This window comes from Hakea prostrata, chromosome 10 (genome assembly GCF_041222555.1).
Source record: "Hakea prostrata isolate BN-2017 chromosome 10, UWA_Hpros_2, whole genome shotgun sequence".
NCBI lineage: Eukaryota > Viridiplantae > Streptophyta > Magnoliopsida > Proteales > Proteaceae > Hakea > Hakea prostrata.
Window position 1 is genome coordinate 43,993,647 of NC_142609.1, and position 116,710 is coordinate 44,110,356.

At 37.0% G+C, this 116,710-nt stretch overlaps 12 protein-coding genes and 1 pseudogene across 16 annotated transcripts; 9 read left to right on the forward strand and 4 right to left on the reverse strand.

Moving 5' to 3' along the window:
• Nucleotides 1-7,095: 7,095 nt before the first annotated feature.
• LOC149003275 (F-box/LRR-repeat protein 17-like) lies at nt 7,096-13,146 on the reverse strand. The gene is made up of 11 exons (XM_089138240.1): nt 12,440-13,146; nt 12,004-12,105; nt 11,109-11,253; nt 10,769-10,953; nt 10,441-10,545; nt 8,412-8,509; nt 8,064-8,308; nt 7,897-7,963; nt 7,722-7,807; nt 7,410-7,511; nt 7,096-7,329 (listed from the first exon to the last, which is right to left on the reverse strand). Exons 1-11 carry the CDS (start codon nt 13,021-13,023, stop codon nt 7,270-7,272), a joined length of 1,779 nt encoding a protein of 592 aa, XP_088994366.1. The 5' UTR covers nt 13,024-13,146; the 3' UTR covers nt 7,096-7,269.
• Nucleotides 13,147-18,939: 5,793 nt separating this feature from the next.
• LOC149003276 (phospholipase A1-Igamma2, chloroplastic-like) lies at nt 18,940-21,935 on the forward strand (annotated as a pseudogene). Its single transcript, XR_016170225.1, has 2 exons — nt 18,940-20,285; nt 21,454-21,935. The product of XR_016170225.1 is annotated as a phospholipase A1-Igamma2, chloroplastic-like (transcript).
• A 2,776-nt stretch (nt 21,936-24,711) lies between these two features.
• On the forward strand, nt 24,712-28,049 carry LOC149003277 (phospholipase A1-Igamma2, chloroplastic-like). Its single transcript, XM_089137010.1, has 2 exons — nt 24,712-26,289; nt 27,207-28,049. Exons 1-2 carry the CDS (start codon nt 24,992-24,994, stop codon nt 27,451-27,453), a joined length of 1,545 nt encoding a protein of 514 aa, XP_088993136.1. The 5' UTR covers nt 24,712-24,991; the 3' UTR covers nt 27,454-28,049.
• A 2,820-nt stretch (nt 28,050-30,869) lies between these two features.
• On the forward strand, nt 30,870-32,387 carry LOC149003278 (F-box protein At1g47056-like). Its single transcript, XM_089138129.1, has 2 exons — nt 30,870-32,196; nt 32,298-32,387. Exons 1-2 carry the CDS (start codon nt 31,102-31,104, stop codon nt 32,331-32,333), a joined length of 1,131 nt encoding a protein of 376 aa, XP_088994255.1. The 5' UTR covers nt 30,870-31,101; the 3' UTR covers nt 32,334-32,387.
• Nucleotides 32,388-32,678: 291 nt separating this feature from the next.
• LOC149003279 (miraculin-like) lies at nt 32,679-33,398 on the reverse strand. The gene has a single exon (XM_089138814.1). The coding sequence runs from the start codon at nt 33,396-33,398 to the stop codon at nt 32,679-32,681; it is 720 nt and encodes a 239-aa protein (XP_088994940.1).
• Nucleotides 33,399-34,941: 1,543 nt separating this feature from the next.
• On the reverse strand, nt 34,942-49,497 carry GR (glutathione reductase). 2 transcript variants are annotated; one of them, XM_089136403.1, is made up of 11 exons: nt 49,038-49,497; nt 46,379-46,604; nt 45,545-45,823; nt 45,285-45,461; nt 45,086-45,139; nt 44,837-44,985; nt 44,102-44,165; nt 43,854-44,024; nt 43,582-43,719; nt 41,818-41,875; nt 34,942-35,126 (listed from the first exon to the last, which is right to left on the reverse strand). In XM_089136403.1, the coding sequence occupies exons 1-10, from the start codon at nt 49,406-49,408 to the stop codon at nt 41,834-41,836; spliced, it is 1,671 nt and encodes a 556-aa protein (XP_088992529.1). In that variant the 5' UTR covers nt 49,409-49,497; the 3' UTR covers nt 34,942-35,126; nt 41,818-41,833. The 2 variants fall into 2 exon arrangements, with proteins under 2 accessions (XP_088992529.1, XP_088992528.1); XM_089136402.1 differs by having other exon boundaries at nt 34,942-35,233; nt 49,038-49,496.
• Nucleotides 49,498-55,374: 5,877 nt separating this feature from the next.
• Nucleotides 55,375-59,769, forward strand: LOC149003281 (putative galacturonosyltransferase 5). Of its 3 annotated transcripts, none has more exons than XM_089137666.1 (9): nt 55,375-55,884; nt 55,987-56,021; nt 56,135-56,176; nt 56,287-56,371; nt 56,470-56,546; nt 57,401-57,624; nt 57,769-58,129; nt 58,444-58,971; nt 59,297-59,769. In XM_089137666.1, exons 1-9 carry the CDS (start codon nt 55,767-55,769, stop codon nt 59,573-59,575), a joined length of 1,749 nt encoding a protein of 582 aa, XP_088993792.1. In that variant the 5' UTR covers nt 55,375-55,766; the 3' UTR covers nt 59,576-59,769. The 3 variants fall into 3 exon arrangements, with proteins under 3 accessions (XP_088993792.1, XP_088993793.1, XP_088993794.1); XM_089137667.1 differs by having other exon boundaries at nt 57,407-57,624; XM_089137668.1 differs by having other exon boundaries at nt 57,431-57,624.
• A 95-nt stretch (nt 59,770-59,864) lies between these two features.
• On the forward strand, nt 59,865-60,611 carry PSBW (photosystem II reaction center W). The gene is made up of 2 exons (XM_089137669.1): nt 59,865-60,053; nt 60,133-60,611. The coding sequence occupies exons 1-2, from the start codon at nt 59,957-59,959 to the stop codon at nt 60,444-60,446; spliced, it is 411 nt and encodes a 136-aa protein (XP_088993795.1). The 5' UTR covers nt 59,865-59,956; the 3' UTR covers nt 60,447-60,611.
• Nucleotides 60,612-66,792: 6,181 nt separating this feature from the next.
• LOC149003283 (uncharacterized) lies at nt 66,793-76,020 on the forward strand. The gene is given in 6 exon segments (XM_089138815.1): nt 66,793-66,839; nt 66,959-70,056; nt 74,570-74,659; nt 75,256-75,374; nt 75,699-75,786; nt 75,989-76,020. Coding segments are annotated over 5 exon segments (3,420 nt in total). The 5' UTR covers nt 66,793-66,839; nt 66,959-66,965.
• A 4,513-nt stretch (nt 76,021-80,533) lies between these two features.
• DRIP2 (DREB2A-interacting protein 2) lies at nt 80,534-95,120 on the forward strand. Its single transcript, XM_089136630.1, has 8 exons — nt 80,534-80,726; nt 80,943-81,141; nt 82,368-82,467; nt 90,386-90,719; nt 90,936-91,363; nt 91,461-91,511; nt 93,706-93,778; nt 94,649-95,120. Exons 2-8 carry the CDS (start codon nt 81,030-81,032, stop codon nt 94,820-94,822), a joined length of 1,272 nt encoding a protein of 423 aa, XP_088992756.1. The 5' UTR covers nt 80,534-80,726; nt 80,943-81,029; the 3' UTR covers nt 94,823-95,120.
• A 1,223-nt stretch (nt 95,121-96,343) lies between these two features.
• On the forward strand, nt 96,344-100,679 carry AIP3 (ABI3-interacting protein 3). The gene is made up of 4 exons (XM_089138505.1): nt 96,344-96,513; nt 96,613-96,723; nt 97,682-97,946; nt 99,924-100,679. The coding sequence occupies exons 1-3, from the start codon at nt 96,505-96,507 to the stop codon at nt 97,940-97,942; spliced, it is 381 nt and encodes a 126-aa protein (XP_088994631.1). The 5' UTR covers nt 96,344-96,504; the 3' UTR covers nt 97,943-97,946; nt 99,924-100,679.
• A 6,519-nt stretch (nt 100,680-107,198) lies between these two features.
• Nucleotides 107,199-107,968, reverse strand: LOC149003286 (large ribosomal subunit protein bL12c-like). Its single transcript, XM_089137732.1, has one exon. The coding sequence runs from the start codon at nt 107,898-107,900 to the stop codon at nt 107,328-107,330; it is 573 nt and encodes a 190-aa protein (XP_088993858.1). The 5' UTR covers nt 107,901-107,968; the 3' UTR covers nt 107,199-107,327.
• A 7,373-nt stretch (nt 107,969-115,341) lies between these two features.
• Nucleotides 115,342-116,193, forward strand: LOC149003287 (NAC domain-containing protein 83-like). Its single transcript, XM_089138816.1, has 3 exons — nt 115,342-115,579; nt 115,718-116,001; nt 116,110-116,193. Exons 1-3 carry the CDS (start codon nt 115,342-115,344, stop codon nt 116,191-116,193), a joined length of 606 nt encoding a protein of 201 aa, XP_088994942.1.
• Nucleotides 116,194-116,710: the final 517 nt, after the last annotated feature.

The following is a 116,710-nucleotide window of genomic DNA, read 5'->3' on the forward strand; positions in this document are numbered from 1 at the left end:
AAATTTCTATCTGTCTTTTTTTATAGATTTTCCCATTCAATATGTGAAAAGCACAAATTTCTACTGTCTTTTTTTTTATAGAAAAACTTCTACCTGTCAAGATAGAGGATTCGAACTCTATTTAATGACCACCCGTATGTATTATTATACTAATTAAGAGGATAATTAAACCCCATTTGAATGCTAATTACAGCCTATTAATTAGGGATTTAATTCTGGATAAGATGTTATTATCGAAATTATTTGAAATATTGACCTTTTCATACTCAGAATTTATTTAGTAATTATTTTTCCTGAGTCACCATTGGTAGTTAGGGTAAGTATTGAGTAGTTATTTAGATAGAGAGAATCAAGCGGTAGAACAAACTGTTAAGAATATAACTATGGAATAAAAAGAAATTAGTGAAATTAAAAAAAAAAATTCCCTTACGAGTAGGGAGTTAGCATTATTATACGTTAAGTATATCTTTTCAAATTTTTATTATTTTTGTTTGATATTTTTAGCATAGTTAAAGATGGTGGAGAACAACTCCTCATAAATAAGAGGTCAAAAGTTAAAATTCTCTCCGAGTTGGGCTTCCGCATCATATATATAAAAGTTATCCCCTCGTCAATGCAAGGTTAATAGAGTGATAAGATCTATACTTCTCAGTGGAGAGGTTATGGGTTTGACCCTTGTAGATGGCAAAGCTCCTTCTGAGGAGGTAATTGAGGAACGCACAAGCTGGCCAAATGAACCTCAGACATTGGAAAGAAAAAAAAAGTTATCCCCTCTTTGCATGTTATATGTAACGTTAAGTAGACGTAAACTTGCCCAAGTACCTAATATCGAGAGCAAAAAAAAATATGATGGAGACAGAGGTTAGCGATATTTACACTCAGTGAATCTTTGTTAGGAAGTAGGGACATCACTGTGCCAAAACAAATGCTCACATTCTTTTCTAGGGAAGGTAGGTGTTGAGATGTGATAGTGAGGATGCATGTCACCTACTTCCTGAATTGCACCAACTTGAACTTGAATTCTCTCTTCTTTTCCAAGTTTGAATTGTCAATTTATTACGGTAGATGTCTTTAATCCATCTTTTCACATCTTTTCACCACACATTAAGAAGAAACCATCTTTTTAATATATGGTGAGAAAGCATGAAAGAAACACAAATCTCTACGTTTTCTCTTTCTTTGGAAATAAATGTGCTTTTAAGTTTCAATAATGCAAAGTCCCACCATTAAAGGGAACTGGGATTCTTTCCAGCATTTCTGGGCATTAGAGTGCTGAGTGCCGCTTGCACAAGGAAGACCATGATCTTATCCTCTTCAGGTGGTAGTTACTAGTTGCAGTCAATAAGATTATAATCTTTTTTTTCTCGTGTATTCATTTATTGTTATCAGATTGGGTTCATAAAAGGAATATGCTTGACTAAACCTGAATTAAGATTTCCTTGTTTTACTTTCCTGTGCCATGCATAACACTATTTCTGTTTTCAAAATCCATTTTTCATTTCTGGGTAGAATTCAAAAACCCAGATTTCTTGACTCATCAACTCCCTGTGAACCAGGCAACCGACCTGCCCGACCAACCAACCTCTCAAGCTGAGTCATGCATGCATGGTTTTAAATAGGGATTGAATGGTCATTTCTATAATGGTTGTGTGGACCCCACATCCTTCCACTTTTTTTATTTTTCCTTCTTCCCTTCTTCTTCTTGTTTGAGTGGATAGAAAGAAAGAACCTGGAAAGTGCAAGTTGGGTCAGGTTGAATCTGTTTTTGATGAATTGGTATCCACCTGGCTAATTTGTCTTTTTCTTTTTTTCTTCCATTTTTACCCCCACAAAAAAAAAATTTTGGTGGGTCCACAATCAAATAGGGTGCCCCGTACTCACTCTGTAGTCCTTACCAAGTTGCATGATATGAATTTATGATCCAAGAAAGTCCTTACCTGCAAGTCTGCAACTTGGCTTGTTCATCGTACCAACTTGGTGGTAATGACAATTTGAAGAGAGTAATCATAAGAGTGAATTTTGAAAAAAAATTATGAAAGACATTAAGAATGTTGTTTAATTGATTTGCCAAGTGGATCAATTTGTCATTTGTGAAAAACGTTCGTATTTCTATTGGTTGATGTTCATGCGTACGTTCTCATTCTAACTGTTGGAGTCGTGGCTTTGTTTGTCGATAGTGAAAGTATTCAAATTTCGTAAATGAAATGATAAATTATAGAGTGGAGATCCAATTAGAAACACGAAACTCTTAGATGTAATGGTTTAAGGAGACGAAGACTTGTGGGGCTCAAGGGAGGGGATAAGGGGTAATTGTTGAAGAATTAAACGGTTCATAGTTGAACAAAATTCCAAGACGTCATTTTTCAAGAGATACAAAAGCAATCTTGTACGTGAAGGTGACTTGTGCTTGAAAAACCTGTGGAAGTAATTAGCTCAAGAGTCAATTGTAGTTTTGAAAGACTTTATAATAAATATCGTCTTCAGAGATGAATGCTTAAGTCAAAAAGCACACAACTGTCCAATATAAGAAACAGAAAAGCATAGAAAATTTGAACTTGAGATATAAAAGCTACCAAATCACTTAGGAGTGAGCTTGAGACCACTAGACCACCACATCCGATGGTATATAATACTGATAGTCACAATCATGAACCAGAGAAGTATTAAACCGGCCGTTATCAATAGCAACTAATTATGTAGTCGAACACATTTCTCTAACTTATGGATAAAAATGAATTAGAAGTGAAGATAACTATTCCAGCTAGATAGATCATCTCTTCTGTAAAAATCCAAATTGCAATCGTTCTCACATAATGCATGGTTGAGCCGAAATGTTCACATCCAAACTTTGTAATCTTGATAACAGGATTAGATCCGTGAATCAGTTGGAGATTTTCTTCTTTTCTGTTGATCTTATCCGTATCGGAGGATCTGTAGCGTTCAGTCTCGCTCCGAGATTACGAACACCGTGACGTTGGACATGAAAGAAACCCGGAAAAGCCATAGTGATCCGACCCGACCGACCTGACCGACTAACCAAGTACAACAGTGTGTTTAAATGGGGGTAGTTTGGACATTTTCACTATTACTTCGTGTGGGCCCCAGAGCCGTCGCTTTATTTTCTTGAGGTTTGAACTTTGAACACGCTAAAGTCATGGCTGACTCGACATCTAGATGGCAACTCTATCCACTTCTATTTTGGGTGATTTTACGTCCTTGCCCATGGTTTCAAGTCTTGGTGTGGTATCGGTAATTTATTCTCGACTAGATTCTATTTGGATGTTTTAGTTCTATTCATGTATGTATGTGAAAGTGACTTGTCCCCTTTAGAGACGACTTGAATAGAGTTTCATTTCATCACAGGTGAAACTTCTACCCATCATGTAGGAGAGCTCGAACATTGCGTAGCAGGGGGTGCAAGGTCGCAAGTACCATATCCACTATATTTTTCACCTAAGAAAAAGAAAAAAGTAGATAGGAAAGTTTTGTTACACCATCACGTAGTAGGTGCAAGAGCTATACACCCGACAAAATCCTTTTCCGACCTACCAAGTTGATTAGAAACTTACACCAACATGATTAACATTCAACAAAAGAAGAAAGGAAAGCCATGGACCCCTTCTCAATTTTTTGAGTTTGCCTAGAGAGATTCACGTTGCCATCACAATTTATTGGAATTTTCCTAAAGAAACCTCTCCAGTGTTGTTTCATGTGTGAAATACCAGCACTTTGCCCTCTTTCCGCATTGTTTTATTAGCCCCCAACTCCGGCCCGGTCTCCCCAGAAAACAAAAAATGTTAAATCTTAGCTGAAGGTGGACCACATCTAAGAGTAAGATAGGGTTGGTCATAGAGTCATGTGACTCTACTCATGTCTAATTGGAAAGAAGGAAGGAAAGAAGGGCATCATGTGACTCACTCATTTTTTTCAAGAGAAGTTTGATTAGGAAAAATTAATAACCCTAGAAAGTGCATAGTTGAGTAGGGATATACTTTTTCAATTTCTATTTATTAAATCTAAAGTAAATCACGTATAACTCTCTAGGGTTAGACCATTACGTTTGCACCCCGTAGATCTATTACTTTATATCTTATGTTTCAAATTATATATCAAGCGCACCCTTACTTGGCGACTTTTGATCCATCAATGTGGGAAATATACGATTAGATATGTATCATATATTTTAAAGTTGTGGCCGACCAAGAAGTAAATTAATCATTTTGTCTCTTACTTTGAATTGTTTAAGTGAGGGGAGGTTTCAAAAAAAAGTTACTATAAAATAAAATTTCTATGTTGTGTAATGTTTGGTGGGTAGCTTATCAGCTTTCATTCTCCTTTTGTTAGTTCTAAGTTCTAAAAGATACTTTCAAAATATAGCTGATTCACTTTCGAAAAGAACCAACAAAATTTGTTAATAAATCAGGGAAAAGAATTCAAATGAGCATGTTTCTTGCATCAATGATCATATTAGGGCAAAATTAGGAAGAGTAACTAAAGATGAAAACATCGTTATGGCAAGATTTAATAACAACCTTCAAATGTCTAGACAAACTTGAAGCAAGAGATGATTCTTACCGTTTTAGTCTCGTTTAACCGGTGGCACAAAAGATCAATTAGAACGTCTCATTGACTTACAACATCGTTTGCAAGGCCACTTGCACTGTCCTTCAAAAAAAATATTGAATACTTAATAAAATAGTACAATAGCATTGAAATATTATGTTTTTTTTTTTTTTTATAATCAAATATTATATTATTGAAATATGACAAGAAAATAATAATAATAATTAATAAGGATACCATGGACCACTACTTTAGAAATATATGCAATTTTTAATTTAAAAAACGTGCTCAAACGCAATGCACTTTATTTTTTTTTGTAGTGATTGGTAATTTGGTAGAATATCATATCTTCTATTAATTTGTGATTGGTACATAAGACTTAAATTTGGATTCAACTCTCTCTAGTCTTTTCATCAAGTTGGGTTGTCATTGTAAATCGTGATTGGTGTATTCGATTCAATTTTTGGTCCACAAATTGACAAAAGGTTGTCTTTACCGGCAAGTTGGCTTATCATCTTTACCATCAAATTGGATTATCACTTGATATCATTTCTGGAGAATGGACCCAAAAAAATAAATGATTAAAATTTTTTTCAGATATATACATTTAGGGAGACAGAGAGTTGTTGGTTCATTCCCTTTTTTTTTTTTTTTTGGGAATTCTCATTTCATTGAAAAAGAAAGGAGAAAAATAAGGTATCATACTTAGATAAATTCATAAGCCAAAGAATGGAAGATGGACAAAATGTCCAACCCATTAGGGACGCAGCCTTATGGACCAGATGGTCAGCCATACAGTTATCTTTTCTGAAAATAAAATCTAAAAATTAGGACCGCGAATGAATCACATCACCCACAACTTCACTCACCGCGGAGGAACTGCCTTAGGAGAAGATTGAAAAGAAACTATCTCTTGAAAATCACTTTCTGCAAGTAGATAAATGGACTAAGGAGGTGAGCTTTAATGGGAGTTGCAAAGTTAAAGAACCTGTTGCATTTTCTCCACAAAAACCCTCCACTCCTTTAAACACCCATGAGACTGTTCTGTTAAGTGAGCCATAATTCCTTCAAACACCAATTTGTTGTGTGCAATCCATCACTGCCAGCAGAGAAATGCCATTAGCCATTCTAGACTAAATGTTTGTCATTTTTTGGTATAAGGGAGCTTGTTATATATAGAGAGAAAAGATACTATATATACCATCAGGAAAGGGAGGATCAATCCATGACCTCTTCACTGGTGTTAGTTATTACCAACTGAGCAACCCTTTGTGAAGAACTAACTTCGGAAGATGTTGATACCTCAGGGGAGAAGCTAACCATGCTGCGGCCGAAATGACAGTCCAACAAGATATGGTCTGCAGCGTCAGCAGCTCCTCTCACACATGATCTCTACAAGAAATTGCAAATATTTGGTGCTGTGGTTGCTCCCCAGATGGTTTCCCAAGTCTCGTTTTCACATCCATATTGCTAACAGCACTAAAGGAAGCCCTTAGATAACAAATCAGGTGGTATGCTGATTTTATTGTGAAGAGCCCATTTCTAGATTCAGCCCAAACTTGATGATCCTCTAGTGGGAATAAGCCTAACTGGGTTTGGGATCATTGGTGTTATCCGGATGGTAGCTTGCTCAGATCAGATCTGATTTCCACACACTTGCTTCATGATTAACAAGTTTAGTGTTGAGCATGGCTTGTGCTTCACATTGTGTTGTCGAAAAACACAGGATTCGGGAATGCCACCACCCCAGCAGGGGTGTGGGGGCAGTGCCCTCGGAGCCCATAGAGGATCTACATTTCTTTGGGCCTCGAAATTTCTTTACAGTTTGACCAAAAAAAAAAATTTCTTTACAATTTGGGCGGAGGCCCATCAATAACCATGGCTTAAAGTTTGTAAGCGCATATATATTCTATTGTAACAGAACATCAATAATAGTTGTTGGAGAAGAGTATAGTGAAAAACCTAATGCTGGACATCACCTCACATTGAAGTGAACTAGGATAAAATCCATTTTTTCTTTCTTGTGTTCTATTTGATTTTATGTGATTGATCACTCTAATCCTAACACTCAGATACATGTTGAAGAGACGGGTCTTCGAAACTCTAGATGTTGGATCTTCTTATCAGGTTAAGGTCCATAACCACTTGTCACTCCAAATATAAACCTTCTCCCCATTTCCCCCACCAACTCAAGCCAGGACCGAAAACAAAACTTCCCTACCCCAGTGCCCTAGGTGGTGGAGCCCATATAGCAGCTTGTGCCTACTGAGCTGTCTTGCCTGGGCTTTAACTCTTGAGCCTGTTGAATTTAATTGTGGGGTTTAATAGCAGCTTTCACCAGTTGGGCCGGGTCCAGTTTCACCTATTGAAGATTTAAGTCATTTCTTGAGGCCCAAAGGAACCTAAATTTAAGGATTTTTTTTGTTGATGACCTTACAGCTTGGTCAAGTAAAAAGAAGAAACTCAAAATAAAACAATATCAGAAATATTTTTCATTTTTTTATTTTTTATTCAGTAAAAATGAAGTTCGGCTGAGATCCAGACCAAACTTGAGCATGAACATTTTTCTTAAGATTTGGGTTTTGGCATAGCATGTAACTTGTAACAGGCTATTCAGAGATTTCAGGGACACAATCCCAAAAGAGGAAACTTAGAAGATATAAAGTTAAAAGAGATCATAACATATTGGGGGACTTGTATTATCGTTTAGTCCAGGAGCACAGCACACCGTGGTCTCAAAACCTTCCTTGCCTTCTCATCAGACAGCTGCAATAAGATAACAATGATTTTAGAATAGTTTCAGCATTCAAAAGATGCATGGTTTTATCAAATAAAAGCAGTGCTACCTGAGGAGAGAAGAACTGAGGAACTCGGACCCTCTTAAAACCAGATGCCATTCGTTTGCATGGAAAATAGTCTTCTGCTGCATTAACAGACTCTTTATACACCTGCAAGCCATTATGCAATAACTGGTAAGAAGACTTTGTGAAGCAGTTCCACTTCATTAATTCATAGCCAGTTGAAAAGAGAAAAAAGAAAGTTGCTTCAGGTGGACTTCCAATCAGAGGATTGATTAGATCCAAGGTTTTGTTGACTGTTTAAACTTTAAATGCCTAAAATGGCTGAACAGCAAAAATCTAAAAGGAGAAGACTTTTACCTGGTTCTGAATTGCTCCTATCAGCATCTTTTGGCATCCCAAAGCATGTACACTTTGCAAACTCGGGCACTGGAGCGATAGTCTCTCTGAAAAAAAAAATCAGACACTTTGAAAAACTCACAAAGCAAAACAGCATTTAAGGAGAGCTAAGCACAGACAACTTATCATGACATACCAGGATGCAGGTTTGTACATGAATTCAGATTCAGATCATTAAGGTCATGGCAGTTGAGATACAAGGCCTGAAATTCAAGTCCAACCAAATTTTAAAGTTCGTAAGTACCCCCACATTAGCAGGAAAATATGTTTTTTCTAGGGTGATTCTTTAGACTAAGCACTCACATCTAAACCAGAGCAACCCCAAAGGCTGAGTTTCTTCAACCGCCCATGCTTGATTATCAACTTCTGGTAAACATTGTGAAGCATGCTATCGGGTGTTCTCTGTAGATGATTGGTTTCACAACCACTGTTTGCATAACTACACCCATCTGCAGAGTCTAGAGTTTGAAAATTGGGATCACATATGGTCATCCCACAGTCCATGAGTTCCAAAAGGGGCAACTGTGCAGCAGCAAATTGGATTCCACCTGGGAAACATAAACAAGATGATCAGAGTAATCAAAAACTAAATATTAAAAGAATGTAAAACCATAACATCCATGGAAACTGGGGCTTTGTATAGAAAATTACTTGAGGTAATATTGGGACAAGATGCAAGGAGCAGTCTAGTTAAAGTTTCAGGCAACACATTGCATATCATCCCAATGCCACTGTCACTGATGCTCGACCTGAGATCAGAATCAACGAACATCAATAATGCCAAACCAAGAAACAGACTCAAAAGCAGTCTCTCTTTTTTTCCTTTTTTTTAAGCAACTACTACTGTAATATCCAATAGGATGATTAAATTTTTTTCTAAGCCACTGATACACACAGAGGAAGTTTTGGTTTACTCTTCTCCAGGATGGAAAAATGAAATGTTGATAAAACTTATATTTTATAGAAACCATTCTAATTTTAAAAACACAGGTTTTTAACACTGCAAAGTTGGAAACGAAATACATAGGAAGATCTTTTGAATATATATATATATATACACACACACACACATGACACATATCTCAGCTAAACACTAAATATTACCCTTGAATAATCAGGCTTGGCCAAGTTCTCATTGGAATTCATTCAACTATTCCAAAATTGGGTTGCAGACGTGGTGCAAAGGAGCCAAATCCTACAACAGTTAGATTTAGACTATCCAGAAGTTTTTACTTAGTCACAGAGTTGCACAATTAAAATTTAAGAAAATAATTACCATTGACATTGAGCTGATGATATAGCCCTAGGAGATAAACTTACATCAGAATGAACTATAATAGGGCTTGGGCTAATTTTAGGGTCAGGCATGAACAGTGGGGTTAGAATAGACAAATATAGGGAAGGCTATCAGCAAAGTTTTAAGGTTTTATTGATCATGGAATATTGCTGGTTTGAACTTTCAACAATCCAGGGTTAGATATTCAAGAATAAGGAATCAAAGGTTTCAAACGGTAAGAATGAAACAATGTCTGGATAGAGCCCTTCTCAGGCTGTGAAGGCTATTCAATCTAAATACAGTAGTATTCTGATGGTTGGACTGTTTTGTGTAGGTTTTAGGGTTTTTTAATGATTCTCACAAATGGCTGAAAAGCAAGGGCTTGTGGTGGTTTTAGGATTTGAAGAACAATTGGTGATGGGGGGGGGGGGTGATTCAACTTTTCATTGTCAATGATCTTGTAAAGCAGCTTGAATATTTGATGATGTTCTTGGGAGGAAGAAAAGATAACGGAAGAAACCAGGTATGGGAATTTAACTCAGATCATTATAAATTACTCAAAACTAAATCTCAGATCTCCAACTTGGATTCACTGTTGAATCCTAATTAAGATTTAAAAACCATAACCAAGACGACTAAGCAAAAGCTAAATATGAATACAAGTATTTTTAACATCTAAGCGTTCAAGACAGAGGAATATTATTTATTTGTTTTCTTGAAGGGATGGGGAATCACCTCAATACACAATATGATGGTCCCTATGATCAAAACACACACCATTAGAAACTCCAGAGTTAAGTAGCAAATGTTGGAAACAGTAGACTATAGCATTCAATATGAGGCATCCAAAATGAACTTCACATGTGGCCTATTTCTATCTGTATTTTGGCAATTGCAAATTTTGTCCATGTTCTCTGAGAGACTTCAGCCTTTTAAACAAAACACAATAATATGTGGTCATTAAAATCTTACTCATCTTTTTCTCTCCCAATAAATAGTAACACCAGCATTATCAAAATCAAATAACTTCATGCATTTGTTTTCTTGTCCCTATTTGTATGTCAGAGATCCCTGTGTTGCCCAAATGGGATCTAAACACCGAGTATTGAACCCTCAAGAGTTGCAAGGCTCTAACTTGAATCTAGCCATCTAATGCAACTAATTGTCCTTTATTTTCATTTTCAATATTACAGTAGAGCACATCAAAGATCTGAATCCGATAAAAAAGTAGCTTATATTGCAGTACATAGAATTGAAAGCAGATTGTCCTTGTTGATGAAAATAAATTATGTCTTTTACCCATTTATATTTCAATTAATTGTACAACAGGCAAAGACAGTATTGCTTGGAAGTTCAAAAGTATTTCAGCAAACAATAGACACAACTGTGAGGTACAGAACATACCCACTCAAATCAAGCAATTCTAGATTCTCATAGCTTGAAGTAATGGCAGCTACAGAGGCGTCAGTGATTTCTGAACCGAGTACAAGAGATAGCATCCGCAGATTCCTGAATGGAGAAAGCAACCATATGGAACTAATAAATATGGTTACCTCCTTTTTAATAAAAAGAAAATGAAACACATCAATTAAAGAACTAGAATCAAACAGTTCAGCAGACTAGATATTCTTGTCTAATGTTTTCTGCAAAATACTAGCACAAGTTGTTCTGTAATATGCATTCTTACAAAACCGGAAAAAATAAATAATAAATAAATATCATTGCAGATAACCTTAAGTTTGCAGCAGCAAGAGCAAGCACAACAGTGTGAGAGAGTTGAAGTGATGAAATGTGAATATTTCTCAACCTCGGGCAGGTCCTTCCGAGACTATCTGCCATGGTAGCAAGATCAGTACAATCATTGCCCTGGCGAGAAAAATTCAATGAAAGTTCCTTCAAATTTGGGCAGTGAAAAACCTGCCAAGATCCAGCATGAACAACCAAGAACGTTAGTTGAATAAACAAGTCCATGTGGAAAATCAGACGGAAAAAAATATCCCAATTGAATATAAAAATAGAAAAAAGATCAAGAAAATCACTATAAAAATAGAACAAAGGTCCAAGAAAATCACCATTTTAGACAAAGAGAAGAGATCAGAAAGCCAAAGAGTAGACAAAGTTGAAGAATAGAGACTGAATCCTCCAAAGTTAGAGCAACCTTCCATCTTGAGGGTTGAAAGACAGCGTCTATCAGCAACAAATCGACCTAACTCATCTCTGCAATATGAAGTCACATGTGCAATTAACGGTCACAAATCACACAGTCAAATACATACTCCTGCACCCAGAAATAACCTAAACCAGCTAACTAACAATAAGATAGAAAATAACAAATTGAAAAATGCAACCCAGTAAAAAAGCAAATATCCCAGAACACATGGCACATTGTGTCACTAGGGTTGAAAGTAATACATATTAACTTGATTGACTGACCAATTAATTTGCTAAAGGCAAAAACTTAAATCCTTATACAGTAGCAGAACAAACGCCAAAAGGCAAGTAAGAGTAGTAGCTCACAATGTATGGTTAAGATCATCAATTTCATTGCCTTTAACCAAAAAGCAAGAGAAAGGCCACAAAATGTACTGCAGAACACAATTTCACGGATTATTTTGGATTTACCAATACTCGATGGAAGCAGAATGTGGAGGCTGCACCAATAAAACCAGATGATTTCTTCTTCTTTTTTATTTTTGGATGAAAAAAAATCCAGATGATATCAGTCACTCAAAACAATGGCAAATGACTCAACCACATATGTCCATGATAATGAAAGAAATTGGGAGCAAACCGAGGTTTGGAAACATACACAAGAACAATCCAGTAATAACCATGATCACCCACTAAACATTGGGAACCCCAATTTTAACAGGAAAAACTATAATAGAAAAATTAACAGGATAAAGAATTGCCTGTTTTCATGATAACAAAGCTCACTGAATAATGGAGAAATTAAAATAAGTTTACCCAGATATCCGATTAGCAGCCGAGTCAGAGATACGGATTGCTAATGACCCCAGATTAGGGCAAGAGAACGCTATGCAAGCCAGCATCGTTACATCCACGTCACTGAAACAATAAACAGAAGTATGAAGGCCAATGCTCCTGACTCTTTCCTGATTCGATTAGGAAATTAAAAAAATGAAACAAATAACAATATGAAAACATCAATCTGGGAAACGTAAAAGATAAAATAATCACAGATTAAGGCTAATATATACGGTCATTTTTCTTTTTAATCCACTTTTCCAATTTCTCAGCTTCACCACTGCCTCGAACCCTAACTGTTTTATTAGTACACACACTAACCCCAATACCCAATGCAGTTTGACTTCATCCGCTTCTCTCAAGATAAAACCCTAAATCTGCAAAACCATTAGCTTAGAACTACAAAATATCTAACCTTTCAATCATAAGAGAGAGGTTAACGAGTCCCGAACACTTCTGCAACAGTGACCCAACCATTCCAACCTGAACTTTCGAAGGGATCTTAAGCTTTAACTCCTCTGCTGCTCGCCAGATCTTCTTTGTACAGTGTCTCCAACCCCTACAAACAATCGCCGCCGACAACAACGACGTAGGAGGCAATCTTCGCAGCACCTCCCAAATGCAATTCCAAGGAAGCCCAACATCACCGGTTTCGACACTCTTTTCAGGCGATCCATCAGATAAACCTTCATCATCAGACAAAGGTGAAGGAGTCACCTCGTTCTCGTCAAATACGAGAGCTCGGCGAGGATGAGAGTAAGGCTGGCGTTGTGGTGTATGAATAGGGAATGAAGAAGCTGGGGTGCTGACTGATGAAGAATCGGCGGTTAGGGTTGTGGTTTCGGCACTGCAAATGTGACCTTTCTTGGGTTGGCCACAGCGGCCACAACTGTAGTTACCACGCTTCTTGCCGCGCATGATAGTTGAGAAATCCGATCTGTTGGCGGCCGCGTCGCCGGAAAATGCAGTTGCCAAATGAGAGCGGTGATGGCGATGCATTTGGCTTCAGATCTGATCTGAGAAGATACGAAGTTGGATTTGTGTGGAAGAGCGAAGGAGCGTCAGGAGCGTGGACTCAACATAAAGAGCATGAAACGATGTCAGGAGACGCGGGAGATTAGAATTGCTTTCGCGCCATGATAGTTTCGGGAGCTCGATGCATGATTTTAAATTACGAAAACCTGGAAGAAGCATCTGGTTTAGACCGGACGATTTGAACCAATGTCGACATTTAACCTGTCTGGAATAATACGGGTCGGACCGGAATTTTAAGGGCCGATATCAGTTGTGCTAGCTATCGCTATGGGTTCAAAAAATTGAATGAAATGGGTTATTTAGTTGAAGTTGACCATGTGGGCTAAAAAGGATTTCATTGAATTAAGTGGGCTTAGGTGAAATGTCTACATAACCTTGAGGCAGCCCATGTGAATTTAATACGAATAATTGCTCAACATGGGTCAATGGATCGAGTGACCTATTCAACATGGGTCAATGGATCGAGTGACCGAATTTGTGGTTAGGGTGTCAATTAATACGGTTTCAGTAATTCGACTTTGTATCAACGTTGAATATTCAAAACCAGAACCGTACCTTACCGAATTTACACGATACAATACGGTTTCGGTATTTGCAAAAACGGTTTGATACGGTTTCGGTACTAAATTAGTGCGATAAAACGGTTTAAACATGGTACCTAGTGCAGTTCAATTTTGGTACGAACGAACCCTCGTTACTTTTGTTTTTAATTCATTAAGATCCTAATAAAATTGCGATCAAACAATCGATAGAATCTTAAATTAACAAAGACAAAGCAAGTAAATTTAATTAATAGAGATAAAGCAATTAAATATCAGAAAATGGGTGAAGGACAAAACGGAAACATTGAATTACGAATAGGGTAAAGGTAAAGTGTTTTAATTGTAAAATTACATTTATATCCTTAATTTGGTACATATCGATGATAAGAGTGCTTGAAACCGGAACCGTTCCAAATAAATTATTTGGTACGTACCGTACTGAACTTTGAACAGTGCAGTAAGGTACGGTTCGTAACGATTTCGGTACGCAATTGACACCCTTAATTGGTTACATGAATCAGGTCCATTATATTTTGTCCCATTTTAGGATGTTGGATTTTTTTTTGGGGGGGGGGGGGTTTGTGAGGGTGAGAAGGTATAGAAGACTTATATATGTCAATTAGTTAAAAGGAGGAGTGAAATTTGGTCAAATCGTCCTACCATAGTAGACAAGGCCTTCCGAGCCAAGTGGTTAGCCACATTGTTACCACTTCGAGAAATGGAGGAAAATTTATAATCATTAAAATGTGAGCAAAGCTCCCCAATATCGAAACTATTTCGCTAATTGTCACAGGAAACATCTTCTTCTCCTCTAAAGTTCGCACCAAATCCAAACAGTCAATTTCCTCCTATAAGAACTACATAATCTGTGCGATGGCATGAAGGAGACCCTCCCTGATTGCCATAGTTTCCCCAAATAAGACTGTGTCAAACTTCAAGGGGTCAGAGACCACAGCTAGAATAACTCAATTGTGGCCAATGGAGGGGTAGTAGGATGGTTAGGAACCTGACTTTTCAGTGGAGAGGTCATGGGTTCAACCCCTACCAGCGGCATATGTAATATCCCTATCCCCATATATAAAAAAGTGCCTTCGTAAAAATAAAATAAAAACTCAATTGTGGGCTCTACTTAAAAAGCCCAAGCCCGTGCTGTCTTTCTTAAAGCTAGCATCCGAATTCAGTTTGACGTATGGTGGGCTAAGTGGGCTCCAAACAGTAGGCTTTTCCTCCAATATGGGCTGTTCACTTCCCATTCTTTCAAAGCCCATTGTACTACCTCCAGGCTCCAACCTCCAACGGGGGGAGCCTTTCACTCCTTCAAACAGCACAGCTTGTTTGTGGCAATCCATAAATCAAAGTTTCTTCGGCAGCACCATGTAGCCTACGGTCCAGATCGAAACAAGGTCAAATACTAATTTGACAAACTCTACCCACTACCCAAACAAAGGCCCAAGAGTCAAGTCTTCCTCCCTTCAATAATCCCTCTCCAAGCCCAACATGGGTTCGAGCCCAATCGAGACTCTTCAAATGAACAATTTGGAAAATAAAGCTTCTTATGCAACTAAGCCCAAGCTGTAGATAACACTACAAGAAAAAAAAAAAAAAAAAAAAAGAATTGGTGACTCTTTCAATTTTTAACTAGTAGCAGTTTTTCAAATTTTAATTAGTGATGGTTTATAATAAATTGCCACTAATGATATATATTTAATCGTGGTTTATTTTAAATCGCCACTAATTAATAATTATAAAGTCTCCTAAGAAACTCGACACCCCCCCCCAAAACCTAATAAAAGTGGATGATAGCTTGTTTAATCTTTGCATGGTGGGCCATTGGTATCTTGAAATGGGAGGTTGTGTATGAATTACAACTGAGAGCCATTGACTTAATCATCACTTCCTTTCCGGCATAAGAGGGCAGTTTCTTCTTCCAACCTTTCATTCATGCCTTCTCTATAATTTCTTTGAATAACTCCATTTTTGAGTTGCTAAAGTTTGTACGTAATCCCAAGTATGTTTTAGGTCAATCTCCATATTTAATCTTCAAAACGCACGAAAACCACCTTTTGATTCTTAGAAGCGTGTTTGGGCTAAATGTTAGGCATGAATTCTCTAAATTGATAGTTTGGCCACTTGTCGTTGTACAATAGAGCTCCTCCAATCATGCTTTCAAGTTATATACACTTTGTCTAGCTTCACTTGTATAAACATCAAGATATCATCGGCAAAAAATAGATGAGTTAAGGGGAAGTGTTTGATTCCTAACTTTGATGCCCATGATAAGATCACTACTCTTAGCTTCCTTCAAAATGTACAAGACAGCTTCTGCCTATAAGGGATGAAATATCCTTCATCCTCTTCTGCAACAAAAATGCAAAACGTGCACGTAATCAACACATGAGATTTTGAAATCTTTCTATGCTAAGACTTGAACTTCTACTAATGACAAAAAAACTGTGAACTCAAGCAAGTCCATTCGAAATGGTCTTTCATCTCCTTCTACAACAAAAATGCAAAACATGCATGCGAAAACACATGTGAGTTTAAAATCTTTCTATGCTAAAACAGTTAACTTCTACTAATGATAAAAAAAAAAAAGTTGAGTCAAGTAAGTTAATTCAAAATGGTCTTCATCCCCTTTTGCAGCAAAAAGTGCAACATGCAATTTATAAATCTTTGTATGCTAAAACATTAAACTTCTACTAATGACCAAAAACTAATATCCTGTAAGCCTACCTACATCCATTGCCGTCACTAACTTACATAAGTAATCCTATAATAAGATCATAAGTCTCTTTAATTATAAGGTTGTGGTACAATCCCACCTCTAATATAATGCCATGGAGGGTTTGGTGTAGTTGTTTTTTATTTTTCTCTTTATTTTGGGGTGAATGATTTTCGGCAATATGGATGATGTTCTTTTCCATCCAATTTGCATGATTTTTAAGAATATAACATAGGGCTATTTTTGTAAAATTACATTTATTTACTGTATACAAAGATAATTTAGTCTTTTAAATTTTGAATTCTATAAGGACTTTTTTTTTGGGGGGTAGAATGTAAACTCTATCTATTTCTATATATTTCAGTATGTAGCCAAAAAAATCTAAACATGTTCATGAGTACTTCACACGCACTAGTTTTCCCAAGCTAAGATTCAATGGCGATCGCCCCTTCCAAGATAATGTCCTACCTGACTTGAGAACACAGCTACAGGGGTTCGTTCCTACCTAAAAATCCAGTTCAATCTCCACGATTCCGAGGGTCAAATAAAATTTAGGTTAACCCTAAAATTTTCTTTTGAACCCTGGAGTTTTGATTTTATTCATTTTTAGTCATTTTAGTCTAAATAAAATGGCATTTTACATTTGCTTCTTCTTTGGTATTTAAAAAAATAAAACAATAAAATAATCAATTAAGGAAAATGTTTTACTTCCTCTCGATTTATTTTCTATTTTAATTATTGGACATATTACTAGTGATTTTCAAAAAAATAGTGGTTAAAAAATAAAGTATTTATTAGTTATTAGTTATTAGATAATATATTTCCATATACAACACTTTTAGACACCCTTTGAATCTGTCTTTCTACCCTAGTTTGCACTTATAGAACTGAAATTATCATAAATCTCTTAAATTTTTTTTTTTTATTTTTCCTTTTTCCTTTTTCTAACAGGTATCATGGAAAAGAGAGGAGATTTATGCTTTCTAGTAAACTAGATGTTGCTTTGGTGAATAAATTTACTGATTTCTTGAAAGATTATCACTTGGTTCCTCCCTCTTGGAGGCTAGATGAGAATAAGGGGAAGGTGAGGAATCAGGAAGGTCGGTGAGTACTACCGGAAAGGCCAAAGTTTGATGATCATGCACTCACCATATCAAGCAATTAAATTTGGTCTATTTTTTTTATAATAGTTTCATATGAAATAAACTCTTATCTTCTTCTCTATGAATTCCTGCAAGCTTACATCATTTATATACAATTGTATATAACTTTGAGCCAACTTATGCATATATGTACTTCCGATTAACATATAGGTTCAACTTGGCAAGCAAAAATCTTGATTTATTGTTGTGACACGCTATTCTTGTTCTTCTTTGTCTTCCACTACTATATGTAATCAATCATTTTCTTCTATTCTTGCATTTTCATGAATATTTTTTTATATTTCAAATCAGTTCTATGGCAATTCGATTCGACTTGCAATTTTTGAAATTCTTTATTAACTACCAATACCAATCACGATTTTATTGCCAAGGCTTCGACTACCAAAGGAGAGTTACATAAATATCCTATTGACAAAACGATTGAAAAGCAAACATTTTCCATTCATTGATAATGGTCCCAATCCCTCCTCTATTATTTTCTACCGACCAAACACCAATCACAGTTTAATTTGAAAAAATCCATACAGTGGTGGGGGCTCCATGAAACATCATTTCCATATCTTTTTTCACGATAAGCAGAGTTCAAATTTGCACCCAAAAAAAAAAAAGTGCATATAAAACACATGTAAGTTGGAAATCTTTCAATTTCTACTAATGATCAAAAACTGCCAAGCAGAAGAAGGACAACCAAACATCATGAAGTGTGAACTGAGACCAGCAAAAGAATCAAAGTCCTGAAACCACCATGGACAAATGTGAATGTGGTCCCCACAGTATGGGAAAAGAAATTTATGTATAGGTCCTTTTAATCAAAGCTAAATTACATGTTAAATCCTTTTAGTGGAAAACCTTACATCAAAATATAAAGGCCACTAACACCCTTTGAAACTGTTAGCTAAATTCAAAACCTGGAAGTTAATTAAAGGACTAGAATGCCCAGTTAATAGTTAATAAATATAATTTTATAAAAATAAGTTCATTACCCTGTTCTTATAAATCATATAGCTAGGGTGAGAAGGAGGGAGAAAGAGATTCCCCCTTCACCTTGACAGAAATCACTCACCACCGTCTCTCCATGGCGGTAGCTCCCTGCCTGAAAACCACCCACCATCAATAAAAGAGAAACATAAAAAGCTATGCCACCGTCTCACCATGCTGTCCTTAAAGGCCCAAACCTACACTACTCCTATAATAAATCTAAGGGGGAGGGGGTGATTTTCATGAAGGAATTTCCTCTTCACCAACTTAAATGATTTTTAAGAATCCAACATAGGATTATTTTTGTAAAATTATATTCATTAACTTTTGAATGGGGTATTTTGGTCCATTAAATTTTGAATTCAATGACAATATAGACAATAAGACATGTTAGGTTTTTTTTTTTTTTTTTTTTTGTTTGTTTGTTTGTTTGGGTAGAAGATAAGGTCTATCTATTTCTATTTATTCAATCCATCTTATACGGTCAATTTCAGTATGTTCAGTACTTCACAAGTTCACTAGTTTTCCCAAGCTAAGGTTCAATGGCGATCGCCCCTCCCAAGATAGTTTCCTGCCTCACCGGAGAACACAGCTACGGGTGTTCGTTCCTACCTAGAAAACCAGTTCAATCTCCACTTCTCAGCCGGAAAAATGGATTCCGAGGGGTAAAAACGGCTAAAGAGTCCATGGCTTCAGTCATCAATGATCTCAACAAGGAAGAACAGCAAGAGAAAGAAGAAAAGCATATGGCAAGAAATGAGAACGAGAACAGTAATGAGAGAAGACTTGCCGATTGTTGGCGAGAGATCCTAGGCCAGGACAATTGGGCTGGCATGCTTGACCCGATCGATCCACTCTTACGAGCCGAACTGATACGATACGGCGAGATGGCTCAAGCCTGCTACGATGCTTTCGATTTCGATACATTCTCCAAGTACTGCGGTAGTTGCAGATTCAATCGCCGCAGCTTCTTTGAAAGCCTTGGCTTGCAAAGTGTAGGTTACGAAGTCACTCGCTACGTCTACGCAACCTCTAACGTCAATCTCCCGAATTTCTTCAAGAAATCACGGTCGCCTACAACGCGTGGTCTCGTAACGCTAACTGGATCGGTTTTGTAGCGGTTTCCGACGACGAAACCTCGGCAAGGTTAGGGCGTCGTGACATTACGATCGCCTGGAGAGGAACGGTGACACAGCTCGAATGGATTGCAGATCTGATGATTTTTCTCCAGTCAATCTCAGAACATAAGACCATACCTTGTCCTGATCCATTGGTGAAGGTCGAATCAGGTTTTCTCGATCTCTACACCGACAAGGACGAGAATTGCAGATTCTGCAAGTATTCGGCGAGAGAACAGATCTCGACGGAGATAAGAAAATTGATCCAACAGTACCCTAACGAAGATCTGAGCATCACCGTTACGGGGCACAGTTTGGGTTCTGCATTGGCGATTCTGAGTGCTTATGACATTGTAGAGACGAAACAGAATTTGACCGAAGACGGTCGAGCCGTTCCGGTTTGTGTGTTTTCCTTTTCTGGTCCAAGGGTCGGAAATGTCCGGTTCAAAGAACGGTTGGAGAGTTTAGGCGTGAAGTCGTTGAGGGTGGTGAACGTTCATGATGCCGTGCCGAAAGTCCCCGGTTTGTTTTTTAACGAACAAGTACCAAAACTGGTTCAAAAGATCGCAGAAGGGTTGCCGTGGTGGTACTCGCACGTGGGAACCGAACTTGAACTTGATCACCGGAACTCTCCTTTCTTGAAAGACGATAGTAACGCTTCCAATTTCCACAACTTAGAAGCTCTCTTGCATTTGCTTGACGGGTAAGTCAGTCTTTTTATCTTTTTGTCAAACTAATGTTTAATTTTGCGCTCCAAGAGAATTCAAACTCTAATCTCTTACGGTCGGTCCTACACAGAGGCGTTGGTTTTTCATCAACTGAGCAAACCCTTTGTCGTTCACATCCTGTTTCTCCCCCATGGTTCTTGGGACATGAATATTTTGATCTACGAATATTTTTTGGACCAAGATTTTACAGGGATTTTTTACTTTTTTGGGCAAGAAGGGCTCAATATTAGTTCTACTTCTATCACAGTGCAACAAAATGACATAATTAATCAAACAATAAAATTATTAACTTCATTTGTTTTATTTTATTTTCTAATATTTAGTTAATCTTAAGAACCTTTGTGTTTTGATCTAAGTTGGTTTACCGGAAAAATAAAAAAGAAAAGTTTTGATCTAAGTCATTTTTAGTCTAAATAAAATGACATTGTGTGTTTCCTCTATTGTGGTGTAAAAAAAAATAAAAAATAATATATCAATTATTGACATGCAAAATATTTTACTTTTTCTTAATTTATCTTCATTAATTTATTTAGATCTTGAACAGGGGTATGAAGTACCAATAATTTGATTGGAATAAATTTCTTAAAAAATGATAATGATATTGTGAACATAAAAAATGATAGTATATTGTTAATTGGTTTTTCTTTAATATAGATATGCAAAATATTATTTTCTTTACACTAAAAATGATTTGGACCAAACCTATAGTGGACCAAATAAAATTAATCCAATATTAAAATTTTATTTCAAGAATCAAATTAAATATTTTACTTCTCCTTTCAATAGCTATTGAGGTCTCCAATGATAATTTTAATGTTATTAACAAATTTATTTTAATAAGTAATGCTACTTATCATGGCAAGTAAATAATAGAATTAGCAATATATGCAACATTGCTTAAATAATGTAAATAAAGTTATAATATTATATTACAAATATGTGACTTTTTTATGGCATGACATGTTACTAGTGAATTTCAAAAATTAGTTAAAAAATAAAGTATTTATTAGTTATTAGATAATATATCTCCATCTTATTAATATACAACCCTCTTAGAGACCCTTTGAATCTCTCTTTCTACTCTATTGCTTGCACTTATTAGAATTGAAATTTCATGAATCTCTTAATTTTTTTTTTCAACAGGTATCATGGAAAAGGGAAGAGATTTATCCTTTCTAGTAAACGAGATGTTGCTTTAGTGAATAAATCAACTGATTTCTTGAAAGATCATCACTTGGTTCCTCCGTCTTGGAGGCAAGATCAGAATAAGGGGATGGTGAGGAATCACGAAGGTCAGTGGGTACTAGTTGAAAGACCGAACTTTGATGATCATGCACTCACCTAATATGTAGCACCGTATCAAGCAATTAAATTAGGCCTATTATTTTATAGTTGTCTATTTCCATATGAAACAAATCCTATCTTCTTCGCCCTTTGTATTGCCAAGGCTTGCAAATGATCTATAAATTCCTGCAAGCTTACATCATTTGTACACAAAGTATATATAACTTTGAGCCAACCATGCATATATGTATTTCTTAATAACCTATGGGATCAACTTGGCAAGCAAAAATCTTGCCTTCTTGTGCTGGTCGTACTTTACAAGAGACATTTTATTCTTGATCTTCTTTATCTTCCCCATTCTTACATTTTCAAGACTTATATTATTTTATGAATTTTTTTTTATCCTCCTAATTATCTTCTTCACTTGAAACTTAATGATAATATTAAAAATGGATAAATAAAAACTAACTAAGACTAACAATCTTAATAATAGAAGATCTAATTGAGAAAGTAGATAACTTAAGGAGTGACATTAATACTAGAGGATGACTTAAGGTGTTGTGCTGAAATTTTTCTATCCAAGTAACAGCTAGAATCAAATCAGTATGAAATGTAACAGCAAAGGCTCTATGTACTTGCTTTTCATAATACGTATATATGTTTTTTTTATCACCCAAAAATACAAAAGCCTGAAACTAGCATGGACAAATGTGAATGCAGTCGTGCAAGGCATGGAAAATAGGAACATGGTCAGGCCTGGAAGATGGATATGGTTTAGACCGGACGATTTGAACCAATATCGACATGTTGCTGTCGAGAAGATGGTTGCATGAATTAGGTCAACTCATTGGAGCTTAGGATACTAATAGGAAGAAACCTAGATTCCAAACCACCCCCCCCTAAAAAAAAAGAAAGCCATAAATAAAAGAGAGTTGACTTATGGATTACTCCTTACTAAGAGTTCGAGGCACCGACACATACACTGCATTAGCACGCTTGAGTGACTTTTTTCACTTGACCCACGTTTGGGTCCTAACTAGATAAAGTTATTTTTCCACATACATATTGGTGCACGAAAGACATTATCAGACGCTACATAACTTTGACAACAAACTCAGCTATTGTTTTCTTTATATAAAATCTTTAGCTGAAAGACTATTTTTTTTTGAGTAATAAAGACATTTATTGAAGATTGGAGTTGATCCAAGAATTAAAGGAAAATTATGTTTCATTTAAAAACTAACTAAAACTAAGTTTGCATTTATAAAACTAACCAATATAATAGTTTTTCATCCCTTTTGGACATTTTTACTTCCAAATTGATTATACCTAAATGGTGATGAAATGTTTAAAGAGTATGAAAATTAGTGACTTTTTCATTTTGGACAAAATAGTAATTCATCCTCCTTAGTTTGGTGTAGTTTTAAGGATTAAAAATGTCCAAATGAATGAAAATTTATTATTTTGATTAGTTTTATAAATACAAACTCAGTTTTAAGTAGTTCTATTAAGTGAAACATTGAGTAATTACTTTTATAAAGAAAAATTTAAAAATAGCTAATTATATAATTTTTTCAAGATTCTTTCATTTCTTGCCATTCATATATGTTAGAGAGTAAAGGAAATTGAAAATTTTAAGACACATGACATTGAGACCTAACAGACGTGGTCCATACGGTTATGTGTAACTCTTTTATGCAGCGGGGCCCATCAAAAACCTGTTGTCCTCTAAGTTTTCTTGGACAGTCCAATAAAATTCTTGTATTATAGTCTAGATGCCAAGTCAAGTAAAGCCATTCCAGAAAGTAAGGTGTTCTCTTCTACCACGAAGATGCAAAAAAACATGCACGCAAAACACATGAGATTCGTAATTCTTTAGTCTAAATTAACTTCTAGTGATGACCAAAACTGAGATCCTGGAAGTCGATGATTCTTCCAAAAACAAGTTTATCTACCGTACAAGCATCGCTGTCATACACGTGTAAAGCCATAACAAGATCAATTAGTCTCTTTCCATTACAATGATATTAACCATCTGATCAATTGTCATATTTTTAATCATAAGGTTACGGTGCTATAAAAAAGAAACATTACATATGGAACCTCTAAACCTCTAAATCTACAATCAATTATATTTATTATTCTTTAAAAAAAATTATTTATAAATATTTTCTTATTATTAAATAGTAAAGTTGAATAATGATACTAATAGGAAAAAAAATTTATAATTAATTTATTTAAAAAATATATAATATAATTGATTGTAAATTAAAAGAGTCCATATGTAATTTGCTAATTTTAAAAATACTATCAACCAATCATTGGTATGCAGATGGCTTGCATGCTAATTCTTGACCACAAGATAAACATCTGCGTGACTAAACTTTTGAATCCATGGCATCAAAATCAAAATGTAGGGGAAGTTTTCAGTGCCATCACTGGGTTATACCCTCTAAAATTAATACCAAGTTGTCTAATTTATCAGTTAGAGTGTCCTATGCTTGATTCGTAGTTGCCTTGGTCTGCTATTTGTAATTATTTTAATTCTTTTATTCTTGTAATCTCCAAGTTTTTAGATTGCTCTAAATTCTACTTGAGTATTGAAATCTATGTCAATCCTAGTTGAAACGTCAATGAACAAGGTTCTAACTTCAAATACAATGCTAAATGTGTCCGAAAAAGAAGAGCAAAGCAAAAAAAACATACCCAAAAGTAAACCAATCCCTTGAATTGCTACTAAAAATTACAGAGACTCCATTTAGCGTAGGTTAATCAAGGCTGGAGGTAAACCTACATGAAGGTAACCTTTCTTTTATTTGAAACACTCTGGTATTGCTTCTGGGTGAGAAGGAAAATAATGAATCAGATCTTGTATATGTGTTTTTTTTCTTTCTCTCGTAAATATTTTTTGTTTTCTCTCCTTAAGATGTGAAAATACTATTAAAACGAATAAATAAACACTAACTAAAATTTATGGTGTTAGTAGTAAAGTGAATCACAGGGATTGGGTAACTTAAGAATGACATTGAATTTACGAGGAAATAACTTAGGAATAACATTGAATTTACGAGGAAAGTCACTAAGTCAGGGAGTGACGTTGAAAACTTCCCAGCAAGAGACATTGAAAATTTACGAGGAGGAGACAAAAAGGTATGAATTTGAACAGCAAAGATAGAAAATCCTGCAACGACCATGGAGAAATGTGAATGTGGTCACCAAGGCATGGGAAATCGGAACATGGTCAGAACTTACAACTAAGCATTGTCATTATAAAATCGCACATGCCTACATCGATATCTTTTATATTACCAATTAATGAATCTTGATTAGTTGTATCAATTTCTATATATTCTGTTCTTTCACACACGTTCACTAAATTTTCCCAAGCTAAGCTTCAATGGCGATCGCCTCTCCCAAGATAGTTTTCCCCCTCACAGGAAGAAACAGCTACCTTGGTTCGTTCGTATCTGAAAAACCAGCACCGTCTCTACTCCTCAGCCGGAAAAATGGATTCCGAGGAGTAAAGACAGTAGCGATCACCAGTGTTTTGTCTACGGCGAAAGAATCCATGGCTTCAATCATCAATGATCTCAACAAGGAAGAACAACAAGAGAAAGCAGAGCATATGACAAGAACAGAGAATGAGAGTGATGAGAGAAGACTTGCCGATTGTTGGCGAGAGATCCAAGGCCAAGACGACTGGATTGGCATGCTTGACCCTATCGATCCTCTGTTACGTGCAGAACTGATTCGATACGGCGAGATGGCTCAAGCCTGCTACGATGCTTTCGATTTCGATCCGTTCTCCAAGTACTGCGGCACTTGCAGATTCATTCGCCGTAGGTTCTTCGATAGCCTTGGCTTGCAAAATCCAGGTTACGAAGTGACTCGCTACCTCTACGCAACCTCCAACATCAATCTCCCAAATTTCTTCAAGAAATCACGGTGGCCTAAAATGTGGTCTCGCAACGCAAACTGGATCGGTTACGTTGCAGTTTCCGACGACGAAACCTCGGCAAGGTTAGGGCGTCGTGACATTACGATCGCCTGGAGAGGAACGGTGACGCATCTAGAATGGATTGCAGATCTGATGGATTTTCTCCGGCCAATCTCAGAAGATAAAACCATACCTTGTCCCGATCCATTGGTGAAGGCGGAATCAGGTTTTCTCGATCTCTACACCGACAAGGACGAGAATTGCAGGTTCTGCAAGTACTCGGCGAGAGAACAGATCTTGACGGAGATCAGAAAGTTGATCCAACAATACCCTAACGAAGATCTGAGCATCACCATCACCGGTCACAGTTTGGGTTCTGCATTGGCGATTCTGAGTGCTTACGACATTGTAGAGACGAAACAGAATTTGACCGAAGACGGTCGAGCCGTTCCGGTTTGTGTGTTTTCCTTTTCTGGACCAAGGGTCGGAAATGTCCGGTTCAAAGAACGGTTGGAGAGTTTAGGCGTGAAGGTGTTGAGGGTGGTGAACGTTCATGATTCTGTTCCGAAAGTCCCCGGTTTGTTTTTTAACGAACAAGTACCAAAACTGGTTCAAAAGATTGCAGAAGGGCTGCCCTGGTGTTACTCGCACGTGGGAACTGAACTTGCACTTGATCACACGAACTCTCCTTTCTTGAAAGACGATAGTAACCCTTCCAATCTCCACAACTTGGAAGCTCTCTTGCACTTGCTTGACGGGTAAGTCAGTCTTTTCAAATTCTTTTTCCCCTCGTGTCCCTTGTGACATTAGTTAATTACATAAGAAAATCATATTTCAAGTACAAAATTAATTATTTTTTTTCAAGGAACTGATACATATAAGACATATATGGGGAATATTACTTATATATGCCGCCAGCAGGGTTTGAATCTTGACCTTCCACTTGGAGGGTGAGGTCATAAATAATAATTTAATAATATATGCAACACTGTTTAAATAATATAAAAAAGTTACAATATGCTATTAAGAATTTGTGATTTTTTTTTGTGGATAAATGATTTTTTTTTGGTGTCATATATAATTTCATCCCCTAAGTTATCTTTTAATGTCAACGAATTTGTATGTCATACTCGTTATTGTGACATTATTAATCTTAATTTTTATTTATTTATTTTGAATATTACCTTTATGTTGTAAATTTAAAAGCACCATCCATAAATTGTATCTCTCAAACTAGTGAAATTTTATGACTGACAGAGAAAAGAAGTCGTAGACAATAGAGGGAGACAGAGAAATGAGTCGAAAGTAGGGTTTTTGTTCAATGTTATTTTTTATTATTTAAAATATTTAACTTACTTAGATCAGCACTTAAATGATTTACTAGCTGCAAGGGTGTAGTCGGTGTTTTCTCGCTTATAGAGATCTGATTGACAAACTGCATAAGTGAGGGGGAGGCATTATTTTTAAAGGGTAATTAATGGTGTGACAATGAAAATCTCCCAACCTTTAATTATTGGACATATTACTAGTAGTTGTGAAAATTAGTTTAAAATCAAGTATTTATTAGTTAGTAGATAATGTATACATTTATATATAGAGACACCCTTTTAATCCTTTTTTCTACTCTTTAACTTGCATATAATAGAATTGGATTCTCATAATTTTCTTTTAACAGGTACCATGGAAAAGGGAAGAGATTTATGCTTTCTAGTAAAAGGGACATTGCTCTAGTGAATAAGGCAGCTGACTTCCTCAAAGATCATCACTTGGTTCCTCCCTTTTGGAGGCAAGATGAGAACAAGGGGATGATAAGGAACCATGAAGGACGGTGGGTACAACCTGAAAGGCCAAAGCTTGATGATCATCCACCTGATATGCATCAACATATCAAGCAATTGGGTTTATCTTTTATTGACTTGTGATAAAATTCTCTCTCTTTCTCTGCTTATTTGTGTATTCTCACTAGGCTAGAAACAAGTGTCAATTGAAGAGTCCAGGCAAATGTAGAATGTACGTATGTATCAATTAAAAGATGAAAAAAGGTAGGTACATGAGTACCATTAGAAAGAGGTGAATAAGCTTGAAGCTGTTCTTCTGCATAGTTGAACAAATAGTTAATATCTGGGCATCTTCAGTGAGTTTCAAGTATATAGTAAATTAATTCTTGATTGGTTTTATTCTCTAGCTTGTTCCCCAGGAATTTTGTAAATATTGACAATTCCACTTTCTTAATCTGCTGCAAAAAGACTTACATTTGGAGAGGTACAAACTACAGAGAGCTGAACAAAATAGACCTAATCTTCATCAACTCCTTTAAGAAATGCTGAGCTCAACCTTGAGAATAATCTGAACCAGAAATCAGACACTCATGATCTTTCTTCCTCAATTTCCTCAGTCTTTTGACTTTCACAATGTCTATATATTTGCTATTTCATCTTCTTCATCCACCCTCACAGGTCTCTCAATATCCTGAGTCTTCTGACATTCACAATATTTGCTATTTCATCTTCTTCATCCACCCATGCAGGTCTCCTCTCTCAGTCTCTCTCTCTCTTTTTCTCTTCTCCCTCATCTTCCTTTCCGTATACAACTAAGATTACGTATGGAGATCCAATTATCCAAACAACAGTTCTCCTGTCCCTTCCTTTCCTTTTCCTCTTCAATATCTACATGCTTCCAGGTCTTTCTCTTTTTTTTTTCTTTTTCTTTTGAAACCAGGTGAGATGAGTTATTTGTGACTGAAAGTTTCTTCATTAATTTCCTTCCAAATCCTGCTTTTTAACCTTATCAACTAGGTTTCTTGGAACAACATTTTGAGAAATTAATAGAGTCCAACTGAAACGAAAAGGAAAAAATCAAATCAATACAATGCTAGTGCTCTAGATTGGATTAAAATCTACACTAGCGTAAGTAGAGTCCAACTGAAACATCAATTCAAATTTATTCACATTAGGGTTTTGTATAAGGAATAAGATAGATTTTCAAATATACCGGGTTTTTCATAGGTTTATGAATAATTAATAAAGTGTGTCAACCTATATGGATTCACATAATTTTTTACAAAATATATAAAAATTACATAATTTTACATTCTAAAATATGATCGACCATTTGCATCACTACGGACAATGTCCATCAAGGGAACTGGAAGGCTTCTAGGATCAAAGTGCATTTCATCAATAGTAGTTTTTTTTTTTTTGCCAAAACAAAAAAGCAGCAATTATATTAAATGAAATAAACCTGCGAAGAAGTTTGTTCCATGGTTACTCTCCCGATAGCGATGTGAAAAAATACAATCTAGAAAGCTCATTTTTTTGTAATTTATCTCTACCACAAGGTCTTTAGAATACCAGGGACATCTGTGAGCACCTAATATCATTTGGACAGCTTCTTAGAGTCAGAGTGGAGGCGTATTCTTCTAATCCCACGTTGCCTCGCCATCTCAAGGCCTTTAGAAATGGCCATGAGTTCCATCATAAGAATTTGATTCGTCCCTTTCGAAGCACCAGCCACTGTAAAGAGGACCTCACCTTTATAATTCCAACCCAAAAAGCCATGGCCACCTAAGCCTCGTCTGAGGGAGCCATCGCAATCGACAATCGACACATAGCCATCCAATTGGTTCCCACTTAATTGACTTTAGAATGGGGAGACAATAGTTAACAATAATCCTCCACTTCTCAAAGAAGGACTGATTCTGAGGGTTGTCGGGGACTGAAACATGTATATCTGAGAACCTGTGCCGAGTATCCATAATGATCTTTTGAGAAATTGTATTAAGAGCGCTGGAAGAGTTCTTAAATATTCGCATGTTCCTTTTGCACCAAATGCGATAAAGAGCACAACAAAGACTGAATTTCTGAACTTGGTCTTTTTAGTTTGTTGCCGTGGAAGTGCTCGACCAACCATTTAAGTTCATCCTTCCACGATTGGTTGGAGAAAATTTAAAACCATTCAACCCCATGACTATGCTCCAAACTTGTCTAGAGAAGCTGCACTTAAAGAATAAGTGATCTTGCGTTTCCGCCTCCAAGTTACATAAAACGCATATAGTGTTAACTGAATGATTCCATGAGGCAATCCGAGATTTGGTTGGTAAATGTTCCAAGGCACAGAGCCAAGCAATTAAGTTGAATCGAGGCTGGATGTATGAGGACCATATCAGCGAAGCCCAAGGGACTTGTGGCGATGGAGAGCGAGCATTTTTATTGGCAGATTGAAGAGAGAAAAAAACCTGAATTTGTAGTTGACCAAACTACTGCGTCACATAAATTTGAATTTTATTTAAACTCTAGTTTGTTGGGTGACCTTTCGATTACTTAAATGCCACATGGTACAATCCTAAGAGGGAATTTTAGGAAAATGAATTATAGATGATGTGAATCCCAACCGTTACTCTGTAATCAAAATCAAATATTGAATCTAAATCCAACCCGAATTTATCGGACCAGACCGAATCGGGTTAGATCAAGCTATTGAAATTTAATTAAATTTAGTTCAGATTCGGTTTGGAGGTTAGAATCAATAACCGAATTAATTAATAAAAAGATTTTAAAATTTTGTAAAAGGTAATTTATATTTCGCTTTTATCTTCATCTTTTAATTTTAGAAACTTTCTTTTATGCTACTAATATGTCCATTTATTTCTTCATCTTCTTTTTTATTTTTTATTATTTTTTTAATTTATTAATAAAAATTATTTTACAAATTTAGGGTTTTAAGTTTTGAGAATTTGAACCGAATAAAATCACATTTAGGTTCGATTTTATTTTTCTCCCTATTCCAAACCCCCTTGCAGCATCTCTCACGGCCCCTAATTCACATAGAAACTCATGAATTTGGATCATCACCCTGTGCTCCTCGACGGTTTTACCACCACAGAATCGGTGGGCCTCCACAGATAAAAAATATTAAAAAAAACTCCCATCACCCACCCCTGGCCCCCTATATTTTGTGGTGGTAAGCCATCGGGACAGGGTCGCTGATCCGGACCCGAAACTCATGGCCTCATTCATGTTCAATTTAAAATCGAATTAGAACTGCAACTGAAATTAGAACGGATTTAAATCCAATTCTAGAAACCAACTCGGTTATTGAGTTGGATTTGAATTGCACTATCATTGCATAGAACCCACTGATAGTCTACCTTCACTAGAGTTCTGAAGAAGCCTTAATCGTGTAAAATTTTTAACCGTACGATTGAAGATGGATTAATGGTCAAGATCGAAATCTCAATCCAACGGTTCTCTTTTATCTCTAGAATTCTACTTTTCCACGTTGTAAGTCTCACAGTCCTACTCCTACTTACGTTCAAACTTCCCTTTATATATACACACTCTTAAGAAACTGAAACAAGAGAACCTAAGTTCTTCTGGTTTATGATGAAAGATATATAGAAGAGTTTACTTCTTTATGTAGAGTTGCAAGGAGAGAACCAAGTTGGAAGGGAAGGGTTGATTCAAGGCTTCAAGCAAGTCACAAGCTGCTACAGCACAAGAGAATGGTTTGAAGGTGGTAGATCGCTGTTCTAAAACCCTATCAATATATTAATGGTTTTTGGGTTTTGAATCATGACTGATTTCTCCGATATTCCTGACGATTGCCTTGAACTCATCGTCAAGCGTCTGGGCAGCCATGATCGTAATAGCTGCTCCCTGATCAGCCGCCACTGGCTATTCGTCGAAGGTTTTAGCCGACATCACCTCTCTATCCAGTCAAAATACGGTGAACTTCCTGTACTATCCTCTTACTTCACCCGTTTTAATGCCATCAATTCTCTTAGCCTCAAACAGATTGGCGATGACGATCTTCTTCGAATTTGTTCCTACTGTCCTAAACTCACTAGTCTAAAGCTTCAATCTTGCGATGATTTGCTGACCGCTCAAGGCATGAAGGCGTTCGCTGTTAAGCACGGCAAACGTTTGAAGAAATTCCACTGTGACGGTTGCAGTTTTGGTTCCGAGGGCATAAACGCTCTTCTTGATCACTCTTCCTCCCTTGAAGAGCTCTCCATCAAGCGTATTAGTGGGGACTCTCACATACCTGTGAAGCCTGGTGTTGCTGCGTCATCTCTTAGAGTGGTTTGCCTCAGGAAGCGTTCCAGCCGGTTAGACTTCAAACCCCTGATAACCCATTGCAAGAATCTCAAAGCCTTGAAAGTCTCCCACCGTTTCGGGGATGGGTATTTGGATATGATCCTCGAAGCCATGCAGGAACGTGCGCACGAAGAATTAGTAAAGCGTAGCAATACTGATTCAGGTGGTGATGATGATGTCGTCTCAGTATCAACTCTTGAGACCCTGCACCTTCTTGAGCCTTTTGGGCTCACAAATCAGAGGCTCATGTCCATTGCTAAGCATTTCAAACACTTGAAAGAACTTCATATTTGTGCTGCTGGGAACTACTATATAGATGATCAGGCTCTTACTGCTGTTGCTCTAGGTTTCCCGGACCTTGAGGAGTTGGTTCTCATTGGTTTCAGGCCTACCTGTTTCAGTTTGAGCATGATTGCTGCCAATTGCAAGAACCTCAAGCGTTTGGCACTGTACTCTTGTCCTACGTTGGGAGATCAAGAGCTCTCATGCATTGCTGATAAATTTACAGAATTGAGGAATCTCATTATCATGAGCTGCCCTATCACCAAATACGGAATGCAAATTTTTTCTGTAAGTGGCTGCACTAATCTAGTCAAGTTGAAGGTTATAAATTGCGGTAAAATATCTTTTGAGGCTGAGGATGGATTGAATATATGTCGTCCTTCCTGCAGTGTGGATTTCAAGCGAAAGGAATTCTTCTGCACTAAAACCTTGCGAGTTGATGCATGGAATTCACACAAATTTTTAGAACCATGGTGATCCCTCCCCCCCCCCCCCCCTTCCCCTTTTTTCCGTTGTTAAAGTCTTGCTGATAATGGATTTTGATTAGTTCTTGATTGCCCGTGTTCACAGTATTATGGGATTCTCATGCACCTCTTCTACTGTAAGTTTTTCCAGAATTTGCATTGAATGAAAGATGAAAAACAAAGACTAGAGAACTGATTGATGTTTATTTGATAAAATGTTGCAAAAGAATTTAGTAAATTCAATTCCTTCTACAATTATTCCTGCAAAAACAGTTCGTGACTTGTAGACGCTTCGCTTCATTCTCCTTAGTTTGGCTGGGCTCTGACGAAAACGAAGGGGAACTCACTCTGCTCCGACACTGACAGCCATCGGTTGCCATTCTTTTGGGTGATTCCCACTGTACCACAGTTCACCTCGGACGACCCTGACACGTTGGGGCAGTAGGTGATTCTATACACGGGGCTTCTCTGGTTTATCCTCTCAATCTGGAACCAATTCCTCACCGTTGATGATCCTGGATACCCTGGCTTTCCCCCTAGTGTCACAAACCTTGTTGAATCCTTCTGCTCTGATGATTCCTCTCTCCCCTTTTCCACCTGCCACACCCTGTCATTCATTCCAGAAAATCTAATGTTCATGTCCATGGATTCCTGAATCAGCTCTTCCCCCTCTTCTGTCTCTCTAAGGAACCTTAGTAATTCTGGATGTTGAGAGGATGCTGGAGAGAAAATCACTGGGGTACCCAGGTTCAAGTCATAAGCACTTTGTTGCACTGTTGGGGTATTGGTCGTTTGGCCTCGAGGGGTGGACTGCTCTATCCTGCCTACAGAGACCCCGCCGCCGCCACCTCCCCTCGCGGCGGAGACCATGTAGTATGGCATCCCAGCTTCGAGTTCATTGCCTTCTGTGTCAAGCACTGCAGACTGGTACTGAGAACGGTGGTGAGGAGAGTGGCTGGGAATGGCGTTAGTGTGGACAAGGGACAGTAAAATCAAGAACCCAGAAAGAAAAACTCTGTTCCACATGATTGTAGGGTGGAAGGGGAAGTAGTAATTAGAAAGCAAAACTGTATTGATGGGTTTGGGTTTCTGTTATGAGATGGAAGGGAAGGTTACGGTTGGGGCCATTTATAGGGTGCAGTAAATGGATTTTCAGGTTGGTTTCTCCAATGTTATAGGATCTGGGGGACATGTGTCCAAGAAATTTGCTTGGTTAATGCGGGTTGGAGCGAAGTGTTCGATTTAATGTTGGAACGAAAACCACTCTGCTGTAGACAAGTGGAGAACGACACTGAACTTTTCTTAGCCTCAAGGCTCTTTTCCTTTGCGATGAGCATATGACAACATGGATGCTCCGAGCTATTCTATATTTAATCAAGAAAGAATAAAGAAAAACTCAATCTTTTTCAAAAAACTGCAAATTAAACCAAATGGCCACAATCTAGAACACTAAAAATTGCTGAATACTGCAAAGAGCAATCAAGGTATCTGACCTGACCTGATCACTCAGAAACTCAAATATGTTTTTCTAACTCAAATTTTCATCAAGTATGAGAATTTCAACTCCATGGAGTGTCTCTGTGTCCTCCATGGTGTCTCTGTGTCCTCTTCCTTAAGCAGTGACTGATGGGTGGCTTCGCAAGCTAACTGTATTGTCCTATCTGTGAGGTGGATATTGTCTCTATGGTGACTAAAGAATTGGTTTATTCAATTCTTGTATGATGGATATGGTGGTCAGCTCACCAGATAATGTTAACTATTATTATTTTTTTTTTTTTTTTTGGGGGGGGGGGGGTACAAACTACTCAAGGAAGCACCAGGTAATTCTGCCTGAAGGAATGCCTCTAGGTCCCAAACTGGATTTCGAAGACATTGGCATACCTAATCAACGGCAACATTGGCATCTGTAGATACATGAGAAACCGAAACCTGCAACAACTTCAAAATGATATAAATACCACCCAACTAATTTGGCAAGCCACCTCTAGGATACATGCACAACACTGTGCTGCCAGTGGTCGAGATCAAAATCTCAATCGAGATTTCAATCTCAACCATTGACAGTAAGTGCTTTCCATTAAATGCACAGCATTCAAAGCTCGTCTTTTTGAAGAGTGCTGGCAACGCCCCAGATACTAGAGGAGAAGCTTCTCTCAGCATTGAGTGAAACACTAGTATTTCTTTGACTTTATAGTCAATGGGAGTATTGATGAAACAAGAAATTCCTTTTACGGTTTTATAATTTTTTAAGGGGCCAGCAAGCAGGGAGCTTTGAGTTTATAGAATGTCTTTGCATTCCACTGCTGCCGAAGTGACAACAGAAGATTTTCTGGCTTAAAGATTGCATGGAAAATGGACATGAAATTTGCTTCTTTAAAGCTCTTTCGGTTATCTAAGGAGAAACTCTCAAGTCTGTTTTGAAGAGTCACTATACTTATTCATTAGATATTGTTAAAGTTCTTTGGTAAGCTTTCCTAATGCATTCCCCATCACCTGTTCAACCCTTCACTCACTTTCTGCCCCACCGTACCCCCAAAAAAAGACCCAAGTAGATATCCATCCATGCATCTTTAGGAAATACATTTGATTGATGAATATCACACAGAAAAATAAATAATCTTTACAAGATTTATAACCATCCAAAAACTGCTCAACATTCAACTTGCTGATGGAACAACATTGACTATCACAAAGTAGCCACAAGCATCTAATACCGCATGACAAGGGGGCTCCGGCTTCACTCAGCAGCAAAACCTGCATCTCATTACACTCTTGGAGATTATTTTTTGGATGACTTCACGTTTTTTTTTTTTTAAATAGTTTCTCTTCGTCATTTGTTAATGATCTGGATGTTACTCTACCTGAAAAAGGGGTGCTCATAATCAGAAAATCAATAGCTTTACCAACAAAAAGAAATCAGAAAATCAATAGCAAGGAATCTCTGCATTTCCCAAACAACAGTAGTAAAACATGAACAGAAACAGAAAGCATTTTTATCTGGACACTACATTATTTCACATCAAATGAGGAAAGCATTCTAAAAAACATTACCAAGGACACAGAAAAGCCAGTTTTGATATTCTAAGGACTTTCTCCAAAATGATTAGCAAATGGGAATCAAAAGTATATTGTGAGCTTTTGCTCATATGAAAATCAGCTGACACTTAAAACAAAAAAAGCAAAAAAAAGAAAAGAAAAGAAATAAAGATGCAGGCTCCTTTTGGTAGCAATCAAGGGAAATGAGATCAGAATAGAACCTTTTAAAACTGACCAACAATGGCTGTGTGAAAATATCAAAAACCACCAAAATCTAGTACTTAAGTTTCATCTTACAACCAAATTCTTCAGATCTGAATAGGAAAATAAAGATTCCAGTTAAAAAGTACAATTACAACATCTGATCATTTCAGGTCGGTCATAGAATTATTACTACAAAGTTACTAGATTTTTCACCAAAAAAAGGGTTTCTCCGGTCAGTCCATTTGTTGAATAGGAGGGAGAAGGTTCTGTAATTGTGTTTGGCACTCCAGACAGTAGTGTCAGTTACCTTGTGATATCCCCTAGGATCCTAACCTGAAACCTTAGTTGCTTTAAACCTTGAATTTTGGGATTATTCTATTGTTAGACGGCCAAGGGTTCCAGAGCGAGTCACAGGGAGTGCTTCGGAGAGAAAATAAGCAGTGTTTGCAGCGGAAATCTTGGCTCTTCGTGTGATTTTCAATCTTGAAGGTAAGAATATCAATCTCTTCAATTCCTTTCTGTCCTTTCTCAATTTTGAGGAGATTGGTTTGATGAATCTATTGCAGGGAGTTAGATTTGAATGGATAACTGTTGTTTTCCATCAACTCTAATCAGATCCAGCACAAGGGATTAGATATACATCTTTCCCAACTGCAGAACTGTCTATAATAGGATCATCTTCTTTTAGATTGATTAAATCTTTAGATCTAGGTTGTTCTTCTTGTTGTTTGTTGTTTATGAGTGTTTCGACGTGCATTAGATTGAATTCCATGCCTAAGATTAGCCTAGAACCCCCTAAGATTTGTAGATCAAGAGCATGAATTTTGGATTTGGGATTCTATTCGCGACCTTGGGTGGTAGATGGCCCTGATTGACCGCCTGGTTGCTATCCAGTGGTTTGGTGTTCGATTTGGCCAGAATGAATCCTAACCCTAATCTTAAATATACCAACATGATTCTAGGTGTTCTAGTGAGTTGGTGTTGTGTTTAATTGTTAAGTTTAGTACCTTTTGAACGTCAATTCAGGTGAGGGAACAATGTGCATAGTCTAGGATTATTATCTTGCTTTTAATATGTTTTCAATAGCATGTCTATGATTGCCGTTATGAATGTGCTTGCTGCTCAGGACATGCATGCATTGGGTGCATCACAAAACTATGATTATCATGTTGTTTTATTACTTCTTTCTTTATTTTATGACTAAAAGCATGTTGGGCTGAGAGTTGACATTTTTGCATCCATAAGTATATGAGGGTTTGTGGTTTAGACGATTGCCCTTGGTATCTCCAGCATGTCATAGATGTGTGAAGGGACCTTTAACAAGTTACTACCCTTTCTGCGAGGGTATTGAAGCTGAATGACTCGTGATAGTGGTAGGTGACTAGTAGGCGTCCAATAGATGGTTGAGAGCCATGAGGAGACACAATACTACCGGTGTATCATTCATGGAAGGGTTACATATAGTATGGGATTGGGCTCGTGAGGCGCCCAACAAACGATTGAGACCTATGAGGGGACACTGAGTGCCATCGCTATATATATACGGATGACCATATGGTTGCGGGGTGTACATCGAACAGACGATTGGGAGCTGTGAGGATCAACATTTCTAGATTAGGAAGGAAACTGAACCAATGAAAGGTATTATGACCATAAGTACCATGACAAGTAGATGACCTCCTGCATGGCTAGGTATTTCCTAAACCCGCACCAATCTAAAACCAATGGTTGTGATGTAATGATGTGATGGACCTAATACCAATAACCTTGGTCGTGGTGAGAAAGTGGTAACCTACCCTTGGACACTTAGTCATGGGTGTGCAATAGATGGTCAAGAGTCGTGAGGGGCCAGTGTGAGTGTGGACCTACTGATGAGCACATTTATATGTGATATCTTTAGGCATAAAGTATGCATTTTACACACTTAGAGTGGAGCTACCTTGGGTTTTTTTTTTTTTTAGGATGTGTTGGGAGCTAAGCGAATATTTAGAGTTTTCGGGTACAATATATGTTATTTTACACGTAAAGAGGTCTGCTTCAATTTCCTCAATGGCAAAGAGTACCCAATTCGACGCATAATGGGCCAAAAATGGATCAAGATGCTATTATGGGCCAGATCGTCTCACTCTAAGCATTTCTTATACCTAAAAGAAGACAATTTTGATTGATGGCTGAGATTGATTAGAAGTTTATTTATTTATTTGGAAATGAAAAATTCAAGGGTATGTATGGAGCCCACAAGTAGTTAAAGATTAGGATTTCTTTTCAACATTTCCAAGTATTTTATAAAAATATTTTATTTTATTTCTTTCTTAAATTATTTTTCTCTTTATTCCCACCTTTCATTGTTTCTAAAAATTTTATTTTCTCCCTTTCTCTTCTCTCTCTTTTTCCTTTTCTCTTTCTTTACATTTTCTTCTCTCACTTTCTTAACTGACACGTATCCCATCCATTAATAAAAAAAAAAAATTTCATTTTCTTTCTCCCTCCTCGATTTTCTCTCTCTCGGTTCCTTACTCTAAATTCTCAAATGGATTTAAATCTTTCTTTATTTGTCCCCCCCCCCTTTATTCTTTCTATTCCGTATTTCTCTCTTTATTTAACTATCACTATTATTATTTCTCTTTCCTTATTTTTACCCTCTTCACCAAACCCTATAAACACCCCCTCCTTGTAGACATAGGTAACATTCTTTTCTCTTTATTTTTATTTATTTATTTTTGTCCTTCTCTTGTTCTTTGCATGCTTGGTGGGTTTCATATCTTAGAATCATTGTTTAGGTTTCAATTTCTATGTAATTCTTCTAGTTGTTTAGTGTCTGTGTTTAGTGTGTTTTTATGCAAGTGTACCTTTTATATTTCAATCAATGCAATTTTGAGTTCAAGTTTCAAGTTCAAAGGGTTCTTTTTTATCTGGATCTAGCAACTTCAGATAACGCCAGATCTAGTTATTAGGGTCGATAGAATTTCGAATCGATCAAGGTTTATTTTTTTATATATTTTTTTAATTCAAGATTTCAAGAATGCAAGTACCCTTCGTCAACAGTTTTCTCTCCTCCCTCCATTCTCGCTTCTGTCTACCCCTCTCTATTCTTAACTTAGGATTTACTTTTCAGCACTTTATTATGGTTTCCCTTTCCCCCTAGGTCCTTAATCAAAGATGCCTATAGTCATGCCTCTCTTTGGTTAGGTTCCCATTTTATTTATTGCTTTATCATTTATTATTCTCCGCAATTTTTGGTTTCTTTTATACTCCTTCCCCCAATCAATGGACCTACCCAAAGGAGATTGGTGGTATCTTTAAGCATGTTTACCTAAATAGAGACTAAAATGGTTAGAACTCACCCCTTTTGGGGCATTTCTTTTCAGATGTTTATACAGGATATGACGTACCTGCTGAGCAGGAGATCCCTCCTCCCATGGAGACTTATGATGTGTCGGCTGTGGAGACGTACAAGCCACATGACGGATTGTGTGCTTGTATGGAGTGTTCCTTGGACCATAGTTTTGCCTTAAGGTCTCTTTATCTTTTGGGGTTATATGATACCATTTTAGGACGGAGTTTTATTATTAAATTTTAATTAAAGATGTACACATATTGATACACATTTCCCTTTCTTCCATGTAATACTCTGTTCCTCTTTATGTTAATTTCAATTCATTCCATCTCTTACATCCAGACAAAACCACAAGGATTTAGGAATAGACCCATGGCAGGAAGCAGAGTTGGTTACCATATAGAGGGAGGCTGATGCAGATGCCAAGATGTTTGGCAAGAAATATGTCAAGAGGAGCTCACAAAAATGGGGGTGGTTTACTTCTCCAACTGGCTAACCAACCTCCTGGACCATAGGGCCAACCAACCACGTTTTGGTCCAGCCTAACAGGGCTGGGAGTTGCTGGGTCTCCCAAACCCAGAACCAGTAGGGCAGGATATTCTTTTGTTTATTGCTTGTGCAAGTCTTAAACTGATAAGCGATTTTGTCTATTGAGGACCAGTAATTAAAAGGTCGCTGACAGCACCGATAAAGCCTATTTGAGATGCCGAGATCACCAGCTAAAGGGTCTGCATGCTCAGGGTGGGATCCACAAGATACAATTCACTGGCTGGAGTTCCAGAAGACCCTTGTGAATGACTCGAAGATTTTTGTAGTTCCTATCTCCATGTCATTCCTAGTATCTAAAACCATAGTTTCTATTCTCATGTTAATGTTTCTAAATTTTAGGAGTGGCAACTTCCCAAGTTTTGAGCAAATAAAAGTGCTTTATACATTTGTAACAGGCCGTAAGAGCCTACCACTATTTTATGAAGCCAAATAAATTGAATCTTTCCTTTTTGAGTTTTTCATTCTCTTGTCCATGACTGAGTGATCATGTTGGGGTTGTGCTGTTCAGAGCTAAAGTCCTGGAATTGAGGAACCTTGCTGACAGAGCTGAAACACCTTTGTCCTCCTACCTTTTATTCTCTAATTCTTCTTTTCTAGTTAGAAGTTTGTTTTAGCTGAACACTTGAATCTGCTGCTGCTACTGCTGAAAGAGGCCATTGAACTTGCTATTGTTCATCTCCAGTATACTAACAGATGTCTTGATGCTGCAGTTGATTTCCCCATTCAATCCAGCTACTGCTGCAGCCAACAATTGGTTGACTGCTGCAACCTCTAATCCGTGACTTCCTTCTTGCATTCACAAACCCTGCTGGGTTCCTAAAACCTCTATTGCATCTCACCTAGCCTTCAGTTGATCCAGCCTTGACTTTCTAAATCATTCCACCTTCATAACAGTAATTCTGACCATCAGAATTCAAGCAAAATCATAGCATACAATCTCCTCAGCCAGGCCTTCATTTGATCCAAATCTGAAACCCAGCTGAGAACTACTTTGGCTTGCAGCACCAAGTTACTTATTTGAATTTGATGACATCCACAAAGAAGCCTATGGGATCTTACAAAACTTGCAGCAGTTTTTCATTTACTTAAAAAGCTTCCCTCAATCTAAGCTTGATCAGTTTTACAGCTCCGGTGGCTAACTAGACTTCTAATTTTTGTCCTTAGTTTCAAATATAATTTTGTGGATATCTTGGAGCTTAAGTTGTTTACAATTTTGGCACCATATTAGAGGCTGCATGATGTTTTAGCAAATTGTAAACCCCCCCCCCCCCCCCCCAACAACAAACATTCTCTTCCCTCTCTCTTTTCAAATAACAAAATTCTAGGGCAACCATCCTAGTGGGTATGCAGCTAAGCAAAGGGGATATGGACAAGCACTCATGTTCAAGTTAAAATATCCACAAAACCAACTTCTGAGTTTTAGACCAGCCAAAAGATGAGATTGCAAATATTCTTTTTATCTTGGAAAATTAGTTATTTTGGATAAATAAAGGAATCTATTATTCATAATGCAATTTATAGGAGCAATAATGGCACAACTGAAGAGAAAAACAATTATGTAATAATTCTGGCAATATTGTTGGCAACACCACAGAAATTTAAGGAACTATTCCTTGTAAAGGTACCACAAACAGCACTGATAAAGCACTTGATTTTCTTGCCATTTTTCTAGCTTAAATTATTATAATGAAAAATTCTGATGTGAACAGAGGAAAGCTTGCAATACCGTGCAATGTAGGTCAGTTGAACTTAGTCGCCAACCTAATTCTGTCACATGGCAAAATGGTCTAGCAATTCTGACCATTGGATATACTGTGGACAGACTGAATCAGGTAATGAGATTCTTACTGTCCATGTTGACAGATGAACTCACAAAAAATTGTGATGAAATATAGTTTCCCATTTCATCATTGGAATCACCATTAGTACCCACAAGGGCCACAACCTTGGAATCAGTCTAGGATGACCATTATGAACTCTATTGAATCACCACAGACGAAGCATCCTGAATCACCCATACAACCAAAGTGAAGGGTCAACTTCATTAATTAAACTGGGCCAACCTATGCACAAAATTGGGTCATACAGCATGATCCCATGGCAAATTTGTGGGCGGACAAACCAAGTATATCTGCTCAGGCTGACCTTATATAATTTCCCAACTGAAAAGCTTCGACAACATATGAAAGGTTTTTGTTAATAGGAACAAAGTCTGCAAACAATACAAGTTATCTCACTGAAGAAGGTGACCTAGATAAGATTCAGACAACTTACAGCATTTCACTATTATATGTATGTTACAGATCTACACTGACATACCTTGAGAGCTTACACACTAAACACCTGCTGCTGCTTTAGACTCAACATCTGCCTTTCCCTGAAACAAAATTTAAAAATGAAAAACAAAAGATATTGAAAAAGTGATTAAGGATGAATTACAGCAGCTAGGACCCAATAAACAAACAAAACATACAATAACCATTACAAAGAGACCTATGAAAACAGAGGGAGATCTCTGTAATGGAATACAGAGTAGAGAAGAAAGAAAGAAAAAGAAGGAGAAATCTTAGAAGAATCAGACTTGAAGAAGGGGAAGAACGAGAAGAACACTCATGAGAAGAAGAAGATAAGAGGAGAGAGGGGACTGCAAAGGCACAAAGTTAAAGCTTCAATTCATTTTTTCTATTTCCTCCTCAATAAGTTGATTACAAATGTTTAAATAATAAAAGAGACACTCTTCAATATGAAAACAACTACTTGGTAATTTGAAACTAAAAAAAGAAACTAATCGTACTAGGACTCTTAGGAATTCAAAGCTAACTAAAACTGATCCTAGATGTCCTACCTGAATTAAAATCTCATTACATAATTATCCCAATAAATAAATAAATAAATCATAAATTATCTCTAAAACTCCCATGAAAACAGTTCCTACTTTATCTCCTTGCAAGCCAGACTTGGGTCCTACCAAATTTGAATTTATCTCCTTGCAAGCTGGACTTTGTAATCCCAATAAATAAATAAATCATAAATTATTTCTAAAACTCCCATGAAAACAGTTCCCACTTATCTCCTTGCAAGCTGGACATGGGCCTACCAAGTATGAAATTATCTTCTAGGTTACCGTTCACATTACTGTAGCACATGGTTGTCAAGGTGACACTAGGTCACTTTGACCCAAAAATGGGCTTAGGCGGACTCTTTGACAAACATTTTGAAGCACAAACAGTAACTTCTTGTTGTGCTGCATCAATTTCACCCTCTTATAAAATGATAATAAATAAATAAAGTTTCATTAAAATTTTTTTGCCTTACTTGATCTACAATCATAACAGGCTTTGATGTGTTGCTGTAGCATTGTTCACAAGAAAAGAAATTAGGGAAAAGGAAAAAGGAGGAAGGGATATAAGAGATAGAAAGATCTCAGGGAGGAGAAGAGGAGTGCCAAAGAGAGACAAGAAGGTTGAAGAGTTGCGAGATAGAGAAGAGATTTACCTAGGTTTGGGCTCTGATGCCAAATAATGGGGGACAAAGTAGAAAAGAAAGGGGGAAGGAGGAGCAATCTACGAAGAATTTGACTTGAAGAAGGGAAAAAAGGAGAAGAACGCTGATAAGAAAAAGAAGAGAAAGGGGGGGGGGGGGGAGGAGAGAGAGAGAGAGAGAAGGGGGAGGGCTGCAAACGCTCAAAGTTAAAACATCAATTCATCATTTCTATTTCCTCCTCAATAAGGTGATTGCAAGTATTTGAATTATAAAAGGGACATTCTTCAATACGAAAACAACTATGTAGGACTCTTGGTAATTTAAAATATTAAAAAACCCGATCGTACTAGGACTCCTAGGAATTTTAAACTAACTAAAACTGATCCCAGATATCCTACCCAAATAAAAAATATCTAATTACATAATTTTCTCAATAAATAAATAACAAAAACTTAAATTATCGATAAAAACTCTCACAAAAACAGTTCCTATTTTATCTCCTTGAAAGCTGGACTTGGGCCCACCAAGAATGAAAAGTATCTTCTAGGTAATGTAACAGTAACTTCTTGTTGTGCTGCATCACTCTTTATGTAAACAAACCTCAGTGGGTGTGCTCTTCCGAATCTTCCTGGTTGGAGTCCTCATCGTGACAAGCTCCTCAGCTGATGTAGGATGAATACCCACTGTTGCATCAATGTCTGCCTTTGTCAGTCCAGCTTTCACAGCAACAGCAAATCCCTGAAATTTAAAAGGATGAGAAATTTAAGTTGATTCTGACACCTCCTTCCCCCAGCCCAACAGAAGTTATTAAAAAAAAATGGAAAAAGAAAAAAGAAGGGATCGAACTGGAAAAAGGAAAATAAGCCACATACCTGAACAATCTCAGCAGCATCTTCCCCGCATATATGCAGCCCAAGAACTTTGTTTGTTTTAGCACAGACTATGAGTTTCATGAAAATCCTGTCTGGAAGTCCAGAGAGAGTAGCCTTCAGGGGTCTGAAGTTTGCTGTAAAGACATCAATGTCACCGTATTCTTGGACAGCCTGCAAATATTTTTCCATTGCTGAGGGAAATAGACCATATTTTGTTCATATGCTATATACTATGTAATTGGAGTTACCTGTTCTTCAGTAAGACCAACTTGCCCAATAGGTGGCTGAGAAAATACAGCAGATGGTATAGCGCTGCTCATAAGTAAAACAACTACCATTAGAAAGTACCAGAATGAAATGTTAATTCTTCTATTGTTGAACTGTATACCAAATGAAAGTTGCCTGCATCAATTAGAAAATGACATTCCTTGTTTTTCGGTTTTCCTTCTCTCTTTTTTTTTTTTTTTTGGTGGTGGTAGTTTTGGGGTGGGGGTGGGGGAATAGGATTCTAAGCAGCTGATATAGGGGAGCTCAATTCCCAAGAGTAGCAGAACACCATACTATATTTGATCAATAAACATATAAAAAGGTTATATGGGGTGTCTCAATGACATGCCTCACAAAGGGGTTGCAAATGATGATGAGTTCTCAAGGTCCAAGAGGATTCCTATTACAAAACCATAGGTCCAAATCCAGGAGAATATTTCTTCTGGAATTGGGGAACCAGGAGAGCTTTTTTCAGGAGTATCAAGCAGGAAACATGAAAGGCTCAAATGCTAGCTGCCTTTGGACTGTAAAACTGGTTTGTAGAAACAGATTCCTGTTATAGCCTCAGCTTCTACTTTCAGTTAAAAATTTATTTCTACCAAAGGGGAGATCTAAACGAGCATCTATGGGTAAAGTGGTAAACAACCAAGATTCAGTGTCTCGGCTAAAAAAGTGCGTTCTGTTTATTCAGAGATAATATACAAGACTGAGGATACCTATGATTGGGTTTTGTACGTTCATTTCCAAACACAGTTTTCGCAAATGCCCCACCCTCCATCAATGCAACAGGAGTCAGATTCACCCTATCTGTGACATCACCGACAGCCCAAATAGAAGGAACAGATGTTCGGGAGTATTCATCAACCTAAGGAAATCCAACAGGGAAAAATTATTTTTAAAGAATAAGGAACATAATGAAACCTGAAAAATCAAGAACGGAAATTTGAAGCCAGATAGGAAGTTACCTCTATTGCTCCATTCTTGGCCATTTTCACCCCAACTTCTTCCAGTCCTAGGTTCTGCAATGGAGTCAGATATAGGCAACATTAGGAGTTATAACACTGCTCCTAAGCAAAATATATTCTATATAATATAAACGTGAATTTATACTTTTATATAGGTGTATGTATGTATGCATTGTGTCTTTATGTTCATGTATCAAACCTGTGTGTTGGGTTTACGTCCTGTTGCAAACATAATATGTGAAAAGCCATTGATAGTTCCTTTGTTTGTCTTTAGAGAGAGTGAACCATCTGGTGCTTTTGTGATTGCCTGAGGTGATTCTTCTGTGTGAAATTCAATTCCCTTTAGAGACATCTGTTCAGTAAGAAAATCTCTGATCTGCAGAATAAAGAATGTGAGCTAAGAATGTTTCTCATGGTAAGCAAATAACTGATAAAAATTAACATTACTTCATGCCTCACCTCCTCATCAAAGCCTCTTAAAATCTTCTTTTGCCGAATAAATATGTGGACTTCGCTCATCAAACCATTGAAGATACCGGCAAATTCTACAGCTATATACCCACCCCCAACAATCGCAATTTTCTCGGGTTTTGAGGGCAAATCAAGTGCCATATCGGAGTCTATAACATTATGATGTCCAGGTATATCAGGCACGAAAGGCCGCCCCCCAACTGATACCAGAATATGCCTTGCCGTGTATAGTTTTCCATCCACATCAACGGTGTGTGGGTCTACAATCTGTGGCAATGGCATAATTAATATACAGACAAATAATAAAAGATACAATACCAACATAACTTAGTAAATACCTTATTTTGGAAAAGACGAAAACTATGGAAAAAAGTAAATGAAGAGAAGCCTTGTTACTTCAATATGACTACTGCTACCTAACAGAACAACTACTACAACCCTAATCAATAAAAACCTTCATTGCCAAATGGCAGTCTCGGAAGGATGTGGATTTATATCATTGAGTGCTCCATAGTCCATACCAATCTTATGGGTCCAATTTTAACTCAAAACAAATACAGGAAATACCTAAAAAAGAGTTTAGTTTCAGAAATTATTAGAATGCCATTTAAGGTAATGGAACCTTATATCATTATTGTAATGGTATTACACCTAGAGCCTACTTCTAATGTGCTTCCCAAACCTGTATCAGTTTGTGTCCATCTGGATCTGCCATATGGAAATTTGTTACAAGCCTCAAACCTAAGTGGGTGCCCACACTACCACCTCCAAAAACAAAAAGAATATATTGAAATTTAACCTTGTCTAGAAACATTATCCAACCTTTCCACGTCCTTCAATTAATGTCACTCCAGCTTTCTGGAGAATGTTCTTGTAGATTCCAGTAAGGCGCTGCAACTCAGCATTCTTGTTGGCCAGCATGGTGTCCCAATCATGCTTAGGGTCAGATTCATACTTCCACCCAAAGCCTCCGCTCTCATCGAAGTCATGGGAATATTTGGATGCATACACAAACAATTTCTTTGGAACACATCCCCGCAGTACACAACTGTATCATAGAAACTATGATGAGAAAATGAAAACATTAAGAAATTCAATATTTTAAGTGGACAAATAAAAAACATAGATTTCCTTTGTTTATCCTTTTAATATTTGAATAAAATGGTAACAAGGTATCCTTAATCTTTTAGCACCCAGCAAAATTGATAATAAATAAAAGCCAGATAGCGAAAAATTAGGTATTAGCGATAAATACTTCTCAGTGGAGAGGTCGTGGGTTCAACCCTTGTGGACGGCACTTCAATTCTAGTATAAAAAAAAAGCACCAATACCAAAAATAATAGTGTTCTCTCATACTCTATTCATGTTTGAAATTTTATCAGCTGACTATTATATTAGTTTTGCTCAACCAGTTATAACACTTCCAATAAAAGTAATAAATGCTGTTCAGTTTTATTATGTTTAACATCTGAAAGGGCAATCTTGCCATTAAAATACTTGAATCAATTAACATCCTTCTGGCAACCCCAAAAACCATCAATATTTGAATTAGAGTGGCTTAACACATGAAAGTTGAGTCGCTTTTGGTTCCTTTGAATCAGAAATTGACTGTAGGTGATCACCCAATTCGATGCCAAATGGTAAATATGAAATATAAAAAATTGAGTGTACTCACATTTGGGCAAAATACCAGGAAATATAAGCCTCAAAATATATTAAATGGTCATTAACTTTAACATTTGATATTACTTAAGGCCCAAGGTGAGGCATGTTGAAAATATTCATCAGGCACATCTAGAAAGTCCTGGATATCCTACTAGTGGTAAATCCTCATATTAAAATAACATCAACGGGTTGCCTAAAATTAATATCAGGAACAACATGAACAAGGTTCTACCTGATGATCTGATAATCTAATATCAAAAGGTGTTGATTATAGAGTAATAATCGTATTCAATGGGTATTACTGCTTTGATTTCGACTATTCTAATCATAAGGTATCTTTTCTCAGGAAGGAAGACCACAACCTATGTGGCAAATCATGGACGTATATCGGTGTCTTGCATGTCTAAAGTGTGTTTGACAAGTTCAACCTAAAAGCTGGAATTGAGAGACATAATGCCATCTGGTTTGACAACTATAATTGTGTTGTTCTGTACATAACTCTCTCTCTCTCAGTGAAATGGGTAAGAGGGAAGCAGTTACATAATCTCTCTCTTTCTCTCAGTGAATTGATACCTCAATGGCTCAGGGAAGGTACATTTAAATTTCTCTATGCATAGTTATATAATGATCTATATTCAATACAATCATATACTTCCAAACAGAATATTATACCTATCCTACCAAGGGATGAAAGGTGAAACAAGAGCTATCTCATTCAGTCAGGAATAGACGGATGAAATTACCTTGGGTCTACCTCCTTAGGTAGGAAAGGTAGTTAAAATTCCAAACTAATCCTCTGTTCATATCTAAACCTTCTCTATATAACTTCTTGTCCAAGTTTTTTGACAAAAATTCGATAGGAGAAAGGTGTCAGAACTGCGAGGTGTGAAGTGAACTTGTACTAAATGAGACAGCTTTCACTTTCCAGAGGCAAGTCTTGCACTCTTAGGCAACAGTTAGGCAGGTGCCTTAGAACTAGGGCCCTCCCATTGCCTTGGTCGCTAGTTAGCTTGACAACTGTGGTCCTAGTGACAGCCAAACAATGGGCTTTCATTTGTATACCAAAGTACAACAGTACAAAGGAAGTAATGTATCTGTATAATAAAAAGAACTTTCAGAATGTTTAGGCACCAGGCAGACATATTATTAAACAACGCTACATTTTTCTAGTCACCCGGAATGGAAGGGTTGCATTTGGTTGTCATATAATCTAAAAAAGTTTGCCGTTCACCAAAATTGCACTTTATTCTCAATTCATCAATAAAATTTCATTTATTGTCGTGCTTGGATGCACAACATCGACTTACACAGTTCTCATACTGAAAATATATTGAGAACATTCTTAATATGTCCCGATTCAAACTATTTTTTATGAATTCTCTATACTTCTGAGGCAAATATAAGTCCAGCTAGTGCATATACTACAGGACGGAGAAGATAATCTCATATGCAGAGAGAAAAATTAGTGAACAGATAGATATCTACTCACCTCTATTAAGACAAAGTAAACCTGCTACTTTGATTTCTGGTAAGGGTTTTATGAACATCATTCTTATTACCACACCACGGAGAACTAGGTAAGATTCATAATCCGAACCTGAACCCCTACTGCGGTTTAACTTAGACTCATGTTGAATCGTAATTGGAATTCTCATGAGGATGAGGAACGATAAGCTACATCAGCTAACAGTGCAAATCTTAATTAAGCATCCATGAAACTGGAAACAGAGAACCTATAGACTATACAAAAGTCCGAAATCAAAATTAGCTTCAATTACATCAGAGAAGACTAAGAATATGCAACAATCAAACTTACGTTCCACCAACACCACCGGTTTTATCAGATGAAATAGTAGCAAAGGGAAGCTCGCAGATAGCAACAGAGGCACCATAATTAGCAGCAAAACGAGATGCCCGTACACCCCCACTTCCAGCGCCGATAGTGAACAGGTCGAAATCAAAGCGTTGAGGTTCCGTGCCGTTACTCGATTCCGCTCGAACCGTGAAACAATGATGAGGATTGAAGAAACCACGCCCGTGAGGGGTGTACTTCAAGGGTTTCAATAGGATAGGTGAGGAAATTGCAGGAAGATACCTAGGAGCTAATGAAGTAGGTATTTGTCTGTACAGGTTGTGAAGGGTAGAAGAAGAGAAGGAAATCTTCTGAGCCCCAATTGAGGCGGCCATTGTTCGATTCTCTTCTCTCACACTCTCTGCGATCTGTCAACGAGTTTGTCCAGAAAAGATTCTTTCAGTGCTTCAGCCTGCTGGAGTGCTAAATGGCGAGTCCGGATCCTCACCCCGTCGGGGGACCACAGAGTGCTCCCCGACGGGCTTCCCAACCACACAAACACGTGGGGCCGGGAAAAATACTTTCTGAGAAAATTAAAAAAAAAAAACTTCAAATTTTCACCAATGGCCCATGTGTTTGCGTGGTTGAAAAGCCATCGGGAGCAGTCTATGCTCCTCCTAAATGGCAGCCTGGTGTGCCAAGATGGCAGTTGTTTTTGCTGGATTGGTTAATGGGAGCGGCTAATATGATTTTGACAAGTGTCTCTAATTTTGGGTAACCAATCAAATGAAGCATATATGAATATAATAGTCCAGCTGCAAATGAGGAGAAAATTTTTCAATCTACATGAATAGATTCATGATGCATATCTAATCTGAAACCAAATTCATCTTTATGTTAGGGAGTTGGCATCTACAACAAATACCCATGGTAAAACATATTATCGAAATTTGGTCATTTCAACTAAGACCGAAATCGAAACCGAATCAACCCATGTTTCGGGGAGATTTTGGCGATATTTTACAAAAATTGAGAATATTGCCAAAATCTTATGAAATTCGTTGAAATTTCAATCCAGCTCAACAGATAATAGAGTGATGAGGTTTGTACTGGAAGACACTAAAGCAGCCTTCATTTTCCACTCTATCATTGTGGTTTGGTGGGCTGGTGATGGTATCTTGCCAAGAGAATCCAACTGCATCTTGAAAACCATATGCTTGTTTGCTTTCTCTTTGAATCATAAGCTTGGACAATTTGACAGCTTGTTTGATGGCTTATTGGGCTTTAATCTATGCAAATGTGGCATCTAGGGTTATGGTTTTTCTTTCTACCAAAAAAGGTTTCAACAATTGATGTTATGTTTCCTTCCTTCTTTGCCACTTTCTTGCTTGCTGCATTGACTCTTCTGCCACTTGCTAGAGTCTCTAAAATCCTCTCTGTATCTTTTCCTTCGAGCTGGAAAATTAATACTTGTTCATGTTATGCTTAGCGAAGTAAAATCAAATCAAGGTGGTCGATGTCAGAGTGGTGGAGGCACTCGTCAAGCACCTTGCAGGTTCTAGCCTCTAGGTGTACTTTGAGAAGTCGAATCTTGCACTGGCACTGTTGGCTACGAGATTTCTTCAATTCACTAGTTCTGGCAACCAACGAAGTGGAGATGTCGCCTTGTATATACCATAGGGAGAGTCAATCATGTAACCTCTTTATTAAGAGGTGTCGATCATTAGGTCATTATCGACTGAACAACCCTTCAACGGTCAAATCTACTCTTCTTTTTTTTGGGGTGGGGTGGGGGGGGGAATTGGTAGCTTTACATTGGGGGGTTGGGGGTGGGGGGGGGACTATTACGTATAATATAGGAGCGTCAAACTCAAGACTCTTCACTAAGGGTTGCCAAACATTACCGACTGAGCAACCCTTCAATGGTCAAATTTATCTTCTTCTTCTTTATTTATCTTTTTTTTTTTTTTTTTTTTTTTTGGGGGGGGGGGGTTTACATGAATTGGTTCAAAAGACTCTAAGGAAGAAACCAACCAAAACAAAATTAATATCCAATGTCCGAAATATCTACCTGAAGGATCTCTCAATTCTTGATGGGGATTCAGTCCGCCACCACGTTGGCCTCTAGACAAACAAAATCAAAATAGAAGCTTCCATTTATTCCAGCTACCATGGGAATTGGTATCTTTATACTACAGGGTGGGGATTGGGGACGATTACATATATCACATGAGCATCAAACCCATGATCTCTTTTTTTTGGTAAACCAGACGAATTTATTAAGGCAAAGCAGAGGAAACAAAGTTACAAATATTCTGTAGCCAGGGAGTGGATAAAGACCAACTAGTCATGCCTGAAAGTGACTTGACCCTCCTTGCTAGGTGATCTGATACATTATTGAATCTCTTAGAAACTAAAGGAAAACGACATTCTCACTAAAAAAACTCCCTTCATTAAGAAATGGTGGTCATTATTCACTAAGAAACCTTTCGACTGTAAATATTCTCTTTCTTTCGCTCAAAGGAAGACTTTAGTTTTTAGATTATGTACATGTCATGAATCTAACCATATTGATTGAAAAATTTACTTTAAGTTGAGGGAAAAACCCAAAATCCCATGGGGAGATCTTGGGTACCCAAAAAAAAATTGCCAGTAGCGGATCGGTATAAAAAAATTGATAAAAATGTTATAAAAATCCACTCTTTTTTCAGAGGAAAAAAATCAAGGCGAAACTGGTTGATCTGAACAGATGTATGCCCATCGAAATAGAAACCATCGGACGGTCTGCGGCATGGTCTGCGCTATGTCTAGAGGGAGAGAGAAGGTGCCATAAATCATATGGTTATTTACTACGGAGCACCATCTGATATTTTTTTTTAGGAGTTTACTACGGTTTAGACTTAGGTGGATGCGTAAATTACTTTCTCAACCACAGGGGAAAAAAACCCTGGATTCTACTCCAGAATTGCTTCAGCAACTTCTTATGATTTTTTTTTTTTTTAAATAATGGATCATTGACATATTTGAGATTTTTTTTGTTCGTGCTTTTAAGGGATTGAAATAAGAGGTGTTGGTTGGGTAAATCAACTCTTTAGTGTCACATCTAATACTTTATCTCTAAATTAAAACCCAAAAGATTATCTTTTTTCTTTATAAGAAGTAAATGTGAAGCACGGTGAAGTGCATGGTCGAGATTTCAATCTTGACCGAAATTTCGATCTCGACCATCCGTCTTGGTGTCGAGATCGAAATCACGATCTAGATTTCGATCTCGACCGTGCGCTGCACATGCTGCGCAGCATACAAGTCACACTATCTTTTTTCATGGAGCATGCGAAACATGACAATAACTGATGGTTATTTTTGTTGTAACTGCCTAGAGTTGATGATTAAGGTCAGAAATCGATCTTTTCAAAGAGCTTGCGAAGCATGTTTAATGGGAGTCTTGATCATCTTCTATGAGTACTACGGCTATTAATCACAAATTATAGGGACCACAGGATTAGGGTGATGATTTTTTTTTTTTAAATATATTTTATTATTTTTTATTTATGAGTTTCACATAATTTTTTGTTGTAAAACTGCCGGACCCGTTAGAGGAGATGATCCACACTCGTCTCATAGTTGCATTCCATTCATTTTTATTTGCTTTAAGCAATATGTTATGAAATGCCTAGCCTAAATTGAGGGACATAATTGCAAGTCCATCTATTGTAATTAATGGGTGGTTGATGAGAGTTCAAATTCCCTATCCGTCAAGATAAATATATATATTTTCCTCACACATCTTCACTACACATTATGAGGGAGTCCATCGAAGACCTACTTAGGGATTCCACCCTGCTTTATTTTGTCAAAATTCAAAGGCGGGTCCATTTTATGAGCTAAAGAAGGATCCTTATTCTCTCAAGGGCAGTGTTGTCTACTACATCAGGTCATGGTGGCCACAAGGTAAGACATATTTGGGTTCACAAATTTTGGCAATATATCATCGATATATCGACAAGATCTCGATTTTTAGGATATTTTTGCTATTTCGAGCGATTTTTAGGCAATCTCTCTCGCGATTCTATAGTGAAATCTTTAAGATCAATGGACAATCTTACCAATCTTGTCCCAAATGATTCAAAACTCAAAACGCAATGTATCAAATGTGTATAAGGAGAATCTACATAAAATAATTTATGGAAATAATTACCCTTCAAAATTAATGAGCAATCTTATCAATTATATCATAATGAGTCAAGCCTCAAAAGGCAATGTGCTAAATATGATTAGTGAATCGTATATACATGAAATAATTTATGGAAACAATTCAAATTATGAATGGATTTTGTAATAGAATCTTCAAGGTCAACAAGTTATCTTTCCAATTATATCTGAATGATTTAGGCGTTAGAAGGTAACATGTTAAATGTAACTGAGGAGTGTTTACATGGAAGAATTTATAGGAAATAATTTAAAATTATTAAATATTGACATCAAATTGGGGTATACACCAAAGGTGCAAAATGACTAATAACAGCCCCCGAAATGAGGGCAAAATTTCTCACCTTGGGTGGCCACTCCACCAATTTTCTATTTGGAGAAATTTTAGTGTCTCTAACACCCCCTTTCTTTTATTAAATATTGACATCAAATTAGGGTAGATACCAAAAGTGCAAAATAATTTTATTGGAATTTTTAGCGTCACCTCCCCGAATTATTCCTTGAAATTAATGCCACTTTTTGGGTTATCGAATTTATGAAGACCCCTATATGGTGAAAATATATCAAAAATATATCAAATACACCGTTTGCTGTTAGAAAATTATAGTTAAATATTTATTTAAGCAAATTCAATATTTCAAAAAGAACAAACGCAACCTTGAAAGAAGAGCCTCACGGTTGACTCACCTTTGCAAACTCCTTCATTTTCCAATAAAAATTAGGAATATAATTCATAGACAATATTTTTAAATTTAGGCTGTGAAGGTACTATTAGAAATGAATAAATAAAACCTAATAATTGGGGTCCGGTTCATAAATTGGATAACCCATGTGATGAGATTAACATTAGGGATAACTCAAGGGTGGGGTTGTAAACGTTCCTTTTATTTTTATTTTCAGTTTTTAAATTTATCTCCTTTTGTTTGATGAGAAAATAGCAGAAAATGGATGGAATTTATTTGAAATAATTACTATTGTCTCCCTGTACTATTACTTAATTACTAAAATGATCATATTCTTTATGAAATTACTGTTTGTTAAGAGACAATTATAGTTGATTGTTTAATATCTACTTCACCTTTCTAGAATTTTTAAAAAACAATATTATTGGCCAATGTAGGGTTTGTTGACTGGTAAAGATCCATACTTCTGCAACGACCTAACGCCTAGTGGTTGAAACCAACACCTCTTAGTGAAGAAGGTCGTGAGTTGGGGCTTAATAAAGCCCCTTTATACAAAACAAACAAAAAAATAATCCATATTTCTCAGTAGAGAAGTCTTTGATTTGACCCTTGTAGACGGCATTACATTTCCGATATTAAAAAAACAACCGCATAAAAATTACAAAATATATATATATTTATATATATATACCAATTTTATACTCGTACTCTTATAATTTGTAATTCAAAGAAAAAAAAAATCTATCAATAATAAGAACTTCTTAAATTTGATAATCCTAAATTAAAAACTAAATAAATAAAAGATAAAATATAAAATTAATTTTTTTTTAATTTCATTATATTTTAAAAACGAGATTTTTTTTTTTCCTTTGCTTTCCATATCTTGATGAGAGAATATGATTTTTTAATTAGGATAAATTTTTTAATTATTAATATTAGTAATATAATTTAATATAAATATAAGTAAGTAAAATTTGGAGTTATTTTTGAATTTTTACATAAATAAAAAAATGTCACTCATTCGTTAATTAATGGATCTTAACAGTAAAAGACATCAGTAATTAAAAAAAAAAAATCTAAAATTAAATAAATAATTTCAAAAAATTATGGATAAAATAGTAATTATTACTTTTAATGGTAAAATCCTCGATTTTTACCGTACTCAAGAAAATCCAAAACTTCCATTGTACGAAATCTTCGCTGGAAGCGGTCCTCATATCGAAAAGGAAGGAATCGGTCTTGGTGGTAACGGCCAATTCACCGATTCTGATTCTGAAATTTTTTATTACTAAAAAAAGAAAAAAAGAATTCTCAGTTCTTATGAAGCACAGTCCCTGCACTTATGATACGCTACGTGGCAGGTGGAACGTGCCTCGGCGTGGAGCCCACCCAATCAAACGAAAAAGACTTCATGGGCTATAATTGTTGAGAGATCATGTGTTAATGGGTTATCACTTCGGTGTCCAAAATAGTCAACTACGAAAAAAAGAAAACGTTCCCATCACGACGAGTGTTTCATTCCCAAATCTCAATGCGAACTCTGCAATTCTCGGAGAAGAGTACATGGAATTCGGCTAAAACTGACAAATCCTGACATTTGCATACCCGGAAACCATAAAAATCATAAAAGAAGACAAAGAAGAAATCTCATCTTCCTTTGTCGGCACTTCTTTGCTTCCCTCCTGTGTTCGAGTATCTTTTCACACTCCACAAGAATCAATCTCAGTAAAGAAAGAAAGATAGATGCGAGCGAAAGAATCGCGACTGTTGCATTCTGGATTTAATGGGTTTTAGATAAAGAGAAAGGGGAAGAAGTAATGAACCCTATTCGTGATATTCAGAGAAACGAAAACCCAAAGAGATGAAACAGGATCTGAGACACCGGTGGCGGATTTTCCATTTCTCATTGCTCTGCCTCTTCATTCTTCTTGTTCCCACTGTTTTAGTCTATGATGTACTTAGTCTTACCCCTTCTGCTGGTAGTTATTTCTTTACTTATCCCCTTTTAATTTTCTTTTGCTGTTGTTCTCAAGTTTTCTAACTTGTTTTCTTCTCTTCTTCTTCGTGTTCTGTTCTTGCAGCGCACAATGTACATGTTGAAGATTTATCCAGTATTGTATGTGTCTGTTTAATTTAATCATTCATCACTTTTTAGCATTGTTTTTTCATCTTTAAGATGAACTTTTGGGGATTGGGGATTTCTGAAATGGATCTTGTTGATTAATGTAGAAATACAGGTCCGAAGCTCTGAAAATGAACTTTATTCAGCAGGTATCTGCTCTTGTTATTCTAAAACTGTGCCCTGATATGGCGTAACATTAATTCCTTCATGGGTAACATTAATCCCTTCTGTTTTCTTGAATGGGATCTGATTTATGTAGGAAGTTGTGCACAAAGATCGGGCAATTCGTGAGCATATGAAGCTAAGGACAGTGGAAAAACCGGTCATCGGGAAGGAAATTAATGGTTATTGATGTTTTCATTAATTACTTCTATGCTTAATACTTGTTGGATTGTTGAAAGTGTTTTTAATGTGAGTTCCTTCTGTTTCCATGGATCTACAGTTATAAAGACCGATCATGATAACGATAATGAAAATCAGCGGAATCCGCAGGAAGAGGTTTCCACATCTGGAGGAAAGGTATGACCTTGCTGTAACTGTAAGAGATTTTTCTTTAATGATCCATCATCATTATGACTTGAAAAGGTTGCTTTTGGAACTTGAGTGTTCAAATTAAGATAGAGCCCACACTCCACGATTAAGCTAACTGGAGGATGAAATTGTATCATTATTCAACTGAGGTAGATCTCTTTTGGTAAAGAACTCAGTCAGATGTCCAGATTCTGTTTGGTTTTAGATGTTTATCTTCCCATCCTTCTAACTAAAGAACTTGGATTTATATCCTTTTCTGACAGCATACCATTTCAAATTTCCTATTGGAAGTTGTAGAGGAGACTATGGTATCTCAGTCCTATATGCACTTTTTTAGGCAAAGAACCAAGATGAACGACTGCCTTTGCAAAATTTATGCAGTGAAACAAAATTTGAAGCTGTTGAAACCCATTATGGAATGCAATTACCGTCAGAAGCTTCATTACTTGAATCATAAATAAATATTGTTCTATGCTTTCACTAACATTCCAATAAGTACATGGGAACTACTTTCAAGATGGTGGGGTAGTTATTTCAAATGCATTGCAGAAGTATTCGTTCAGAATGCGGGGACTGAAATTTCTGTCTTCCATTGACTGACTGTTATGTGAACCAAGAGGGCAACATCATCTGTTGTGCAGATTCAGTTACTTGATAATACATTTCTTTCTGTTAAAAATCTGACTTGACTCCCGGTAGATGATAGTAAATATTTGCCATGTTTCTTTTCTGGTCCAATTGTGGTAGGAAAAAGATTGATATATATGGTTTGAAATCTTTGGACGTGGTTTTAAATGTCTTTTTTCTTTAACTAATTTTTGTGGGTTGTGGTCATTTGGAAGCTGAAGTCCTCCCATACAACTGAACAACAGGCAAAACCTTCCAAGCACAGGGTAACTGATAAGAAACTAAGAGAAGCGAAAGATCAAGTCATCAGGGCTGAGGGTTATCTGAAATTTTTATCTCCAAACAACAATCCCCACTTAGTGAAAGAACTGAAATTGCGAATAAGAGATTTAGAGCGAACAGTGGGTGATGCCACCAATGATTCTGAGTTACCAAGGAGGTACGTTTTCTTCTATCACACTGCCATGAACTTTGTGTAAATATATCCAGAGTGGAGATGCACAAATTATAAAATGAGCAACTGATCTTCAGTAGCCTTCCACCAATTACTTTGGTTCTAGTCTAAGAACAGACAACTGTGCAGAGTTTTGCAGAAAATGAGATCTATGGAGGCTTCCTTATCCAAAGCCAGTCATTTTTGCCCCGATTGCTGTTCCATGTCATCGACGCTCCGTGCAATGACAAATAATAGAGAGGAACAGGTTAGGAGACACAGGGAGCAGACAACATATCTTGTTAATCTGGCGGCCAGTACTACTCCAAAAGGTCTTCACTGCCTCTCCATGCAGCTCACTGCTGATTATTTTGCCTTACAGCCTGAGAAGAGGGAGCTCCCAAAAAGGCATGAAAAGTTGCATGACCCAGATCTCTATCATTTTGCTATTTTCACTGACAATATCCTAGCATGTGCAGTTGTGGTTAACTCTACCGTAGCATCATCCATGGTAAAACCTCCTGCTTGATTATTAGTACTTCCCTTTATCTATTGTTGTCCTGGCTACCGTCTTTGACTGGCTTCAACTATGCTTTCCTAGTAATTATAAAAGAAAAAGGAAGCTTTAAAGTTGGCAATTAGCTGAACTATCCATTGAATTAGTTTATGCCATGTACTATATAGAGCCAGATGCTTGCTAGCTTGGTTGCAGTAACATAGCTTAGTTATTACCCTCCAATATTTTTTTTTTGTCATATCTTAGTTTAATCTATAAAATCTCAATAACACCAAATAATCAATTCTTTCTGCTTGATTCATTTGCAGGAACCGGAAAAAATTTGTTTCCATGTAGTAACTGATTCCCTCAACCTACCAGCAATTACAATGTGGTTCTTGTTGAACCCTCCTGGTGAAGCCTCAATCGAGATTCAGAGCATGGACAATTTTGAATGGATGCCTTCCAAGTACAATTCAGCATTGGAAAAGCAATATTATCAGTCTCAGGACCCAAGATTTGCTTCACCGCTGAATCAACTGCGTTTCTATCTGCCAGAGATCTTCCCAAAGTTAAATAAGATTGTGTTTCTTGACCACGATGTGGTTGTGCAGAAGGATTTGAGAGGGTTGTGGGGGACTGATATGAAGGGGAAGGTAAATGCAGCAGTGGAAACTTGTGGGAAAGGTAGCACATCACTTCAGTGGATGAAGCTGCTAGTTAACTTATCAGATCCAACCATTTCGAAGAGATTTGATGCCAAAGCATGCACATGGGCATTTGGTATGAATATTTTTGATCTGCAAGAGTGGAGGAGGCAAAACCTGACTACTGCCTACCTTGACTATTTAGAATTGGTAAGGGAACTCTTTCTCTGCATAATCTAGAACTATGGATCTAATTTCTTATTTTCAGTTTATCTGAGAAATTTGTGCTACCCATATCTTCTAAACTTCCAGAGAGAACATTTGAAGTGCCTTATTCTGCTGAGTTTGAACTATAATATGCCAAAATCTCCTTGAAATAATTTGCATGATCTCTTCATATTCATAATTGCAATCTAGTTCCTGTTTGGAATTATATCATAACAACTACTACTGCTGCAATTATAGTTCAATTATAGTTGATCTTCAAATCTTCTAATGTTTATTGGTGAGTTTTGACTCTGGTTATGGGCTGCAGGGCAACAGTAGAAAGTTGTGGGGGATGGGTAGTTTGCCTTTGGGCCTGGTCACCTTCTACAACAAAACAGTGGTTATAGACCCAAGATGGCATATCCTTGGGTTGGGCTACAACTCGGGTTTGAGGAGCAGTGAGATTCAACGGGCAGCTGTGATCCACTACGATGGACACATGAAGCCATGGTTGGATATTGCAGTTGCAGAGTACAAGGGCTACTGGAACAAGCATCTCAATTATGATCAACCTCACTTGGAACAGTGCAACATATTGAGTAGTTGAAGTTTCATAGTACATCTGATCAGACTAAAGGGTTATTCTGGGATATTGTAAATCACCCATTTTTTTATTTAAATTTTTCCTTTTTACAATTTTGTTTTCCATTAATAGCTTTCAAGGTGGGGAAAGGTTTAGGACATAAATGGAATATGCTGGTGTAAGATAGATGGATGACATGCCACGTGGAGGATGTTGGTTGGTCATATGAGGATAAAGATATCGAATGAGTGGTCTTGTATCTACCTATCCATCTTGTGAGATGTGATGGACCTTATACTGTCATATAATTGATCAGAAACCATTCATCCACAGCAGAAAAGGAACAACTCTGTTAATATTTGAAGTCTCTTGAAACTTTCCATTTTCTCCCAAATCGAAGAAATAATGGCTACCCTCACTGCAAACAACCTACCATCAATGGTGTTAAGAGCCGGCCTTGCCCAGAGAAGGTCGGTGGGTGCCACAGCGTCGCCTGTTCTCGGTAAGCTTTTGCCATTGCTATCTAATCTAAGAACCAAAATAAAGATCCTGTTTTCATTATGTAAATAAATTGATTTCAGGGTTGCCAGCACTTGCAAAGAAGGGTCGTGTGGTGTGTTCAATGGAGGAGAAGCCTTCTGGATCTAACAACAGCTCAACCATGAGCATGAGTGCATCACTGGTATCGGCAGTGGCGGCGGCGGCGGCGATTTCGTCTCCAGCCTTGGCTTTGGTGGATGAGAGAATGAGCACAGAAGGAACAGGACTTCCTTTTGGGTTGAGCAACAACGTACTTGGGTGGATCCTTCTGGGTGTTTTTGCTCTCATCTGGACTCTCTACATCACTTACACTTCCTCCCTAGATGAGGATGAAGAATCAGGATTGTCTCTCTGAGTGAAAACAACATCAAAGCCCCTCTTAGAAATGAAATCTGGTTAGTTGGAATGTAAAGAGCAGGAACAAAGAGGTTGGACCTTTGTACCTTTGGTTGATCAGAACCACCTTCTACGTATTAAAAACTTTTGTTCTTCTTCACCGAAAAAAACTTCTGTTTTTGCATTTGCTGGGTTCTTTCTACTTTCCCACTTTTAAATATTACTATCTTCTTGTATCTTGATTAGATTACATAAATTTGATTTCAAACAGTAAATGCGATTTGGGAAGCTCTTTTCTACTCAATTCCATGGGGGATTTCTTGCTCCTCCGTTTCCAATCGATTCCACAGGTTATCTGAGGCTATAATTTTCTTATCTTACTTCAATCTCTCCAACAAGTTGTTCTATTAAAATAAAAGAAAAAAATCTCTCCAACAAGCAGCCTGCTTCTGGAATATTTCTTGAGGGAGGAACTTTTTTAAAGAGTCTTCCTTAAAGTTCTGTAGTTGAGTATAATACTCTCCATGAGGTTAAAATTTATAAATAAAGGAAGAAAAGGAAATTTAATATATTACAATGTATTATAACATGCTTCAAGGCTTTGGTATCAATTACACTCAATGCCTATTTAAAATAAAAAGACAAGAATCATGGTCAAGAATGAAAATGGTTTGGTGAACATCGAAAATAAATTATGAAATGGAAAATAATTTGGTGTCAAAATAAAAAATCGTTAAAAATGATAGTAAACAAGGAGAAAAGAAGGAAAAAGATGGTTGTTAAAAAGAAGGATGACTATTACCCTCATCTTATTTATGAACTTAAGTAAACACACAAAGAAGATAATGAAATCATCAAATCCATAATGGACAAAAGTCATTATGGATTTGGAGGTTTTTCTATTATTTTAAATAAAAATAAAATTCAGAACAGATGCCAAACAATTTAAAATAATAAAAATTTCTCATAATTGACAATGATAATTGATACCAAAAAGAGCCGAAGTGTCGGTGATATATCGCCATGTTTGAGCAGGGCAACATTAAGGGTGTCTAGTGCATTTCCCCAAGGGTGTCCTAAAGTTCCTCCACCGAACTGTAGTACTGGAATCATCCCCAAAGATCTCGGTCATAGTGGGCATATGCCAAACATGAGTACCCCTCGGAAGCCACGGGCAAAACACCTGTTAGAGAGACCCAATCTTGAGTGAAATAAATACCGTGACTGCGGTCTTTTTCAATAAAATCATCATGTACTAACTCAACAAAACCCAAGGTAATTTCTCTTTCCCTTCAAGTTTACCTTACTACGGTACCGGTGTAAATATGATCTCACCCAGACATACGTAACGCTTTAGCTAGTACATGAAAATACAACGGGTTGTACAACGGGCTACAACGGGTTGCGGTTCGGTTTCGGGTTGGTGCGGGCTCCACTACCCTCAACCCAAATACAGCCCATTAGGGTTCCGATCGGACCGGTGCAATTCGGTTTTAACAATTCGAGCTACAAATTGACACACCCCTACTGTAAACAGGAGAATCATATTTATCGTGAACACTTTGAATTAACGGGCTGGTCTTTATACTAAAGAGGAAAAAATAATAAATGTATGACACGTAAAGGGATGCTAATGAGACTATTCCATTTATGTTTTTCATTTGGTAAATCATTCATATTCTTTGTACCTTGGTCATAATCACAACGTGAGTATTCCTCTTCATATTTTTGTTATGACTTTCTATTTAAGTTTCATCGTTCTATTTCATTAAGAAATACTGATAGTAACAAAGGAAAATATATGTCTCATGATCATTTTTTCACACTTATGAGAAATTGGAGAAAACAAAAATCTAATCAAGGTATCTGAATGAACTAATCAAGGTATCTCAATGACTCCCCCAACCCAATTTTCTCAAATTAACAGGTGGTTATAGTTACTGGTAACAGGTGGTTATAGTTACTGGGTTAGCTTGTGTAAACATTTTGGTGTGGATCTTTATCTCTGCATGCTACAGAGGTTTGATTGGGACTTCAATATTTTCTAACCAGGAAGGCAGAATCTGAATGGAGTTGAGGTAATTAAACTTCAAAATTTTTTTTTGTGGTATTTACATGGTATTAAAATGCATCTAGATCAATGTTAGTGAATTTATTTACTTTTGTATGAATAAGGGATTCAGAGAACACAAGAGAAAGACACAGGCGCATTGCCTACAAAGCCAGAAAGGCAGAAAGGAAAACACAACAAAACAAATGAGAGTTAATAATTTAAGGTATAATAGTGATGGACGTGTTAAGGACTTAAGGTCTACTGTTGTGATAAATGTCACATATTTTGAAAATAGATAGAAATGCAACTATAATGGTTATGTTACTTGATTAAGAAATTTTAGGCCACTGTGGTGGAGAATCCAAAGTTCCACCCCATATAGGTGACATAAAAAATAAAAAAAATAAAAAGTCCATTTTTTTTTTATTTTTTTGGATCTGAGGTTCATTTAGGCCAGCTATTATGTCCCCAGGGGAGTTTGTTATATTAATGCTGATAATGGGTGCAAACCTAAGACTTCCCCTAGGAAAATTAGGTCTTTAACCGCGTTAACATGCCATCATTGGTATTCACATACCTATCTTCTTTTTTTTTGGTATTTGAGGATCAATAGATCTTGCTTCCTTTTCTGAGAAAAAAAGTTGCAATTAATTATCATTTCAACTTAAATCTATCATAAATCTCATCTCATGAGTCATTTTAGGGCCTGTTGTTACATAATCTAGAGATTTGAGATTCATGAATGCGAGGTTTATACCCATTTAGTTGTGAAAATCTCTCGATTCATGAAATCTAGAGATTCATATTTTTACACTAAAAACATGAATCTATGGATTTATGGGTATAGGATGAAATTTAGAGATTTCACCTCTACTATAAAAGTGTTAAACATTTGTATATTCACAAAAATCACAAATGAATTCAAAGATTTCATTTCATAGATTCAGGTTAACTAAACAGTTAATTTATGAATTATGACTCCATAGATTTGAAATCTCCAGACTCATGTAACCAAATAGACCCTTAAAGTATCGGTTTCATATTGTCTATACTAAATAAAGGGTAAAATGATAAAAATAAAATAAAAAAGTCATTCGTAAGTAATAAGTAGATTCAAAATTCCTAATCTCTTAGGTTTTATGAATGGTCGATATTTCATAGGATATCATACACTAAAATCATGTTTAGTGGGATTTTGCTTGGGAGCAGTGCCTCGTAGGCACTGCTCCGAGCAACGAACGTTCATGATTAAATATTTACTGTTTGATTAAATCCTCACCGTAGATTATCAGCATATGCAACAAAATTCTTTTTAAGTGGTATTGACTTGGTTTAATTGCTTTAACTGAGACTGTAGGATCAACTCGGTTTAATTGTTCCCAAACAAAATCGATACTGAAGATAACAAGACTTTCATCTGTGTTCTGGGTAGGAAGCTGAAGAGACTATTAAAACTTTGACGTTCAACTAAAATTCATTATCATTGCCAAGAAGAACATCATTCTTATGAAGTCGTAAGCAAACAATTTAATTTCCATGAACTGCATTAAAATAAAACATAATCAAAAAAGTAAATTGATCGGAGAAGAGAAGTTCAAATGATCCATACTAATTTGAGTTATCCTTGTCCAAACTCCTTTTTCGTGATTGGAAATTAGAAAGACAAAAACCTCAAAACTTGAAACAAGAGACGGCTATTTTTGATGGAGTAACATAGCTAAAGAACCCATGGACCTTGTTAGGAGACAAGGAAAACTAGATTCAGAAAGACAACGGAAGGAGACGAGTTCGCTTTGCTCCCAATTAGAGCAAAAACATTAGCAGTTACAGTCTTCGCATTCACCAGGTAAAGCAAGATTCTTGATAAGTAGTTATCACTATTCTGTTTCCAGAAGAATCACAGAGAATTGGAAATAAAAGGTTAACACTGGAAATGATGAAATGTGAAATATGTGAATCTAATAATTTCTTCAACTTCCCGCCCAAAACGCAGATGAAAGTCATGTTATCTTCAGAATCGATTTTGCTTAGGAGCAATTAAACCGAGTTGATCCCACGGTTTGAGTTAAAGCAATTAAACCGGGTCAATAACACTTAAAAAGAATTTTGTTGTACATGCTGATAATCTACGGTAAGGATTTAATCAAACAGTAAATATTTAATCATGAACGTTCATGCTCGGGGCTTTGCTCCCAAGCAAAATCCTGTTTGGTGGCGCAAGTTTTCTTGTCATTAGAGTAAATAATCTAAGTGTGAGCAATAGATGGATTCACTTAACAGGAGAGTCCACATTTTTCCAAAAGAAAAGTGCTAATGACTCAATGTTTCTACCTTTACTCTGCCTAACACAACGGCAATGATGGTAATTAACAATACTCTCATATGGCTATGACCCACATATGGTTCTAGTAGGACTTTAGGTCATGAGCTTCCACGTGGGTTTTACGCTGTAGGCACCTCTACACTATTGGGGAATAAACCCACATCAAATCATCAAAATAAGATCACACAATCCTAGTAGTTAGAATCAGAAGAATCACACATGTGGGCTCCATGGATACTAATCCAATGGTTAAGATAAGGCCTTTGGTCCTAACCTTCACGTCCACGCTCCATTTTCGCTTCTAACTTCTATGTTGCGTCAATGCAAGGTTGGTAGAATGGTAAGATCCATACTTTTTAGTGGAGAGGTCATGGGTTCGACCCTTGCGGACGATAAGCTTCCCCCTGAGGACGTAAGCAAGGTGCGTGCAAGCTGGCCCGGATGAACCTCAGATACCAAAAAAAAAAAAAAAAAAACTTCTATGTTGCAGACTCCAGCTAGCCGAGAGTCCTTGGCTAAACCTCCAATGCTGAACTGTTCTAGTGGTTGAAACCAACACCTCTTAGGCTGCGTTTGTTTGCAAAGGTGGGGTGGAAAAAATAAACATGTGGGTCCCATGTGTAGTGGGGTGAAGGAGAAAGAAAGGAAAGGAAATGATTTTGAAGAAATAGGAATATCTAAGTCATTTGTGTCAAGAAATAAATAGACAAGAAAGGCTGAGGCATCCCACCCAATGTGGCTCTAAGTATACTTTTTCTAAAGTATTGAGTTACTCTCAAGATTAGGACCCTAAACAGCCTTTTTGTTTGAATCTAACCATTTCTTCGATAGTTGATGTGTGTCAATGAAGTGATAACTTACAACTATCTTATCCCTTTTACCCAAGAAAAAAAGAAGTAACTATCCTATTCCTATGTCCTTCCAGATGTTCTTAATTGAATATGAAATAAACTGGCCAATAGTATTTTCATTACTAGACTATGAAGCATCAATCTCTCATTCCATACTTCATTATGTTAAATGTTTACCAAATAGTTTTTAATTTCTTTTTATCACAAATGGTTCTCAATTATGATTTTTTTTAAAAAAAAATGGTTAAGAATTAAAAAAAAAAAAAAAGAACAAAAAACTAAAAATACCATAAGATAAAATGATGCTGATTTATGAGTGTTCATTGTATTGTTATTCCTTTAATCCATCCTCGTAATGCAAGATTGCTGTAATGTTTTCATTGATTATGGATTGTTAACTAAAAGTTACTCTTGTGCCTGTATGATTTGCAGAATCTGATTCTCCTTGATTTGTATATTCTCTTTGTTTTTTTTGATCGTCAATATCATCTCTTTCCATGATCTGGTTTTTATTAGTAATTTGGAAGTATCTGTTATCTTAACGACTTGTAAACATTTTTAATAAGCTTTCAAAATCGAAGACACACCATGCCAACTTATGGATATAGCCACTTAGGTGATAATAGAAGTCCAGGATTTGACCCCAAAAGAAAAATGGGACATTTGGGTTTTTGGTATGATTTTTCAGAAATAGATGAATATTTTCAACTTTTGTAAATAGTAATTTTAATTCATATTTTACATTTACCATTTTTGTAAAATCCTTTTATATTCCAAAGATCAAACCATGGTTTGGTAAATCAAGAATCATGAATTTGGCAAATTTTAGAAAAAAGGAAATTGAATCTACTTCTTTGCTTCTATATGAGGCAACATCTGTTTTTAGGGAAATCGAATCTACTTCTTTGCTTCTATATGAGGCAACACCTTTTATTTTCTTTATATATTACATACCAGAAGGTTCTTGAACAACACCAACAAGTTCCATTGAAATATTGAGCATAATTTGGCGTTGAGGTTTCCTCCAAGGAGAGGTTAGCATTCTTTTTTGCCCTTTTTTCTTTTTTGGTAGGATATGCTTCACTCTTTTATTTAACTTTTATCTTAGTTGCTTCTCTCCTCCTTCTGGATTCCTACACTTGTCACAGGTTACTGAAATTGATGAGAGATTTTGCAGCTAGTAAGGTACTCAATCATTGCACCTCTCTCTCGATTGATCGATCTTCTACGGTTAGTTTATACAATTTCTTTTCTTGCTTTTAAGTTTCCGCAGCTGAATTCCTAGTCCTATTGCTTGTTTACAGAGGAAAAATGGCTATAAGAAATTATGGAGCTGATGAGAAATTGATTATTTCTAGCACTCTTCAACAACTCGGTGTCAAGGAGGAGTACAAAAAGCTTCAGAGTATTGTAAACAAAGCCAAAATGCGCTTTTGGAAGAGTGATATGGATGAACGTTACAGTGAAGCGGCTAAAGAGTTATTTTATGAAGCAGAAGACAAATTGGAGGAGTTGTCATATGAAGCCATGAGAATTTTTCATCAAATGGAAAAGAAGGAGATCCAAGTTGACTGCATGAAGATGATGAAGGCACCGACCAGGAAGAGGAAGGTAAGCATCTCTTCCTTGTTAGTATGTCCATACCCACTTCTGTACCGTCTCAGAATGTCTAGTAAAATCAAGGATCTCCAGAACGTGTTGAATAATCTGGAACAGAAAATGGATCCTAGATTTGCCCATCAAAAAGAAAAAGAAATCTATAAATCCCTAGTGCTTGAAGAAGATAAACTAAAACCAAAGGAAATAAGGGAACGACTACGCGTGGATAGAATGGGTTATGGTTGGATTAGAAGGCATGTGGAGGAACAAGAGATTGTTAGTATGTTGCTTGATGAAAACAATCCACAAATGATTTCTTATCCATATTATTTAAATGCACTATCAGCAGAAGAAAGTTGGGAATTGTTCAGAAGCCGAGCATTTACGGGAGGACATGCTGTGGAGAGCGAAGATCTTATCGGAGTGGGAAAGGAAATTGTTAAGCGATGCCGTGGGCTGCCATTAGCATTAAAAAGTGTAGGTGATGCCTTGCGCTGGAAACCAAACAAAGAGTCGTGGGAAGCTGCCTTAAATGCTCTAAATCTTGGTGAAGGGGATTCACCAGATATACTTGTTTCAGTAATTAAGAAGATATCTTACCATAGCCTTCCATCACCATTTTTGAAACGATGCTTTGTATATTGTTCGGTATTTCCCGAGAATTTTACCTTTGAGAAGAAAATCTTGATCCAACAGTGGATGGCTCAAGGTTTCTTAGAAGAAGAAGAAGAAGAAAAGGAAGCAGCATCATCATCCACTAGCACTAGCAGTAGCAGTACTGAAGATATAGGTAATTTATATTGTGACTATTTGCTGCAGAACTCATTACTTGTCAGTTGGTACGATTATGACGACGATTTCATGATGAGTGAACTTTCACGTAATTTTACACGAACTCTCTTAGGAAATGATGCCATATTGTCGAACCTGGATGACTTTGATAAAAAGAGGAACAACAGTCGAACATATCTTCATTCTTCTGCTGTTAACAACATTTCTAGTACTAGAAATTTCCCTTCTTTAAAGTTTGGGAGCCTGCGTGTACTAGAACTTACACATTTCAGCGAAGACAAGTTGCCACCGTCAATTGGAGAGCTAATGCACTTGAGGTATCTTGATCTTTCCTATGGTACCTTTAAAGCATTACCTGCTTCCATTTCCAAGCTCTACCATTTGCAGACTTTGAAGCTGTTGCATTGTAGACATCTTCAGAGATTGCCCAGAGAAATGAGAAAACTGATTAACCTGAGGCATCTAGAAAATGAAAGGACTTTGAGGAACATTCCGAGAGGTTTAATAGGGAACCTAAGTAACCTTCAAACCTTCAATGTCTTCCACGTTGGCAACACTACCGTTACTGATGACGAAGCTGCAGGTATTGAAGAGCTGAATAGTCTGGAACAACTCCAAGGAAGCTTGAGTTTACTTGGCCTTGGTCATGTGAAAAATAAAGAAGATGCTAGAGCAGCAAATCTGAAGGAGAAAACAAGACTTGAGGAGTTGATGTTAGAATGGGAATCTGATTGGCATGTCTGGACCAATGATCAGGATAAGAAGAAGCAAGAGCTCATATTTGAGGAGCTCCAGCCTCCTCAAAATCTATTGTTTCTAAGTATACTGCGTTTCAAAGGCACCAAGCTCCCTGCGTGGTTGGATAATGGAAGTTCGCATCTCGTGAATTTAGAGGAGCTCTGTATCTACGCATGTCAGAGTGTAGAATATCTGGATCTGACAGGCTTGAGTTGTCTTTGTAGACTGAAAATCTCATATTGTGAAAATCTGTAGTGTGCAGTAGTCGAGGATCTCAGGGAGTTGGAGGATTTGGAATTTAACAGATGTGATAAGCTGAAATCTCTGCTAAGAGCAAAGAAGGATGTTGTAAATCAAGAAGAGCAAGTCAGTTCTTCAATACATGAACTTCCTTATCTTTGGAAGCTGCGGATCAGAAGCTGTGATCATCTTTCAACCTTAGGAAAGAAGGAGACGTTGCTCCTGCAATCACTGCGGACACTTCATATAGGAAATTGTGGAAAAAGAATGGTTTTGACCAACGGCTTGGAAAACCTTTCAAAGCTTCTCCACTTGCATATAGAAAATTGTCCAGATATAGAAGAATTGCCAGAGGGCATTGAAAATTTGATATCTCTTCAACATTTTGAAATTAGGGATTGCCCAAACCTCAGGTTTTTATCAAAAGAAATCCAAAAATGGAGATATCTGAAAACGCTCAGGATTTTTGGTTGTACAAATCTGAGACGTCTTTCTGGGGGTATTGACAACTTCGAGAGACTTGAGGAATTGGAGATCGATGGATCTGATCTTTTTCATTTTTTTCCAGACGGAATGGAAAAGATGATGTCACTGAAAAAGCTGAAGATCAGGGGGTGTCCACACTTGGAGGCTCTACCTAACTCGTTGAGCAAACTCTCATCGCTTCTAGTGTTGGAAATTTCAAGCTGTAATATCTTGACTTGTTTGCCTGGAGAGATGCAGAACTTGACTTCAATAGACACACTGAAGATAATAGGTTGTGCAAATTTGATAAACTTACCAGAGGGATTGGGAAACCCCTCAACACTACGTGTGTTGTCTATATGTGGATGTCCCGCTCTAAAACTTCTACCAGAGCACTTGGGAAAGCAAACAAACCTCAATCGGTTGGAAATAACTGATTGTTCCAATCTGAAAGATCTACCAAGGAGCTTGGGAGAACTCTCTTCACTTCAATCTCTCTACATCCAGAAATGCTTCAATTTGACATCATTCCCCGACAATCTGCAACAAATTAATGACATCCTTACGAGTATTAAAAGAATTTTATATCTTTTCGTTTCCTAATTGCCACCAATGTTTCTTAAAATATGTTTAAACTTGAAAGGCAATTAATTGTCACATAAAAAACTTTATATTAAAAGAATTTTATCATAAGGCTGGAGAACATAGAGCCATGGAATAGCCTAAACAGGACAGACCTTTATTGTAAATCTGTAGTTACTCTTAGCTTTGCTCATGAACAACATGCTACATGAGAATACTTGCAGCATAAGTAGTTAAAAAAACAGTCTCATTTTAACTCATCCTTGAATTCCTCCATATCTAGCACCCATTGGAGTAAACTTTGCCCTACCCTACCCACCATGTAGAGTCCAGAGTCATTTTGAAAATTCTAATTATTTTGATCTCCCCAACTTTTACAATCTATACAAGTTTCCCATAAGTGGGTTGAATTTGTGAAGTAGTCCTTGATAACAAAAAGAGGCTTATATAGTATTGTTAGGATGCATCCGTAAAAACTTAATTGAATCTTTTCAATCTTCTGAAATTTCCTCTGCTATCCTCAGGGGTCAAACTCTGGAATGGGAACTCTTCTAGAGACAATCTTGGCAAAGTCAAATCAAGGATCAATGAGGATCAAAATTTATATATATTTGAAAAATATAATAGCAAAAAATGATCTCAAGAAATATAAATTTTTAGACATTCATGAACTGTTTCTACTGCATTTGAATATTGTTCTTCAACATGAGACACTTCACACACAAAAAGCTTGATCATGCTTCTCAGGTTATCCCTTTTTGTGAGGCCTGTTTCAGCAAAAGAGTAACTTTATCAACCTTAATTTTAAGTACTGGTAAGCTAGTTTATACATATGAGTAAACTTGATGATGGGTGACTTCTTTTTGAACGGTTTAATTTGTGAACATCCAGTGTTGTGTGGATTCGATATTTCTTTCAACTCTACTAATCAGAATATTATGCATCTTTTTCTGTGTCAAAAATAAAATTGGGGTGGGGGACATCTTGAGTTTATTTAACTTGTTAACTCTTGAGATCTTGAAGTATTTCTAGGAACTCTTGATTTTATCTTTCAGATAATTAGTCTCAAGCTTCAAGTCAATTTAAAAAGTATTTGAGATTTTCCTGTTCTTCAAAAGTTACTTTTTCTATAAGAGATGTCAAGCAAGGAAACACATTTGAAATCCTATATTGATCAACTAATTCAAATTAGCCAGAATCAAGAGTGGCTGATTTTGATTCCCTGGTTTGGTTCCAATTTTCAAAATCATGTTGTTAATTTAGGAGTTCTAAAGAAGTTTGGAAGTCACTGTTTTCAGAAACCATTTTTTCTTGTATTCCTCCTTGTGAAAGATATCAGGGAGAAGTTTGAGCATGCCAGCACAGTGACCCTGCTGGTGCCTGTCTCTTTCCCCTGCCCCTCCCTGTTCCAATCTCCATCCCACACCCACACACTACTAGCTTGTAACAAAAATATTACACACCCAACCTGTGCCCAACCCTTTTCCAAGAACATAAACCTTCTAGTTTTGTACAAGATATGATGGAATAATGAACTGCTTTTGATCTGATTCTGTACAGAGACAGCGAAGCCATTGATGTCAATCTCAAAGTAGGACGGAGAGAGTTCAATCAATGATTTAGAATTCCAATCTGGAAGCTTCAGGTCCCCTTGGACATGCATTCTTGCTTATTTTGCAAAACTTCTTCAGTGTGTGTGTGTTTGGCTCATTTGTAGCAATTAATTGTCTAAGCTATACTGATGTGTGTGTGTGTGTTTTGCTCATTTGGAGCAAGTAATTGTTTAAGCTATACTGATGTTGTATCCTCTCTTCAATTCTCTACACACTACTGATCTCTTCTTTGTTGTGTGTTTTCATTTTGCCACTATTAAGATTCTATTTGGCTGCAAGGGAAGGGAAAGGATTTCCCTTTCTTGCATTGTTTGGTTGTGAGGGAATTGCAATCAATTGCCATTTCAATGTAAATTTATCATAGATCATCTCATGAGTCAATTTTTTTTTTGGGTAGCATACCACTTCATTGAGACGGCAAAGTTGAGGAAATAGTATTTCATTTTTAGTATCATGATTTTAACTATCGGTTTCATATTGACCATACTACATAAAGGGTAAAATGATCAAAAAACTCATTTTTAAGTAGATTCAAAAGTAGGGTGGATAGTATTATGGATTCTTTTCAAAACTGATCAATATCTTACAGGTTTTATACAAGGGATACCCGATCTGATATCATACACTAGAACCATGTTTAGGGGCACAAGTTTCCCATGTCATGAGTATAATCACACCAAAGACAGGGCGATACATGGATTCATTCAACAAGAAATTCTACATTTTATCAGGAGAAAAGTGTTAATGACACCATGGTCTGTGAGGGTATCGAAATTCTACCCTTTATTTACAAAAGTGATAATAGTATAGCTGACTATCTATCCTGAAAACCTCGACCATCATGAAAAGAACAATTTGACCTAACTCCATTCTTTGAGTCAAGGACTTGTGAAAGTCTTATAACCCAAAGAAGCAAGAAATTCTATTAGGTTAATTAATAAGTAGGTAAAATTAGGTTGGAAAATATTGTGGGTTTTTTTTTTTCTTTTCAAAACTGTATCGATATCTCTTAGGTTTTATGAATGGTCGATATTTCATAGGATATCATACACCAAAGTCACAAGTTTTCATGTCATTAGAGTAAATAATCAAGTGAGGGCAATAGATGGATTCACTTAACAAGAAAGTCCACATTTTTCCGAAAGAAAAGTGCTAATGATTCAATGATTTATGAGGGGATAGAAATTCTACCTTTACTCTGCCTAAGACAAGGGCAATGATGGTAATTAACATTACTCTCCTATGACCCAGATATGATTCGAGTCCGGATCCTCAACCCGTCGGAGAAGCACTTTGTGCTCCTCGACGGCTTTACCATCACAAATTACAAGGGGCCGAGGGGTTAGGTGATGAGATTTCTTTTTAAAATTTTTAAATTTTTTTTACCTGTGGGGTCCACCGATTTTGTGGTGGTAAAACCGTCAGGAGTGATGATCCAGATTCATATGGTTCTAGTAGGACTTTAGGTGAGCTTCCACGTGGTTATTACGTTGTAGGCATCTCTACACAATTGGGGAATAAACGCACGTCAAATCATCAAAATAAAATCACACAATCCTAGTTTTGTTTTTTTTTGTTTTTTTTATTTTTTGGTAATTCACAATCCTAGTAGTTAGAATCAGATGAATCACATATGTGGGCTCCATGGATACTAATCCAATGGTTAAGATAAGGCCTTCGGTCCACACTTTCACGTCCACGCTCCATTTCAGCTTCTAACTTCTATGTTGCAGACTCTAGCTAGCCAAGAGTCCTTGGCTAAACCTTGTCATCTATGTAAATGCGGAACATTTTCAGGTTCATTTCTTTTTTGGATGAAAAATACATATCTATCAGTCACGCCCAGTAGTTGAGATACTATTTAAAAAATAAAGATTTTTTTATTTTAATTTAATCTGAACCTTTAGTGTGACTATAAAACTTTCCTACAGCACCAAATGTTATTTCAAAATCCTGAGAATCAAAGAGAGTGAGGATGAGAAGCCACCTTCAATGATCGAGTCAGATTTAGAAAAACACAAATCTTCGTTTTGTTTATCTGGTGAAGCCACAAGCCCAGGGGTGGAGCCAGGATTGAACATGGAGGGGGCCGAATGTATGTGGGCCAATGTGGGACCCACTGTAGGTCCCATCTCAGAATATATTATTATATTTTAATGTAAAGTCTACATTAAAAATTAGGTAAATTAATAGAAAATTCGTGAGTGTGTGAGAGAGAAATGACTAACTTGAGAAAGAGAGTGAATACCTGATGTGGAGAAGATTTAGGAAAATTCCAAAGTTTGCTAACTACTTCAATATTTTGTGAGACGTGTGAGGAAAAAAAAGAGAAAAAATAGGAATAAAAGAGGAAATCCATGAGCGAATAAATAGAAATGAAAATAGGAGAGAATATATAAGGAGAAATTCATGGATCGTGAGTTAGTTTTTAAGTTAGATTTTAATTAGAATTTAACCTTTTATTCCTTAAAACTAGGGATTGAATGATAAACATTAGATAGAGATTATGAATGACATTTGTACCCATCATCTTTATCTTAAATTTTTTTAAAAAAAATTTTGGAGGGGGCCAAATAGTGGTATTTAACATTTAAAGATAGAGAAATAAGGAAAAAAACAAGGATATTTCCAATTTCAAAAAAATCCAGGGATGGCCCCCTCCGGTCCCAACGTGGCTCCGCCACTGCACAAGCCCCCGATACTTTTTATGGTTTTGCAGAATTTAAGGGTACATATGTTTTACGTGAGTGTTTGCCGAAGGATTCACATTTTCAATTGATCATCAATTAATTATATTGCTAACAATTGCTAGTCATGTTAATGTGTGTATGCTTGTGTCTGTGTCCATTTTTCGATAACTTTTGGTAATTCATTCATTATGTTTAGGTCTAAATATGTTGTTCACTGCTTTTATACAGAACTTTTACATTATTAATGGTCTTCTCCTCTTGAACTTTGGGGAAGCTCATAAGCCAGGTATACCTGGCAACATGATTTGAATGCATAATTTACAATAGAATAAGAATACACATTGCCAGACATACTCTTAGAGATCATATTATACCTGTTAGCCTCTGTCATAGCATCTAAAACAAACTAACAAAAACTTGACAATCAGATCAATCTGGGTCATTTTGTCAACAACTGGAATACATTCTACCTATACAAATCCAAACTCTCCATAGATTTCTTACAATTTCTTTATTCTCTAACTACCCTCTATGTTAGTTCCTCTTGTTCTTGTTTCCTCTGATTTTACATAATTCTGGCTTTGTAGAGCAATTTCTTTTGTATTCATTTATGAATCATAGCCTTTCTTCCAAAATTTGTGTCATCAGCAAGAGCTCTTCATGGGTTGGAGCTCTTTCTTTTATCTATATACTCGCTCCTTGGTGACTGGAATATTCGGCATGAACCTCCCATATATGTGGAATGATGACCATGGATATTTGTTTAAATGGGTGAGTAATACAGTCTCTTGTGGCATACCCTACTCTTACTAAAGTCTCCTGCATTGTACATTTGGTTATAATAGTTGCCAAATTTCTTGTTACGTATTTATGTTGTTATAGTTACAGGGTTATGGTTGTATTTCCATTTTTGTGTTGATCTTTGTCTCTGCACGCCACAAAGGTTTGATTGGGTCTTCAACATTTTCAAACCAAATAAGCAGAATCTGAATAGAGTTGAGGTAGTTGAACTTCAAAAATTCTTTGTAGTCTTTCCATGGTAATAAAATACATCTACTGAGACTCAAGATCAAGGTTAGTGAATTTATTATTATTATTATTATTATTTGGGATGAAAAGAATTCATTACCAAAGGTGAGAAGGGGGAGAAAAAAGAACAGAGTAGAAAGACACAGGCGCAGAGCCTACATAGCCAGCAAGACACAAAGGAAAACAACAGAACGAAGAAGAGATAAGCACACAAAAAGCCTAGAAAGGAAGGCCCAAAACAAGAAACTGGACTAGCACTACTCTTTCCCTTTATTTCCTTCTTTTTCTTTCTATAGGTGTTGAAATCGATGATCTCTGTCAATGCGGTAGCACCCTTTAGTGGAACAATTGCTTCTCCTCTATCTACTGAGACTCAAGATCAAGGTTTGTGAACTTATTTTTGTAGTTTTTGAATTGTATGTTTGCTTTGGTCCACCTACCAAATCATCACTGGGTGTTCTTCTGTTCATACTTCATTGGAAATGAAGAAGAAACCCTTTAGACTAATCTGCTGCACTATTTTTAGCTGCTGTTCGTTCATGTTGTCCCTCTGACATCCTCTTCTGAATGATTATGAAAATTCCAGGTTATAGATCAGATGAAGCAAGCAGTCTGTAAGAGGGCCAAGAGTGATAGATATGTTAATGAATTAAGGTCTACTTCAACTCCAGTTGGCAATACAATGTGAAGAAATAATCAAAAGTCTTATTCTTCTGGTTTTATCTATGATTGTACCTCTCATTTCAATCTGCCTCAGAAGTAGGTTGAACTGAATGTACAAAGCCCAACTGAAATTTTTATTCATTTATAGGTCTCATTTCTTGAAAACACATACTTAACTGAAATTTTTGTGTATACATGTCTAGTTTTGTGATAAATGCCACCATTTCAACCTCATAGGGGTGATAGCATCTTACACTCAATACTCATTTATAATGGGAGTATATAGGTAAACCTGATGAAGGTATCCTCACCTTTAGCTTGGGGGTTTTCTTACCTGTACCCTTGAGGATAAGGGGAGGAAATTTATACTGCCTGAGAAGGTACAGTTAGGTCTTTGAATTAAACATGGTTAAATTTTCCCAACAATTAGTAGTTGAGTAAACTACTTTGAGACTAGTTACCAGGTCAGTTTAGAGTTTCCAGTCACTTGGACCATAGTTTTGGTTCATGGTCCCAAACTATCAAACATCAATCTGTATTTCAAAGCAATGGTCCAAATACCCTCTGGGTGGCAAAGTTAGCCTGAGTAGGCCTTAAAGCTACCACCAGGGTCTGGAGGTGATGGTCTAGTGGTCCCAAGCTCACTCCCAAGTAGTTTGATAAATCTCATGTGTAGGTTCGAATCTCCTCTGCCCCTCTATTTCTTGCATTGGACAGTTGTGTGCTCTTCGACTAGGCACGAGCGCTACAGGCTTCTGTAGATTATACTAGGCTTCCAGTGGAGTTCTGCTAATAGGGCATACGCTTGCACTGGTAGTGCACAGGGCTAATGCTTGTATTGGTCGCATTTAATAAAAAATTCGAACATTGCATAGCGGGGTGCTAGGTCGTTGCTACTACATCTCCTCTTTATTTACCAAAAGAAGTAAGCCTTAAAGCTTTATTTCCAAGTGTTTTGGTAAAGGTTTCTTGTTGTCCTTACCCATAGAATGTGTTGAAAAGAGGTAGCAGGTCATCTTCTGGGAGCCCACTCCCTTTTTATTATATGAAGTTAACCTCATTCTTATCCAATGAATGATTTTGTAATAATCATATCTCATTTATGAATTCTTGTATTCTACTTGGTTTAAGAACTTTATCCCAATAAATTATCTGAGAGGGTCTAGGGTACTGGCTCAGAGGAAGCTTGCCCTTTCATATATTTATGTTAGAGCATTTAAAACTGGTACGATTTGTCCTTTCATTTATTAGATTATTAGCAGGGCAAAAAAAAGTAGATAAGCATAATTAATTGGTGGTTGGAGAACTGAGATCATTTGTTTGTGGTTCAAAAGAGATCATTTTTGGTTCAGGATTTGAATATATTATCTAAAAACTGTCCATGCCGGTCATCAATTCATCATCTGTCCTAGTTTAGACACATGAGATTTGATTTCATGGGATATGTTCAAGAGACAAAGGTAAAGGAATTACATCATATGACATTAAAGAGCAAACGTTGAGCCAACGCAAAGCTGTTCTAGTGGTGAAACCACTTCTTAGTGAAAAGATCGTGGGTTCAACTCTTAATGATTCACAAAACATCAATGGCTACGATATTATGTTTTTGAGGGAAATATAAAGCTTTTTGGAATCCTCTACCTGCAAAGATAGACGACTATGCTCATCTCACACTCTTCCATCATATAAATAAGTTGGAGTTTCACATTTAGTTCATTTTGTTAGTGTTTAGAGGTAGGTTCTTCTCTAAATATGTGATTGAAAGATGTAAAATGAGCATAATCCTCTACGAGTCCTGATCGTTTCTCCCGATTCTGTGTTCTCCTGACGACTGTTGACCACAAATTATACGGGGCCCACAAGATTAGAGTGATAGGGTTTTTTTTTATAATATTTTTTTATTTTTTTATTTGTACACTTAACATAATTTATAGTTGTAAAGTCGGAAGAGCACAAAGTGCTCTCAATCAAGGGAGATAATCCACACTCATCCTCCACCCCCTGCTTAAACTCATATGTATAACTGATTTGCATGGATAAACACTAGACATCAAGAAATGTGTTCATTGTCAATTACACCTCCAGTGCCAATTTTTCATGCATAGCTATAAAAATGGTTTTCATTTTTATTTTTATTTATTATTGTTTTCATTTTGGCGGAAAAAAAAAAAAACAAATTTTATAAGTTTTCACCATCCTTATTTCCAACTTATGTACTCCACCCAAATAATTAAAACACCTAACAACTTAAAATTTAGTTTACAAAATTGCTCTTTGATGAGGAGCATGGTACCTTGAGTAATGGCAGTCTCACGATCGATATCTAAGCTTGTTCTGTGCTGCTATTTCCCCCCCCCCCCTTCATTTGCTGGGATGCATTATTTTCACTATTTACTCTTCACCTCTGTTAAGTTTCTTCTATCGAAGATTTATTAGCAATTCACCTACCCTTTAGGCTACATTCGGGAGCAAGCATGAATGGTGTTTTACTATGAAAGAGAAGAATAGATAGAACCCTAATTGTTTTTCTACTTTTCACTCAATTTGTAAAGATGTTATGATAGTTACAGGTGAAAAATCTTGTTTCGAGAAAAAAATAATCCAAAATCCCCTGTACCCATAAAATGTCCAAGACAATCATCTTGTAGGTCCTAAAATTATGTATGGTGAAAATTTATCTTTGCCACAACAACCTCCACTTTATATATGATGAGAATCCATCCATTCCGATCCGAAGCAGAAAATCCAATCCCCTTGCAAATTGACATTTTTCTGCCAATGCAAAGTTGCTCTAGGGGTAAGATTTACGCCTCTTAGTAAAGAAATTGTGGGTTCAACTCTCGTTGAGGCGTCTTCCTTGAGAATGTAGTCGAGATGCGCAAGCTAGCCCAGATGATCCTCAGCTCCCGACAAAAGGAAGATAACAAACGAGTTGAATAGATTGGAAAAGCACGTTACACTTTGAACTTATCTTTTTTGGCGGAGACTATTTACAATAGTGACAACACCCACAACAAACTACAATCTATAAAACAGAGGTGGTCCTAATTCTCTCCAAATCTTTGCCAACTTTCCTCTCCTTGAAAGTCCTTTTGTAACCCTCCCCTAGTTTAAACTTTAAAGCCCCTCTTCACAAGCAAAGTGTGATGGAAGCAACGTATGCATATATCTATCCTTCCTTTTTGTCTTTATGGCCTAGGGCAACACTTGAGAATCCATAGATCTTGCTTCCTTCCACCTACTTTTTTTCAAATCTCACTTTTCATTAATTTACTTGTTTCTAAATCCTTTAAAGGGATTTGTGATGCTTGTTATGAGAGAGAGAAAGTTGCAATCAATCGCCATTTCAACGTAAATCTATCATAGATCATCGAGTCAAGCTTTTCCTTTTTTTGGGTAACATACCACTTCATTGAGACGGCAAAGTCGAGAAAATAGTAATTCATTTTTAGTGTCATGATTTTAAGCATCGGTTTCATGTTGACTACACTACATAAAGGGTAAAATGGTAAAAAAAATCATTTTAAGTAGATTCAAAAGTAGGGTAGACAGTATTGTGGATTCTTTTCAAAACCGTATCGATATCTTATAGGTTTCATAAAAGAGATACCCAATTTGATACCATACACTAGAACCATGTTTAGGGGCACAAGTTTCCCATGTCATGAGTATAATCACGCTAAAGTGAGGGCAATAGATGGATTCATTCAACAAGAAATTCCACAATTTCTCGAGAGAAAAGTGCTAATGACACCATGGCCAGTGAGGGGATCGAAATTTTGCGCTTTATTTCCAAACGCGATAACAGTATATCTGACCATCTGATCCTAAAAGCCTCGATCATCACGAAAAGGACGATTGGACCAAACTCCATTCCTTGAGTCAAGGACTTGTGAAAGTCTCATAAGCAAAAGAAGCAAGAAATTCTATCCTCACTTACCTAACACAAGGGCAACGATGGCAATTAACAATATTCTCCTAGGACCCACATATGGTCTACTAGGACTTTAGGTGAATTTCCACGTTTGTTGTTGGATAAATAGGAATAAAAGCTAGTTATTGTTGTGCTATAGGCACCTCTAATCACACATGTAGGCTCGATAGATACTGATCCAACGGCAAAGATGAGGCCTTTGATCCCAACCTTCACGTCCACGCTCCGTCGTGGCTTTTTCAAAGCATGGTTCTAACTTCTAAGACTCAAAAATTCACAAAAGCGAAAAAAAGAGAAAAGAAAAAAAAAAAAAAAAAAAGAGGGTAAAGACAAACCGGGTACTTGTTGACTTTTCTAAACACGTACCGGGACCCTAACTCCTTGCGTCGTTGCGTTACCTGCGGTTTTCTCGGGTTTTACGTTGAAGGTGATTACTAACATGCGCTAGGGGGAGCACGTTTTGTTTGCTTTCCTACAACACCGTGTGTGCGCCGAAACGGCGAAATCGTGAGAGTATTTAAGGAAGGTTTGGAAGTTTGAAACTCGTGTCGTGTAGAGACCGGACCACCCACCGGCGCACTTTATCGAGAGACCTTTCTCTCTCTAAACTTGTTTGTTTTTCCGTAAAAAAACCTCTCTTTGTCCATGCTATTTCGTCGAATCACTGAATTCTAAAGCCTAGAACGGATCATCTACGACTTGTTTGTCCAAATCCAACAAAACTCACGTATGTTTTTCGCAACTAATTCAATCTCATTCGTGAATCACGGTCAGAAATCTTGTTTTTTTTCCTTACAACTTCGATGGATCGAGAGTCTTGGTTTCATACATCCTCGTGCGAAACAAGCAATTAGTTTTGCTTTGTGTAGTTTCTTCGTTTTCTTATTATCGTCCGTTTCTTTCGAGATTGCTCATTGTTTTATCGTTCTAAATGCTGTTGCAGAGAGGAGAATATGAACTCATATTTCATGCTTTCTTGTGTATGATTGACATGCATCTTATTGGTACGTGAAGCGAGGATTGGGGGACGATGAATCAGGTGGTGAGGGTTCTGAGGTCCGAGGTTGCTTCGAAAGTTACATGCCCTCTTTGTGACAAGCTACTCAGAGACGCTACCACCATATCGGAATGCCTTCATACGTGTGAGCCTCTTGGTTCTGTTTCCTCATCTTCTAAATCTTGTTTCCTTCAATTGTTTTTCTTTCTCAAGTTTCATGGACTTTGTCTGTAATCTTTTACGCTTTTATGATCTGGGTGTTTCGCATTTTGCATTGTTGCGCGTTATCATGATCTGGGTTTCTCGCACTCCACAAAGATTTAACTTACCCAGAGAAAGGGGAAGGAATTACGAGAGAAGTTATCGTCTTTCTTACGTACTACGTGCCGATACGATTGAACTTATCAAAATTAAGAGGCCGGTGTCGTTTTCCTTAGTCAGTAATGGGTCAATTGAAGCGACCTTAGATTCTCTGAAAATGTGTGTTCATGGTGTTTGCCTTTCTAATTTTGCTAGTGGTATCCATGAAGACAAGAAACGAACACTTGAAACTTTTGGCTTTTTTTTTGAATAGGGACTGCTTGTAGTACGTGCAACCACTAAATCAAGAACATTTCTTGGAAAAGGGTCCAGTTTGTAGGATGAGCATGGTTAATTTTTTTTCTCTAAATTCTGCATTTATTTGCATTTGGAACACCAATCGAATTAATTCACTTTTGACAGATGAAGCAGCTTGTGATCAATACATTTCCTTTAGTTAGGTTTTCTCTCAAAAGTGAATTTTGGAAAATTGGAATTTTGGTTTTTGTAATAGGTTCAATCTAATTTAGCTTATGCTGTGATATCTCTTGCTTGAGTCTAATTACATATCTCTGTTTTTCTTTTTGCTCCTGAAATGTGTTCAAATGGAGTCAATTTTATATCTCTGAGGCCATCAGTCAAATGAGTGGAACCTTCTGCACACTTTTCCTTGTTGAAGCAACTTGATTGTTGCATCTTTACAGCTTTGATGGATGGTGTATAATTTTATGTTTCTCGTAAGCACTCTGTGTGGGAATGTCTTATTGGGTGGAATTTATTGTATTGTTTTATGAACACCCAAATAGCCTTAGAGGATTATTTGGATTCAGTTCTTATTTTTGAACTTGTGATACACTGACATGTATGTCCTCCTTAATAATTTCCCACTGTTTTCCCTCTTCCATCCTTAAACTAGCAAACCACAGGTAAAGTAAGTGCCTTATTATTTATTTCTCAGATATAACTCCTGTAGTAAGTTGTACATTCAAGATCCATCCTTAAAGAAGTTTTTGTTGAATTTGCACAATTGATATCTGATACTTTGTATTTTTTTTTTTAAATTCAAATCAGTTTGCAGGAAGTGCATATATGAGAAACTTACAGATGAGGAGTTGGATTGCTGCCCGATTTGCAAAATAGATCTGGGTTGTGTTCCGGTAGAGAAGCTCAGGTTAACTTATTTTTTTGTTCTTGTTATGCTTAATTAATGTGCAGATCAGCATGTTTTGTTTTTTTGAAGCTGCATCAGCATATGCTTCTTTTGCTAAGTTATTTGGTTATCTAGGACTCCTTCAACTGAAGCTTTGTTTCTGTTTTTTCAAAAATATAAATATTGCTCCCCTTGTTAATGCAAGGTATAGATAGCTTCGATACTATGTTGAATCTTAGGTGCTATACTGTTCTGGATAATTATCAGAATGTTGCTTCATATGGATAAGATGTCAATTAAGTACAAAATAATTGTCAGTGTATTATTTTTAAGAAAAATACAACTCAACTCTGTGGAGCCTCATCTCAACTGAATTCATTGGCTACTGATAAGGTATGTAGCATGATAGGCGAACCTCCCTATCATGGTTTCTTTTCTTGCTTCTGGTCATTGATTGTTACTTTCCTAGCCTAAGTAAGTTTCCTGCTTAGGCTATAGGTTTAAGTAGGTAAGAATTATATTTTTTTCCAATTTTGGATTGACATTAATATAAATTTACATTGGTCTGTATGACTGGAAATGCATATATCTATTGCACAGCCCTTGTCTTCCATTGTCCTCTTTCTCTTTCTCTGCTCTTTACCTGGCAATGGTTAAAGATTTTAGGATTGTTTGAATGATATCTAGTACTTGCTTCTCTTTTCTATTTCCATTTTGAGAGTTGATTTGGGCTTCTGGTTTAAAGAATGAAATCCCTAGTTCATAGAGGAAGGAAAACTAGCGTTTCATGTACTGATTTGTATTGGTTCCGTATACTTTTGATGCTGAATTATGTTGTTTATTTTGGATTTTTTGTATTTATCTGTTGAAAAATATTCGTTGGGATGCTATTCCTGCTTCGAGTGTTGATGTATGAATATTTCTGTTGAAGATTTATTAGATTCTGAAAACCCTGCATCTTTGATGTTTCATCAAGTCCATTACTACCTCTCTCACTTCATTGCTATTATCCTATACTTGATTTTGTTTCTCTTGCTAAAAATTCTTCCCCCCCCCCCCCTTTCCTGTTTTGTGGGGGTGAGGGGTCTGTTTTGAAGGCACCTAATGTATTTGGTCTTCTATGTCATCATTGTCATTTTTTTTTTGTTAAAGTTTTCATATATGTATCTCTCTTTACCTGCAATCACTTCATATCCCAATTTCTTTTTGCTCCAGATTTAGCCTCTGACATCGGTTGTGTTTAATATTGGATTCAACCAAATGACATGCTGTCTCACAGTATATGTGAATTACTGTGGCTGGAGGGAGTACTCCTAGATCTTTATGTTAATGTGGAGCTACCTACATATCTATACTCTTAACAGTAAGTCTGTAATCAGCATAGCTCATAAGCCTGTTCAGCATGGCTAAACAAAGCATTTGGAGACTGATTGTCACTTAATCAAGGAGAAGATCAAACAAGGCGTCTTCTATATTTGCTATGTTCCATTTGATGGTCAACTTCTAGATGTTTTTTTCTAAAGGATTAAGCATTTGACGTTTTATTTCTGATATTGGGTTGGGCTTGTTTGATATCTATGCCATAACTTGCGGGTTTTGGGGGGTGGGGGGTAGTTATATGAGTTAAAGTGCAGAAGTTATCTATATGGATTTAATTGTGTTGCTCTATGGGTATAGTGTAATTTGTATTGCTCATCTCTTATTGAAAATATAGGGGCTTGTGCCATATTGAAAATTAAGTCTGATTCCCAAAATTTTCTTGAAATTATCATTTCCCTCACCTACGAAGGGAAATGCCAAGGATTTAAGTATGGGTAATAGATGAGCCACTTTATTCCAAGACCAAGACCCTTTCTTTTTGAGAACAATTGATCAAAGATATACATGTGAGGAAAGTACCATCCCTTGAGAACTTTGATTTAACTACTGTTTTTGTTATCTGGAAATCTTTAATCCGATTTAAAATTTAGCATCAATCTCTACTTTTCTGATTCCAAAATGTTCTAAATTATTAGCGAAACAAACTTATCCCAAGTAGTGAGATGAGATTTCTTGACTTCCCCTGTATTTTCATTCAAAAAAATTTTGCAAGTCAAATCAATAGCCTTACAAGTTCCAATAGGAAACAAAATGAAGACATTAAATAAGTAGGTATAGAGCTCAAAACAATTGAATAAGAACTTTGTGCTCTGCATTCAAGAGTTGGTTAAAAGTTGGCTATCCTCCCTCGTAGTAGTGAGGAATTGAACATAAACAGAAAGTGACTTCTCTGTCGGATATTCCAACAACATAAATGTCTCAGCTGCCGTAGACCCTTTCCACGGCCCTGTGACTCCCCTGGATGCCTTAATACAAGTGTTCCTTTCCCATTTGCCGCACACCAAGGTAGATTTATGGGAGGATCCATTAGTGTGCTCTTAGTTCATTTTCCAGTTTCTCCCCCCCCCCCCTTCCTTTTCCTTTTGGGCCTTAGTCTAGCTAAGCAGAGCATGTCAAGTTCCTGTCCCAAGATCCTTCTATTTTGAACCCTTGCTATTATTATATCCAAGGATCAAGCCCCTTCTCATTAAGACCTCATGACGCTATTACTTTGCCCTGCTTTCAGAAGTCTGAGGATCTAACCCTGTCTAATCAAGATCTGCAATATATTTAGCATATGCATGTTGACATATGTGCAGTATCATATAGCTATTCATATTGTTTTAGGACATATCAAGGGAGAATATTTAGTATGTTGTGTTCAATAAAGAGACTGACGATGCCTAGTGAGTTGGGGTGCTAGTACCTTCCCACACTTGTAACCTGATCACTTATCTAAAATTTTGGACCAGACTCAATGGAGTCATGAGTCACTTCCTCTTTCAAGGATTGGGCTACCATGATGGATCTAAGATTCTATTCTTAGGTGGCGATTCCAAATTATTTTTTGAGTCCTCGTCAAGAATCATATAGACGAGAGTGACACACCTAATCCACTCCGCAAGGCGAATCCCTACAGTTAGCTTTCTAGGATGATAATTGAGATCTCATTCCATCAACAATGCCACATATATCCTTGGATTTAGATCTGGAATAAAAATAGTTTGCGTCAGAGTATGGGGACTGGGTAGACATTTCTTTGTGCCCATCAAAGGACAAGGTCTCAATCTATCCATTATGGAAACATCGTTACTAAAGCGAATTCTAGTTTTTCATTAGATTTTACAAAAAAAGGTCAGAAAACAGATCATGAAACGCTTTTAATGTTACTTATATCATTATAAGTGGCTTTTACCAAAAACAAATGTATCATCAGAAAACAGAAGATGGGTAATCTTTGGTGTATATCTAGCCACTTTAATACCTTTGAGTGGGCCAAGTTTCCTAGAGACAAGAAAAAAATCTCCATAATAGAAATAAGAAGGCAGGGGCTAAGAGGGCATTCCTGTCAGCTTCTAGATGTATTAAAATGCTCTAACGAATTTGTTAGCTTCCATTTTAAGTAAAGCTCAAACTGCTCAGGGAATGGTAGCTTAAAGGTATACATCAACACTCCTCTGTAGGTGCAGGCCTTCTTGGTCCTTGCACATGAGACATATGGGTGCCCGCAGATGACACTGAGGGATAATGGTTTTTTTTTTTTTTTTTTGGGGGGGGGGGTTGGGGGTGGGGTGGTCCATTTTGTACTCTCCAGGAGTTGAACTCTCAATCTCTTCCCACTCTGATGCTATGTTAGCTGTCATTTCACCCAAAAGCTCCGGTTGTTGAGTAAGGGCAGTTTAAAGATATCTATTTAACAAAACTACCTTTAAGTTCAATGGAAAATGTAGTACTATCGGAATTGTGGATCTGGCAACTCCACCTAAGGTCAAATCCCAATGAATCATAAATAGACTTTAATAGACCCCATTTAATCATGTTATTAGCTTGTATATGGAATTATTCCAGCCTTTAGCAAGTTTACTTTCCCCAGATTTTCTTTTTCCAATTGTGTGGAAGAAGAGAGGATCCTTAATGCTAAATCTACACTTAATTCAAGTCACATAAATGCCCTTATTTCTTTGTTTTTATATCCTATAAACCTATTCCTTGGTTTCACAAAATCAGCAAGCCCATTGATATTTTGTTTTATTCTTTTCCTATTTATCTATTTACCTTTTAGGTTTCCATGATTGCCCCTTGGTTCTTTGTGTGATCATCACCTAATTTTTTTTGGGGGAGCAGAAATTTTCTTTTCTATTATACCACTGTTTTAGTCTAATTATGTTTTTCTCATACAGTCATACCTCACATTTGCTTCGTACTTTACCCCATGCCTTAGTACATATATACAATTAAATTTCAATCCCACTGTGGTCATTACATTTCGTTACTCACCTTGTGAACTTTCCAATTCTACCAATCTCTCTTGTGGCCGTTGAAAAGTACATCTGTTGGATATTTTGGTTAATGATGTGTTTTCCGTTAACACTTCTTATTGTCTATTGTGTGCTTGGGTGGGTCCATGCTGTACTCAATCAGTAACATTCCACACCTGACTGAATCGGGTGTTATTTTTTCTGGTCTTTGCATTACTTGATAATTGATAACTTAATTACATAACTTTTATTGGCATACATATTTGTCGTATTGTTTTTTGGTCTACCCTTGATCACTTCAATTTGGGATTTGAGATTTTTTGAAGTTGTCATTTGCATGGAGATTATCAAAGCAGCCTCTTAGCAAAAATTGCCGGTTGTAAGGTTGTGTAATAAAATTGGCCCTCAGACTCTGCTGGTGCAGAAGCCTTTGGCACCGACTTCACTCTTTTTTTCATCTGCATGGAGATTACTTACTACCATGCGGGAAGATTGAAAATTATTTGTTGGGATCTTTCTTGCTTAGAGACTATTTCAGTGTGAAGATGTCAACTGGAGATTATTCGGATCGTATTGCAGATACTCTTGATTACTGATCTTGTAAAGGTTTTTATGATACTCTTCAATTTGAATTTCTATTATTGGTGGTCATTATTTATCTGTGTCCCGTGAGGGATAGATTGAAATTCGCTAATCTACTGTTGAAGATAAATGTTCGACACATGGATGATCGAAGTTTATTTTTCGCTAATCTACTATTAAGATAAATGTTCTATTATCTACTCAAATAATCATTTTAAGACTAATTTTATCCGAAGATTGGGTGTACCCAGTATACAAGGCTCCTGCTACTGCATACTTTGGGTTGGGTCATTATGCACACGGCACTACCCCTGCTTTACCATTTCACTGAGGCCTGCCCCAACTACTTTTCTCTGAAGATTACTATCTTTTGAATCTAAGGGTATTTTAGTCTCTTAAGTTTGGTTATCAGTTTTTTCTGTTATTTTCCCCCTTTTATGTCATTAACTTGTAATAGATTAGGGTGTTAGGAGCAATATCTTAAACTCCTGAGACTATATCTTTTAAGTTTAGCCTGCATTGGAAATTAGGATTAGTTATTTTAACCAAAAGCTGCTCTCTTTCTATTCTGGCTTGCAGTAGTCTATCCGCTTTGCTTGTTTTTCCTTGTTATCTCATTTTCCCTTTTCGCTGATCGACCAATTTCTGGTCTGCTACAACTAGCATTTGTTTGTTCATGTGCTCAGCATTTGTTTGAAGAAGGTATTTTACAACAATTCATGTTTATTTGATCTACAACAATCTAATGTTGTCTGGTCCATAGTAACCAATCTGCCTATTTGGTCCACAAAACCCATACTATGTATCGAGTCCATAGTCTGGTTTATAGCAACCTAATGCCATCACAGTAACCTAGATTGCCTATTTATCATTATAATTTTTAATCTAAGACCTCTATTTGGGGCTTAATAGTTTGAGCAAAATATTATCGACTAGTTGCTGCTTATGATGTAGCCATGGGATGCTGCATTTTTTTCTTCTTTTGGGAATATGACACTACTTACTACCATCGGCCTTTTCATGAAGAGCCTTTGACAGTTCATATTGTTCTTGCTGCCATGATAACATGAATTGTGATTCTTGTTCACTGCCTTTTTTTTTTTGTTGCTGATTGGATTTGACATGAAGATTATTATCTACTGAGATTGCTAATGGTTGATGTCCTTGAGTTGATACTGCTATGTTCAGAGGTGACTATCACTGTTATTTATGCATAAGACTTTTTTTTTTGGGACCAAATTTATGCATAAGACTGGTGCTGCTCTTAATATCTTTTCTTGTTGTTCCATGCTGGAGCCTACTGATATAGGTATATTCTAGCTAGAGGGGGAGTGCCACCCTTTTGTGTAGTTGTGAATCCTCAGTTTAGTTTTTCTCTAGTCTTAGAATTGTATTTAAATTTCATCTGACTCCTTTTAAAATTTTATCACAAACAAGAGTCATAAGTTATGTAATCTTATAAGTATAATTGAAGGCATTGGGGAGGACTATTACTATAATCTATTCTCCAGACGATCTTTATTTCTTCCTAACCTCTCTTCTCTTCTTCGGATTCTGGTTAAGATTGTAATCTGTTGAACTGGTTATTGGTTGCTGTTATTTTGCCCACGTGTAACGATATATGTGAGTGGGAAGTTTAATTTCTACTCTAGCCATCAGCTAAAGACTATTATTATCTAAAATTTCATAATCCTGAGACTGTTTTATCTGACAACTACCATTATTTTGTGTTTGCATCTGCAGTAACAATTGATTTTCTAAGTTTATTTAGTCTACAATAGCCTGATGTCTGGTCTGTATACCATCTATCTGATTTTCGGTAGCCAGTAACCGATACTTCCTATCTGGTCGACAGTAACCTATATATTTTTTTCACCTTGTCTGCAGCAAGATGATGCCATCTAGTCTGCATTAACCCATGTTGCCTGTACACCATTGGGGTTTTTATCTGAGATCTCTGTCCAGGGCTCTATGACTGCCTTTGGTTGGGCAGTATATTATGTACTACCTGCCTTCCACGAGAAGAGTTTTTGATGTAGCTGTTAGATGCTGCACTGATACCTTTACTAATTACTTCCTGGCTTTCTTTGTGAAGTGTTATCAATTACTAGTCTTCTATGTGAAGTAATACCTAACCTAGCCTTTTCTTGTATAATTATTTTCAATATGATACTGTAGGTTAGTGTTCACTACAGCCTATTTTCTTCATTGCTGATTGTCTTTGTTCAACATGATGGTTGTTATCTCTATTGATGTTGCTGATGATTTTATGTGCTTGAGTTGATATAGCTACCAAAATATAATAATGCTTTTCCCTCTCTCTCCATGCTCACTAGCATTTATCACTACTCTTTGTGACGAAGATTGATACTGCTTTTAATATCTATACTTGTTGATCCAAGCTGAAGCCTTCTTTTGATATATCCGTACTCCAGCTTGAGAAAAATAAAGAAGGGGGGGGGGGCTCTTAAAGTATGTACCATGGAGACATGGAGTTGTACGTAACTTCATAGGGGGAATCTCCCCTCTACTCAGATGTAGTATGGGGTTCCCTATTGTGATTAGGATTAGTCATTATTTGTTCTTAGGGTTGTTACCTACTACTAGGTTTGAATCTTATTACAAAATGGGAGTCTTTTCTTTTTAATCGTTCTAAATATAAATAAAGATTTTGGGGAAGTAGGGTACTGCGAGTTCTTCACATTCTGGTTGGTATCATCTTTTGTTACTGAAATTAGTCAAATTACATGTTTGTTCCTCTGATACTCTTAATTGGGAGGGGATGCTTGTTGAATTCATGCACAACCAGTTGGTGGCTCATTGGGACTGAGGAGCCTATGATTTTGTTATGGGTTCATTGAGTATGATTTTGGCTTGTCTGCTTCACAATCACCATTAAAGTACCTTATAAGTTATAATTATAACCATAACTGAATTGTTATCTCATACATTTGGCTGAATCAGAGGTTATATGTTCCATGTATTTTGAAACATTTTGGCATTGTTATTGTAATTTGCAGGCCGGACCACAGTTTGAATGATTTAAGGTCGAAGATTTTCCCTTTCAAAAGGAGAAAGGTGAATGCACCTGATGTTGCCTCCACAATTTCATTGCCAATTAGAAGAAAGGAGAGATCACTCTCATCACTGGTTGTCAGCACTCCCAGAGTGTCTGCACAGACTGGTCTGACTGGAAGAAGAACAAAAGCTGTTTCAAGAAAGTCTACTGCTTTACGAGGATCCAGTTTTACCAGTGAGGATCCGGTTAGAAAAGAGGAGGATGCTGTGGAGAATCAACCAGAGAGCTCAAGTTCTCCTGAAACCCTGAACAAGATTGTTCAAACTAGAAGGCAGGTGGGGGACGGTATTGGTTAATTGATGCTTATCTACAATTGACTGTCCATTATAAATTAAAATTTTCCAGTACAATTCTTCTTTCTTTTCTTTTCTTTTCCCATTTTCTGACGCTTTGCATGTCGCACATAAGCATTCCATTCTGAATAGTTATCATTATTATAATTATTTTTCATTTAGTAACACTTCACATGATCTATTATTATGTTGGTGTAGAATTCTAATGCTGAGTGTTCTAACCACCACCTGCCCAAACAAGAGGTGGAGAATGATGCTGAGCCATGGGCTGGAAAAGTTGACTGGAAACCCTTGAACTGCCTGGTTGAAGCTGCAAATAGGACGAAGTCTTTTAAGTCTGTTGTCAAGTCAGAACAGCCGTCTGCCTCTGAAAGTGACGCACATTTTCCAAAAAGCAAGGTTAAGGAACAGTTGAATAAATCAAAACTCCAAGACACCAAAACTGGCACTGCTGCATCTTCAGGATCTGGGAAGCCTAGAAAGCTCAATGGAATTGGACGAAAAAGAGCATCATCTGCTTCGAGGGAGCTTGGCATGTCTGCACAAACTGTTGTTGATGCTCGGGGACTTAAACGTGACAGAAGAGCTAGTCCAATCTGGTTTTCCTTGATGGCTTCGGAAGAACAGTGAGAAATCAACTTGTCTTGGAATTTTACTTTTTTCCGGAGATAGGTTTAATACTTTTTTGGATGGCAATTCCTAATACCATGCTTAACATTTCAGGGAAGCAGATGCACCATTGCCACAGATTCCTTCTTGTTACCTGAGAATTAAGTTAGTTCCTAGGCACTAGTGCCTGCTTTCTATTCCCTACTCTTGCTTTAATTTTGTTCAGCATTCTAGTTTTCTGATAATGCTGTCACCTTAAAGTGGTCTTTGATAATGAATGGTTCAAACAGTTCTTTTGTTGCTACATGCTTGTTTTGTGTTTGTATGGCATGTGACCAGATGATGTAGTGAATTGTGCTCTGGGGAAACAGACTGTGGCTTACCTTTTTTTTTTTAATATCTTTCAATTTTTCCATGGGGGAGGGGAGTCATTTGACTCATCTCTTTACCATACCTTTCTGTTTGATTTTGTCTTTAGTGCCACCCTGACAATACAGATGTTAAAAATCCTGATGAGAAAACCGGCACCTTAATTTTGAGCCGAAGATGAAACCAGCACCATGAGCTAAAGAGTTGGATGATGTGATGCAAGATTGTGATCCAAATCCAACAAAGCAGAGAAGTAGGACAAAGGGTTGGGTTTTTTTTTTTTTTGGTGGTGGGGGGGGGGGCGCACCCAGACCTGGATATGAAATGAGTATGAATAACGACCTGGAGCATGTAAGTAAAAAAGTTGATAAAACTTCAGTCTTTAATCCTCCCGCAGCCTTCCCTGTGAACTCGACTCTTTGGCCCCTTGTTGGGTAGATACCATGTAATTCATGTTGTTTAGGTGCTGACTCCTATTTTTGGTCTTCTTTTCTCCATTAGATCAAGGAACCTACACCTATGACTCATGATTCTTTTCAACAATGCAGTTCATGTATTAATGAAACAATGAAGATGGAATACCACCTCTTTCATGTATTTATCCAAAGAATTAAAGCCTTTTTTTTACACATCCTAATTTGCCACTATAGGTGCTGACTGAAACATTTTGTAATTTTTATTTCATCAATTTCTACTATGAAACTTATCTATGCTGCTATGTACTGTGTGGATCACAGGGATGAGTTCCATTATACCTGCGTTAATAATTTAATATATTTTCTTTAGTTGCACTTTAGCATCAATTTGCTTCTACTTGTTATTTTTTGAAGATATGTATCTTGCTACTTAGTGGGTCATGACCTGGGTGTTTAATTGAACAATGAAGGGATAAAAATGAGAATTGCCAATTGTTAGTTAGTTGAGTTTGTTTCTGAAGAAAATTTGCTATGTCCGATCAATTGTGGATGATGACTGGAATAGATTAGAAGCAAATTGCCAACAATCATTTGGTTGATATCGGATCTAGAGCTGGTTAACTTCTCAACTGGGATACTAGGATAGGGTTTTAATAATAGCTGATGAATCGGCAAAAGCCGTAAAGTGCAAAATTGAAATTTAGATCCATTGTTTTTTGGAGGCACCAGGGACGTAGCTGACAATTTTGTTTTAAGATTTAGGAACTTACTCTTGATCCATAGTTGATTGTACTTGTCCCAGTGCTTAGTTGATGGTTGATAGAGTTATGTTGGGATCCCATGCAGTTAGACATATGAACCAGTCAATTATATGAATTATGCAGAATGCATTAGTCATGTGTGGTGGGGGCTTTGTGATTGCAAACTGAAGATGAGTTTCACCTAGTGGTTGTTATTTGTTAATGGGTACCTGATTTCTCAATAAGCTCAAGGTCCCTCCCAGTTAGGACAGCCTCCAATCTCCATAACAGGGTTAGTGTCAGATTGGTTTTGGAATCGAGTTAAAACACCTTTCTAGGATTCATCTGGAATTTAGTTAACCTGTCAGATACCAAATGGTATGTGAGTAGACACTAATGTTGAGGGTGCAGGGACAGCCATAATACCATAATGGTCCTGTCCCCAGTACATAACTACATGCTAGAAACACCATCAGTTGGCGATCCTAATTCCCTAAAGAATAAATATCTGCTGACTTTTTGCGTGGTATGCTTACTACAACTTCTGGTAAACCATAGAAGCCACTCTCTTTCATTTCAATCTTTTTGTTGATTATTCAAAACTTCTGTTTATTGCTGTTGATTTGCTTTTAGTTTTGGTGGGGATGGGGGTTCCAGGAGGCATTTCTTTTGTTTCACAAGATTTGGATTATACATATAGGATGTTACTTTCTGGATGTTGTCAAGATATGGTAGCAAAGGTGGTCACAGTAGTTCTATTTAATACTTATTGCAATTTTATTCTCAAATCTCCATTTTAAACATTGGTGCTGACTTAGTTTAATGATTTTGTAGGGATGGTAATATACCTGTTTCATTTATCCATAAGTACCTCATGAAGAAACTTGATCTTAAAAGTGAAACAGAGGTGAGTTAATCCTTTTCTCTACCTGGAAAGTAAAAGTGTATTCTGAGTACGCTATACCATTCCAATATTGTTGGTAAAGAAAGATTAGATAATTGGATGCTTGATTTATTTAGGATGTAGAGAATGAACCTTGACCTATTTCCCTTTAGTTTTGGTCATGTCAATTTGGTTTACTTCCTTTTCCCTGGTGAGTAAAGCTCGCAGACATGGTAAAACCTGTCAGTGTAAAATCCAACCAAGCTTACTCTACAAGTACAATGTTATGTGAGCTTCATGTCACTGTTCTTCCTTCCTGTTCTCTTTGGTGTTTCTGAGCAGAAAATCCAGCATAAATCGCAAAGCTAATATTACTTGTAGCATCAATGCAGTGGAGTACAGTCATATATTTTGATTCATCTAGAAGCAGGGTGTCTAGGGGTGACCTGGCTCAGCCTGGATATTATTTGGACCTCAGCTTGGTGAAATTAGGGCTAGGCTTGGTGTATACAAGGGATGTCAAGGAAGCCTTCCCTTGGCATCCTAATATGTTCCTGGCATTATTCTTGATTTGTTATCCTACTCATCATCTACCCATTTAGCATTTCTCATCCCAATTCCATTTTTCCATTTTTCCATACAGAGAGCTTTAGAAATGGGGTGAAAATTCAACTTTTGGCTTCTTTTTTTTTTGGCTGTTTGAAAATGTAGTCCTTCACTTTGGCATGTATCAGTCCAGGTGTTCGGGTCTTCTGCAACGGCTGGCTTTAAGAGAATTTACGTATAAAATGTTTGCAAATTTTTTCTTTAAAAAATATTGCAGTTACAAAACAATGGATTGGAAAGTGTGGTGCTGTGTTTATAGATTTGTGTATGGCCTTCTATGTTCAACAGATTGAGATCACCTGCCGGGGAAAGCCAGTCTCGCCTACATTGCAGCTGCACAATGTGGTGGATTTGTGGCTTCAGATGGGATCAATATCGAAGAGAGTGCCAGCATCTGTGGGCACCTCAGCCAAGGATTTTGTGATGGTGTTGAGCTATGGGCGGAAAGTTCGTCCCCCTTAAGGAAGACATGCCTCTGTATTTCTTCATCTGCATGTATCCAATAGGCAGAAAAGCCTTGAGAAAATCCTGATCTTTCGTTCAAGGAGCTTCCTTGCATAAATTTTGGTTGCCCTTTACTGTTCATTTATGAGATTGTCCTCTTCCATTAGATATGCTTTTAAGTTTTTTATTATGAAATACCATATTGAGCTATTTATTTCCTCTCCTCTCACCCCCCTTTTCCATCAGTTCTTTGTTTACTCTGTAACTGATTGACTTTTTAGCTTGGAAATGATAAGATAAGGCTTTAGTTGCAGAATTCTGTGTCTGTGTCTTTCAGGTTTTCTCTGTTAATAGCATTTTGGTTATGTTATTGTGCTTTCTGAAGAAGAAATTGTTTTGGCTAAGGCTGTAAATCGGTTCGATTCAAATGTAATGACTGTAAATCGAAAGCTTAACTGATTATTAATTGATATCAATTTTTCCAATCCTAAACGATTAGTAATTAATCGATGTACTGCTTTTAGCTGACAGTTTCTTGGTTGGAACTGAATCGATTAGTTTGATTTTGAACAAAAATTTCGACTTAGAATTGACTACCCTTAGTTGTGGCCTGCTCTTTACTGCTCTTGTGATCTTTGTGAATCACCTGGTGATCGCTAGTAACTGTCTTTTTTTTTTTTTTTTTGTGGGTCCTAGATCATTAGTAACTGTCATTAAATGCCATTCTGGATATGTTTTTGGTACAATGGAGGCAATCTTTTATGTAGAGCCAGCGAGACCACGGAGGTCTTAAGTTTGATTTTTTGCCCCTTTGACACCTTTCCCCCTCCCTCTTCCCATCCACGGAGGTCTTTGACTTGTTGTCTTTTGATCCCAAGGAGATTTGAACTCATCAAAGCAAAGTCCAAATCTTCAACCTGTCGCTGAAGAAGTCTATGCTTTTCTTTCACTTTCTACCTTAGGAGGGGGGATATTGAGGCCGCACCTCTTATTCATATTCTCATAACTCAAAGGTGTGCTTATTTCCTCGTATGTGGTGGAGACGTGCAAAGGGAGCATTAACCTCTACGTGTTAGGATCCAGATTCCTCATACTTTTTTACCACTCGTTGGAAGAGGGCCGGCTAAGGTTGCACTCCGTATTCATATTTTTAAGACCCAAATGTGCACTCCTCTCTTATGTGGTAGAAACGTGTGAGGGAAGCATAAACTTCTACCCGTAACAATAACCAAGTCAATCATTATTAACAGTTTTTTGCATTGAGTCAAAATCTTCTCGACCTAGGTTGACCTTGTACCAAAACTCAAATGAGTGTGGAACCCACATTCACCTAGGTCTGCCTCTATCAGGCTGGGAAAATGTGGGTCCCATAGTCATGAGAGTGTGGGTGTATTTAAAGGGGAGGGGAGCCTAGGTGGTGAGGATATCCACTTTGATATCAATCACTGCCCTTAAGACGATTGATCAGGTATAAAATATTTACCAAATAGAAAATGCCAATCTAACGGTTGTCAAAGGGTTCTGCTTGAAATCCAGGGCTTTCCCTTAACCTTAGACGGAGTTCGTTCCCCTGCGCTGTGTATGTGTTTCGCATTCTCTAGGAGTTTGCACGGCCACAACCAAAGTAAAGCTTCTTCTTTGCCGTCAGAGACTCACTGTGTCACTGATCTCCTGTCTTCTCCATTCATAACAATTCAAATATGCAACAGGTAAATCCTGACCTTTAAAGCTTCCTTTTTTGTTTCTTTTTTTTGGGTTTTATTTTTGAAGAGTTTGTGAAATTTTCTGGTTTTTATTGAACTTCGAAGGGCGGAGGTTCGGAGACCCAAGTCACATGGGAGGATCAGCAGAATATAAATAAATTCGGAAGATTAAACAACAGATTTCACGAACTTGACGACGAGATCAGGATTGCTAAAGTAGGTATCTTTCCCCAAAAAAAGGAAGTCCAAAAATATCTTTATTTCTTCTGAATTTGGTTTTTCTCTTTGATTTGTGATGCTTCTACAAAAGTTTGAACAATTTATTTGTTCCTTCTTTTTTTTTTTCGTTCAAAGAATACATTTGTTCCTGCTACTGCTACTGTGTTATTTGTTTCAATTTATATACCTGCAAGTAGGCAAGTATAGATCACCAGTGCGCAACTACAACTACATCTATTAGCCAAGGAATGCACAATACCAGTAAATTTTCCCCTAAGAAACTTCGGTCTTACTGTTACCATAATCCTCAAACAAGTCAAAAGCCAGTAATAGGAGGTCAGGGTGGAGCCATTTTTCATCCTTAGCCTGAGTGTGAGGCTGTGAGCCCGATCTTTTTGACTCCATTCAGTATGTTTACCTCTAGATTTGAGCTTGCGTGAGGTAGTGAATGCAATCAATGTTGAAGCAGGGCTATAATTCAGATTGGCCAGCTTTTCTGCTAATATTTTGTAGCAAGTCACACTTCTACATATTTCTCTACAAGTACATGAAACAGATAAATGCTTTATATGTTTGGATGTAAATTACAAATTTTCATGAGTGCCATGTCTTGGGATGTAAACTTTTGTAAAATGGAAATATTTTAAGATTGGGGTAAAAATAGCATGAAAGGAAATTAACTTCTGAGGGGATTGTTGGAAAATGAAGTAAAATATAAACCTTATACCAATGATTTTCTACAAGAACCAAAACTATAGGTAGTTTATCAAGTTCTGAGTTAGTTGCACAAGTATTCTTTTTGTTAGTTGGATGTTCCATCTTGTTTTGCTCAAGACTTTACCCTCCACTAAAAAGCTTTCTTCTCTGTGCAAAATGTTCCTTAGATATTTACTTTTTATTTTGTGTTCATTTCTTTTAGCCTTTCAAACGCTTGTCTAAGATATTTTTGGTCCAGGAAACCAACGAGAATCTGGAGGATGCTAGCAATGAATTGATCCTTACAGATGAGGAGGTTGTGAGATTCCAGGTAGGGGAGGTTTTTGCTCATATGCCAAAAGAAGAGGTAGAAAGCAGGATTGAGCAAATGCAAGAGGTGACGCGTAAGAACTTGGAGAAGCTGGAGGAAGAGAAGGCTTCGATACTTGCACAGATGGCTGAATTAAAGAAAATTTTGTATGGAAAGTTCAAGGATTCTATCAACTTGGAGGAAGACTGATCTGGTACTAGTCACTGCTTACGTCTCAGTTCCTTATCATGATTATGGAATGAGAACAGTATTCATTGTGTTTGAATTGATCTGTATATCTTTGAATCTATGTCTGGTTATCTAAGCAGCTTACAGCCAATCAACAACCCCCAAGAAACCTTGGCAATTAGCACTGTGACAACCCATGTGTGGACGGCATCCTTTAACTTTGATAGTGATATACACAGTTGCAGCCAACCCAAGTCAGCAGCACAATCCTGTTTGAATAATTCATTTAACTTTGATAGTATTATAGAGGCTTCCACCATATTTGATCCTCTCACTGGTGCATTACATATTGAACGTTTTTAAGGCTATCAAGAACTTGGTATCTCATCAATCACTCTGGTGAAGTGGTGTCCATGCCGATCTGTTAAGAGGGAAAGTCTTGTGCTTGACGAGTCCTTGCAGGTGTTGCTAGGAAAGTGATGTGATCCTAGATTGTTAGGAGAGCAAACTAGGAGCCAATGTCCAAGATCTGGGTTGAACTGGTGGGTCAAATTAGGGTTTTATGGTCAATACTAGTGTTAGGGTTAGTAAGACCTGAGATTTGATGGTAGTGTTATGTCAATTGAGTGTAAGAAGGTTATCAGTGAAGGTGTAGGGTTTTGTTGATGGCGGGATATTGCTGGAATTGGAGTTTCAGCAATATAGAGTAAGAACTTTGGGTTTCTTGAAAGTGGAGAATGAAGGAATCTAGGGTTGCGGCTGCCCCAAATGCAACTAAACGCGAATGGTTTTGTTAGGTTATGGGTAATAAGCTGGCAGAATGGGGGTTAATTTTGGATGTTGGTATGGGCTGGGTGAATTTTAGGGTTTCTCAGGAAGAAAATGAGATGGAGTTTTTAAGGTTTTGATGGATGGAATGGACTTTACTCTGGATCGAGTCATCCAATGGGACAGAGGACGATGTTGCCAAACTTGAAGTTTCATTGCTGGCTTGATATAATTTTAATATGGGGTCACAAAATTAGAAGGTAAAAGATGAAACTGAAAATTTTGGGTTTCTGCTTGATAGAATGTCAAGGGGCTGGAGAGTAATGTTCAAACATGATTTGGGGCTGTTTTATGCTGGGAATGGTCTTTGGGGGGATTTTGTCTTAAAAAAGCAAGGAGACAAAGGCAAAAAATAGTCATGGCTGCAGAGGATTAAAAGAATAACTAGGTTAGGGAATGGATTCGACTTAAATGATTAGTGATGACACCAGGTTGAATGCTTGGAGATACCCTTATACTTGCAGAAATTCCTGCAATGGAGACCGATCAGGACAGAGTTGGGGGGGAAAGAAGAATTCGATTAAGGGTTGGAGAGGGAAATCTCTTCTCTAATTAGGCAATGCTCTAAAAGAAATTATCAGTCAAAGCGTGGGTTAAACTGAGTATATTTCTATATTTATAGCCTCTATGGCTATATAATTTCCATACATAAAATAGGACTCTAGAATAGAATTTATGGCTTGTAACAAAACTAGATACTCGTCACTTGAACAGTATCTTTACACCCACCAATTCAATTAATGACTTAATTAAAGGACTAATGATGCTAGTGTAGAACAGTATCCGAAAAAAGGAGATGTTCTGCTGACTCCAGTAGGGCTGCATGTGGATATCGGCGGGAGGTCCGGGCGACCAGACAATCTGCAAGATAATGTTCCCATCAAAAACAAGATGGCATGTTTATCTTTTTAGTATTTGCTATCATTTGTTATTTTGTGTGGTATGCTAGGAACAATTGTTTGGATCACCGATCTGGGTTTGTTTCATTTGCCTCTTCTGATTCTTAAATATCCTGGACAACCTGCATCTATTATCCATACCTTTGTGTTAGAAACTACACCTCTTAACTGTGATGGTAGTTACTCTCCAAATATACTCTGCAGATGACATATGGGAGTGAGAAGTTTATTTTGATATACATTTTATGTTGCATCTTTGGACTTGGGGTTTGCAGGGAATGCAACAAGGGAAGGTGGCTGATCAAAGGATTACAAGATGCCAGAGAGTGGGTGAAGAGTCTGTTACTATTTGTACCGACTGCCAGATCTTAGTAGAGGTTTTTAAACAGGAAATGGTGAAGTGGACATGCGAGTCTTTTTACTTTCACTTTGGATGTTGCAGTTGCAATGACTGGGTTCACTTTGGTTATTCTCACTTATCAGGGATTGTAATGTTTCTTCCTTGGCCCATGACTTAGAGCAATCATGGCCATTTTTTCAAGACTATGGTTAAAGGTAGATAGATGTAGCTTCTTTGCTCTGAGCGTGATGAAGTTCTAGTTGTATTTTGAAAAAATGATAGAAAAAGAAAGACATTTACAAGATTGTTGTTCCTCATTGATGCAACATTTCCAGTGCTGGGGTCGAGCTATAGTTTTGTGCTGATCCATCATCATATGAGTTTTGTTTGAGGGAAACTAGTGTCTGATTTGGTATGATTCTCATTTTATCTTATCAGGTAGATTTTTATTCTAACAAATGTTTGATTTAATTTTAAAATTTTTGCACCTTAATTTGGAAAAATAGAAATCAAATAGTATAGAATTTGTGAAATAGCTGATTAGCCATTTCAACTTTCAATTTCATAATGAATAATTTTACTATTGCCATCACTTCCAACACCGTCTCCCAAGAAATGTAAAAAGTTATGGATTTTCTACATATCAGCAGATAAAATCCAGATGACAAAACCAATGAAGGCTCAACAACTACAAATCACAGTCAATATCAACTAGCCTCCCTTCTGTCAACTTTGCTTTGCAACATTTACAAGAAAGCATAATCCAGAAGACCTGGGTCAATTGCAGAAGACCTAAAAGGCTCGGTTAGTATTGCATGGTATCGAGGGATACAGTAAACCTTAATCCAGATAACAAAACCAATGAAGGTTCAACAACTACAAATCACAGCTGATATCCTCCCTACTGGCAACTTTGCTTTGCAACAAATAGAAACTAAATAAAGAAATTTGGCATGCAATGCGATGAATTATTCTGTTAAAAGAAGTTATAGATTTCTTGACAACGTATCGCATTAACCGAAGTGACTTTAAAGGGTCAACAATCGAAATGCATTGGATAGGACAATCTGCATAAAACCTGAAAAGGCCAGTTTGTTGGCGATGGAATGCATTTGATCAGTATTTTGATACTGTTGCTCAAAATCTATACCACCAAATCACGTTCAGGTAACACATTTGAGATAGCAACCCTTGGGGTTATCTTTATATTTGCTGTCACTCTATGTACGATTTTTGGGCAACTTCTCATTGAGAGATTAGTAAGAGACCCATTCAAAGAACATTGAGAATAATTGAAGTAATGACCCCTCAACATGGAGGGCTCTTTGCTTCAATTGAGATACACAAAAATCATTTTCACTTCTTTTGAAACCCTAAAAAGTTTTAATTTCCTTAGGTATTTTGCTTTCTTTGATTCAACCCAAAATTTGAAAGATGGATTGGGTTCCAAAGCTGATAGTTTGCATTTTCGGCTTCAATTCCCAAACTTCTGAAGAGGGATTCCGCAAAAGGAAAGCGGATGATCTCCAACAAGCAAGGGGAGAAGGTGGGGGCAGTGGTTGCCAAAAGGATGACCAGTGGGGGGGGGGTGATTGTTGGTGATGGCAGGTGACTTCTGGCAGACATGGTGAAGAGAGAATCCCCCCCCCCCCACCTAAGGAAGAGTATGTGACTATGTTAGTGCATACAGGCATTATGGTCATTTCACCTTCAAAAATGAAATGACTAAACAAAATCAAGGGCAATCTATATTTTTGAAGTAGGCCAGCAATAATATTTGGCCCTTCAAGAGAAATGCCTAAAGTCTCACCTCACTTAAGTGGGCCCCCTATAAAAAAAACTCTAGATCTATTTATTTTACAATGTGCAACCTTAATGCAAGAATGGCCTTGTCTTTACTTTTTCGCAGTGAGAAATGAAGGGTTTATAGCACAGATGGCTGTGACTTCCGTTTTATCAATGTTCTCCCAATACTGTTGTTGCATAACAAAGATTTGTTTATTTTTCAATAAAAGTCTTGCTGTTCTAGAGATAAAAATTCAGATATTTGTATAAGGAAAGAGCTTAACTTTGGATTATATTATTAACAAAGATTGATTTACTTGTGTATTTCAGATGCTGAACCAATATCATGATCAGGAAATAATACAACAATCAAAAGAAGTGCATCTGTGCCTTTTGGTTTAGCATAGGAAATCTACCACTCATCAATCAATAACAAATTCTTTGCATCGAAAATCTGCCCCTTCAAGCCAGTAAAGAAGATGAGCAGAACTTGGCTTGAAAAGTGAAGTTAGATTAGGGAGTTTTTAGTAGGAAACACCCAAGGCCATTGCCCACAAAGAGTACTCTATTTGAAAAAAACAGATTTACTCAAACATTTAGAACCTAGCAAAATTATAAGCAAAAACTTGTTTCTGAACCATCATCTTTTTGCACGGGGTATTGTATGATTAGCATGATGAACCTGATCAAACATATAAGGATTGGTGATGCAATTCAGCTTTGAACGCAATTCACCAGCTAGCCCAATATTAAGCCTGGAGACTTCTGCTACTAACATCTGCAGGTTTCTGTTCTTTGCATTTCTTACAGAAAGTAATCATAGGCAGCGGTAGCGCTACTTTTCTCGACATCAATATAAAATGTTAAATTTTGTAGGGATAATCTTCTGCTGGTGAGATCCTCGCTAGTGTAGACTTTCTGTGATCAAAAGCTTTCACCATAATAAACCCAGATACATTCAAATAAGCTTATAACTTACTAAGTCAGCTTGTATTCCGAGACAGAAAACATCAAAGGTGACTACTCTTTTCTACATGAATCTACAAATGTAATTAATTTATGGTTGACAAAAAGGAAGACAAGTAAAGATGTAAAGTTACCGGTCCATATATGAATTGTGAAAGCTCTGTGGCAAATCCTTTTGGTCCAACAAAGTCGAGAAGATAACACGTTGGAAGTGGCAGCTTTAAATATGCAAATCTTCAACCCTAAAATGAAGAACAAATTAAATAAAAAACCAGCAAAATAAAGAGAAAATGCTCACAAATAAAGACGCAAGATTAAGTAAGATTCTATCAAACTCAAGAAGTCTTAACGGGGAGAAGGGCAAGATAAAAACAAGGTGAATTGAAACGGGAGTGGTAGAGACGAGTGAATAGAGCTCCATGTATATGCTCCCAAGAAAGATGGGTTGTTAGTTACACAGAGCAAGGTTGGGGACTTCATCTTCAGCAGTTCTTAACAGTGCATGAAGTGATGCCTTTGATCTATAAGTTAGAGCTTGAATAAGAGATGATGAAATACCCAATTTATGCAACACCAGAAACAGAAATAAAGCCACTGAGAAACGCTCAAGCGTTCAATTCAAAGCTCAAACTTCACAGCTATGCTTCTCAAGTAGCAGAAGCGCAAAATACAACCCAAACCAGTAGACATGTTTCTGGCTGCCAGACCTAGAATACAGAAAATGCATACTAGAGAATTTTGCAGATTGTAGATCAATTGCCAAGCGAATTAGATCTAACAGAGATTCTCAGTAGGAGCTGCCCCAAGAGACTTTGTTTCGCTGATCAAAGCCTACCAAGTCTCTGCTGGAGCAAGCTCTGATCGTCAGATACCCAAGAGAATATCAGGGTTCCCACAGGGATTTTTTTTTAATAAAAAAGGTTCAAAAGAGAAGGCTCAGGCAAGAATGAAAATATGGATCATTCAAGGGCAATGAAGAGAATGCACACAACACTGTTTTTACCATCTCAAAATGCGTTCTCAATTGAGAATACACAACCATATGAATGTGAGTATAGGTTGTGACCAGAGAATTTGCTGTAATAACATGGTCTAAAATAACAGGAGGAAAATATTCAACTCTACAAAGAAAAACGATTCTTACTGCAATGTGCCTCTGGGAAGACCATGGTTACATTTATCTTATTGATCACCAGAGAGGCATCGCACTCCATGCCAATGTAGCAGACCAGCCAAGCGTAATAGGCTAAGCCCCTAGCCTCTATGAGCATAGTAGATGGTCACAAAGCTTCCCTCCAAAAAATTACTTACTTTGAATGATGGGAGATGACACTCCCAGCAGTTTAGTAATAGTGATTTCAGATGAAGCCAACATAAGCTGGCTGCTTTTGACTGTTGTTACCATAGTTCAAAAGAAAATGCAACACAAGGTTAGTTTTGCGGTTGTTCTTTTAACAGTATGAAGGAAAGAGATGAAACTCTTCACCGTTCTTTTGTATCAGATGATCTACTTATGCTCATAGGTGTTCACCTAATTATCCGAGTACACCATCAAAAACTTCAAACATAAAATTTTCCTTCCAGTAAATTCAACAAGTCTCCATAGAATTTCAGCATGAAAAATGAACCCCAAATGAGAGCCTTATCACTAAAAACTTAGATCTATATTAGCCAAAACTTCAAATTAATCTTGTTGGACGTACAAGTTTTCATAACATGCCCTCTTCATGCCATCAACACGTAATGGGGACAGAACTAAACATTATCCTAAGGCAATTCCAATGATTTAGGAATTGGTTATCTGTTTGACTTAACAGTATCAACTGCAGCGAATACGGGAAACAGATCAATGGAACAAAAACCAGGAGGGGAAAATTGACCGACCTGGCCTAAATGCTAGTGAAAGGCTGGTTAGGAAAAGAAGGGAAGCCTGGGAAGAATTAGACTTGTAGGGGGAGAGTTGAGGTGACACACATGCATAATTACTTGCTTGAGCATACTATCAATTTCAACAATCAATTCTGAACTCCTTTACCATATTATGATGCATATACGAAGAAGACATTCTTAAATCAAAACAGAAACCAATCTAAAAAGGAAAGAACATCCAATGAAGAACCTAACAAACTAAGGCATACTAAAAAAACAAAACTACTTAAAAGTAATCCCTAGTTCCCTACAAAATCTACCCATTCTAATAAGATAAATAAAAAAAAAAAAAGGACTGCATCCTAAGTAAACTATCAGTCTCTGCATGTGTGTGTGTGTTTTCCTGGGTTCTCATGGGGTGGGGAAGTGGTTGGACAGTTAGGCAACAAGGCGTGTTGCAACTTGAAACTTGTAATCTCTTAATAGTGAGATTTTGACCTTGCCAACCGAGTTAATGGCTCTATTCCTGGTTCCTACACAACAAGCACTGCCTTTCTTATTGTCTTTTTACCCTGACAATTTGGAACAAAAATTACCTTTTGAGGCCATTTAATTTTTAATGTACTTTTTCATTCACAAGGTTTCTAGACTTAATTATCTATTTCCTGTGAATAATCTCACCAACACATCAATTTCCTTCCCAAATTTATGAAATTTATCAGAAAATATTTCTATTTAATTCTTTGATATTATCTCAGAAAATAGTTCATTCTGTAAGAGTATATATATATATATATATATATATATATGGCAATTGCTACAGATGCAATTATCCAAGCTGCGCCATGACTTCAACTGCATCCAGCATTGCAATATCCATAGTAAAACAGAAAAAATATGGGGGAGTTTGCAGGGTATACATGTTATATGCCATCTGAATCCTGATAGACTTCCAACTTAAATATATGGTATGAGGATACTGTGGGCATTCCACTTCGTGAAACAAGATAGGATCATAGGACCCCTCCACAATTGAATGAAATCCATTACACAGATAAGTTAAAAGAGGAGAATTGAATTGATGTATAAGATTTTGACAGAAACTAAGCATCAAATGTAAAGGTAGTGAGTCATATTTTGCTAAAGCTTCACTTAAAATTTACCCTCATATAAACAAGTTTCCTTTAAGTTCTATCATATCTAATGAATGAAGTGACGCTAATGATTGGTGTACAAGAATCAAATCATCATCTACTGTAAGGGGTGGGTTAGTTACCTTCAGGCAGCAAAAAGCCTTTTCTTTAGTGCAGGTCTTCCATAGGGTGCAACCTACAATAAATCTAAACACCTTTATCATACAACAGCTGTACACAGATAATGTTAAAAGTTATCATAGCAATTCTCGAAAAGGATAACGGAGACCATGGACATCAGATTGTCATCAATACACCATCTACAGGCACTGTGGAAATTTCTATCCATCCATTTAGGGCAAGCTAATTGAATATAAACTTGAAGAATGTATTTAAGACTTACAGGAGTTCATATTCTCTTCCTTTTTATGAACTGCAAAAGAAGTAAAACCCATTATAAATAATCATTCATATGAATATGTGTACACTGTGAAAGAGGTCCTTTTCTGTGAAATATTAGCTCAAAATATCCACTAATGTTAGTAATTAGGGGTTTGATTGATAAATTGGATACCTCAGGGGTGGCAGTAATTTTAGGTAATACCTCAAGGAGTGGAGCTGAAAATTTCCCTAAGAACCAATAAGAAATGCAGATATCTGCTTCTATTCCCAAAATTACTTTCAATCATTTGCGGAATGAAGGCAATAGAAAAGTTCATTCAATTCAAAACGTGAGCAAGAAACCTCAAATTAAGACACTGAATTTGGTATGCATTTTTGGAACAACATTAAGTTTTTTTTCTTGGTCTGAGAACAACTTTAATGTGTTGGATCTCATTAATAACCTGGGAGCTACATAATATGATCCATCCTCAAATACAGTATCGAACCATTGCTCTTTCCAACTGAGAACAAAAATTACCTCCATTCCAAGAGGCAATCTAGTCCTAACCAAAGATCTCAAGGCCATTCATTTATTTTAACATTTGGAAAAAAATAGCATTGTTCAATAGCATTCCGTTTATGGCATTTCATAGCAGTTGCCGGTGTTAAGAAAAAAAAATTGAATTAAGGAGCGGTTCTTTGTTAGAGCGTTGCCCTACATTAGTTCTTACAAATTTGCGTAAGTGAAAACATGTTCCCAGTACCTCTTCCCCTGTCCTTGCGCTCTTTCATTCTATGCCTCCTCTTCTCCTGATTCATCTGGCACTGTTAAACAGCTTTCTTTAAGAGTAATGCTGTCTATCCATGAAGGCCGTGTGAGTGGAGTCACTGAAATGTGTGTTCACTGCACTTAAAGCTTAAATATAGGGAGGGTTACAGCTTTTTGCAGGCCATCCAGTCAAGAAAAGAAAAACAAATCCATAAAAAGAACTTCTTCGAAATAATCCACACAAATTTGAGCTAATTGTACAACCGACAACGACGCAAAGAGATGCAACTGTGCAAGATAATAATTACTCAAAACTGAAATTCGCATTACTGTTACAATTAAACAACCAGTAGATTTTATCACAGAAATAAATAGGACAAAAGCAGTGGTCTAATGCATCACACCTTCCGATCTATCAGCATCTGTCTAAAGCCTAAACAATGGACACCTTTGCCCCAGCTGCTTCGAGCTGCTTCTTGGCTTCCTCGGCCTCTTCCTTTGGCACTGCCTCCTTGAATTTCTTTGGTAATCCTTCTATCAACTCCTTTGCTTCCTTCAACGCCAGACTCGTTAGTGCTCTCACGGCCTTAATCGCTGCAATCCTGGAGTTACTAGGAACTTCTTCGATTACTACATCGAATTCCGTCTTCTCTTCGACGACGGCAGCGCCTGCATCTGCGACGGCACCAGGCACTGCGGCAACAGCCGCGGGTGCGAAGGCAGCAGCTGAGACACCAAGCTCTTCTTGTAACCAGTCAACAAGACCGCGAGCCTCTTCTAGGGTTAAGTTCTTGAGTTCATTTCCGATCTTCTCTACTTTCTCGGGTACGGCTACGGCGCAAATGGGACGAAGAAATGTGGATTTGCGGGACAATTTAGGGCTTTGAAATGGGAAATTTAGGGTTTGCTTCGAGAATGAAGTGGGAGAAAGGGAAGGATAAGCAGTGGATGAAGTCGAATTCGAAGTCAGAAAACGAAGACCCAGTGTGGTGAGCGTCGATGCCATCCTTGCGCAACAACGATGGAGAAACAAGGACCTCTAGACGGGAACGAAAGGGATGAGATAAAAGGAGAGGAGAAACCAAGAGATAAGGGGGGAGAGAGAGAGGAATGGATATATTATAAGCCCGAAACTGCCCTGATGAGTGATGAATGACATTTGCTCAATGGTCACTAAATATGAGGTCAAAATGGTCATTTAACGCATGCCCTGCTCGCAAGCCTCGCATTGAGGATCTAAAAGGTAAAAAAAATTAAATAAATAATAAATAAATAAATAAATTTGGAACTGAGATTCATCGGGGTAAGGTTGGCCCCAAAACTTCAAATATGAAACCCAAGACCTCCCTGGGAAGTTGGGCCACTCTAAAAGGTAAAAATTTAAGTATAAAACAACAACATTAGACTCAACTCCACACTTTTATTTTTGGTAGCAAAACAGGAGATGCAGCAATGAAGAACTTGCGATCTTTTGCTACATAATATTAGAATTTTTGAGTTCTTATCGGTGCGAGCATTGACCCCATCAATATAGCTCCGATGAAGACTTAGTATAATCCACAAAAACTCATAGCAATCTCATGCCCTTGTCAAAGAATACAACATAAGCTCCCCACACTTTACATAGCCATTATCGAGAACTAAAGTACCAACAACAAACCCACAACCGAAGAGGGGACAAGAAGAGGACCACAGCACAACAAGGCAAAGAAAACATACGAAAAAAGCAAACCACCAAAATTTCACCAATGACCAAGGTACCACAAAAGGGAAAACACACGGCACAACACAACAAAGCCAAAAAGGTGAGAAAGCAAAAACACAAGGAAATGAAATAACAAACAACCAAGTAAAAAGCATACGAGGTTCCCCCTAAATTGCATTAGGTCATAAGCTTGAAGTAGCAAAACAAACTTCACAATAAATTTAAGATTACTTCTTTTTTTTTGTAATAAATTTAAGATTACTGAGTAACAACAATTCTTCGAATTTGTATATCATTAATGCTACAACATGATGCCAAGTATTAATATGGAATATATATAAGAGAACCTTCAACACTTCAGCTCTTTTTGGTATCAATTCTCATTCTTTATTTTTAGTGCTTCTTTAACCAAGTTCTTTCCAATGTTCTTAGTGCTTTTGATGGTTATCTTTAAATAATTTAGTCACTTGGTGATACAATCGCCCGAGGAAAAATAAAAACGTTCCACTACGAGTCAAAGATACACAAAGCATTAAATGATTAACAGATAAAATAAAATCTATGCAACCCCTTCTCTCAACGGATGCAATGAACACAAGGAAGAATCAAATCAAGTTAAATAATGATCAACATAGAAACCTTCAAGATGAACTGACATCACTAATAGCCAACAACACCCATAGCGGCACCACCAACCATAGTTTCAAGCTTTCAACTCCGCCAGTACAAGCTCCCAAGGTTGCTCCAGCTACGCCACCACCGGTGGCGACCCCACCTCCAACACTAGTTCCAGTTAGCACTCCTCCACATGCATTACCTCCAACCAACCTTCCCACCACTCCACCTCCTGCAGTTCCCCCTCCCACAATTCCTCCATCAACACCCATGGCATCACCACCTACATCTGTACCTGCACCGCCACCAAGCAAGAAGAAGAAGAAGACGAAATACGCACCTGCCCTTGTAGATTTAGCTTTGATATATCACCAAAAGTCGCCCGACATGTCAACCTGTGTCATTAGTGCAGGTCGACATGTCAGACCTTGATTGTGAGTCATTTCCAACACCAAAATTTTTGTGAAGCTTTAGGTGAAAAAAAGCATATACTTTGAGGTGAGGATCATTAGTGCTCTTTGGATAGTATTGATGCAGTCAGAGTAGGGATTGTAACAAGAGAGTGGTTGATTAAAAAAATCTCAAGTCTTCCTTCCTTTGGTTAGGTTTGATTTGAAGTTGATTGGAAGGGCTTTTTTGGGTAGTCTTCTTTTTCTTCTTCACAGCAGGAGTCATTTGGATCCTGGAAAACATTACTTCTACTACAGACAAAGGTAGCAAAATTTTATTTGTGTTGCAAAAAGGAGCCATCTTCATCTTTTTATTCACTTTCATCTATCTCATCTTCTTCTCTACCTTCACCAACCAAATATGATGGTTCAAAAGCCGAAAATGCACCTACAACATCCATAATTATTGTCGGAGGGGCAAAATCCCTGAGATGATCAAGGATTATAGACAATTCTCAACCATGAAACTTAACTCAATTTCTTCTATTCTAAAGCAGCATTTCATGCCTCAAATTATGTTCTCTCTGATTTTATATGACCTTCCTAGGTACAAAGCTCCACTTAATCCCTGCCATAAAAGAAATTGAATAAGAGAAGGGTCCCTACAAAGTAAAGGGTGTCCCCTCATCTGAATACCAGTCAGGCACCCAAAAAAAAATCAGAATATATCCATTCAAAGAAAATGGTGGGAAACCAACCGAAATTTTACCAAAAGTTCAACCAACATTTTCACACATGGATTATGAATCCCTACACACATTGAGAATGAATAGAGTTTGAACAAAAGGTGACCTCATCATGGATGCACATTCATGGGCTACAAAAGAGGCCAATGTTGGAACCCTCCACTCCAGAACAAGGGTGAGAACTAGAATCCACTGATCCAACTAAACTAGATAAAAGAACAAGTACCATAAACCATTTTGTTTGTAACAAATTAGCATAATTTTTGAGAATATCCATTGCAAAGAGGGTCTATCCAGAGCCTAGACAAATAGGACTTTGAGTTTAGCCAAAACAAGCACATGACCTATTGTATGGAAAGGTAGTTTAAGTTTATTACGGCCACATGTGCTATGCGTGCCTATCTGCTTTTAGGGTATTAGCCCAATGAGCATAGCCAACCACTCACCATCAGTCCCTTCTTCGCACATGACCACACGTGCGTATGCAGTGTGTGAGTTTACTAGTAATAAAAAATGATGAATAGAGGAAGAAGGAACACATGAATGAAAAAGAAGATGAAATTTAAGATTTCATTTTACTAGGAACAATATTGTAAAGCTACAAGAGATTAAGGCAATATCAAAATTATGAAATTATCTAACTATGACTTAACAAAATTTGTTAAGGGATTATACCATTGCTAAAATTAAGAGGCATTTTGGGGTGTCTCAAAGCCACATATTTTTGAGGTGTCCATACTTTTTGCGAATTATCTTGGGGTGAACCTGGAATTTTCCCAATATTTTATGACCAATCGTCATTCGTATGTGCACGAGGCTAGACCTGTAAATGTATAGCCGAAATCCGCCTCCGAATTCGCATTCGTATTCGTTTAAGGGTGTCTGTATCCAAAATTTTTCTTACTAGAAAATATTCGTATCCGTCCGTTAAGCAACCGGATTCAAATTCGAATAATTGCTTATCGGATTGGATAATATCCGGATAAATTTTTATCCAGATAAAGTAAAGTATTTAATTTTTTTCTCTGAAAAGGGATGGTAATCGGATTCGGAAACCGGTAGTCGGTAATCAAATAATCGAAAATTATCCGGTTAGAGTAAATAATAGATATTTTTCTCTAGAAAAGGGGTTAGTAATCGGATTCGTGATAATTGGAAATTGAAAATCAGAAATTAAAAATTAAAAAAAATGACAATCACCAATCAATAATAAGATAGTTTATCGGATCGGATTATTATTGGATATCCGATAAAGTTTCGGATTCGAATTCAGATGCCTTCTCTAAATTTCTGGCGGATTCGGATATTGGTGTATCGAAGCCGAATCAGATCCATTTACAGGTCTACACAAGTCTAAAGTTTCTCAAGGATTTCTAGAGGTCAATTAACTTCTGGCAATTGCAGGTCTAGATGGCTACCAATAGAAAAATTATAGTTATCATATACATGTGGAATCTCAAGAAATATTTTCCCGTAATAAAACCAAGGAACCCAAAACCCCCCCCAAGGGCCGCGGGGGGGTACACGGCGCGGGAAATCCCAAAAACCTCAAAATTCCAAATCCCGTATAGATTCAGCTAGGAGTTTTATTTATAAAATTAGATGTTTGGTTATGGAATGAAACCATGGAATCCTAATAAAAATTGTTTTGCAAACCCTTTTTAAATCTCCACCACACATATAACTCTCAAATTCGTGATTTTGAAATCTCATGGATTGTTTTAACCACAGTTCCATGGTTTGTGCTTTGGTGTGGCATGAAAAACTATTTGGAAAGCATCGAATGGAGAATCTCATATTGCTTTCGTGAGCGAATCCAATTGAAAATTTTCTTGCAAAATTGCAACAAGTGATCAGACTTCTACCCCAAGAGGCAACTGGCCTAAACATATCCATAGAGAGTTGCAATGGGATGATGCAATGCGGCTCCTGAGATTCAGGTTTAGTTAAGTGCTGCTATTTTATTATGTCTTTCTTGCTTCATTTCTGATAAAGGTGTATTGGGGCAACTGTATTTGTAGGGTTAAGTGTTTGGTTCATACGTGTGTAATTCCATTTCTAATATCCAAAAAAGTTTGATCATTTTATTTAAACAAAAATAATGTATGTCCTCCAGTATAAGATGTTCTTATATTGTGCAATAGACCACTAAAGGTTGGCTCATTTTGGACACAACCTGGGCGGTGGGGGGGAAGGGGTGGAACATGTGGGTCCCCAGTGAGGGAGAAGAAAGGACAGGAAAGGGTTGGCCCCCCCCCCCCCCCCCCTCATTTTGCGACAACAAACACCTCTTAGTGAAGAGATCTCGGATTTCACTCTACTTGGTGAATTATGTAATAGACTTCCCCCCTCCCCACACACCCCGCCTGCCCCCGACATATATAAAGCTAGAAAAAGGCTCTTATATATTTTTAATAACTTCATTTTTCACACTAAATTTCCAAGAGAAGATTGGATTACTACTTTCTTAGGTTAAAGGACTAGGGGTATAAAAGAAAATGAACCCAGAGCAACTGTAAACGGAGGAATCACATTCAACAAAAATGGGGCTAAAGTGGAAAATTACCATTAAATCAAAATATTAATTCAAAAGTTAAAATCAATTAAGGTTAATTTGGACCAAACCTTCAATGTAACACAGTAACACACTAACACTCCATCAGTCAGAACTCAGAAGATCCTTTTCACTTAAATTTAGATTTTGGAGGACGGTTTAAAGTTTAAACCCTATTTACGTTTAATTTTAGACGTACTAAACTCCTAGTGGGACTGCCTAACTCTATTAACACGTTGTCTGTGGAATCCACAAATCAAAATCAATAAATACAAGATAAGTCCTTCCTCGACCCCAACTCAACAACTTTTGTTCCCGCGAACTCACGATCTTATTTCAAAAAATTCTTTCTCCCAAGCCTTCTCCCTCAAAGAAAATCAGAAGAGCTAGCTACGATTCGCTTTCTTTTCCGGTTTATTTTTCTCATGGATGATCAGTCGCGCGCAAAGATGAGTTCAATCGGAAACTTTGATGGATCACGCCCTGAACTTGAAGAAAATCAAGAAATTGTAAGTTCGTGTTTCTTTTCTTCCGTTTTGATATTATCGTTTTCTTCCGTTTTGATTGGAATGTAGAAGGTATCTCAGGCCTTTCAATCCTTTCTTTCTGTGTGCTCAAAGAAATTGTTAATGTTATTGTCGTTCGTAACTAGTTCAATCATCGTTAGTTTCCTAATTTTTGTTAGTAGTATTTCAATTTCTGTTCTTCAGTTTTCGTCTTTTGGTTTGATAACATAGCATCTATGTTAGCTTTTCTGTCTGAGTGCATCCAAAACACCTCGCAACAACTCGTTTTCTAGATGATCCTTCTAGATTAGAACTCTGGTTACTTCGTTCTCTATTTCTAGTTCTAGTTGAGAGAATCCTGAGGAAAAGCATTTTCTTTCCACTGAGCTGAAACAATATGTCGATAACTCTAGTAAACTAAAGTCATCGTTTAATAGTTCTTTGCCTTCAATCTCCTCTCTACGAACCAAAAAATGAAATATTTAGTTACGATTAGAAATAAACTTTTAGAATCTCACCAAGCTGTGGTAAAGGTTGCCTTGGGTCCTCTCAGTTTCAAGGGGATACTAGCTGGCTATATGGTATAAGAAAATATTATTGTTTCTTTTCTTCCGTTTTGATTGGAATGTAGAAGGATATCTCACCAAGCTTCGTCACTAGTTCATCATCTTCAGTTTCCTAATTTTTGTTAGTCGTCTTTTCAAAAATTATACTCTCATCAATGAAGGATTGTTAGTCGTCTTTCCGATTGAATTCATCTTTGTTAGAGAATGAAGGGATTGTTAGTCGTCTTTTCAAATTTATACTCTCCTCGTCGTAGTTCACCTGGACTGGACGCTGAAATTCTATGGAGACTTGTTGAATTTACTGGAAGGAAAATTTTATGTTTGAAGTTTTTGATGGTGTAGTCGGATAATAATTAGGTGAACACCTATGAGCATAAGTAGATCTTCTGATACAAAAGAACGGTGAAGAGTTTTATCTTTTTCCTTAATATATACTGTTAAAAGAACAACCGCAAAACTAACCTTGTGTTGCATTTTCGTTTGAACCATGGTAACAAGTAGCCAGCTTATATGTTTAATTTTGATCGACTTCCTAAGCATGGATCTGTTTATATGGATTCTGGATTCTTTGCTGAGATTTGGTTCCTGACCTTCCTCCAAGAAATCAACTATATATGTGTCTTTGATTGTTTCCAAAAGGATGGCTATACCTAGACTACTCTAGGGTTTATTCTCTTTTCAGGAATTTTCTTTTTTTCTAATTCAAATAAGTTAATTGGCTTCATTTGAATTGGTTGAAGTACATATGTTTTAATTTATGCTTCAGTATTGAAGTGCTATTGCCTATTGGGTCACTCAGATTTTGATTTTATGCTTCAGTATCAGACTGACCATATAGACTCTAATTCAAATAAGTTTATGCTTCATATCTTTTTTCTAGTTTGTCACTAGTTCGTCGTCGTCATTAGTTTGCTCATATGTTTGTTCGTCGTCTTTCCAATTTCTTGCTTTATTGTTTTTCATAAGTTAGTTTTCCTCGTTAGTTTCTTTGTCTTTTGGTTTGATAACTTTTTTATTAGGATCTCACCAAGCTGTGGTAAGGAGATTATGATTGTTGTATTTCTTACATTGAGATTATGATTGTTAACAAGTTTCCTTTTCGTGGTCAGATAAATTGGGATGTGATAAATGCCCTAGAACCTGACCTTTTTCCTGAACTACAATGTGCTGATGGGTTTCCTTGTCAACCCTATGAGTTAGTTGATCAACAACAATTACATTCCCCAGCAGAACAACAAATGGGGGAGTCACTGAATGATGACAAAGCCTTTTATGAGTGGATAGAGAATGCACTACCAAAACCTTGACTACTCCGAATAGTAAAGAATATGCGAAGGACTTATGGACACCTGACATTGACTTGGAAATGCAAGCATCTGTTGAGGCAACTGCCCCCCTCAGTGAGGAAATACCAAAACTCCCAAATTTTTCTCACAATGAGAAACCAATGGAAGAGATAGAACTTCCATCAGGGTGCTACTTTAATCCCACCCCAAGAGATCTCCTTCTAGATTATCTGGATAATAAAGAAAGTGGCAGAAATACTCCTACAAACATGGTAAAAGATTTTGATGTCTACAGCGTTGAGCCATGGTTACTACCAGGTGCGTACTTTGTGTCCATTTCCTGCTTCTCATCATTTAATTTTACAATTTCTTCCTAAAATTGATCCATATCATTACTTTAATCCAATTATGTGAAATAGACTGATTCTAACTTTTCATGTTTTTTTCTATTAACAGGGGCTGATTTACTGGTTAATGGGATGAAGAAGTCCCTTTATTTCTTTGTCACCCTGAGAAAAAGTTCACAAAAAGGGTCAAGATCGCTTCGTGCGGTCCCAAAACAAAATGGATTTTGGAGATCCAGCACTGGAGATAAAGGTGTCAAGGATAAACTACGAAATCAGGAGACAATAGGGTATACAAAGCAGTTGACATATCATCAGTATGCAGATAGTGCCAATCCCACATCTAAAGGACGTAAAATAACTGATTGGATAATGCACGAGTATCGAAAAACAAAGGTAAGATTTTGCATGTTTAATCTCATGCTGAGCAAATATAGATACAACATGTCTTTTTAGCTGACATATTAGATTCTAACTAAATATGCATGTGATGTTGTGTAACAGGCTTCTGAAATGGCAATTTGCGAGATTAAAATACGGAGAAAAGCTAGTTCTTCAAGATATGGCCTTGAATACTCTGATAGTTGATTATAAAAGTCATGATCCATCAACTACCCTCATTTTTATGAAAATCTTGTACATAAATTCAGAAGAAATAAAGCAAAACAGACAGCACTCTTCCCCGTGGATGTAGGTTGGTCACATCGACCAACCGAACCACGTAAAATCTTGTGTCTTTTGTCTCTCTTTCTTTTTTCTTCTTCTTCTCCTTAGGTTGCAATGCTCTACTTGAATACAATATTAACATTTCCTTAAAAATGCTACTTAGCCAAATTTAGGTTAATAGTCATGGCCTAGAACGGTGTGGATTATTATATTCCCCTAGCACCACTAATCTGAAATTTTAGCCCAAAGGTGAAGGAGATCTTGGAGTGATTTTTAATAAACGTGGGCATATCATATGATTAGTTATATTCTCACATGTGCCACCTTTAGGGTGAATGCCATTAGACCTAATGGATATATTGAAATCATATTTATTATCTGTCTATGGTAAATTATTACACGTCTTTCCCATGGGAATTCTAATAAGGTTAGAACCTAA

Bases quoted from the DNA above. Each gene is read 5' to 3' on its own strand.
- LOC149003275 (XM_089138240.1), bottom strand. From the start codon at position 13,023: ATGCATCGCCATCACCGCTCTCATTTGGCAACTGCATTTTCCGGCGAC. The intron at 7,964-8,063 runs GTGAGTGCTTAG...CTTGAATTTCAG, and splicing joins GGGGTTGCTCTGGTTTAGAT to GCCTTGTATCTCAACTGCCA. The intron at 7,808-7,896 runs GTATGTCATGAT...TTTTTTTTTCAG, and splicing joins ATGTACAAACCTGCATCCTG to AGAGACTATCGCTCCAGTGC.
- LOC149003277 (XM_089137010.1), top strand. From the start codon at position 24,992: ATGGCGATCGCCTCTCCCAAGATAGTTTTCCCCCTCACAGGAAGAAAC. The intron at 26,290-27,206 runs GTAAGTCAGTCT...TTCTTTTAACAG, and splicing joins CTCTTGCACTTGCTTGACGG to GTACCATGGAAAAGGGAAGA.
- LOC149003278 (XM_089138129.1), top strand. From the start codon at position 31,102: ATGACTGATTTCTCCGATATTCCTGACGATTGCCTTGAACTCATCGTC. The intron at 32,197-32,297 runs GTAAGTGGCTGC...TCCTTCCTGCAG, and splicing joins ACGGAATGCAAATTTTTTCT to TGTGGATTTCAAGCGAAAGG.
- LOC149003279 (XM_089138814.1), bottom strand. From the start codon at position 33,398: ATGTGGAACAGAGTTTTTCTTTCTGGGTTCTTGATTTTACTGTCCCTT.
- GR (XM_089136403.1), bottom strand. From the start codon at position 49,408: ATGGCCGCCTCAATTGGGGCTCAGAAGATTTCCTTCTCTTCTTCTACC. The intron at 44,986-45,085 runs GTAACTTCCTAT...GGATTTCCTTAG, and splicing joins CCAAGAATGGAGCAATAGAG to GTTGATGAATACTCCCGAAC. The intron at 41,876-43,581 runs GTTTGTTTACAT...ATTTTGTTTCAG, and splicing joins GGAAGAGCACACCCACTGAG to GGAAAGGCAGATGTTGAGTC.
- LOC149003281 (XM_089137666.1), top strand. From the start codon at position 55,767: ATGAAACAGGATCTGAGACACCGGTGGCGGATTTTCCATTTCTCATTG. The intron at 56,022-56,134 runs GTATGTGTCTGT...TGATTAATGTAG, and splicing joins TTGAAGATTTATCCAGTATT to AAATACAGGTCCGAAGCTCT. The intron at 56,177-56,286 runs GTATCTGCTCTT...TGATTTATGTAG, and splicing joins AAATGAACTTTATTCAGCAG to GAAGTTGTGCACAAAGATCG.
- PSBW (XM_089137669.1), top strand. From the start codon at position 59,957: ATGGCTACCCTCACTGCAAACAACCTACCATCAATGGTGTTAAGAGCC. The intron at 60,054-60,132 runs GTAAGCTTTTGC...AATTGATTTCAG, and splicing joins CACAGCGTCGCCTGTTCTCG to GGTTGCCAGCACTTGCAAAG.
- DRIP2 (XM_089136630.1), top strand. From the start codon at position 81,030: ATGAATCAGGTGGTGAGGGTTCTGAGGTCCGAGGTTGCTTCGAAAGTT. The intron at 91,512-93,705 runs GTTAGTTCCTAG...ATGATTTTGTAG, and splicing joins TCTTGTTACCTGAGAATTAA to GGATGGTAATATACCTGTTT. The intron at 93,779-94,648 runs GTGAGTTAATCC...TATGTTCAACAG, and splicing joins ATCTTAAAAGTGAAACAGAG to ATTGAGATCACCTGCCGGGG.
- AIP3 (XM_089138505.1), top strand. The intron at 96,724-97,681 runs GTAGGTATCTTT...TTTTTGGTCCAG, and splicing joins ACGAGATCAGGATTGCTAAA to GAAACCAACGAGAATCTGGA.
- LOC149003286 (XM_089137732.1), bottom strand. From the start codon at position 107,900: ATGGCATCGACGCTCACCACACTGGGTCTTCGTTTTCTGACTTCGAAT.
- LOC149003287 (XM_089138816.1), top strand. From the start codon at position 115,342: ATGCAAGCATCTGTTGAGGCAACTGCCCCCCTCAGTGAGGAAATACCA. The intron at 115,580-115,717 runs GTGCGTACTTTG...TTCTATTAACAG, and splicing joins TGAGCCATGGTTACTACCAG to GGGCTGATTTACTGGTTAAT. The intron at 116,002-116,109 runs GTAAGATTTTGC...GTTGTGTAACAG, and splicing joins ACGAGTATCGAAAAACAAAG to GCTTCTGAAATGGCAATTTG.